General features: G+C 42.3%; 6 protein-coding genes and 1 pseudogene across 11 annotated transcripts in view; 4 read left to right on the forward strand and 3 right to left on the reverse strand.

Annotated features, from left to right (window-relative positions):
• Positions 1-3,696: 3,696 nt before the first annotated feature.
• On the reverse strand, positions 3,697-13,370 carry LOC115143577 (opsin-5-like; annotated as a pseudogene).
• Positions 13,371-31,319: 17,949 nt separating this feature from the next.
• LOC115142636 (catalase) lies at positions 31,320-41,693 on the forward strand. Of its 2 annotated transcripts, XM_029682237.2 has the most exons (11): positions 31,320-31,570; positions 32,880-33,051; positions 33,612-33,722; positions 34,829-34,959; positions 35,159-35,263; positions 35,576-35,701; positions 35,907-36,098; positions 36,596-37,018; positions 38,417-38,524; positions 40,010-40,087; positions 40,550-41,693. In XM_029682237.2, the coding sequence occupies exons 1-11, from the start codon at positions 31,505-31,507 to the stop codon at positions 40,607-40,609; spliced, it is 1,572 nt and encodes a 523-aa protein (XP_029538097.1). In that variant the 5' UTR covers positions 31,320-31,504; the 3' UTR covers positions 40,610-41,693. The 2 variants fall into 2 exon arrangements, with proteins under 2 accessions (XP_029538097.1, XP_029538098.1); XM_029682238.2 differs by lacking the exon at positions 32,880-33,051.
• Positions 41,694-43,228: 1,535 nt separating this feature from the next.
• LOC115143578 (dispanin subfamily A member 2b-like) lies at positions 43,229-44,560 on the forward strand. The gene is made up of 2 exons (XM_029684078.2): positions 43,229-43,756; positions 44,157-44,560. The coding sequence occupies exons 1-2, from the start codon at positions 43,529-43,531 to the stop codon at positions 44,313-44,315; spliced, it is 387 nt and encodes a 128-aa protein (XP_029539938.1). The 5' UTR covers positions 43,229-43,528; the 3' UTR covers positions 44,316-44,560.
• Positions 44,561-62,727: 18,167 nt separating this feature from the next.
• Positions 62,728-102,067, reverse strand: LOC115142638 (spastin-like). Of its 3 annotated transcripts, none has more exons than XM_029682239.2 (17): positions 101,551-102,067; positions 97,210-97,293; positions 95,231-95,314; positions 91,244-91,327; positions 89,278-89,486; positions 88,791-88,930; positions 88,414-88,507; positions 85,143-85,217; positions 84,439-84,510; positions 84,157-84,232; positions 83,248-83,339; positions 81,347-81,426; positions 79,657-79,699; positions 79,464-79,543; positions 75,995-76,065; positions 75,853-75,893; positions 62,728-67,071 (listed from the first exon to the last, which is right to left on the reverse strand). In XM_029682239.2, the coding sequence occupies exons 1-17, from the start codon at positions 101,906-101,908 to the stop codon at positions 66,946-66,948; spliced, it is 1,809 nt and encodes a 602-aa protein (XP_029538099.1). In that variant the 5' UTR covers positions 101,909-102,067; the 3' UTR covers positions 62,728-66,945. The 3 variants fall into 3 exon arrangements, with proteins under 3 accessions (XP_029538099.1, XP_029538100.1, XP_029538101.1); XM_029682240.2 differs by having other exon boundaries at positions 89,278-89,468; positions 101,551-102,066; XM_029682241.2 differs by lacking the exon at positions 91,244-91,327 and having other exon boundaries at positions 89,278-89,468; positions 101,551-102,066.
• Positions 102,068-102,122: 55 nt separating this feature from the next.
• LOC115142640 (protein dpy-30 homolog) lies at positions 102,123-103,763 on the forward strand. Of its 2 annotated transcripts, none has more exons than XM_029682245.2 (5): positions 102,123-102,186; positions 102,700-102,740; positions 102,849-102,896; positions 103,231-103,373; positions 103,568-103,763. In XM_029682245.2, the coding sequence occupies exons 1-5, from the start codon at positions 102,177-102,179 to the stop codon at positions 103,638-103,640; spliced, it is 315 nt and encodes a 104-aa protein (XP_029538105.1). In that variant the 5' UTR covers positions 102,123-102,176; the 3' UTR covers positions 103,641-103,763. The 2 variants fall into 2 exon arrangements, with proteins under 2 accessions (XP_029538105.1, XP_029538106.1); XM_029682246.2 differs by lacking the exon at positions 102,123-102,186 and adding an exon at positions 102,237-102,512.
• A 413-nt stretch (positions 103,764-104,176) lies between these two features.
• Positions 104,177-119,427, reverse strand: psen2 (presenilin 2). 2 transcript variants are annotated; one of them, XM_029682242.2, is made up of 11 exons: positions 119,295-119,427; positions 118,771-118,937; positions 118,126-118,346; positions 117,153-117,294; positions 116,868-116,935; positions 113,921-114,141; positions 113,210-113,308; positions 112,509-112,577; positions 108,519-108,650; positions 108,095-108,210; positions 104,177-106,059 (listed from the first exon to the last, which is right to left on the reverse strand). In XM_029682242.2, exons 2-11 carry the CDS (start codon positions 118,897-118,899, stop codon positions 105,904-105,906), a joined length of 1,353 nt encoding a protein of 450 aa, XP_029538102.1. In that variant the 5' UTR covers positions 118,900-118,937; positions 119,295-119,427; the 3' UTR covers positions 104,177-105,903. The 2 variants fall into 2 exon arrangements, with proteins under 2 accessions (XP_029538102.1, XP_029538103.1); XM_029682243.2 differs by having other exon boundaries at positions 118,771-118,947.
• A 22,548-nt stretch (positions 119,428-141,975) lies between these two features.
• Positions 141,976-144,179, forward strand: part of LOC115143579 (3-oxo-5-alpha-steroid 4-dehydrogenase 2-like) — a 6,523-nt gene continuing 4,319 nt past the window's right edge. Inside the window, exon 1 of the mRNA XM_029684079.2 lies at positions 141,976-142,399. Within this exon, the coding sequence (XP_029539939.1) occupies positions 142,122-142,399 (278 nt within the window). The 5' untranslated portion in view covers positions 141,976-142,121. The remainder of the gene's footprint in view (positions 142,400-144,179) is intronic.

Consider the following 144,179-nt stretch of genomic DNA (forward strand, 5'->3'; position numbering starts at 1 on the left):
CATTCTATTGAATTATGGCATAAAGTCTATGCAGGTTTATGTACATTGTGTGTGTACACAATTGGAAAGTTTTGAAGAATTGCAGTAATGACCACTCTTATTTACCAATCTGAGGAATCACAGAAAGCAGGAACAGTCTAGTGGGTCAACAGGGTGGGCAGTTTTGACAGGGTTCAAAGTGTGGCCACACCCATAAGCATTGATATGAATATGGGCACCCCGTGAGCGTTAGAAAATAATATATATTGGTGGCCTTCCAGCCCACCGTTTTTTAAGCACTCAACTTTATTTATACCCTGGTTTGGGGGAGTTTGTTCAAATGTATGAGCACAGCCGGACTATACACTTTAGCATCCATCCTATGGAAGTATATTCATGTCCAATGGAGGATAAGGACACAGATTGTTGATAACACTGACTGTTATTCTAGGTGGCAGATACGTACCTCACGGCAGTGACAAACAGTGTCTTGGAAGCAGGGAGCTATTTTGCTAAAGATGTATGTTTATGTACGGTTCTACTGCTGTGGAATGCCATGGAGACTGTGAATGAGATCCAGTATGTTCATGCAGAGGCAAGGTGAACGGTCCATGTGACATCAGGCACAGCCACACAGCCATGTACTGTATCTGCTGCCCTGGTTCCTGTCAAAAAGCTAGTAGGTCTTTGCAAGTGTCCTAAAGACCAATACGATCCTAGATTTACCCTACACTATATAGCTCTACTACACAAGCTTCTGATTTATCGAACTTCGTTGTTGAAGTATAAAAACACGTGTTACCAAACTCGTTCACAAGGGTTGGTTAACTCTTGAGGTTTCTTGGGTCTCCACTGAATTAGGTAAATCCACTTTTAGTTTTAATGCAATTTGCAGAACTCATTACAATTAGATGTTGTGCCTCTCGGGCAGTTTAGGGTGTTCATTGAGGACCTAGCAGCAGTCTTTTGTAAATGTTGTGTTTTGTATTGATTGCTGTTTTGTTTTACATTGTATTGGCCGTTGTATTGTTGTGATCAAGGCACCGTTGGGAATAAGACCCTGGCCTCAATGGGTTTTCCCTGAATAAATAAAGAAGAAGAATAAAATAAAATAAAATAGGTATCGAACATCATTCCTTTGTCAGCGCAAAGACGTAAGAGTTCATGTTTCTCTGTCAAGTCACGTAGACCTATATCTTTTCCATAAGCAGATCACGCTGGAAATCAACATGACGAGTTCACCAGATTCAAAAGCACACTGGAATGTTTACTTTATCCAATGAGTTAACACATATGGGGGTGTTCCGTTAAAAAGGAAAAGCAGGGAAAGCACTGACAGTAGGCTATGCTTTCACAGGGCTGCTCAAGTCCACACTTGTCCTGCTAGACGTTGATCATGACTCTCAGTTTAATTTCATTACTCGTAAGAGTCACTGGACGGAGGTGTCTCCTGTCCGGGGGGAGTTTTGTTAACACGCATCGCTTGCGGTAAGGTTTTGGAAACAGAAGGACCTTATCTTTCATACCTGCGAGAAATAATAAAAAACCTTTTTTAAAAAAGGATACATTGACACCCACCTTTATAGGGTTAGAGTTAGTGTTCCCACACGGCCATACTGTACATGTTACAGCGCGTGATTACGGAACACAGGCGGAATTAGCTATCTAGCATGCGCCAAACACCTGTGTGTAACGCCAGGTTAAAACAGTGTACAGTTACTGTTTATTTTGCATTTATATGTGGTATGAAAGTAAATGGTTTTATGTTTCTAGAACCGTATCGCAATTTAAAATCGATTCACGTTTAGATGGAGTATTTGGCTGCCAGAACCTACCTCCGAAGATATCAAACACCGATCAAAAATATAAACGCAACATTTAAAGTGTTGAATTAAAATATCCTAGAAATGTTCCATATGCACAAAAATGTTGAGCACAAATTTGTTTACATCCCTGTTACTGAGCATTTATCCTTTAACCAAGATAATCCACCTGACAGGTGTGGCGTCTAAATAAGATGATTAAGCATGATAATTACACAGGTGCACCTTGTGCTGGGGACAATAAAAGGCCGCTCTAAAATGTGCAGTTTTGTCACACATCACAATGCCACAGACGTCTCAAGTTTTGAGGGAGCGTGCAATTGGCATGCTGACAGCAGGAATATCCACCAGAGCTATTGCCAAAGAATTAAATGCCTCAAACACTGTTTTATAGAAATTGGCAGCCTCACAACTGCAAACCACGTGTATAGCATTGTGTGGGCGAGTGGTTTGCTGATGTCAACATTGTGAACAGAGTGCTCCATGGTAGCAATGGGGTTATAGTATGGGCAGGCATAAGCTAACACAATCACATTTTATTTATGAAAATTTGAAGACACAGAGATACCGGGATGAGATCCTGAGGTCCATTGTCGTGCCATGCATCTGCTGCCATCACCACATGCTGCATTATGATAATGCACGGCCCATGTTGCGAGGATCTGTACACAATTCCTGGAAGCTGAAAATGTCCCAGTTCCAGACATGTCACACATTGAGCATGTGTGGGATGCTCTGGATTGACGTGTACGACAGCGTGTTCCAGTTCCCGCCAATATCCAGCAACGTTGCACAGCCATTGAAGAGGGGTGGGACAACATTCAACAGGCCACAATCAACAGCCTGATAAACTCTATGCGAAGGACATGTGTCGCGTGAGGCAAATGGTGGTCACACCAGATACTGACTGGTTTTCTGATCCACACCCCTACCTTTTTTTAACGTATCTGTGACCAACAGATGCGAATGTGTATTCACAGTAATGCCAAATCCATAGATTAAGGCCTCATTTATTTATTTCAATTGACTGATTTCCTTATGTGATCTGTAACTCAGTAAAATCATAGGAATTTGTTGTATGTAGCTTTCATATTCTAGTTCAGTGTACTAGGTCCTGAAGGAGTAACGGTAGGCTCCTTGAAGGAAAATACAGAAATCATCCCATATGATGCATCATGAAATAAGCTGAGGGAAGCATGAAGATAAAGAAAACATAAATTAAATCTGCCAGCCAGTTGTCCTGTGGGGCGTCGAAGACCCTTTCAATGTATTTTTTTTCTTTCTCCCTCTTTCCAATGTTCAACTTGATTTCGACTACTTATTAAAGCAGCCTACAACTTCACCATCGGCACAATCAAACTTGCAGTCAGTCACCTTTGATAGTAGAGTGCGCATGTGGAATGGATCGTTTCGTGCCAAGCCCACAGGTGGCCAACATGTGAGCATATTGCAGGGGCTTGAGAAGTATCTGCTTTTTGTTTTGTTTTAATACAGCTCTCTTGCGTATTGTAGCTTATACTTGTAGCCTGTCAAGGTTGAACGCACTTTAATTCACTTCAACTGTTCCTTATGGTACATGTCCTACCTGAGGTAAAGTTGGTTTTGTGTGAAGTTCCTTGGAATTATGGGGAACAGATGGATGATTTTTTTCACTGGACGAAAACAAGTCAGCCCGTAAAGACACGCCTGCCTCACTCAAGTAAAGTTATCATTAGAACTGGTATGTCGCCTATGCGTGAGCTGAGCATCTCAGTGCATTTTCATAAGAGATACACTTACATTTCTGTAATGTCTTCTGTAATGTCTGCTAAATGGGGTTGAGTTGGACAGGAATTTATTTTAAAAGAGTGACAATATGAGTTTTGATATTGCAAACATCTTTCAACGTGTTCCCTTTGAATTGAAACAGTTTTATTCGCAAGTATAAACACAATTCATTAAGAAAATAACAAACTGTATCAACAGGTATACATACTTACACAAATCAAATACAAAATAGTTATCCTTAACATTAACATCCCCTAAAATTCAAGTAGCCACCTTTAAAGTAAAATCCCATGTGTTTTTTAATAAAAAGGTAACACAGAAGAAAAAAAATGGATTGTTCTTAGAGTCTGTCACATTCCCACTCTGGTCCATCAGACAGATGGGGCACCTCGATAAGGGGCACCTCGATAAAGTACATCTCCTTGTTGGCGGGAGGAGTACAGTGGGGGCTCCCCATTCCCGAATCTGGGCTTGGGGCAGCCTTAGTCGCCGTGAGCAGATACGGATTTCCAGGGGCATACTTCATCTCCTTCATCTCCTTCTGGTGATGAGGATGTGCTTTGAGTCCATTGCCTCTTCCGGAGCCCTGGTGAGCCTCGCCTTTCGGCTTAAAACGCTTGAGCTTGACCGTGTCCTTGCCATCGCCGGTGCAAGGCAGCAAGATGGCGACGTCCTTGCGGAACTTGGAGCTGAGGCCGAAGTAGATGAGCGGGTTGTAGAAGCTGGCCGACTTGGCAAAGAGGCGGGTGAAGATGCTGGTGAGGCTGGGTACATGGAAGCCACAGGCCGACCACATGGAGACCACGGCGTACGGCGACCACGCCAGGATGAATGCTGTGCAGATGACAATGGATACCTGGGAGAATGACCTAAGTTAGGTTGCCCGTTAAATCATAACCCTTCCTTTAAAGCTTGGTCTATATGTAGTATTATCTGTACATGTGTTATTTTCTGGATTCTGACTCACTCTAATATATCTACTCTGGATTGTTTATTGGACACTGTCATTTCTTGATTTCTTTTTTAGATGTTTGTATTGTATTTGCAAGACATTCTAGTGCCCTATTGGAGCTAGTAACATAAGCATTTCGTTGCACCTGCTGTAATTCCTGCAAATCTGTGTTTGTGACCAATAAACGTTGCTGTGATTTGAATCCTACTCACGATGGTGACGTCCCGTTCAATCTTCCTCTGCCTGTCCGTCAGGTCTCCCTCGGCGGCCATGGCGTTGCCTCTCTTCACTGTGTTGATGATGGACACGTAAGTGAAGAGCATGACCAGCACGGGGACGAAGAAGCAGAAGATGAGGATGGAGATGATGTAGGACTTGTAGACGGTGGAGTAGTTGGCTTTGGCCCAGTCGATTTCACACGTTCCATATCCGCGATCTAAAAGAAGGGAGATTGAGACACAAACACATTGTTCATGTGAAGATTGTTTAACATTTACGAAGAATTTCCTGTATTTTTGGCCCTTAGAAAAGTCAGGGTAAGTGTGAAAAAAAGGTCCACATATGTCAATATGGTCAGTTCTCGTTTAAAGGTTGTCTTCTGCTAACGTTTTAGATAACTATTCTTGTTTTGTCGTCATTGTGCACATACAAATCTTGAAAATGTTGCCGAACCAGAATGTTACAAGAACCTAACACAAGTAAGTGCCCCTGTATCAAATAGTATGTTTATCTCACCTGTGTAACTCCCCCAGCCCAGAAGGGGCGCTGCCGACCAGAACACAGCCCTGACCAGATGAATATTAGGCACATGCCCATGGTTGAGTTGGTTATGCAGTGAGCTAGGTAAAAGAAAAGAGTTGATAGCTAAAAGAAAGGTTCCCACAAGAACATTATGTCTGACCAGAACATCTAGCCTATAGGGGGCATTTTTCTGGCATTATTGAGATGAAGATTAAAGGTTAAGGTTGTGTCACAGTGCATTACCTTTACTCGGATGGCATCCCTTGATGTATCTTGTGACACTGATGACAGTCAAAGTATTGATGCTGCTCAGGCCAAAGACCAAGGTGAAGAAGCCGTCCACCTGGGAAAGACGAACAATACTGTTAGGGAAGCTTAGAGGGGAAACGTACAGGGATGAAAATCTCAAAACAAATACAGTAGAAAAAACAGACATCCACTTTTCTTGCAGAAGTTGAAGGACCCCAATCACTCAGAAGATCAAGTTGAAAACAATTATTCTGCTATTGAATAGTCGTCTGGATTCTCATGTACTTGACAAATCTGTCATTAACCAATTACTGATTTTGTGTGAGTAGAGCTCCTCTCTACTTTTGCCAACTCCTTTTCTTGGTTGTTCAGTTTTTAGTTCACCCTGATGGACATTTATATAGCCCGAACACAGAAGAGCTGATCTAGCTACATTGAATGGAGTTAAAGATCGGTTCATCACAGCTATGGTCAGCAGTGGTGAGTATGTCTGATCAAGATCGACAGCTTCTACCGAATTAACTTCTCTTCCAAGTAGAGACAGGACCAAATGTACTTTGACTGATCGGATTACTTAATCTAATCTAATATATTTACATCCAAGCCCCTTCACTTTTGCCTCACGGTCAGATACACTTTGGAGGACAATGCGAAGTCTATTGGAGGAAAAACCTTGGACCATCATTTTAAAAACATCTGGTGGGATGCTTCGCTTCGCGTTCCTAGGAAACTATGCAGTTTTTTGCTTTTTTACGTGTTATTTCTTACATTAGTACCCCAGGTCATCTTAGGTTTCATTACATACAGTCGAGAAGAACTACTGAATATAAGATCAGCGTCAACTCACCATCAGTACGACCAAGAATATGTTTTCCGCGACGCGGATCCTGTGTTCTGCCTTACAAACAGGACAATGGAATGGATCGCATGCAGCGACCCAAGGAAACGACTCCGAAAAAGAGGGAAACGAGGCGGTGTTCTGGTCAGACTCCGAAAAAGGGCACATCGCGCACCACTCCCCAGCATTCTTCTTGCCAATGTCCAGTCTCTTGACAACAAGGTTGACGAAATCCGAGCAAGGGTAGCATTCCAGAGGGACATCAGAGACTGCAACGTTCTCTGCTTCACGGAAACATGGCTTACTGGGAAGACGCTATCCGATGCGGTGCAGCCAACGGGTTTCTCCACGCATCGCGCCGACAGAAACAAACATCTTTCTGGTAAGAAGAGTGGCGGGGGCGTATGCCTCATGACTAACGAGACATGGTGTGATGAAGGAAACATACAGGAACTCAAATCCTTCTGTTCACCTGATTTAGAATTCCTCACAATCAAATGTAGACTGCATTATCTTCCAAGAGAATTCTCTTCAATTATAATCACAGCCGTATATATCCCCCCCCCAAGCAGACACATCGATGGCTCTGAACGAACTTTATTTAACTCTTTGCAAACTGGAAACCATTTATCCGGAGGCTGCATTCATTGTAGCTGGGGATTTTAACAAAGCTAATCTGAAAACAAGACTCCCTAAATTTTATCAGCATATCGATTGCGCAACCAGGGGTGGTAAAACCTTGGATCATTGTTACTCTAACTTCCGCGACGCATATAAGGCCCTGCCCCGCCCCCCCTTTCGGAAAAGCTGACCACGACTCCATTTTGCTGATCCCTGCCTACAGGCAGAAACTAAAACAAGAGGCTCCCACGCTGAGGTCTGTCCAACGCTGGTCAGACCATGCTGACTCCACACTCCAAGACTGCTTCCATCACGTGGACTGGGACATGTTTCGTATTGCGTCAGATGGAAATATTGACGAATACGCTGATTCGGTGTGCGAGTTCATTAGAACGTGCGTCGAAGATGTCGTTCCCATAGCAACGATAAAAACATTCCCAAACCAGAAACCGTGGATTGATGGCAGCATTCGCGTGAAACTGAAAGCGCGAACCACTGCTTTTAATCAGGGCAAGGTGTCTGGTAACATGTCCGAATATAAACAATGCAGCTATTCCTCCGCAAGGCTATTAAACAAGCTAAGCATCAGTACAGAGACAAAGTGGAATCTCAATTCAATGGCTCAGACACAAGAGGCATGTGGCAGGGTCTACAGTCAATCACGGACTACAAGAAGAAAACCAGCCCAGTCACGGACCAGGATGTCTTGCTCCCAGGCAGACTAAATAACTTTTTGCCCGCTTTGAGGACAATACAGTGCCACTGACACGGCCTGCAACGAAAACATGCGGTCTCTCCTTCACTGCAGCCGAGGTGAGTAAGACATTTAAACGTGTTAACCTCGCAAGGCTGCAGGCCCAGACGGCATCCCCAGCCGCGCCCTCAGAGCATGCGCAGACCAGCTGGCCGGTGTGTTTACGGACATATTCAATCAATCCCTATACCAGTCTGCTGTTCCCACATGCTTCAAGAGGGCCACCATTGTTCCTGTTCCCAAGAAAGCTAAGGTAACTGAGCTAAACGACTACCGCCCGTAGCACTCACTTCCGTCATCATGAAGTGCTTTGAGAGACTAGTCAAGGACCATATCACCTCCACCCTACCTGACACCCTAGACCCACTCCAATTTGCTTACCGCCCAAATAGGTCCACAGACGATGCAATCTCAACCACACTGCACACTGCCCTAACCCACCTGGACAAAAGGAATACCTATGTGAGAATGCTGTTCATCGACTACAGCTCGGCATTCAACACCATAGTACCCTCCAAGCTCGTCATCAAGCTCGAGACCCTGGGTCTCGACCCCGCCCTGTGCAACTGGGTACTGGACTTCCTGACGGGCCTCCCCAGGTGGTGAGGGTAGGCAACAACATCTCCTCCCCGCTGATCCTCAACACGGGGCCCCACAAGGGTGCGTTCTGAGCCCTCTCCTGTACTCCCTGTTCACCCACGACTGCGTGGCCACGCACGCCTCCAACTCAATCATCAAGTTTGCGGACGACACAACAGTGGTAGGCTTGATTACCAACAACGACGAGACGGCCTACAGGGAGGAGGTGAGGGCCCTCGGAGTGTGGTGTCAGGAAAATAACCTCACACTCAACGTCAACAAAACTAAGGAGATGATTGTGGACTTCAGGAAACAGCAGAGGGAACACCCCCCTATCCACATCGATGGAACAGTAGTGGAGAGGGTAGCAAGTTTTAAGTTCCTCGGCATACACATCACAGACAAACTGAATTGGTCCACTCACACTGACAGCATCGTGAAGAAGGCGCAGCAGCGCCTCTTCAACCTCAGGAGGCTGAAGAAATTCGGCTTGTCACCAAAAGCACTCACAAACTTCTACAGATGCACAATCGAGAGCATCCTGGCGGGCTGTATCACCGCCTGGTACGGCAACTGCTCCGCCCTCAACCGTAAGGCTCTCCAGAGGGTAGTGAGGTCTGCACAACGCATCACCGGGGGCAAACTACCTACCCTCCAGGACACCTACACCACCCGATGTTACAGGAAGGCCATAAAGATCATCAAGGACATCAACCACCCGAACCACTGCCTGTTCACCCCGCTATCATCCAGAAGGCGAGGTCAGTACAGGTGCATCAAAGCTGGGACCGAGAGACTGAAAAACAGCTTCTATCTCAAGGCCATCAGACTGTTAAACAGCCACCACTAACATTGAGTGGCTGCTGCCAACACACTGTCATTGACACTGACCCAACTCCAGCCACTTTAATAATGGGAATTGATGGGAAATGATGTAAATATATCACTAGCCACTTTAAACAATGCTACCTTATATAATGTTACTTACCCTACATTATTCATCTCATATGCATACGTATATACTGTACTCTAGATCATCGACTGCATCCTTATGTCACTAGCCACTTTAACTATGCCACTTTGTTTACTTTGTCTACATACTCATCTCATATGTATATACTGTACTCGATACCATCTACTGTATGCTGCTCTGTACCATCACTCATTCATATATCCTTCTGTACATATTCCTTATCCCCTTACACTGTGTATAAGACAGTAGTTTTGGAATTGTTAGTTAGATTACTTGTTGGTTATCACTGCATTGTCGGAACTAGAAGCACAAGCATTTCGCTACACTCGCATTAACATCTGCTAACCATGTGTATGTGACAAATAAAATTTGATTTGATTTGATTCGAGCAACATAGCATTTTCTGCAAATGGGGTTTCTCCATAATTGGAAACAGACCTTAGGTTCAAATGCTATTTCAAATATCTCAATTCCTTTTACATATATTCAAAGTAAGTATACAGATTCCATCTTTGGACAAAAAAAGAAATAAACATTTCCTGCTGTTTAATGTTTCAACCAATTCATCTGATTGTCTTAGAATGAAACATGTTTTGGAAATAACAATCAGAGGTTTTTTATTAAGTTATTGACCGTTGTGTATGTTCCTACTAGTGGTCCATCTTTGATGCAAGAGGGATGCACCTTGATGCATCTTTTAAATGCAAGAGAAAGGACATAATGTATTATTCCAGCCCAGGCACAATTTAGATTTGGCCACTAGAAGGCATCAGTGTATGTGCAACGTTTTAGACTGATCCAATGAACCATTGTATTTCTGTTCAAAATGTTGTATCAAGACTGCCCAAATGTGCATAATTGGTTTATTAAAAACTTTTCAACTTCATAACTGTGCACTCTCCTCAAACAATAGCATGGTATTCCTTCACTGTAATAGCTATTGTAAATTGGACAGTGCAGTTAGATTAACAAGAATTTAAGCTTTCTGCCAATATCAGATATGTCTGTGTCCTGGGAAATTTTCTTCTTACTTACAACCTCCTGCTAATTGCATTAGCGCATATTAGCTCAAACGTCCCACAGGTGGGACCCAGTCCAGACGTTCCACATATTTTAACAAATATGTTTCTCTTACATAAAAAAAATAGGGTAAATCAAGTCATACAATTTAACATGAGAGATTAATCTTTCATATTATCTCCGCCTTTCCTACAACAATTACGACAAGTATATGTTAGAAATATCTAAACGTAGATTTTGGTGGCCTTAATAGGTACACTATAGTCCGCAATCTCATCTTTGACAACTCTCCCCTCACTCTGACCCATACATTCTATAATCCAGCTTTCAGTGTCTCCTGACCTCAGGACCACTTTTCTTTCTCAGAAGAAACTCTCTCCTCTCTCTTCCTCATCTGCCCTCTCTGCCCTGTTACTTATTGTATTTTTTAAATAATTTCTGTCTCTCCTTTTAGTTTGTTTTCTTACTGTAGTTTTCATGTGGTTGTTTTCCTATTGTATTTAGCTTTGGCCAATAGTAAATGAAAATATTATTGTTCAGTGTTAGTTGGACATTATTCAACGACGACTTGTCCCAAACAAACAGCAACACCTGCTTGGGGAAATAACTGTAATTAACATTAAAACACACACACTGTTGTTGTGTTAACACATTTGATACAAATAGAACACGGATAACATTGTAATTTCCCAGACATTGCATTCATTCATTGGACTTTTTTTCAAGGTGGCATTTTCTCACATTGTGCACCAATGTAAATGGATTGATAGGCTTGAACTAAAAATGTATATTTTCAAGAGGCCCCGACAAAACAAGGTGATCGATAGTGCCCGTCAAGCCCGTCAATCAAGCCCTTGTGCAAATCACGCTTCCTCTTTATCAAATGCTATAAGCATGTGGCAGACCTTAACCATCCAACTATGTTTGGCTGTAGATGTGGCTAAAGCATTCTTATTCCCCCCTAAGATAGTGTTAACATTCTATTACTTCAGGTAAAGCCTACAGGACCGTTTCTCCTATGCTGTAGTTAACAATACAATACCTTTGTGACACCTGTCCGGTGCACCCATTGTTAATGTTCTATTCGTAACCAAGTAATAATAAAAAGGACCATCTCCCCAAAGAACCATTTTAGTGCAGTGAATATAATGATCTGTTGCAACACATTTCTATGCTTTATCCATTGTGTTATGTTTACTTAGTCTTCCATTCTGAGTGGACCATTGATATTCTTAACTAGGCAATTAGCAGGAAATGACAAAGAACTGGCAATAGAAACAAAGCCATAGAGCAGTGTTTTTGCACATCTGCAATCGCAAAGGTAAGTTGTCTTGTTTGTGTATTTGATATTTGTGTAAAGGATGGCGAAGTTAGCATCTCTCCGTGACATCACCTTCCAGGAGACCTGAACTACTAAAGTCGTGTCCAATCACGCCATGTTTTATGGGATCGCGGTAATGTCTGTGTCTTGTGAGTATTGCTGTGAGTGAGTGTATAGTATCAGATCCTGCAGTAGGATGACACATGCAACACAGTACCATTCACGTACAAATCTAATTTGAAGCCTCTCAATTCTCAAAACAACTTTTCCCCCTCCAACCAGATATCTTCATTGCCTACCTGGCATGTCCAGATGGAGTTAACCAGGTATCCGCTGTCCCGGAACACATTGAAGATCTCCAGGATCCCCCGGGAGTAGCCGAAGACGGAAATACTGGCGTCTGAGATGGCCAGGTTAAAGGTCAGATAGTCCGTGGGCTGCAGCGACACACGCTGCTTGTACAGGACGAAGATCACGATACTGTTGCCGAACCACGACATCCAACCTGACGAGGACAAAACCCATTGACATACAAACTGATTGGCTTTATAGCTCTTTTCCAGACGCTAAAAGCGCTACATGGATGGAAACTCACCCCATCTATCACCAGCGTGTCCCACACTACCAATTGAGCAAAGGCCTTGTAAGTTTTGTGAAACGTCATGGAATTGTAGTCACACCATACAAAATGCGGCTCATAAAGCAGCATGAAGCATTGAGGTGACAAAGTGCCTCATCTGTGATTTGAACCTACTGACCTTCTCTTCAGACACTACATATTCAAATACCAAAAGGAGCATAAACCTTCCTTCATTAAATTTCCTTTCGAGTTAATAGTAGGTGCACTGAGTAGCCTACCTATACTGTAAATAAAATTACAGTCGCCCTATTGGTTTCAAAAGTCAGGATCAATTTAAATCAATTTGCACCCAATAACAGGTAATTACAAGTCTTTCTGCCCTCTCTTAAAGAAGGTCAGACTGGCTGGCTGCCATCCCTTCTTGATTGACGATTTCCACAGCTTAGACAGGATCTGAATGGCTGCAGGATCCACCCCTCTTTACCAGGAGAAGATTTGTCCTGGTCTACTTATAGCACCAAATCCACTAACCGTTGCCCATACACTATAATGACAGTAACAGTAGTATAACAACTGCAATAACAAAGGTTTCTGGTATTGGTGATTTGTATTCTGCAGTGCAATCGAACTCTTCCTCCAATTGTTGTATATTGTGATGCCAAAATTTGGTAGAGTAAAAATGAACAAGATAAATGTAGGCTACACTCTGAATATTGTATTTTGACAATTGGTAAAATGTACTGTCATTCATCTTACCTTAACGTTTAGGTAATAAAATATAAATGATGAAGTGGTAAACAAGCCATTAGTGACATATTTCCAGATTTTTTTGCCAGGAAAGCAAAACTAAAGCAAGTCTTTGCAGCATAAAAGCAAAGCTGCATTTTAAAAACGAAATTACATTCCAACTACATGAGCAAGTTCTCCCACCTAGAACCAGCAGGTATATTCCTATAATGGTCTCCCCTTGATCCGAGAAAGGTGGGTCTTTATTCGACATGGTAAAATTGTTATTCCTCCACGGAATGTTAGCCACTTGAAAAGCATTATTGACTGACATTTTGTTGTCCAAACGTTCCAGCTGCCGAGTCATACACGGAGCTGCGCAGCTCTCTGCCTTGCAAAGACACAAAGGTGCGTGCGTCCTCCGGGAAAACACTTGACCGACTCCTCTTTCTCTAAATCCAGTCTAATATTATTAGTCGGCGCACAGTGTGTTGCCTGAGAGGGATGACGTGTACTTCGCTAATCCCAATTATGCTCTGAGGTTGATACCCTGCGGTGGGAAATCACTTGTTGTTTCTGATTTGAGCTATGTTGTTTTGTCCTCGAGGAAATTGATTTGCAACTAAGGAAGCGTCAGTGTGTTATTGTATTTGGGTGAAGTTGTAGGCTAAGCACAAGTTGTCGTGGGTTTTATTTACAACATGACCAACTCAATTTAATATAACCCAGTGTATAATGAAAAGTTTTAGTACAGTTGCCACCTACACGTTTTACAGGGACGAGCTGCTGTCAAATTGAGAGCAAATCAGCGACTGCAGACAAGGATTTCCATGTAGCCTAAAACCGCTGTCTAGGGTGCTGAAAATGAGAGCTCTTGCAATGAATTATGCTTTTACTTGTCTTTATAGTCGAAATAAATTATATCAGGTCAATTAAACCTACATTTATTCATGTTAACCTACTTTTTGACACCTGTATATATTATTAAATGTAATTATAGCATTGGGCGAAAATGATTAGAACTCCTTAACAAAAATAATTTTAGGCATACATGACTGTTGTGTACTAAAATAGTATGTCTAATTGAGCTTTTTGCCTTTATAAAATGTATTTAAAAGTGAATGCTTAAATATAAAACAAAATGGATTAATAATCTTTTTCAGATTAAGTTTTCTATCTATAGGAGATGAAAATAGGCTATTATACTGCCTTATAATGCACAGATAGTGCTACACAAATTTCGTTGCTAGATGTTGTGTTAACTGTGTTAGTTTAGTGCTCTTAAAGGTTACATTTTCAACTTTGTGTGCTAACTTTCCAGTTTCCCATACTGCATGTATGCATTTTGTTGCATGTGTGAATTTGTATGCTGAATTTCCATCTAAATGGACAATAAATTAGACTGAACAAAAATATAAAACGCAACATACAACAATTTCAAGGACTTGAGTTACAGTTCATATACGTCAGTCAACTGAAATACATTCATTCACCTCTATGGATTTCACATGACTGGGCAGGGGTGCAGCCTTGAGTGGGCCTAGGAGGGCATAGACCCATCCACTTGGCAGCCAGGCCCACCCACTGGGAAGCCAGGCCTAGCCAATCAGAATTACTTTCCCCCCACAAAATGGATTTATTACAGGAAGAAGTAGTCCTCAGCACCCCCATCGGATGATTCCGCAGGTGAAGAAGCTGGATGTGGAGGTCCTGGGGTGGTGTGGTTACACATGATCTGCGGTTCTGAGGCCGGTTGGACATATTGACAAATTCTCTAAAACAACGTTGGAACCAGCTTATGGTAGAGACATTAACGTTAAATTCTCTGGCAACAGCTCTGGTGGACATTCCTGCAGTCAGCATGCCAGTTGCACGCTCCAACAAAACTTGAGACATCTATGGCATTATGTTGTGTGACAAAACTGCACATTTTAAAGTGGCCTTTTATTGTCCCAAGCACAAGGTGCACTTATGTAATGAGCATGCTGTTAAATCAGCTTCATGATAATGCCACACCTGTCAGTCAGGTGGATGGATTATCTTGGCAAAGGAGAAATGCTCACTAACAGGGATGTAAACAAATTTTTGCACAAAACTTGAGAGAAATACGTTCTTTGTATGTATGGAAAATGTCGGTGAATTTTTATTTCTGCTCATGAAACATGGGAACAACACTTTACATGTTGCATTTATATTTTTGCTTAGTATATATTGTACCCTCAAAAGATAAATGTAACATGGTAGACATAAAGCAGGGCTATTCAACTGGCGGGCCCGCTGGCCACATCCGGACCGTTTATTAATTTAGACTGGGCCTTTGATCAATATTGAACATTAATAAAATATATGTAAAAAATATCTGCCAAAATCTGAAGTTCTGTTCCAAAATTACAAGCACTATTGTCGTTGTCTATGGTGTGGTTTCTAGTGGTTTCAAGCACCTATGTGGCATGTTGATCATTTTTTCTTCATATGAATTTGGCTCTAGTGTTTAAACAGTTTAAGCTACGAAATAGTATGACCCCATTCCTGAGAGCTATGACTCTCAGGAACATGCCTTCTAGTTTCCTCTCTGATGCTCACAAGGACTCGTTAAAAGGGAGTGTGAGGGAAATTACTGAGGGAAATTTTACATGACCTGATTTGAGATACTTAGCTTTCAGATGATTTTAAAATGACGTACTTTTTTAAAACCGATATACTTTTAATTAAGACGCTTTTAATAGTTATTCAAATAAAATAAAAATGGTGAGCGAGCGTTGTGCCTTTTCCTTTTCAGTGATGATCAAATGTTTTGGTTGCACCTCGACTCTCATTGGTTGAACACTCTCCACTTCTTTCCTAATTACTTTAGCAACATTTCATTTGAAGAAAAGTGCTTTATTGGTGTGTGTGCATTGCTTTTTTTATACAGTTCTTCTGAAGAATAATCACATATGGAAAATGTCTGGACCCCCTGCAATTAACCTTTTTTTTTTTACTTAAAAAAAAAACTTTCTACATACTTTTTGTTTAGTTTGACCTTTCTTTGGTAACCTCAGTTAAATAACAAAACCATCATGATTAGCCTATGTTGTGTTGATTGTGAATTGTGTCAATATAAGATGCCAACTGTATTTAAGTCCCGGTTTGTGGATTGATACATGCAGTAGCTGGTAGACATTTGTATAGTGGGAGACGCTCCAAATTCTTTGCCTTGAACTGTAAAGGGAGACGTCAAACTGTGTACATAGGTCATCCCTTCACTGTCATGGCTGCTCTCCTTGGGTCAGGCCCATTAGGAGCTTACTGAGCTAATCAAACATGTTGCTGTAGTGTAATGTTTAACGTTAAACTTTGGCACAGTGAACAGATCCCAGATCTGTGCCTTGGGGCTACATACATTTTACCTGGAGTAGAGAGTTGTGCAATCGCAGAACAAGTGTACACTAGTAAACTTTTACGTGTGATGTGGAAATGGACCTCATGAGCTGAACACACATTAGCTGTGTCTTGATACCCATTGTTACACGCACGCACGCACGCACGCACGCACGCACGCACGCACGCACGCACGCACGCACGCACGCACGCACGCACGCACGCACGCACGCACGCACGCACGCACGCACGCACACACACACACACACACACACACACACACACACACACACACACACACACACACACACACACACACACACACACACACACACACACACACACACACACACACACACACACACACACACACACACACACACACACACACACACACACACACACACACACACACACACACACACACACACACACACACACACACACACACACACACACACACACACACACACACACACACACACACACACACACACACACACACACACACACACACACACACACACACACACACACACACACACACACACACACACACACACACACACACACACACACACACACACACACACACACACACACACACACACACACACACACACACACACACACACACACACACACACACACACACACACACACACACACACACACACACACACACACACACACACACACACACACACACACACACACACACACACACACACACACACACACACACACACACACACACACACACACACACACACACACACACACACACACACACACACACACACACACACACACACACACACACACACACACACACACACACACACACACACACACACACACACACACACACACACACACACACACACACACACACACACACACACACACACACACACACACACACACACACACACACACACACACACACACACACACACACACACACACACACACACACACACACACACACACACACACACACACACACACACACACACACACACACACACACACACACACACACACACACACACACACACACACACACACACACACACACACACACACACACACACACACACACACACACACACACACACACACACACACACACACACACACACACACACACACACACACACACACACACACACACACACACACACACACACACACACACACACACACACACACACACACACACACACACACACACACACACACACACACACACACACACACACACACACACACACACACCAGCCAGCCAGCCAGCCAGCCAGCCAGCCAGCCAGCCAGCCAGCCAGCCAGCCAGCTCGATAGCCACTGTCTCTGCAAGTAACATCTGTAGCTTTCAGACTCATAGCAGCTGGGTTCATTCATAAAATGAATTATATTAAGTAATTCTATCAAACGTCAGCCATAACCAGGAAGCCCAGTCCTCCCTTTCACCTAAGCCAGTCTAAGTGCACTCCTAGACTAACTAATTGCACGTAACGCCTAGCTGAGCGCACCAAGCTTACGCATGGGAGTCAAATTATGGTGTCGGCTTCAAAGCCTTTATTATGCTAATGATCCAGACAGAGGGCCCTTAATTTAGTGAGTCATGGATAATAATGAGTAATGTTCTGATGGAAGTTTTCAATGAGGGCTCTTACATGCGTCAGCACACAACCCATGCCTTGCCCGCTGATTCTCTTTCTCTCTCTTTCTGTCTCTCGATATCTCTCTCTCTTGGATTCATGGGTCTTTTTCTTTCGCTCTTCCTTTCTCTCTCGGAGCCACATGTTTTTGATTTAATAATGTATCTTATGTTGAAATGTCATGCCAAAAGGACATTCACAAAATAATGCACTGTCGGCCATAAATACCTAAAGAGTTTTCAGTTTTCTTGTACAGAGCATTTCCTACTGTACAATGCCTCAGTTTAGGCTGCCAATTTAGGAAGCTTCCTCCAAAGCTTAATTTTACCATGGCAACTCAAAGGACATTGCTTGTGAACCAATTATATTGCAGACATTTTTACAAAAGTAACACCATTAGTTGTCAGAGTAGGTGTTATATCCAGCTGAAAGCATGTTGAATGTGCTCATCTGTCTCTCTTCTCACTCTCTTTCTCCCTCTCTCCTTTCTATTTCTACAGTATCACCTTTACTGTATCAATACAGGATATCTGTTCTTCTCTCCTCTAATGTGGTCGTATACGAATTGCCCTCTCTCTCCATCTGATGGGGGTGCAAATGGAAGCCTTTTGGCCTTAGCGATGGGTGTTAATGACTCCCCTCCTGTGGCGTGTATGGGGAGGAAGCGTAGGGTTGAGGGTGTCGGATGCGGATAGGGATCCATGTCAATTTCAACAGGCAAATAGCATTAAGTGATCAGAGCTTAAAGTGGACCTGACAGCATTTTAGCAACATGAAATCGAATTCAAATCTTTTCATACACACCCATAGGAACAATATGACACTTGTTAAAAACATTTTATGACAAGTGGGCACTTAAAGTTGAAGTCAGAAATGTACATACACCTTAGCCAAATACATTTAAACTCAGTTTTTCACACTTCCTGACATTTAATCCTAGGAAAAATTCCCTGTTTTAGGTCAGTTAGGATCACCACTATATTTTAAGAATGTGAAATGTCAGAATAATAGTAAAGAGAATTATTTATTTCAGCTTTTATTTCTTTCATCACATTCCCAGTGTGTCAGAAGTTTACATACACTCAATTAGTATTTGGTTGCATTGCCTTTAAACAATTTAAACTTGGGTCAAACGTTTCGGGTAGCCTTCCACAAGCTTCCCACAATAAGTTGGGTGAATTTTGGCCCATTCCTCCTGACAGAGCTGGTGTAACTGAGTCAGGCTTGTGGGCCTCCTTGCTCGCACACCCTTCTTCAGTTCTGCCCACAAAGTGTTCTATAGGATTGAGGTCAGGGCTTTGTGATGGCCACTCCAATACCTTGACTTTGTTGTCCTTAAGCAATTTTGCCACAACTTTGGAAGTATGCTTGGGGTCATTGCCCATTTGGAAGTCGGTCACTCACCCACTCCTCCAATAACATGACATCCTCCCAGAAGCTAGCTAGCTCAGCCTTTGCTACTGCTCAAATGTTGCTGTAAAGGCCTACATGTTTCACCTTTGCATGGTGTTTTGTTGCAGGTTTAGTTTTTTTGGTAATTCATTGTCAAGCTTTAAAAACTGAAGCTAGACTGCAACATTTTAGTAGACTAGCCAGGATTGTGGCATGTGTCTACACACTTTCCCTCCGCTGCACGCTGTAAACGGGACAAACGAAAGCAGCCCAATTGAAGTCGAATTCACCTATGCAAGAACATCAGGCTGTAATTTTATAGATGACTCAACTGTTAACTCGCTTGTGTCCTATTCGGCCGTGACACGTACATGGGCCCATTAGCCACATTATGATTCACATTGCTGGTTTGATTGTATTGACATTCCCAGCCTGAGTTATAGTCGTCCTTTTTTGTTCCAAAGAGTGAGTCATTGAAACTGAAACAATGTATCACGAATGGCAGCAAACAATGTACCAGGCCAGCTGGAATTTACAACCTGGTAGCAATATTATTTGGATTACCAAGAAATCTATTGGTGAATTACATTAATCATGCATTGAACGGCATCCATCTATTCAGCCAACAATGCCTTAGTGTAAGTCATGGATTTTATTAATCAAATAGAACCTATTTTAAAAACCTCTTATAAAGTTGGTTTTGTAGCATAAACTAGGAATTATATTTTATTTTTTTACTATTATGATTGTCTGTTTGTTTCAGAACTGTAAAGTAGTTAAAAACGCTGTCAGTTCCACTTCAACCACTGCATCAGATGAGCAGATTGCCTCTACAGGGAACCCCAGATACACTGCTCACTCTGAGAGACATGTCAGCCTGAGGGGGGAGTTTAATAATCAAGTGTTGTTTCAAGGTTATTTAATGTTAGTATAAATTTGTAACGTGATCGCGATATACAGAGATCAAAGCAGTTAGCACAAACACACACAGCTTAAAACGATACATACTCTGGGCTCCACTTGACCGTGGTCAACAAGGGCCTATTTGTTTAGCCGACCATCTCTATGCTAATGTCAGGAAGTGTTCGTGAATGGATGACTTGTAGCTCTGTGATTTTAAACATTCCATGTTGTTTCCCTCTCAAATCAATCTTCAATGAAGTTTAGAGCGAGGAGAAACTCATGATTTTCTCCCCTCACTGCCTTTTTTGCGTTGGAGAGGATTACTCTCAATGGGGGGGGGTTCTGTCATTACAATGGTCAAACCATTGTCTGTCATGGAATAAGAACAGCAGTTTTGGGAACATACTCCAACCAATGTGCAGCCAGATTGTTTAGTTTTTATTCTCGCTTTACACCAAGTCACTTGGCTCTGTCAGAACCATGGTCTCTCCTATCATTGCTATGCAGATTAAATAATCTTCTAATTGCATCCCAGTCTGTGACCAGGTGGAACTGTCTCTGCATTCTGCAGATTCAGGTGGTTGACGGATCACCACTCAAGCTGAATGCAAGACAGCTGCTCTTCCTTCGGGGAAGGACTGCCCGTTCCATGATCTCGCCATGGTACAACTCCATTGTGTCCTATCAGAGCGCTGTAGAACCTTGGCGTGATCCTGCACAAACCACCGATTTAAAATCGAATCATTCAACTACAATGTGAATATCACCTTAGCAATATTGTATTTTCACAGGAAGCAAATAAATCCAAATCTAAAGTCAATCATATGGTGGCTGGGCTCCCTGCCTGTGCCATTAAACCCCTACAACTCATCCAGAACGCCCATCTGGTTTTCAACCTTCCCAAGGCCTACAGCAGGCAATATTGTTACTCCACTGGCTTCCAGTTAAAGCCAGAAAAGGTCAACCATGCTTGTGTTCCTGGGCAGGGAAACCTTCAGTACCTCAGGCCTGATGCCCTACACCCAAACAAGGGCACTGCGTTCATCCACCCTGGCCTAAATGACTCCCTACCACGAAGTACAGCTCACATATGCCCAGCCAAAAGTGCTGCTCTGGCCCCCAATGGTGGAACAAACTCCTCACATCAGGACAGCTTTGTTCCACCTTCCGGAAACCCTGAAACCCCACTTTCAGGAATTTGATAAAGTAATCCTTCTCACCCCCCTTAAAAGATTTAGATGATAATGCAATGGCTGTTCTATTGCACTCCACACTGTCCTCTCTCTAAATGACTTAAATGTACAAAATGAACATCTATATGGGAATGCTATTCATTGACTACAGCTCAGCGTTCAACACCATAATGCCCTCAAAGATCATCAATAAGCTAATGACTCTGGGACTAAACACCTCCCTCTGCAACTGGATCCTGGACTTCCTGACGGGATGCCACCAGGTGGTAAGGATAGGTAACAACACATCCGCCACGCTGATCCTCAACACGGGGGCCCCTCAGGGGTGCGTGCTCAGTCCCCTCCTGTACTCCATGTTCACTCATGACTGCACGGCCAGGCACGACTCCAACACCATAATTATAATGATTAACAGTGGTAGGCCTGATCACGACAACGATGAGACAGCCTATAGGGAGGAAGTCAGACACCTGGCCTTGTGGTGCCAGGACAACAACCTCTCCCTCAACGTGATCAAGACAAAGGAGATGATTGTGGACGACAGGAAAAACAGGGCCGAGCACACCCCCATTCTCATCTAAGGGGCTGCAGTGGAGCAAGTTGAGAGCTTCAATTCCTTGGTGTCCACATCACAAACAAACTAACATGGTCCATGCTAGAGGTCGACCGATTATGATTTTTCAACGCCGATACCGATTATTGGAGGACCAAAAAAGCTGATTTGGGAAGGCACACACCTCTCTATATAAGGTCCCACAGTTGACAATGCATGTCAGAGCAAAAACAAAGCCATGAGGTTGAAGGAATTGTCCGTAGAGCTCCAAGACAGGATTGTGTCGAGGCACAGATCTGGTGAAGCGTACCAAAAAATGTCTGCAGTATTTTTAATTTATTTTTTACCTTTATTTAACTAGGCAAGTCAGTTAAGAACAAATTCTTATTTTGACAGCCTAGGAACACTGCCTGTTCAGGGGTAGAATGATAGATTTGTGCCTTGTCAGCTTGGGGATTTGAACTTGCAACCTTCCGGTTACTAGCCCAACACTCTAACCACTAGGCTACCCTGCCGTATTGATGGTCCCCAAGAACACAGTGGCCTCCATCATCATTCTTGAATGGAAGAAGTTTGGAACCACTAAGAGTCTTCCTAGAGCTGACCGCCTGGCCAAACTGAGGAATTGGGGGAGAAAGGCCTTGGTCAGGGAGGTGACCAATAGCCCGATGGTCACTCTGACAAAGCTCCAGAGTTCCAATGTGGAGATGGGAGAACGTTCCAGATGGATAATCATCTCTGCAGAACTCCACCAATCAAGCCTTTATGGAGAGTGGCCAGACGGAAGCCACTCCTTAGTAAGAGGCACATGACAGCCTGCTTGGAGTTTGCCAAAAGGCACCTGAAGGACTCTCAGACAATGAGAAACAAGATTCTCTGGTGTAATGAAAATAAGATTGGCCTGAATGCCAAGCGTCACATCTGGAGGAAACCTTGCACCATTCCTTCGGTGAAGCATTGTGGTGGCAGCATCATGCTGTGGGGATGTTTTTCAGGGGCAGGGACTAGGAGACTCGAGAGAAGGATGAATGGAGCAGAGAGCTCCTTGATGAAAACCTGCTCTAGAGCGCCCAGGATATAACGACACAAGGCGAGACCCAGATGCAGACATAGGAGGCAGATGATTTTAGCTCTGTTTATTATAGTCCAAGGGGTAGGCAAAAGGAAAGTCAGGGACAGGCAAGAGTTCATAACCATGTCAGAGTCCAAAATGGTACAGGGCGGCAGGCAGGGTCGAGGTACAGGGCAGGCAGAATGGTCAGGCAGGCAGGCAGGCTCAGAGTCACGACAGGCAAGGGTCAGAACTAGGAGGACGAGAAAAAAACAGAGACTGGGTAAAACGGGAGCTAGGAGAAAAACGCTGGTTGACTTGGCAAACAAGACGAACTGGCACAGACGGACAGAAAACACTGGTATAAATACACAGGGAATAATGGGGAAGATGGGCGACACCTGGAGGGAGAGACAAGCACAAGGACAGGTGAAACAGATCAGGGTGTGACACAGGACCTCAGACTAGGGCAAAGGTTCACCTTCCAACAGTACAACAAGCCTAAGAACACAGCCAAGACAACGCAGGAGTTGCTTCGGGACAAGTCTCTGAATGTCCTTGAGTGGCCCAGCCAGAGCCAGGACTTGAACCCGATCGAACATCTCTGGAGAGACCTGAAAATAGCTGTGCAGCGACGCTCCCTATCCAATCTGACAGAGCTTGAGAGGACCTGCAGAGAAGAATGGGAGAAACACCCAAATACAGGTGTGCCAAGCTTGTAGCGTCGTACCCAAGAAGACTTAAGTCTGTAATCACTGTCAAAGGGGCTTAAACAAAGTACGGAGTAAAGGTCTGAATACTTTTTTGTAATAAATGTGCAATCATTTCTAATAACCTGTTTTTGATACATTTTAGAATAAGGCTGTAATGTAATAAAATGTGGGAAAAGTCAAGCGGTCTGAATACTTTCCAAATGCACTGTATAGACAATATGGACAGTATATGGATAGAATATGTAGTATAGCTGAAGAATAGTATATGTACAGCAATAGTTAAACAAGATAGGCCTTGACTAGAATACAGTATACATATGAAGTGGGTAAAACAGTATGTAAACATTATTAAAGTGACCAGTGTTCCATGACTATGTACCTATTGCAGCAGCCTTTAAAACGTCTTGTGACTCTCAAACCCGGATCCGAGAGCGTAATCATCGGCTGACACTAATTAGCATAACGCAACGGACATAAATCTTCCTAGAAAATCTTCCTATTCATGAAAATCACAAGTGAAATATATTGGAACACAGCTTAGCCTTTTGTTAATCACCCTGTCATTTCAGATTTTCAAAATATGCTTTACAGCCAACGCTAGACAAGCATTTGTGTAAGTTTATCATAGCCTAGCATAGCATTATGCTTTGCTAGCAGCAGGCAACCTTGTCACGGAAATCAGAAAAGCAATCAAATTAAATCGTTTACCTTTGATGAACTTCGGAAGTTTTCACTCACGAGACTCCCAGGTAGATAGCCAAAGTTCATTTTTTCCCCAAATATTATTTTTGTAGGTGAAATAGCTCCGTTTGTTCTTCACGTTTGGCTGAGAAATCGCCCGGAATTTGCGGTCACCACAACGCCAAATTAGCTCCATAATATCGACAGAAACATGGCAAACGTTGTTTAGAATCAATCCTCAAGGTGTTTTTCTAATATCTATTCGATAATATATCCGTCGGGACAATTCGTTTTTCAGTAGGGCCGATTGGAGTAATGGCTACTTCTGTATTTTACTCGAGAATCTCTCTCGGAGCCACCATGTGAACACTTACGCAATGTGGCCGCCTACGGCTATTCTTCAACAGAAATCCGTAAAACTACGTCACAATGCTGTAGACACCTTGGGGAATACGTAGAAAGCGTAAGCTCGTTGATGGCACATTCACAGCTGAATAGGGAGTCATTGGAACGCAGCGCTTTCAAAACCTGGGGCACTTCCGGATTGGATTTTTCTCAGGCTTTCGCCTGCAACATCAGTTCTGTTATACTCACAGACAATATCTTTACAGTTTTGGAAACGTTAGAGTGTTTTCTATCCAAAGCTGTCAATTATATGCATATTCTAGCATCTTTTCCTGACAAAATATCCCGTTTAAAACGGGAATGTTTTTTTTCCAAAAATGAAAATACTGCCTACAGCCTAGTGACTAAAATTCAGGGCAGGTTACTAGGCGGAGGCCGGCTAGTGGTGACTATTTAACAGTCTGATGGCCTTGAGATAGAAGCTGTTTTTCAGTCTCTCTGTCCCAGCTCTGATGCCCCTGTAATGACTGCACCAGGTGGTGATACAGCCCGACAGGATGCTCTCAATGGTGCATCTGTAAAAGTTTGTGGGTCTTAGGGGCCAAGACAAATTTCTTCAGCCTCCTGAGGTTGAAGAGGCACTTACTGTTGCACCTTCTTCACCACACTGTGTGTGGGTGGACCATTTCAGATGGTCAGTGGTGTGTATGCTGAGGAACTTGAAGCTTTTCACCTTCTCCACTGCAGCCTGTCAATGGGGGAGGGGGGTGCTCCCTCTGCTGTCTCCTGAAGTCCACGATCAGCTCTTTCGTTTTGTTGACGTTGTGGTTATTTTCCCTGCACCACTCCACCAGGGCACACATTGTTGGAAATCAGGCCTACCACTTATGTGTCATCTGCAAACTTGATGATTGAGTTGGAGACGTGCGTGGGGGCCACATAGTAATGGGTGATCAGGGAGTACAGGATGGGGTAACGTGCTGATGACATACTGCATGTTCAATTTTGATCTGGGTAAGCCACTTCCCTTGGCCTTACACTTGAAAGTTGAAACCCATTGTATCACATTTCAAGATCTCACACCTGACTCTCCTCTCTCCTTGTGGTTCCTAAGGTCTCTCTCTCTCCCTGCAGGCTATGTCCAGGGGATGAGTGACCTCTCGGCTCCTATCCTGTTCATCACCCAGACCGAGGTGGAGTACTTCTGGTGTCTGACAGGCTTTATGGAGATGGTGGTAAGCACCTTACTCTCTTGTCATATAATCATGTATTACCACATACTGTGAGATTGGCAAAACCATAACATTCTAATGTTCTCTCTCTCTCTGTCCCTCAGCACCAGAACTTTGAGGAGTCTCAGGAGGCCATGAAGCAGCAGCTTCTCCAGCTCAGCCTGCTGCTGAAGGCTGTGGACCCTGAGCTCCTTAACTACCTGGGTAAACAATGACTATCACTCAGTCTAGGTTTGGGCGATGTCAACCTTTATCCTATCGTGATAAAACATTGTGCTACACGATGCTATTGCCCCTCTTGATTTGCCTCGTAAAATAGTAGAAAAATAAATGATATTGTTTGCTCAGTCTCTGTGATTGAGAATTGTTTAGGCTATATACTTGCATTCTTGTTCTTTTTGAAAACCACAACTTTAGGACAACATTTTCTTAAAATAGATTATTTGGGAAATAAACTCCTGTTCATAACTTTAACTTGTCTTACAGCTTTTACGATTGGCCAGTAGGAGGATAGTGTAAGGAATGACACTGGAGAATAGAAGCAGGTATGCAGAGTTGACATTTAATTAGGAACGGACATGTAACAGGACAGGAACAGCGTCAGAACTGGGAAGATAGACGACAAACAATGCAGCAGCAGAGAGCTGGGGAACTGACAAATATAGGGGAGGTAATAAACAAGAGATTGGGTGAGTCCAGGTCGCTGATGCTCGTTGACGAGGGAAGGCAGATGTGCGTAAATGATGGTGGCAGGAGTGCGTAATGCAGGGCAACAAGAGCCGGAGCAGGCGTGACAGTACCCCCCCTCTAGGAACGCCACCCAGCGTCCCACCTGGGTGAGCAGGGCCGAGACATGGGTGCTGGGAAAGCCGGCTAGGGTAAACTCCCCACGAACCGGCAGGGGTGTGGGAGCCTGGCGAGCCAGCTGATGCATAGGAGCCTGACGATCTGACTGAGGCATGAACGCCTGTCGATCCCCTGCGGCATGGAAGCCTGTAGATCTGGCGGAGCATGACGTGGGATGGGAACCTGCCGAGCCAACTGGGGCAAGGAAACCTCTCGAGCCAGCTAGGATGGGGAAGCCCGACGAGCTGGCTTAGGCACCCCCGGTTCCATCGGCGGTGAAATCCAAGCTCGACATCACCAACAAAACAAGAAAACTCCTGGGCCGTCTGGGCGAACAAGACCTAACGATCCGGCTGAGGCCCGAAAAAGGATGGGCGCCTTCCGAACCAACCGGGGCAAGGAAACCTCTTGAGCCAGCTAGGGTGTGGAAGCCCAATGAGCTGGCTAGGCACCTCCGGTTCCATCGGCGGCGACCCAGGACGACGTCACCACCAACCGGAACGCAAGTACTCCCCGATGCTTCGTGTGTTGGCTGCTGCATTCTGTAAGGAATGACACTGGAGAATAGAAGCAGATACGGGGAGTTGACATTTAATTAGGAAAGGACGTGCAACAGGACAGGAACAGCGTCAGAACTGGGAAACACAAAGACAGCAGCGGGGAACAGAGCTGGGGAACTGACAAATGTAGTGGAGGTAATAAACAGGAGATTGAGTGAGTCCAATTTCGCTGATGCGCGTGACGAGGGAAGGCAGGTGTGCGTAATGCAGGGCAGCCTGGCACCCGGGGAAGAGCCGGAGCAGGGTTGACAGAGGTTATTGGCCATTTGATTTTCAACCTCGCATTTAATAAGCTTAAACTTGTCATTCGATTTCTTTAAAGGCTATTGATGTTCTCCCTCATTATTAGTCCTCTGTCTACGTTTTTAGGCTATTCAAAAACGTGAAACTCTGTTACATTCGTTGTTTGATCATCCGAAAGCCATGCACAAAATGAAGACGCGTAGCTGTCTTTTTACAGATAAACTGCACCCCTGACGTGTCTCTACTGTGTGAGAGTTGTTAAAAGTATAACTAAGGGGCCAAATTATTTCATATATAGCGTGTGACAACAAACAGAGCACCAAATGCTTATTGGAGCTATCTGAACTCATTCTAGATGTGGACAACAGATATGCATCTCTTCTGACTCCTGAACTCTGCAAAGAGAGACTGCTACACCAATTGGAATTTGACAATATTTCCACCAAACAAACGACGCAGCTTCTGTTTAAGTTGAGGCAAAAATTCTATGAACACGGCGAGAAAGCTGGCAAGTTGTTACCTCATCAGCTTCGACAATCCGCTGCTAGCAGCGGCATACCTGAAATCTGTGTTGCAGCTGATGTAACTTCTACCAATCCCAAAGAAATCAACCATCAATTTAAGCAATTTGATTCTGCTCTTTACTCGTCAGAGGCTCTTCCATGACACATCTCGTATGCATGCATTTCTAGACTATCTGGACATACCCTGACTCAATTCAGATGAACAAACCAACATGGATGCCTCAATAGGTGATGATGAAACTACTCTGGTAATCCAGTCCATGCAGAGTGGTAAAGCCCCTGGGCCTGATGGCTTCCATATTGAATTTTATAATGAATTTTCCTCTAAATTATCTCCTATCCTCAGCTCAATGTACAATGAAATCCTTTCTAGTCAGAAACTGCCACAGACACTTACCCAGGTGACTATTTTGGTTTTGCTTAAAAAAGACTAGAATCCCCTAGACTGTGGCTCATACCACCCTATAAGCCTTTGTGCTGCGATTTTATAAAATGATATGGCAACAAAGTATTGAGCGTATCCACACAACATTTTTCATAAGGCATGGGCTTATTCAGTTTAAGGTTTTGCACCATCTCTATTACTCAAATGACAGATTGGCAAAAATATACCCAAATATTGACTCCAAGTGTTTGAGATGCCACCAGAGTACAGCGACTGTGGGACATGTTTTGGTCATGCCAATCTTTGTGGCCTCTGGGACCCCATTTTTGAGACATTCTCACATATGTGTAATACAATTGTTAGCCCCAACCCGGTCACTGGCGTTTTTGGGGTACTTCTCCTAGACCAGAATGCTACCTTGCTGCTAGCTCACTGCCAGGTCGCCACCTTGTCCTCTTTCATTGGTAGTCTGCAAAGCCGCCCTCCTTTATGCAGTGAGTTAAGGAGGTGATGTCATCTGGAGGTGATGAAGGTGATGTCATCATGTCATGTCAAAAGTTTGACTTAAACTGGTCAATATGTGGAGAGTCTGTCTATTACTTAGTGTAACTTGCGTAGTTTGGTAAGCAGTCATGTCTGTTCTAGTGGCCATTTGTGTTAATAATAATTTTTGTAGAACTTTTTTCCCCCATTGGTTTTGTTTCTATTATTGTTTGTTTCAGTTTTTCTTTCCTATTTACCTTTTATAGATACTTTGGAGGGAGGTAATGGATGGATGGGAGACTGAGGGGTTGGGGTTGTACTGTTTTTGTTTTTAATATCTGAAAATCTATAAATAATGGAAAAAAAGAAAAATGAATGATTTTGCACTTCTGTCCATTTGTGTAATAGGTGTATTTATCAGGAAGCTCATCTCGGAGGCAAGGTGTAAGGGAGTATAGGTTCCCCTTCATCGTCCTTGCATGTGCAACAGGTTATTCAAAGATTTGGGTTGGCTACCGATCAGGAAGGAGTGTCAATTCAAGGCGGGAGGAAGGTTTGGGGAAAGAAGAGGGGGCAGGAAATATGCTAAGTGGGTGTCAGGAGAATTCTATAATCCTGTTAATTTACCAATTAAATGATGTTACCCTCAGTCTGTTATATCAGGATTTGTAAGATACGGATAGAAACAATTACAGACAGAGGCCCAGTCTACCAAAGTGAAATGTTTATTCACGGGAACGTTCTGACGTGTACAGTAAAGGACCTTCAATTTATAGCGACACACATACTTCCACACCAACCATCAAATCCGCCCGCCAATAGAGCCTAGGGGAGTACATGAGAATAGTGTCTTCCTACCCTCCCCTAAGATAGGGAGAGACCTGGGACTGGGGAGCACTCAGTGTCCCAGCCAAGGTCGCCCCGGATCTGGCTCAGACAGATAGTCTGTTCTCAAAACACTAGACACATTGTTCCCTAAACGTTGATTCCGACTAAAACCACACACAGTATTATAATATAATCATCGAATGAGTCTAACACTTACACACATGTATTATAATAATCTAATGAATCAAATTAATTTTATACAATCACATGGTTTCAGACATATGGTTTCAGGACTGTAACATTCTAATCATTTACTAAAATACATTTCCTTATCAGTGGGATGCTTGTAATACCCAATCTATGACGTCACTCTATTGAAGTTCAGATTTAAAAGAGTTAAGGTAAGTGTTGGGTTGGGGTTAAGTTTAGGGTCAGAGTTATGCTCATAGCAAGGATCCCACTTAGCATCTATTCTTTCATTTTCAAAAAGGCTTTTGTGGATTCTTTGTTGGAGGTAACATCTCAGCAACCTACATGCTTAGAAAAAAGGTGTTAACTAGAACCTAATAGGGTTCTTCTGGTGTCCCCACGGGATAACCTTTTCAAAAGCACTTTTTGGTTCCAGGTAGAACCCTTTTGGCTTCCATGTAAAACCCTTTCCACAGAGGGTTCTACCTGGAACCAAAAAGGGTTCCGCTACGGGGACAGCCGAAGAACCCCTTTGGAACCTTTTTTTCTACGTGCATGGAACAGTGGATTCTTACAACAACATAGAAGTATACTGTATGCTTCCCACTTTTCACAGAATTAAGCTGATACATTCAACTCTGCCTCCTGACTATTTTATGTTCTTTGGATGTGAATATTGAGTTAAAATAAAAAGGTCCATGATTCTTCCCTTGAAGCCACCTATATCCATCCAGTCAACCCTTTCTGCCTTTCACAACCTATGCTCCCAATTGAAATGGCTAAATAGCCTTGTGTCCACTCAATTGAACAAATCTCACCAAGCAGTAAAACAGTCATTTTTGTATTTTCTATAAATTTACTGACTACAGACTATTAATAAAAGGGAATAAAGCTATATCTCTGTCTGTGTGCGTATGTTTCCGTGACAACACAACATGAGTGCACACAGCAGATATATAGTAACTGCTCTTGTGATACCTTTAGTATGGGGTCAGCATAATCTGATAAATATGAAATGAATCCCTGTCAAACTGGCCAACTAGCAATGTACATATTCCACATGTTTAAATGCGTTTAGTATGTTGCCTCACGTGAGTGTTGAGTTGGATCGCAAACTTGTAGTTCGACTAGACAACGTGAACCAATAATTGACTACCCGAAGAAATATGCCGCCCACCTTTGGGTCTTGGGTCGGGCTACATGTTTAACACCGCCTAGTTCTGCAACACCACCTTTTAATGGTGTGATGGGTGGTGGCAGCAAGGGGCACATTCTTTTTTTGCCCTTTGGTCCAAAAGTAGCTGGTGATCCAGCATCCAATAGGAGTCGGGTAACAAGCAGGAGGACCCTAATCGTACAAAGTACAGGGGCTAAATAACGTTAGCACTCAGAAATATTCCCCCCACGCAGTTGTGGTTAACATTTCTGCCTTCAAGATGGACGAGGATAGAGGGAAAGCAACCGACCAACTGAAACTATGGAAAGAGGGCCGAAGCGCTCAGGTTTGTCTATTTCTATGCTTAGTTTGTGTTGTGCAATTCTGTTTAGAAATGGTGAGCGATCATCCAGGGTCGCATTTTTCCCCATGGACTACTTAACTATAATTCAAACGTTAGATAGATAGTTAGCAACACCTTTACAGAACCATGGTACTGTTCAATTCCACGACCAAAGAATACACATTTGTATTTGAATTGTGTCCGTTTTTGATCATGCAGGAATTGTTAGCTGGCTGCTGCCTACAACTAACGTTAGCCTATTACTACTTATTAGCTAGCTATCTTGCACTTGCAGCTGGTCTTCATTCGCTGCTACACCCACGATCACAAAGTCAATAACCCCGCACATTACTACTATATTTATTCTTAACTAGTGGAAACCCGTGCAGTTCGGGCTTTCTTGATATTTGTTGAATAGAATTCCAAGTTTAGCTAGGTTTTACTCCCATACTCTTGTGACAAATACAAGCATTTCGCTACACTCATAATAACATCTGCTAAACATGTGTATGTGACCAATAAAATGTGATTTTTAATTTGATGTAATGTATTGAAATAAAACAACTGCAGAGAAGCGATTTGTTTTTTATTTAACGTCATCTAGCTATAGTACCTCATTTAAATGCCAAGAAGTTGATTGCTTGTGTGTATTTTGCTGGTTTAACGTCAAAATATTGCAAGTTGAGAATATAATAATTAGTGATTCTTTGCAATAACTGGAAAATATGGACCTTGATTTGTTGGGATAGCAAATGTATCTTGGTCATTGTCTTGCTATAGTTTAGCCTGGACTTTAGCCATGTCAACTCATGGTTACCTAATCATTGGTGCAGGAAGGGTAGGCTTAACGGGTAAACATTAAGCAAGATTTGAAGTAAACAAGGCCAAATGAGAGATGAGAACTGTTTAAGTGGCTTTTAGACTATTTTGTAATGCACATATTGAATTGGAGCAATTGCGCAATGAAGCTGATGTTTGATCATTCAAAGTACGAAACACTAGACCTGTATAATGTAAGAATTGTACCTATATCACACATACCTAATGGGACCATTGAGTCTTGCGCCCAGGCTATTAAGTGTCAGGTGCACAAAGTATTCCTGTACATTCCTAGTCTTAATGTGTGTGTAGTTATGTCACCTGAGAGCAAGTAAATTAATAAACTGTGTAAGTGCAGCTGATGTGGAGTCAGGGAAAGGACCTACTCTGTTACCAAAGGAAAAGTGAGAGACTAGGCCTAGTGACTGTGTAAATAAAACATGTTTAGTGCAGTGTCTTATGTATGATGGCTATGTCATTTCTTCCCCTTCAGAGGCCAGACAACCTGACCACTGGTGCTGGTCACCCGATAGGGGACAAGTTGAATATAATAACAGCGGGTCCCCGGGGGCCCCTCCTAGTGCAGGACACCCCGTTCATAGACGAGATGGCCCACTTTGACCGCGAGCGCATCCCAGAGAGGGTGGTGCATGCCAAGGGAGGTGGTGGGTGTCAAGCACTACCAATACATTTAACCGAAACTGATTGGCATTTATGCTATATACAGTGAGCTCCAAAAGTATTGCATCCAACAACTTTGTATAATCACAAGCTTGATGTAATCATTGTGTGCTAGGAATAAGGGACCAACTACTAAACTTTTGACTACTTTAATACACATATAAGTGAATTTGTCCCAATACTTTTGGTCCCCTGAAATGGAGGGACTATGTACGCCACTAGATTTGTTCTTAAAAGTGGACCCTCACAAAGTAATGGTATAGGGGAAACGCTTCCCTAGACAGGCCTATCACATTTGAAATAAACATTTGAAAGTGTTGACCTACTTTTCGGTCTAGACCAAAATACTGTGAACTGCTCTTTAGTCAGGGCAGAATATTATTAGGACCATGCTTGATCATGTGACAGTCTGTTGTTGTTGGCCCACTCTACAGAAGGGTAAAGTGCACCATGTGTATGGCTTTATAAGTAAGTGTTTACTCACTAACCTAACTAGCTAGATTTATACACAGTAACTGTCCATGTCCTGCCTCTTCTACCACAGGAGCTTTTGGGTACTTTGAGGTGACACATGACATCTCTCGCTACTGCAAGGCCAAGGTGTTTGAGCATGTGGGCAAGACCACACCTATCGCCATTCGCTTTTCCACCGTGGGTAAGACTAACCTACATTACATTTTTGTCTTTTTTTCCCCCTGGTATTTACTCAACTTACATGATAAAATAGTATTTTGAGGCTGCTCACTCCGGCTTTTCTATAAAACGGCTACAAACACATTTACAGAGTTCCCTTTGTTTCCTTAAGGACATGCAAAAAGAAACCCTATCAGATTTGCTAGCTACCAATTAGACTACTGTTACTGTATATGGAATGACTAAACATGCTTGTCTGCAAAAGCAATGTTTGCCGATATCAGAAGAATTCTGGACAGTCGGGTAGCCTAGAGGATAAGAGCATTGGGCCAATAGCCAAAAGGTTGCTTGTTCAAATCCCGAGCCGATTAGGTGAAAAGGCTGTTGACATGATCTTGAGCAAGGTACTTAACCCTAATTGCTCCTGTAAGTATAAAATGTAATATATACACTAGATGACTGACAGAGGGGTGCTTTCTGAAGCCAACGCGCCTCCATCTTGGTACTTCCCCACCATTGTAAAAGAAACAACAACAAAAAAACATGTGTTTTGGAAGCTATAGAAAAGCTTAATTGGCCACAAAATCCACATTTTGCAATCTCCATCTGTCTCCGGACATGAAACCCATTGAAAACCTGTAGTTTGAATTGAAGAGGGAAGTTTATAAGTGCAGACGAAGGATATCAAGGATCTGGAAGGATTCTGTTTGTATGTGTTCTCCAACTCATCAAATATTTAGAAGAACTTTCAGTGCAGTTATCCTCACAAGATAAGGTATTGAAAACAGGAGTCAATAATTCTGACCCCTGCCTCCTTTGAGAAAAAACAGTTTATCAAGTAATCTTTCTCTGAGCAAATTGTATTAGTATAAAGGAATTATTTCCCCCAATTTTTAGGAGCATACAATATAGCTCAGTATTTGAATGTATTAATGTATACAGTCATATTATATTGTGTTTATCAAGGGTGTCAATCATTTCAGACCCCACTGTACATCAATACATCATTGAATAAATACCGGAAAATAGACAATGTCATATTTTTTTTATTCTACGAATAATTTGTGTTCATACTGGTTGTCCATGTGTGAGTTTCATATCAACCTATTTTGTCTCAAACTCATGTAGCTGGGGAATCAGGCTCAGCTGACACAGTGCGAGACCCACGTGGCTTTGCAGTCAAGTTCTACACTGACGAGGGCAACTGGGACCTTACTGGCAACAACACCCCCATCTTCTTTATCAGGGACGCCATGCTGGTGAGTTCAGACACGTGAGTCAAGATTGCGCCTGGGTGTGCCTTGCCAAGATTCAGTATTTGACACATGACATGGAGTACAAGGAGTGGAACGTTAGCTAAACAGATTGGCAACCAGGCTAATCCATTAGTTCATCTCCCCGTGTAATATTAAATGCCATTACCATATCTCTCTGATTTTTCCCTTTTGTTTTGTGCAGTTCCCATCCTTCGTCCACTCTCAGAAGCGCAACCCCCAGACTCACCTGAAGGACCCAGACATGGTGTGGGATTTCTGGAGCCTGCGGCCTGAGTGTATGCATCAGGTACGGTACCTGCTCCTCTCTACCTGACACCAAACCTTTACACGTGCACACACAATAGTTAGTTAGAATCTGAAAATACATTGTAGTTTCAGATTTCACTCCATTAACAACTTTAAAGCTATGCCACTATATCTAGAAATGGCGGTTGCTGTATTAGTTTAAATAGTTTTAAATCCGTTTTCTGATCATGATATAATAATCTGCTTCTACTTACATGTTTAAAAAATTGTTTATATCTTATTTACATATCACATTGGCTAAATTGACTGAATATGTGCCTTTGTTCATAATTTTGTCTTAATCTCTATGAAGGTGTCCTTCCTGTTCAGTGACCGTGGTCTGCCCGACGGCTTCCGCCACATGAATGGCTACGGATCCCACACCTTCAAGCTGGTCAACGCCGAGCGTCAGCCCGTCTACTGCAAGTTCCACTACAAGGTCAGAGCACAACTAAAAATGATGTTGTGAATGGATAGTACAGGACTAGTGAAATGTACTACACTTTAATGGATATAGGAGTCGACAATACTTATTTAACTGAAGGATGCAAGAGAGTAATGGTGGTAAAAGAAGGAAACGTAGTTAGAAAAATTGGGACGGGTCCATAGTAACCCATAGCATCCTTCCTCCGCTCTCCTCTCAGACCAACCAGGGTATCAAGAACTTGAAGCCTGAGGATGCCGAGCGCCTGGCCTCCACCGACCCGGACTACGCCATCCGAGACCTTTACACCTCCATCGCCAACGGCAAATTCCCCTCCTGGTCATTCTACATCCAGGTCATGACCTTTGACCAGGCTGAGAAGTTCCAGTGGAACCCCTTTGACCTGACCAAGGTACCATAGAGATACAGTTTTCAATCATCTATTCAATTATGTGAGGACTCTAACCCTTATAGTAGGTGCATAACTTTTTATCAATACTTTGCATAGTTTTTTAAAAGAATGTGACAGAAATGCATTAAATGTCTTAGTATTGTACTTTGTTAGCCATTTAAACAAGATGTTCCCAAAAATATTGTCCATTTGCAGTACTCTGACTTTTCCACCAGAGGGGGGACATACTCCACATAACCACTGAAAGATCTGAAAGTGGTCTGAGATCTGCTATGGAGTGGTACCATTTGTCAATGGTACAATAATGGGCAACTGACTCAATAGCTGCAGTCTAGTCAGGATAATTATTATGTGAAAATAGTACAGTATAGGGGTCATGCACGCTTACATTTTCTATTAAAAAAAAATCTTTGTCCTCCAAGACTGGCTAGAAATCTCTTGCACATCCATGTACCTTTTTTGGCCTGAGAAGTAGCAGCACTTCTCATTTTCCTTAGGTGTGGTCTCACAAGGAGTACCCCCTCATTCCCGTGGGGAGGTTGGTGCTCAACAGAAACCCTGCCAACTACTTTGCTGAGATCGAGCAGCTGGCCTTTGACCCCAGCAATATGCCCCCTGGCATCGAGCCCAGCCCTGACAAGATGCTGCAGGGGCGTCTGTTCTCCTACCCAGACACACACCGCCACCGGCTGGGAACCAACTACCTGCAGCTGCCCGTCAACTGCCCCTTCAGGACCCGCGTGGCCAACTATCAGCGAGACGGGCCTATGTGCATGTTCGACAACCAGGCGGGCGCTCCCAACTACTTCCCCAACAGCTTCAGTGCTCCAGAGGCCCAGCGACAGCACGTGGAAACCAGGTTTAAGGTGTCCCCAGATGTGGGCCGCTACAACAGCGCTGACGATGATAATGTCACACAGGTAATGTATCTATGTAGAGCGCAGTGGATTAGTTCACTGAGATGGGCGTGAATCAGACAGGTGTCTTGTGTTCCATTTTTATTTTTTTTTGAAAGATGTGGGTGTATATATATATTTTTTTATTTGCTACTGCTTGACAAAACAAAATCTTGGTCGGCCAAACAATCGACTAGTCAACTAATTGGGGTCAGCCCTAGTTACATTAAAGTAAACCACAGTTTTAGAAATAGACTGAACAAAATAACAAATGCAACAGGTAAAGTGTTGGTCCCCTGTTTGATGAGTTGAAATAAAAGGTCCCAGAAATGTTCCATTTGTTCAAAAAGCTTTTCTTTCATCCCTGTTAGTGATCATTTCTCCTTTGCCAAGATAATCCATCCCCCTGACAGGTGTGGCATATCAAGAAGCTAATTTTAAACAGCGTGATCATTACACAGATGCACCTTGTGCTGTGGACAATAAAAGGCCACTCTAAAATGTGCAGTTTTATCACACAACACAATCCCACAGCCGTCTCAAGTCTTGAGTGTGCAATTGTCATGCTGACTGCAGGATTGTCCAACAGAGCTCATGTCCAAGAATTTAATGTTCATTTATCTACCATAAGCCACCTCCAACGCCGTTTTTAGAGAATTTAGCAGTACGTCCAACCGGCCTCACAACTTTAGGCCACGTGAATGGTGTTTTTTTGGCTAGCAGTTTGCTGATGTCAACGTTTTGAACAGCGTCCCCCATGGTGGGGTTATGACATGGGCAGGCATAAGCTACGGACAACTAACACAATTGCATTTTATTAATGGCAATTTGAATGCACAGAGATACCTTGACGAGATCCTGAGGCCCGTTGTCGTGCCATTCATCTGCCACCATCACCTCCTGTTTCAGCATGATAATGCATCGCTCCATGTCGCAATGATCTGTACACAATTCCTGGAAGCTGAAAATGTCCCAGTTCTTCCATGGCCTGCATACTCACCAGATATGTCACCTATTGAGCATGTTTGCTCTGGATTGACGTGTACGATGGCGTGTTCCAGTTCCCGCCAATATCCAGCAACTTTGCACAGTCATTGAAGAGGAGTGGGACAACATTCCACAGGCCACAATCAACAGCCTGATTAACTATGCGAAGGAGATATGTCTCGCAGCATGAGGCAAATGGTGGTCACGTAAAAAAAAAAGATTGGGTATCTGTGACTAACAGATGCATATCTGTGTTCCCAGTCATGTGAAATCCATAGATTATGGCCTAATGAATGTATTTCAATTGAATGATTTCTTTATACAGTATGAACTGTAATGATTACATATAATGAAATGCTTATTTATTGATACATTAATAAATCTGTTGGTTTGTGTGTGACCAGTGATCTGACCTTGTGTGTGGGTGTATTGCAGGTGCGTACCTTCTTCATCGAGGTGCTGAATGAGGAGGAGCGCCAGAGGCTCTGTCAGAACATGGCTGGTGCCCTGAAGGGAGCCCAAGTCTTCATCCAGAAACGCTGGGTGAGTTCTCCTCATCTTGATTGTCTAAGTCACCATTTTTCATCATCATTGTGATCAGCAATCATGTTATTTCTATCTTCATGTTTTTTTAATCAACATCATCATTACTATTCAAATCAAAATCTCCTCTCTACCACACTGTCATCAGAGAGTATTCACACCCCTTGACTTTTTCCACATTTTGGTACGAAGTGGGATTAAAATGAATTTAATTGTAACGATCTACACAAAATAGTCTGTGGAAGAAAAATTCAAATATTTGTTAAATGCGTATATAATATGAAAAATAAACCCCCTGAGTCAATACATGTTAGAATCACCTTTGGCAGCGATTACAGCAACATTTGCCAATTTTTCTTTTCCAAATTCTTCAAGCTCTGTCAAATCGGTTGTTTGGCGTGGCTAGGCAACCATTTTCAGGTCTTGCCATATATTTTCAAGCAGATTTAAGTCAAAACTGTGACTCTGCCACCCAAGAACATTCACTGTCTTATTGGTACTGTAAGCAACTCCAGTGTTGATTTGGCCTTGTGTTTAAGGTTATTATCCTGCTGCAAGGTGAATTCATCTCCCAGTGTCTGGTGGAAAGCGGACTGAACCAGGTTTTCCTCTAGGATTTTTATTCTTTACAGGCTTCTGTTTCACTCTGTCAATAAGATCAGTATTGTGGAGTAACTACAATGTTGTTGATCCATCCTCAGTTCTTCTATCACCGCTATTAAACTCTGTAATTATTTTAAAGTCACCATTGGCCTCATGGTGAAATCCGGGAGCGGTTTCCTTCCTCTCCGTCAGAGTTAGGAAGGATGCCTGTATCTTTGTAATAACTAGGTGTATTCACCAGCCAAGTGTAATTAGTGACTTCACCATGCTCAAAGGGATATTCAATGTCAGTTTTTAAAAAATGTTATCTCTCAATAGGTACCTGTTTTTGTGGTTGAATCTGTGTTTGAAATTCACTGCTCGACTGATGGGTCTTTCAGATAGTGTTGTGTATTGTACAGAGATGAGGTAGTCATTAAACTCATCTTATACAATATTATTGCACAGTGAGTCCATGCAACTTATTATGTGACTTGTTAAACACATTTTTACTCCGAGCTTATTTAGGCTGGCCATAACAAACAGGTTGAATACTTTGTTGACTCTAAACATTTCATCTTTTCCTTTTGAATTGATTTTATAAATATTTAGGAAAACATGATTAAATGTTGACATTATGGGGTATTGTGTGTAGGCCAGAAGAGGGGGAAAAAAAGAAAGAAATCTCTATTTAAATTCAGGCTGTATAACACAACAAGATGTGGGAAAAAGTCAAGTGGTGTGAAAACTATCTGAAGGCACTGTATATTTCCCAGGCATCATCTGCCTCACTACCATGAAGGTCATCTTTGCAATGCAATGTTGTATAATGCATCTATTTTACTGCCATCGCTATCAACACTTCTGACTGTCTCTGCCTGCTGTTGCGCCCTGTTTCTCCAGGTTCAGAACCTGATGGCTGTGCATGCAGACTATGGGAACTGGGTTCAGACCCTACTCAACAACACTGAGCCCACGAAGGTAAGTCCATTCATTCTTGTCAACGGACACTAAAGCTTATGTCAATTAAAAGGGTATTTGCCTATTTCATTCAAAGTATAGTTTAAATAGGAAAAGCACTTGCATATCTGAGACGCAGATGCTTGGGAATAATTGGATGGGGGTGGGGGGGATCCAAGTATAGTCAAATCATTTACATGAGCAGTTTTGGGTATATTGCAGATCCTTCATGAAAATCAAAAGTTGCACACATGAACTAAAGTGTTTTATTTATTTTTTTACATGTAGAACTTTTTGGTTTTGTACTTGTTATTCCTATACATTTACTATGTATTTGTTTCTCTCAGGACCCCTCGTAAACGAGATTGAGTTTTACTTGTTTATATCCACAAATCTATTCTGAAATTAATAAAAGTTTAGCATTGAGCTCTCTTCTTTTTCTCTTTCTCTCCCTTTGTCTCTTTCCCTCCTCCTCTCTCCCAGGACACTGTGAGAGTGTACACCCGTGGAGGTGCCTCTACCATCGCTGCCTCCAAGATGTGATGCCTTAACTTCCACCTGGGGGCAGTTGCACTTACCATCCGCTATAGAATATCTTACTACCGACCATCCGTAAATGCTATAGCTAATTAAATGGCAAGCTATCATGATTGTTTTTGTAATTCCTCAGGCTACCTACTGCACAGATGACTAGAGACAGCATTGCTGTCAGTTCTTACATGTAGTTTTCTGTCCATTTTGCCTAAGTTCACACAGAAATGAATATAGTCAGACTGCAGCCCTATGGGAGAAGATCTGTCCCCACATCAGTCAAATACATAGACGCTATCTGAAAAGCTGTGCATTTATTCAGTTCATAGTATAATTTTTATTCCATTGGCAGTATATTGTTTAATCTCTTTCCCAATTACTTATTGTTTGTGTATCCATGCCTCATGTATGCCCTGATAGTTAGCTTAAACGGGTATGCGTTAGCTAGCCTATATGCAAAATATGACATTTATTCTAGTTAAACAAACCACCAATGTCTTCAAATAAGGTTCATAATTATTGTACAGTATTTAGCAGTTTAAACTTCTGAGTTTTCTTCAAAAAAACAAACAATTGCTTAGGCCTTCACCATATTTCTTGGTTATATTAGAAATTGTTTCAAGCCAACGATCGGTGTGATTCAGTCAGGAATTAAGTCCTCGTCCTCGCAGCCAAAACAACAAAGCAGTGCCTTTTTGGGTTAGTCACAAATACCTAACACCATGGCAGGAACAGGGCTTTGCCTAGACTTTTAATCACTATATAAAAATTGTCATGTACTAAATGTTTTCTGTATATTAGTGTTGATTTGTGTAGATACTCTGTACCAAAATTAATCACTGAAGAGTTGTGGTTTGGTTGAGTTAGGGCTGGGGAATTAAGCAGCACCACTGTTTCCTGTAAAGGAAACAGTCCTTATCTCTTCTCACAAGCCTCCAGACTCGATTGCTATGTTGCATCTCATCACTGTTAGTGTTTCTGTGTAAGGTAGCATTCCCGCTCATATCCCCCGTGAAGTGATTTGTTATATTAACAAGAAATTGTGAACATCTTTGAACCACAAAATGAGATGCTAATAAATCAAAAGGTAATGCTATATGTGTGGTTTTGATGTGTCAGGTCTTCTTTACACCAATCTTAACTCCAGGGTATGCCGACTGTTATTGCCCAGGACTAAGCCTGATTCTACATATCATGCCCTTGATTAGTTGATAAGAGTGTTACTGGGCTGGAATAAAAGCCGTGTCACCCAGTTGGTCTCCAGGATCAGTTGTGAAGAACAGGCAGAGCGTACTTTAAGCTTTCCTAACTAGCGATCCAGTGTTCAAACACAATATCAACCAAGCCACTTCAGCATGTTTTTGTGGCACAGTCAATGCCACGAAGGGCTACGGGCCGATGTTGAGAGTTCGCCATCCATTACGGGCAAAACTTGAGTCCTTGCTTTTCTTATTAATTGGCTGCAGACAATGATCAGCTAGGGGGAAATACGATTTTTAACATTTTATGCTATATTTATAATTGTATAAAATATATGCAATGAATTTACCACCATCAGGTTTCTGTGCCAATGAACCACATCACAAATAAGCAAAGCACAACCACATACTGATTACTACATACTGGGGCGGCAGGTAGCGTTGGGCCAGCAATCGAAAGGTTGCTGGATTGAATCCCTAAACTGACTAAATTAACATCTGTCATTCTGCCCCTGAAAAAGGCATTGTAACCCACTGTTCCTTTGTAGACTGTCATTGTAAATAAGAATTTGCTCTTAACTGACTTGCCTAGTTAGTTAATTAAATAAAGATTTTTTTTTATCAAATAGAGTATGTCAATCTCGACCAACAGGAAATGCATCACTCCCTATCCAGTTTCAAAGGCTTGTTTTGACAATCTGGGAATGTCATTCAACGTTTTGGTGTTTTGTAACAGATGTCTCTTTCCATTCATTAAATGGCCAGGGCACAGTTTGGATGCTGGAATTATATTCGAGTGGACAAACGTGTGTGCTGGTAGCATACAGGAGAGCTTTGAAGTAGCCTAATCAGATGAAAACATTGTGACTAATTGTGTTTATGACACATCAAATGTTAAACAAATATATATGCTATATTGAAACAGAAAGAATGTGCAGAAAGAATAGCCGCTCGGATCAGAGACCAGGCAGAGCGTGCTTTAAGCTTTGTTTAATGACTGGGCCTGCTGGGAGCATAGACCTATGTTGCAACGTTATTATAAAACGATTTGGGAGAATGATGATCCGCAACAGCGCATTTCAGTATCAGAAGTAAAAGAAATACAGCCAAACTCACCTGACACTGCCTTTTTAGACCTTATAAACTGTCGAGTACCAAAAACGAATCAAAATGTATAAAAACTATTCATTGCATGGTGGTGTTGTGGGCTAGTCTAGGTAGGACCATGTTATCGTCCCTAGACAAGTTCAATAGGGGAGCTTATTGAGCTAGATGTCTCATGTCTTGCGCAATGACATACGTGGCTTCTCCGCTGCCTACCAGATATGCATCTGGTCTTGCGGATTGATATATAAAATTGGTGCAGCTTTGAATGATTTTTTTTGTGTGGTATGATTGCTAGTTAGCCTATTGCAGAACTGGACAAACGATCCACCTACCACTATTGCCACTAGGAATGGTAGGTAGAGAGCAGGATATACAGTTTAACTGGTTTACACTCCCAAAAGCTAAAACAAAAAGTTAGACAACCCCTCCCCTATTGAGCAAGAGAGTCTCTAGGAAACAGTGCTTATGCCTGGAACCTTCGCCGCTCCTGCTATATAGGTTACGTTTTGCCTTCACCTTTCCTCACAAATTAAACTTTTCTTCGGTTCGCTCTTTTTCGTTTGCCCGAGAAGCTTTGTGTGTTTTTTTAAACACTAAGCTAAATAAGTATCTATATTCGCTTGTCATGGATCAACCACCATCGTATCAGCCAGAGTTTGTCCCAATGAACGGAAATAAGTACATGCGTCTTGAAGACCCTCACGGAGCGCCCAAGTTCCAACATACCGTCATCTTGGGACAGCCCCAGCCCGTTGTGCCTCAGCCCAGAGATCACATTATCTGGTCACTTTGCAGCCTCGTGTACGGCAACCCATTATGTCTCGGAATGTTAGCGGTGTATTTCTCCATAAAGGTGAGTTGGAATTAAGTGACTTAATATAACATTGTCTGTTGTAGGGCGTGTATTGTCTGGATTTTGAAGTTGGGCATGTTATTATATGGGCGACCAACTTTGAACTATGGAAAGAGGAGCACAGTATAACAATGTTCTAAATTCATGTTTTGTTTTCTTGTTATCACAGTTATAAAAAAATTGTAGCCTATACCTCATCTACAGGCTCTATAAACCTGACCTCTGAAAGTTTATTAAGGAGTATTAAACCACAGAGGATAATACATTACTGAGATCCTCCCATTAGTGTGACATGTCATGTCGTGTGCATGTTGTTAACTAATATGCATAGCTACAAAAACACAATCAGCAACATGTGAATGATTCCATGATATAAATGATTCTACATTTTGTTTTCCAGTCCAGGGACAGGAAGATGGTTGGAGACTTGGAGGGAGCAAGAAAACATGGGAAGACTGCACACTGTTTTAATGTTGTGACCCTGACCCTGGTCATCCTCGGGCTGCTCTTCCTCTTCATCATCTATGGTTTCTTCATCTACAGAATCTCACACTTGTAGTGTAGTTCCAGTCTTTGCTTTTGTCAAAAGTGTCTTTCCAGATGTTTACACACCTCTCTAGGATTGTGTCCTGATACATTTCTCTTACACACACACACACACACACACCACAGGATTTCCTTCAGCACTGTGTACCAGATGTTATTTGCACTTCTTTAGTTTAGTGTTTTAGAGATGCAAGATGATTCTGTTGAAGTTACATTCAAATGTAATTTTCATCAATAAATATACGTTTTGTAAATGCATTCCATTTGAGTCTTTATAGCTAATAATGGTTCATGTTTCTGTTTCACTCATCCCATATAGACTCACTTAATGAGACATGGCTTCTCTTTCTACTTTGTTGTCGTTCTCCAACAATGTTTAAGTCACAATCCGTTCTATTTCTAAATGGTAAAATGACTTGTCCTTGTGTGATATAAACATGTAGGAATTAGAGTATGTTGAACAACTTTATCAACCCCAAGAATGAACTGTATTAGGTATTTTTGACTTATTATTCTGATACAAATTGTAAACAGATGTTGATGTAAAAATGGAATTTACAGCAATGTAAAAAAATCCAGGCCTAGTTTCCAAAGACAAGCTATTTCACCCGGAATTTCTGGCTGGCTGGGTCACAGTAGTCTTGAATAGCTTCTGAGTTGGATGACCGTTCAAAGCACATTTTTCAGTCGGAGCTCGTTTTTGTTACATTTTCCAGTTGTCTTGAAGGCACTGAAGTCGTAGATTTAAGGTTCAGTTCCGAGTTCCCAGTTGGTTTAAACGCGGCATTCATACCTTTTTATTTGATTTAATTCCAAGTCCAAATGATAAATATCAGGCCCAAATATTAATTCTACAAATTATCAGCAATCAATAACTTAAATGTGTCTACCGTGTCCAGATTCCCTATATTCAAACGACAATATGCATACTACAAATGGTGGTATAGGCTAAATATGATAACGCAACAGCTGATGGCAGTAGCTAACTACTGTAGCTAACTAGCCAGCTAACCTCTGTAGCTAGTCAGCAAGCAATGCTAAAGGGATTGTATACGGGTTGGCATCATTTTTTTAGCTAGCTGACTAGCATTTATGAGGCTTATTTCGGCCAACGTTATATTGAAAAGGTGCCTCTTGGTCCCAAAACACAAGTTTTCTGGAGACTTGAGGGAGGGGTGCTGATGACGCTGCCCACTGTATGCACTTTTGCTAGCCTGATTTCGTCCAGACTGACGAGAAATATGTACACAATGAATTCCTGACCACCTCCTGGAGTGGTCAGACAGATCTAAACACAATCAGACCACAAATCCACTTTTGTGCATCCAGATCCGTCTTTTCAATGCAATCTTCGTATTCTGATAGCGGAAGTCACATGTAAGTATCAAGTGTAGACATGAACAGAGACACAGATGACAGGCCTCGTGGTCCCGTTACTATGGTAACCAATCACCCTTAAAGGGGCAGCTGAACATTTTGTCTCTGAAATTTCACTCATGCCACAAAAATGAAATGAAATTGAGCAACATTTATTGTTTTAGAAACATTACAAAGCATGGTCATCTGTTTTATTATATGTATTGTAGTGAAACAGCAGGGAGCAGGTCTCGAACCCTCGACCTTCTAGCCCGAGGTCCGGCGCGCTATCGACTGTGCCGCAAAAGCATGCTCGATTTCCGCGCTTATAAACCCAGGGTCGTTACACTACTCCCTCCTTTCAAAGAGCTGTCGTGGATGCAAGGTCCGATCACTTCTGACACCAATGTAATGAAACAGCAGGGAGCAGGTCTCATACCCTTGACCTTCGAGCCCGAGGTCCGGTGTGCTATCGACTGCCGCAAAAGCATGCTCGTGCGGCAGAGTCGATTTCCGCGCTTATAAACCCTGGGTCGTTACAGTATGTATGTCACAAAAAAATATTTGGCTGGTAAAAACTGTGAGTTGCTGGCAGATTTTTTTCAACTACCTACCACAGTGATTGATGGGTATAAAACACTATTCAACAAATACTTAAATGTATCATTCCTTCTGTCCTTCTCCCTGCCTGATCTGACAAAGTTTAGATTGGTAGCTGGAGACGTTATCTATTTATACACACTGATTACTTAGTTCAAGATGTGAAGGAAGCAGAAGCACTTGCAACAAGGCTGCATTTTAAAGGGATTTCCTCTTGGCAGTATAGTTTGTAATGAAAGCAGATGAATAGCGTGAGATGATCCAGATCAGGGCTAAAAGGAGGAGGAGACTATGGGTGAATGTTTTTTTTCCTAACCTTATTAGGTCTGCTGCATAATGTTTTTGACCAGAAATAGATTTGTATATGAAAACGCCACATTAGACAACTATGTGCCGTTAGCAGTTTGCTAAAAGGCATGAAGCTCAAAAGGCAAATTATTCTTCTGAGTCTCAAGCAGGGCATGAAATGAACACCCACCACCTGCGAGTAGATCTAGGTATTGGCGGGGGAAAAAATGTATATTTCAGCAGCCACGTTGGCGGGTGGTCATCTTGTAAAGCTCTACTGTGCAAGCATTACATTGGTGAATATAAATTCAAAAGTCAAGTATGAGCACGTGTGAGTTAGGGGAAGAAAATGCTGCAGTAGCTGTTTTTCAAAGTATTTCTGCTGTTTCCACTTCAATCGGTGTAGATGAAGGGGAGGAGACAGGTTAAAGAAGGATTTTTAAGAGACCATTGAGACATGGATTGTACAGTACCGGTCAAAAGCTTTAGAAAACCTACTCATTCAAGGGTTTTCCTTTATTTTACTACTTTCTACATTGTAAAATAATAGTGAAGACATCAAAACAATGAAATAACACATATGGAATCCTGTGGTAACCAAAAAAGTGTTGAACAAATAAAAATATTTCTTCAAATAGCCACCGTTTGCCTTGAAGAAAGCTTTGCACACCCTTGTCATTCTCTCAACCAGCTTTACCTGGAATGCTTTTCCAACAGTCTTGAAGGAGTTCCCACAGATTCTGATCATTTGTTGGATGCTTTTTCGACTCATCCCAAACCATCTTAATTTGGTTGAGGTCAGGTGATTGTGGAGGCCAGGTCATCTGATGCAGCACTCCATCACTCTCCTTCTTGGTCAAATATCCCTTACACAGCCTGGAGGTGTGTTGGGTCATTGTCCTGCCGAAAAACAAGTAATAGTCCCACTAAGCCCAAACCAGATGAGATGGCAGATGTATTAATGCAGAATGCTGTTGTAGCCATGCTGGTTAAGTGTTCCTTGAATTCTAAATAAATCACAGACCGTGTCACCAGCAAAGCACCCCCACACCATAACACTTCCTTCTCCATGCTTTATGTGGGAAATACACATGCGGAGATCATCCATGCACCCACACCGTGTCTCACAAAGACAAATCTCAAATTTGGACTCCAGACCAAAGGACACATTTCCAGCAGTCTAATGTCCATTGCTTGTGTTTCTTGGCCCAAGAAAGTCTCTTCTTCTTACTGGCGTCCTTTAGTAGTGCTTTCTTTGCAGCAATTCGACCATGAAGGCCTGATTCAAACGCACCCCTCTAAACAGTTGATGTTGAGATGGGTCTGTTACTTGAACTCTGTGAAGCATTTATTTGGGCTGCAATTTATGAGGCTGGTAATTCTAATGAACTTATCCTCTGCAGCAGAAGTAACTCTGAGTCTTCCATTCCTGTGGCGGACCTCATGAGAGACAGTTTCATCATAGCACTTGATGGTTTTTGCAACTGCACTTGAAGAAGCGTTCAGAGTTCTTGAAATGGTCTGTATTGACTGAACTTCATGTCTTAAAGTAATGACGGACTGTCATTTCTCTTTGCTTATTTGAGCAGTTCTTGCCACAATTTAGACTAGGTATTTTACCAAATAGGGCTATCTTCTGTGTACCCCCTTATCTTGTCACAACACAACTGATTGGCTCAAACGCATTAACAAGGAAAGAACTTCCACACATTAACTTTTAAGAAGGCACACCTGTTAATTGAAATGCATTCCAGGTGATTACCTCATGAAGCTGGTTGAGCGAATGTCAAGATTGTGCAAAGCTGTCATCAAGGCAAAGGGTGGCTATTTGAAGAATCTCAAATAAGAAATATATTTTGATTTGCTTAACACTTTTTTTTAGTTTTTACATGATTCCATATGTGTTATTTCATAGTTTTAATATCTTCACTATTCTACATTGTAGAAAATAGCAAAAAGAAAAGAAAAACTCTTGTGTTCTAAAACGTTTGACCGGTAGTGTATATGTGAGCCATTCTAAGGGTGAATGGACAAGACAAAAGATGTGTCTTTGAATGGGGCATGGTAGTTGGTGCCAGGCGCACCGGTTTAAGTGTGTCAAGAACTGCAACGCTGCTGGGTTTTTCACGCTCAACAGTTGTCTATGTGTATCAAGAATAGTCCACCACCTAAAGGACATCCAGCTAACTTGACACAATTGTGGAAAGCATTAGAGTCAACATGGGCCAGCATCCTTGTGAAACGCTTTTGACACCTTGTGGAGTCCATACCCTGACAAATTCAGGCTGTTCTGAGTGCAAAACGGGGTGCAACTCAATATTAGGAAGGCATTCCTAATGTTTTGTTTACTCAGTGTATATTCACATACTTTTTGTATTGACATCACATGAGTTCCAAACTCCAATGTACTTTATGCACCAAAAGGGATTAGGCCCTAAATACTCCAGTGCCTTTTTATTAAACCCGTAATGGACACCCCAAAACATGTTTTAATACTTTAAATGACAGAATTAATCAATTTTTGTAAAAATCCACTCAGCGGTCCCCCAAAGCTGTTTCAGAAGCTTCTCGTCATTCCACAGCTGGCTACAACATTATCCTGAGTCATGTTCATTCGGCACAAAACCTAAGATAACAAACCTAGACTTGTCCAATAAGAAATGCTCATTTTCATTTTGCGTTGCAGAACGTTTTAAAATATTTGATTCATCCTGGTTGGACATGGCCGCTATGTTTGGCTTTGTTGCCTCAGACACTGAAATGTTGATAATCCTCTCAGCCCTACCCGATATGCCTCATTCTTGGATGTGGCAAGACAAATTAACTTAGGCACCATCCAGCTAACTTGACACAACTGTGGGAAGCATTAGAGTCAAGATGGGCCATTATCTCTGTGGAATGCTTTCGACACCTTGTAGAGTCCATCCTCTGATGAATTGAGGCTAAAGTATAGGGGGGTGCAACTCAATATTAGGAAGGTGTTCCTAATGTTGTGTACACTCCGTGTACAGCTGTGTATAATCAGAGTAGCTGTGAAAATGAACACCATGCTTCCTAATAATGCTGCCAAGGGATACCATGTATAAACTGAACAGTATTCGGGCCAAAATCGATCCTCGAGGGAAAGCACATGAGATCTCAATTTCTCTTGAGGCATGGTCACCCAGGGCAATAAAATGTTATATGTCAGTCAGATATGTCTTAAACCAGCTCAGTACTGAGCCTGAGAGGCCATCCCAATTCTGTAGTCTGTCCAAGAGGACAGTGGCGTTTATGATGAGGGAGGCCATTTTTTTTTTCATGAGCATGGCCTTATTTCTATTACAGTATGATGGATGACTGTCATTCATATTCCTTTCACCCAGTTCAATATAACATCGATAGGTTTAGGCTACTACATGATACTCAAATTTTCCTCATACCCATCATGAGTTTGCTACAACCTAGCCTATTAATGAAAGTTAACAATGTAGGTGCAAAGAGGTCGAGAGAGAAATTTGAGATGACAGACAGTGACACATGGACAGACAGTGACACATTCAATACCGCCTTGCACACTCTTGCCTGTATCTAGCTTATCTAGGGTGTCATCATTAGTCCAACAGTTACAAACGAGAGATTCTATTGGACAAATTCAGGCACTTGTTTCCCCGTTTGTTTGCTTCCGTTGAAGAAACTTTTATCAACAGAATCGGTGGAATGAATACACCCCTGATCATAGCATCCACTTTGTATTCATTGTAGCCTCTATGCACTCTCCTTCTCTCACCTTTTCCCTCTGCATAGGTCACTCCATAGACCATCATCAAGATTAATACCTAGATCTTATTCCTATCTAAGTCGGGGTTTATCTAGCTCAGGCCGTGTTAGTCCTGACATAAGAGCATCGTAAACACGGGAAATGGTCTTGAACAGTGGTTGGTCTGCGTGGCAGAGTTGTTCAACAGGTGACATCTGAGGTAGGTTCCATTGCCCCTTGAGAGTCACCCTAATAACATTTCATAGTTATTGGTAACTAAAGAAGTCCCTGTTAGACAAGTGGTATTTCTGTTTCATCTGTTCAAAAGACATAATAATTCCCTCCTCATAACAATGTTCCAAAAGAGGGATCCCCTTACCAGACCATGGTCTAAAGTTACTATTCTGGAAAAACATATGAATCAATCTATCGTTCCATAGAGCGGTTTTAGGGGAAAGAAATCCCCCTCGTCCGAACAGCTCATGCAGTTTGCACCATGCCAGGACAGAATGTATAATTAAAGGATTGTCTGGGATGGTTTTTTATAGATTTCCTGTACCATTTGTAAAACATTTCTGCCCCAGCGTCATCATTTACCTCAAACTTGTCAATGTTCAACCATGAGGGAGAAGGACCATTGTCAAACCTCTGAGCCAAAAACCTAGACAGCGCAGCCCAGTAGTACATTCTGAAATTAGGGAGGTTTAAGCCCCCTTGACCGTAATCAAGGGTCAGTTTATCCAGGCCAACCCTAGGGGTTTTGCCGTGCCAGATAAACCTCCTGGTCAGCTTGTCAAGAGAGGAAAAGAATGCTGCGGGCACAGGGATAGGGAGAGATTGAAACAAATATAGAAATCTGGGCAGGATATTCATTTTAATTACATTACTTCTACCCTGTAGAGTGAGAGGCAAGTCCTTCCATTTACACAGGTCACAGGTTTTTCCCTTTCTTGTGAATTACTGTAATCAATGCTTGAGAGAAAGACTCTGTAAAGCAGTGGTCCTCCCTTGGCTTTTATAAGTACCTCCATAAGGTAGGGTACTAACAGCTCCTTAAATTATTTGTAGAACTCTGGAGGGAAACCATCCTCCTCGAGAGATTTATTAGAAGGTAAGGATTTAATGGCCTCCAACAATTCAGGGACTGAGAACTGTTCACACTCTGTCTTCCTCTGACAGGCATGGGAGGTTGAGAGAGGAGAGAAAAGAGTCGATCTCTGATAGATCATCGCTTGATTGGGAAGTGTAGAGGTCTTCGTAATATTTCTTAAAAGTATCATTCATTTCAGTAGGATCGAGAGATATCTCATTGGTAAGAGTTTCTATAGCATTAATTGTCCTCTTACTTTCCTCTGCTTTCAGTTGCCATGGCAATATTACCTGAGGGATCAGAGGATGTATGCATAAATGTATGCGTGGGGTACAGATATGAGGTATTCATTCAAAAATCATGTTAAACACTATTATTGCATACAGAGTGAGTCCATGCAACTTATTATGTGACTTGTTTCTCCTGAATTGATTTAGGCTTGTCATAAGAAATGGGTTGAATACTTAGTGACTCAAGACATTTCAGCTTTTCATTTTTTAAAATTAATTTGTAAAAAATTAAAAATAAACAATTCCACTTTGCCATTATGGGGTATTGTGTGTAGGCCAGTGGGGGAAAAAACTAATTTAATCCATTTTAAACTCAGGCTGTAACAACAAAATGTGGGAAAAGTAAAGGGGTGTGAATACTTTCTGAAGGCACTGTATATGTAAATTAAAATCACATGAATTCCTAATTTTGCTACATTTTGTATGAATGACGAACAGAAATTCGGAGAAATCAGCTAAGCAAAGTGGGACATGGTTTTTGTGGTCTATAGAGGGTTTCAACAAGCACAGATGGTTGACATTTTAACAATACAGCATGATGTTTAAATGAACTGAGGTGACCGACAGAGATGTCCCTGCCATTTAGAGCATTCAAAAAATAGTGACTGTGCCTCCATCTTTTATTCATTGTCTCAAAGAATGACAAAAACTATAGTTTGGGGGAGAAGCTTCAATAAGACAAGTTTCAGTTAGAAACATACAGTTTTAGATTGTGCTCTGAAATAAGATTTATTTGAGTGATCTAACATTAAATAGTCCCATCCTCATTTTGACAGGGCTGCCCTGTTTTTAAGGAACCTGCCTTGAAACAGTTAACGCAACAGGCACAAGATTTCTCACATTTGATCCAGTCTGTTTTTGTTGTCTTTGTTATCAAGAGAACACCTGTGTGAAACTAGCCACAATAAGGATTAACCACGACAGTGGAATTTGCAGCTCACCTTCAAAATAAAAGTCCCCATTGAAACTGATCCAAATAGTGAAATAATAGTCGGCAACACAAAATATTTAATGGGGGGATAATGAAACACACACATAAAAATATATATAAATAACTGTATTAAACTCCCACACGCACTCCCACATATACAAATCACTTATTTCAAGTCATTTCGGTAAATCATTCCTTTAAAAAAAAGGAGGAAATCATTTCTGCAGACACTTACATTTCCAAACTGCTATTGAAAAAACATTAATTTGCAGTCAACACATAACTTAAATAATAATATCGTTCAGCGACGTGTAACGCATTGCTGTGAATGAAGCATTTCTGAACATGAGGTCCTGTATGTGTGACATGTATGAGGTCCTTATTTTTTCCCCCAAAATGTTAAGACTTTGAGAGTATGGAAACCCAAATCACTATGACTCTGTAAACACTCAGGTTGTACAACACATTTGACACAAGGTTTGTTATAAAAATACAAAATAACTATTTATTATGAGTTTGTCTGCACACCATTTATTTACACAATCATGTCAAATTTGTTGTAAGCTACAACAGTTGTATAACCTGAGCTTATATATATAAATATATGTTGTTGTTGCTTAATTGTTTGATTGTTTTTGTTAAAAGTACCAGTTCTGCTACAACAAACAGTGGCAGAAGTAATTTTGGAGTTGTCCTCCAGGCCCAGGATACAGGAGGTGAGGCTTAGGACAAGGAAAGACTGAGTTGGCTACACTCCTGACAGCCTCACCCTACAAGAGGTTCCTGGAGAACAAGGAAAATTAACTAAGAGAGAAGTAAGAAAGCAAAGGGAGAAAGAAAGTTATGATACTGAAGAAAGCTGTGGCCCCACTGAAAAAGGTTGTCCAGGTTCCAAATCCACAACATACACCCTAAAAGAAGGGGATGCAGAATGCTTGTTCTGTAACAAGCTCTTCTCTGTTAGCGGTGGGGACTGACTGGATATGGTGTGAGCAGTGTCAGAGGTTGGGCTCACGAGCTATGCACAAATTTAATGTGGGTGGGATTCATTTGCGACATCTGTGTCAATAAAAAAATCAGGGGAAATGCCTTTGTGTGAAGTTATTGTCATTGTAATGAAATGTTTAGTGTGTGTGTTTAATCAATATTTAAATCGGTTATATTCCAATTGTTTTTGTTTTAAAAAATGTGTAAATATTCCAAACTATTGACAATGATTTGCTCTTCAATTTCAAAACAGCTGGGATTAAATTGCTTGCCTTATTCACCTTCGCATGATTGTTTACCTTTATTTAACAAGGCAAGACCATTAATAAGAACAATCTCTTATTTTCAATGACGGTTTGTTCAGGGGAAGAACGACAGATTTATTTGACCTAGTCAGCTCGGGGATTCAATCTTGCAACCTTTCAGTTACTAGTCCAGCGCTAACCACTAGGCTACATGCCACCCCATATTGTCACCACAGATAGAGCGCAGGACAGACAGTTTGAATGGTATATACTCCCAAAAGCAAAAAGTAAGACAACCCCCCTTCCCTATTGTTCAAGAGAGGGTCCGGATATCCAAACGTACAAATTTCCTGGAAACAGTGCTTATGACTGCATCCTTCGCCACTCCTGCTATATAGGCTACTTTTTGCCTCCCATTTTACCCTATGATTGCTAGTTACCCTATTGCAGAACTGGACAAAAGATCCACCTACCACTATTGTCACAATTAATGGTAGATAGAGGGCAGGATAGACAGTTTGACTGGTATACACTCCCAAAAGCAAAACGTTAGACAAGCCGATCCCCTATAGTGCAAAAAAGGGTCCAGAAATCTACATTTACCGGAAACAGTGCTTATGTCTGCATCTCCTAGTGGTTAGAGCGTTGGACTTGTAACTGAAAGGTTGCAAATCCCTGAGCTGACAAGGTACATATCTGTCATTCTGCCCCTGAACAGGCAGTTAATCCACTGTTCCTAGGCCATCATTGAAAATTAGAATTTGTTCTTAACTGACTTGCCTAGTTAAATAAAAGGTAAAAAAAAAAAAAAAAATCTTATTTAGACGCCACACCTGTCAGGTGGATTATCTTGGTTAAAGGATAAATGCTCAGGAACAGGGATGTAAACAAATTTCTGCTCAACATTTTTGTGCATATGGAACATTTCTAGGATATTTTAATTCAGCTCATGGAACATGGGACCAACACTTTAGGCCGTCATTGAAAATAAGAATTTGTTCTTAACTGACTTGCCTAGTTAAATAAAGGTCAAATAAAAAAAACGTCACAAAATAGATGGCATCATGAGGCAGGAAAATCTGTGGAAAACTGGAAAAACATACATATCCCAACATGGCTTGTCTTTGTACTTTGCGGTTGCTCTCCTACAATGTTTAAACCACAATCTGTACTATTATGGTTGCTAAGATTACTTGTCCTTGTGTGATATAAATATGTAGGAATTACAGTATGTTGAACAACTTTATCAACTTTATCAACCCCAAGAATGAACTATATGATGTATTTTTGACTTGTTACTCTGATATAAATTGTAAAAGTGGAATTTCCAGCAGTGTAAAATACCCAGGCCTGGTTTCTGGAGACAAGCTACATCACCAGGAATCCCTGGCTGGCTGTGTCACAGTATTCTTGAATCGCTTACTATCATTATTTTCCCTCTGGAGAAATACGTTGTGTAAGTTTGATGGGTAAAAAAAACAAACACTATTCAATTCATGGCCCTGTTACAATACTTACATTTATCATTCCTTCTATCCTTCCCCTTCTCCCTGCCTAATCTGACAGAGTTGGATTGGTGAAAGCAATAGCTGGATACTTTATCCATTTACACACAGAGATGGTTTACCAGTAGAGTGAGATGATCCTGATCAGATGATTGGGACAAAGCAAAAAATAAATCAAGGGGGAGTTGGGGGTCATTTTCAGGCTCCTTGCAAAGCTCGAAAGCCTGCAGAGTTCTGGGCCCTTTCTGGTCTAAATATCACATTTGAAGGTAAGACCCAGGTGCAGACAGTGTCGAAGTAACAAAAGTGTATTAATTCGAACACGGGAAGGCAAAGGTACAGGACGGCAGACAGGCAGGCAGGCTCAAGGTCAGGTCAGGCAGAGGTCGGTAATCCAGAGTAGAGGGCACAGGTACAGGACAGTAATCCAGAGTAGAGGGCACAGGTACAGGACGGTAATCCAGAGTAGAGGGCACAGGTACAGGACGGTAATCCAGAGTAGAGGGCACAGGTACTGGACGGTAATCCAGAGTAGAGGGCACAGGTACAGGACGGTAATCCAGAGTAGAGGGCACAGGTACAGGACGGTAATCCAGAGTAGAGGGCACAGGTACAGGACGGTAATCCAGAGTAGAGGGCACAGGTACAGGACGGTAATCCAGAGTGGAGGGCACAGGTACAGGACGGTAATCCAGAGTAGAGGGCACAGGTACAGGACGGCAGGCAGGGTCAGGGCAGGAAGAAAGGACAAAACCAGGAAAATAGACAAGGCAGGAGCAAGGGGGGTAAATGCTGGTAGGTTTGAGGAACAAACCAAACTCATACAGATAGACAGAAAACACAGGTATAAGTACCCAATAGATAATGGGGAAGATGGGTGACACCTGGAGGGGGGTGGAGACAAGCACCGGGTGTGACACTAAATGACGTAGGAGACTATGGCAACATGTTCTTATGCCAAAAGTGTGCACTTTGGGTGGCTAAGTTTAACACTTTTTTGGTTACTACATGATTCTGTATCTGTTATTTCATAGTTTATGTCTTCACTATTATTCTACAATGTCGAAAATAGTACAAATAAAGAAAAACACTTGAATGAGTAGGTGTGTCCAAACCTTTGACTGGTACTGAAGATAAGTTTTCTTAGGGGGTAGATCAGCTTTAATATTGCAGATAGATTATGGCTTCTATCAATGTAATTATCTGCACCATTTCCAATCCCAAGTATATATTTCTTTGTAAATATATATTATTTTCCTAACCCTTCCAACCCTCCCCTAATTGGATTAAATGAATTGACAACAATACTTAGGCTTCTAACCTCAAACCCTCCCATCTATCGCTGAAGATTTATAGCTGCCATATATTTTCCACTGTGCTGTGATGTTTCACAAAAGTTCTGAACCTTTATATTCTCATAGGTTATACAGATTGTAAATTAAAGATAACATATTTCGCTAAGAGTATCATTATATTATTGATCGATTGATTGACTTTTCAAATCACCCAGCAGTGCTATTTGCAGAGTTAGCTCCAAGTAAATGTAGCAATTTTTCATCCATTCCTGAACCTGCGACCAAAACCAAGCTACATATGGGCAGTACCACAAGTGATCTAATGATTCTGTCTCTCTGCAGCAAAATGTGCAGAGCTGGGATCCCTCATATATATAACATTCTACTGGTTGTATAATAATTTAAATGGAAAACTTCTACATTTTGAATCTGGCCTCATTTTGTGTATCAGTTCATAAACCATGTGTCATGGAATCGGTACATTGAATATCTCCTCCCAACTATTTTGCAACCTGTATGGCGCAGCTGTAAATTCTTTGGTCCTTAAATGAAACTGGCATACTGTTTTGTTTATAACAATTTTATTTAGCCAATTATGTCTTTCAATGCTGGGCTGACAAATAAGTTCCTAACTTTCCCATTTCCACTTTCCTCCTCCATGTTTGCAGTAATGCTGCAATGAGTTGGTTGTCATTTTGGATAGAGCAGACATTTCCTTATATTTTTGTTAACGGCATGTGTCATTTTTTAAAATCAATTAGTATATTTGAGTTGAACCATAATATTTTTTGTGTATTTTCTGGTGGATTGAAATTGCAACCAGCTTTCTAAGGCTTGTTTTAAAAATAGAGATATTTTGGAGTTGATTTCATTATCAAATAACCAAATAACCAAATGAAGGGGAAATGCCATTCTTCAACATGGGGTGAGCCTGAAGCCTTTAGTGAGAGGTCCAATGCTTTAATATGTAATAATTTCTGCCCTCCAAATTTCATTTCTGCCCTCAGGAAGTCCAGGATCCAGTTGCAGAGGGAGGTGTTTAATCCCAGGGTCCTTAGCTTAATGATGAGCTTTGAGGGCACTATGGTGTTGAACTCTGAGCTGTAGTCAATGAATAGCATTCTCACATAGGTGTTCCTTTTGTCCAGGTGTGAAAGGGCAGTGTGGAGTACAATAGACATTGCATCATCTGTGGATCTGTTGGTGCAGTATGCAAATTGGAGTGGGTCTAGGATTTCTGGGATAATGGTGTTGATGTGAGCCATGACCAGCCTTTCAACGTATTTCATGGCTACAGACGTGAGTGCTACGGGTCGGTAGTTATTTAGGCAGGTTACCTTAGTGTTCTTGGGCACAGGGACTATGGTGGTCTGCAACACTGCTAGGTTTTTCACGCTCCACAGTTTCCTATGTGTATCAAGAATAGTCCACCATGGACATCCAGCCAACTTGACACAACTGTGGGAAGCATTAGAGTCAACATGGGCCAGCATCCCTGTTGAATACTTTCGACACCTTGTAGAGTCCATACCCTGACGAATTCAGGCTGTTCTGAGGGCAAAAGGTGGGTGCAACTCAATATAAAGGTGTTCCTAATGTTTTGTTCACTCAGTGTAAATTTACAGACATACTTTTTGTATTGACATCACATGACTTCCAAAGTCCAATGTACTTTATGCACCAAAAGGGATTAGGCCCTAAATACTCCAGTGCCTTTTTATTAAACCCGTAATGGACACCCCAAAACATGTTTTAATACTTTAAATGACAGAATTAGTCAATTATGGTAAAAATCCACTCAGCGGTCCCCCAAAGCTGTTTCAGAAGCTTCTCGTCATTCCACAGCTGGCTGCAACATTATCCTGAATCATGTTCATTCGGCACAAAAACTAAGATAACAAACCTAGACTTGTCCAATAAGAAATGCTAATTTTCATTGCTTTGCAGAACGTTTTAAAACGTTTCTCTAATGAACACGACACTAATCTTGGTGTTTGATTCATCCTGGTTGGAAATTGTTGCTATGTTTGGCTTTGCTGCCTAAGACACTGAAATGTTGACAATCCTCTCAGCCCTACCCTATATGGGTGCAACTCAATATTAGGAAGGTGTTCCTAATGGTTTGTACACTCCATGTACAGCTGTGTATAATCAGCATAGCTGTGAAAATGAACACCATGCTTCCTAATAATGCTGCCAAGGGGTAACATGTTAAACTATAAAGTATAAAGCCCAAAACACCACATGAGATCTCTACTTTTTCCTGAGGCATGGTCACCCAGGGCAATAAAATATTCTCTTGTCAGTCAGATATGTCTTAAACCAGCTCAGTACTGAGCCTGAGAGGCCATCCCAATTCTGTAGTCTGTCCAAGAGGACAGTGGCGATCAGTGCCGTTTATGATGAGGGAGGCCATTTTCTTTTCATGAGCATGGCCTTATTTCTATTACAGCATGTTGGATGACTGTCATTCATATTCCTTTCACCCAGTTGAATATAACATCGATAGGTTTAGGCTACTACATGATACGCAAATTTTCCCTATACCCATCATGAGGTTGCTTCAACCTAGCCTATTAATGAAAGTTTACAATATAGGTGAACACAGGTCGAGAGAGAAATTTGAGATGACAGACAGTGGCACATGGACAGAGCGTGACACATGCAATACTGCCTTGCACACTCTTTCCTGCATCTAGTTTTTCTAGGGTGTAATTACTAGTCCAACGGTTGCAAACGATAGTATCAATTGGACAAATTCAAGTATTTGTATACCCGTTTTGTTTGCTTCCGTTGAATAAACGTTTTTCAACAGAATCGGCAGAATGAATACACCTCTGATCATAGCAGCCACGTTGTATTCATTGTAGCCTCTATGCACTCTCCTTCTCTCACCTTTCCCCTTCATTTGTGGACTTCAATGAACAACACATCAGCTGTATGTGACCAGGCGAAAAAACCTTTCCAAGCCAAACCATGTCATAACCACGACACACAGCCTACATCGTTGTCCCCATATTAGCTAAAGAATGGCCCAGTCAACTTAGATAATAGAACTAACGTGTTAGTAAACCAGCTACAATCATGCAGTAACATTACAGTGTACAGTCAGTAAGCAGTTACATGAGCAGGCCCCGTTGGCAATAAATGAATGGAACCAAATGCTTACCTTGACTTGGATGAGTTCCAGTGTTGTGTTGGATAGTCATAGCTACCTCGTTAACATAGCATCCCTCTGTTTGAGCCGGGTGTTTGAGTAACTAAGCTAGCCAGCTGCATTTGCTAGCTATATAAGTGAAAGTAAGTGTGAATAAAATGACACTCACTTCTCCATTTATTTTTTTAACTGTTCAACTATTGTCTTTCTCTCTCTTTGAGTCAACTACTCACCACATTTTATGCACTGCAGTGCTAGCTAGCTGTAGATTATGCTTTCAGTACTAGATTCATTCTCTCATCCTTTGATTGGGTGGACAACATGTCAGTTCATGCTGCAAGAGCTCTGATAGGTTGGAGGAAGTCCTCTGGAAGTTGTCATAATTACTATGTAAGCCTTATGGAAGAGGGCGAGAACCAAGAGCCTCCTAGGTTTGTATTGAAGTCAATGTACCAAGAGGAGGACGAAATCTAGCTGTCCTCCGGCTACACCATGGTACTACCCTACAGAGTGCTGTTGAGGCTATTGCAAAACTGTTTTAATCCATTATTTGGTGACATGAATATATTTAGTATTTTTGTTAAAAACGTATATTTTTTTCCAGTGTTTTACCATTTAAATAAAATGAAATTCACTGAGGATGGTCCTCCCCTTCCTCCTCTGACGAGCCTCCACTGCAAGAGAATAGCATGATCTACAGTATCCAGGAGTACAAGGACAGAGAGCTTTTTAGCACCTGTGTTAATCCTAAAGTTGTCCACTACATCGACAAGTGCCGTCTCTGCACTGGCGGGTGCAAAAACACGACTGAATTCTTCTGGAATTATTTCTGAGGAAGTCATTGAGCTGTTTAAAAATGCTGCTTAGAAAAGGGAGCATAGAAATTGGTCTATAATTGCTGATGGATCTAGTGTGCTGCTCTTAAGAAGTGGCAGTTTCACTCAGGCAGTTTTGAGTGCCTGTCACGGTGTCCACCTAAACTAATACCCAACCTCATTGACGATATCTCATCTCTGAAGTACCCTGCAAACTCTTCACATTTAGAAGCGGAACGCAGATCATAAGGGGTAGAGGGGACAGGATTAATATGGCTCTCAATAGTTGAGAAAAGTACCCTCTATTACTCTGATTGTCCGATATCAATATGCAGAAATGAGCTCCTCTAGTATTTCAAATGTCCTTATTGTAATTAGCTATGTGTTCTATTAAAATATCAAAGTGGACCTGTAATTTCGACTTCCTACATACCCATTCAGCCTTTCTAAAGTTTCGAGTTGATTTATTTCCTAATTTCTCCAAGGAGCTTTCTGTTTAGGGATGACCTTTATTAATTTGACTGGTGCAGCAGCATCAATGGTATAAAAGTAATTTACTAGATTATCACAAGAGGAGGGCAGAATAGGCAGTGGCATATAATTTATATAACCTCTTAAATTCTTAGCCACTTCAGAGGTCAGACAACGCTTTTAACAATACTCTAACATATTGCATTGTGGGAGTCAATGCAGTGAAAAATACACAGTAATGGTCAGACAAAGCTACATATACAATAGAGGATATTTCAATGTTGAGTCTGTGTGTACTCACTAGGTCCAAAGTATGGCCACGGTTGTGGGGCCATTGCATTCAATAGACTTGATTATTTTATAGTGCCTTTAGAAAGTATTCATACCCCTTGACTTATTCCACATTTTGTTGTGCTACATACAGCCTGAATTCAATATATTTTTTATCTCACCCATCTACACACAATACCCCATAATGACAAAGTGAAAACATGTTTTTAGACATTTTCGCAAATTTACTGAAAATAAAATACCAAAATATCTCATTTACATAAGTATTCACAACCCTGAGTCAATACATATTAGAATCACCTTTGGCAGAAATTTCAGGAGTCTTTTGGGGTAAGTCTCTATACGCTTTACACACCTGGATTGTACAATGTTTTCCCATTATTATTTTAAAAATTCTCTGATCTCTGTCAAATTGGTTGTTGATCATTGGTAGACAACCATTTTCAACTCTTGCCATATATTTTCAAGCAGATTTGAGGCAAAACTAACTTGGTCACTCAGGAACATTCATGGTCTTCCTGTTAAGCAACTCAAGTATAGACTTGGCCTTGTGTTTTTAGGTTGTCCTGCTGAAAGATGAATCCATCTCCCTGTGTCTGTTAGAAAGCACTCTGAACTCAGTTCTCCTGTGCTTAGCTCCATACCGTTTATTTTTATCCCGAAAAACATCCCAGCCCTTAACGATTACAATAATACCCATAACATGATGCAACCACCACCATGCTTGAAAATATGGAGAGTGGTAATCAGTAATGTGTTGTTTTGGATTTGCCCCAAACATAGCGCTTTGTATTCAGGACCAAAAGTAAATTGTTTTGCCAATTTTTTTTGCAGTATTACTTTAGAGCCTCTTTGCAAACAGGATGCATGTTTTGGAATATTTGTATTCTGTACAGGGTTCCTTCTTTTCACTCTGTCAATTAGGTTAGTACTGTGGAGTAACTACAATGTTGTTGATCCATCCTCAGTTCTATCACAGCCATTAAACTCTGTAACTGTTTTAAACCTCATGGTGAAATCCCTGAGCGGTTTCCTTCCCCTCCAGCAACTGAGTTAGGAAGGACTTTGTATCTTTGTAGTGACTGGGTGTATTTAAAAATAAAATAAAAATGTATTCACTGCTCGACTGAGGGACCTTACATATGTATGTGTGAGGTACAGATATTAGGTAGTCGTTCAAAAATCATGTTAAACACTATTATTGCACACAGAGTGAGCCAATGCAACTTATGTGACTTGTGAAGCAAATTGTTACTCCTGAATTGATTTAGGCTTGCCATAACAAATGGGTTGAATACTTATTGATTCAAGACATTTCAGCTTTCCATTTTTTATTAATTTGTATAAAAAATAAAATAAATCCACTTTGACATTATGGGGTATTTATTGTATGTAGGCCAGTGACAAAAAAAAATCTAATTTAATACATTTTAAATTCAGGCTGTAACAACAAAATGTGGAAAAGGTCAAGGGGTGTGAATACTTTCTGAAGGCACGGTATACGTAAATTGAAATCAGCTGAGATCACAGTTTTGTTATAATTTGTATGAATGACGAACAGAAATTCGGAGAAATCAGCTGAACAAGTGGGACATGGTTTTTGTGGTCTATAGAGGGTTTCAACAAGCACAGATGGTTGACATTTTAACAATACAGCATGATGTTTAAATGAACTGAGGTGACCGACAGAGATGTCCCTGCCATTTAGAGCATTCAAAAAATAGTGACTGTGCCTCCATCTTTTATTCATTGTCTCAAAGAATGACAAAAACTATAGTTTGGGGGAGAAGCTTCAATAAGACAAGTTTCAGTTAGAAACATACAGTTTTAGATTGTGCTCTGAAATAAGATTTATTTGAGTGATCTAACATTAAATAGTCCCATCCTCATTTTGACAGGGCTGCCCTGTTTTTAAGGAACCTGCCTTGAAACGCAACAGGCACAAGATTTCTCACATTTGATCCAGTCTGTTTTTGTTGTCTTTGTTATCAAGAGAACACCTGTGTGAAACTAGCCACAATAAGGATTAACCATGATAGTGGAATTTGCAGCTCACCTTCAAAATAAAAGTGAGGGGGGTGTTAAGTGGTAAATATGCTGAAAAGGCAGGGCAAACAACGAAACACAAACAAACAAAACAAATATAGAAATAAATGTACTAAACTCCCACACGCACTCCCACACATACAAATCCATTCTTTCACGTCACTTCAATAAATAATTCCTTTAAAAAAAGAGGCAATAAGTTCTACAGACACTCCAGCTTTACATTTCCAAACTGCTATTGAAGAAACATTCATTTATAGTTGACACAACTTAAATAATATCGTTCAGCGACGTGTAACGCATTGCTGTGAATGAAGCATTTCTGAATATGAGGTCCTTATTAATTTAATTTTCTAAGACTTGAGAGCATGGAAACCCAAATCCCTCTAAGTCACAATGGCCCTGTAAACACTCATGTTGTACAACACATTTGACACAAGGTTTGTTATTTTTTTAAAGAGTTTGTCTGCACACTCAGCTTTCACACAATCATGTCAAATTTGTTGTAAGCTACATCAGTTGTACAACCAGAGCATGTACAGGGCAAATGTCTGCAAAATGTTGCCTTGAATAAATAAGCATTCACAATTCCGATGTCTCAAATAGTCTAATGTACACACCATCTAACTTTTGCTGCCCCCTCTTGGTTTGGAGTGGGACAACAGCATTACGTTCAAAGAGTAGGGCAGGGGTATTCAACTCTTATCCTACAAGATCCAGAGCCTGCTGGTTTTCTGTTCTACTTGATAATTAATTGCACACACCTGGTTTCGCAGGTCTAAAATCAGTCCCTGATTAGAGGGGAACAATGAAAAAAAAAGCAGTGGAACTGGTTTCGAGGTCCAGAGGTGAGTCTGAGGGGAATAGGCGATTCACTTGAAACCATGAAGTCCAAATGTAGCAATGAAATATTTGTGTAAACAAGCAACAAATAATGTAGTGGTGCGCTGTCTCTAACTATCAAGCGGAACAAGCATTGTAAAAAAAGTTAACCAAGCAACTGGTTGCAACATATCTTACACAAGATACTATAAAGCTAGAATCATTCATAGCAAATCCTTCTACACACAGAAACACATACTTTGTAAATTGGGAGGGAGTATCCTGTCATATTTTACACAAATGCATTACAAAAGCCCTGATTTATGTTTGACATCGTAAAAGTAGCCCACTGGTCACAGACATCAATTCAATGTCTATTCCACTCTGGTTCAACGTAATTTCATTGAACTGACGTGGAAACAATGTTGATTCAACAGTGTGGCCCCGTGGGATGCTACTCAAAACAGTTTAAGCTGGTTTACCCAAAGGAAACACAAGACTCCTTTTAAATCAGTTGCAGATAAAGTTAAACTGCATTGGGGTTTAATTCAGATTTTTTTTTCTATATCGGAAGTGTGAATCAATTTTAAATCAACACCCCAATGAGCGGTTTTCACAGACATTGTTCTATATTGATGCCAAACCACACCTGTGACAGTGTTAACATTCTGAGAGAAGCCACATTGTGGTGTCCCAATTTGTCATTGATTGAATTGGAGTCTTGATTGCAAGTATGTTGGCACAGTATTCCAATGCGTCTCAGTAAAAAGGCAGTGTTCATTTTAAAAACCCTCCCTTAAGAAAAACATTTGCAGTATAACTGCATCCAAAATAACTTTTTTTTTATTGCAGTCATTTTGCAGAATAACTGCATTCAGCAATTACTCTGTCAAAAATACCAGGCGATGGCAGTTACTACACTTTTGCTGCAGTTTCAAAACTTCAATATTTTTTTGTAAGGGCTGCTGTCACTAAGGTGAATGGCCAGAGAAAAGGAAGCACCATTTTGTTTTGAAAAACAAAAGGCACAGATCCATGCTACCATGCACACGACTAAGGCCTCTCTTGTTGGAGGGACGTTACACACAAACATTATGTACAGTGCATTCAAAAGTATTCAGAGCTCTTGACTTTTCCCACATTTTGTTAAAATTACATCCTTATGCTAAAATTTATCAAATACAAATTTTTCATCAATCTACACACAATACCCCATAATGACAAAATTAAAATAAAAAAATTGTGAAAATTTATTCCAAATAAAAAAAAGATACCTTATTTACATAAGTATTCAGACCCTTTGCTATTAGACTCGAAATTGAGCTCAGGTGCATCCTGTTTCCATTGATCGTCCTTGATGTTTCTACAACTAGATTGGAGTCCACCTGTGTTAAATTCTATTGATTGGAAATTATGATTTGGCAAGGCTCACACCTGTCTACTGTATATAAGGTCCCACAGTTGACATTGTATGTCAGAGCAAAAACCAAGCCATGAGGTCAAATGAATTGTTCATAGAGCTCCGAGACAGAATTGTGTCGAGACACAGATCTGGGGAAGGGTACCAAAAAGCATTGAAGCAAGAACAGCAAGAACACAGTGGCCTCCATCATTCTTTAATGGAAGAAGTTTGGAACCACCAAGACTCTTCATAGAGCTGGTTGCCTGGCCAAACTGAGAAAACGGGGGAGAAGGGCCTTGGTCAGGGAGGTGACCAAGAAACCGATGGTCACTCTGACAGAGCTCCTCTGTGGAGATGGGAGAACCTTCCAGGAGGAAAAACATCTCTACAGCACTGAAGCCACTTCTCAGTAAAAGGCACATGACTGCCTGCTTGGAGTTTGCCAAAATATTTTCTGGTCTGATGAAACCTAGATTGAACCGTTTAGCATGATTGCTAAGCATCATGTCTGGAGAAAACCTGGCATCAGACTGGAGTGAAGGTTCACCTTCCAACAGGACAAAGACCCTAAGAACACAGCCAAGACAACGCAGGAGTGGCTTCGGGACAAGTCTCTGAATGTCCTAGAGTGGCCCAGTCAGAGCCTGGACTTGAACCTGATCGAACATCTCTGGAGACCTGAAAATAGCTGTGCAGTGACGCTCCCCATCCAACATGACAGAGCCTGAGAGGATCTGCAGAGAAGAATTGGAGAAACTAACCCAAATACAGGTGTGCCAAACTTGTAGCGTCATACCAAAGAAGACACGAGGCTGTAATCGCTGCCAAAGGTGCTTCAACAAAGGGTCTGAATACTTATGTAAATGTTATATTTTTACTTTATTTTTATAAATTAGCAAACATTTCTAAAAACAAGTTTTACTTTGTCATCATGGGGTATTGTGTTTAGATTGACGAGGGAATAATAAAATAAAAAAGCTGTAACGCAACAAAAGGTGGAAAAAGTCAAGGGGTCTGAATACTTTCCGAATGCATTGTATATGTGCCTTATCTCAAGGTACCGTTTTTATGAATCATTTCAAATTGAAGGACATTTATATGTATTTATTTATAAAATCACTGTGACTATAATAGTTTGGAAGACAACAGCCGTATCATAACAAACAATAAATAGTTTATTCGAACAGTCCTATGACCTTAGAGTTAAAAACAATAATGAAAAAAAAAAATCTCTGTTTAAAACACTTTTCAATCCACTGCCTCAATGAAGGTTCAGGGTTAGGACAGAGGCTACATGTGTGTCCCCTCTTGTCTCATGCACCCGTGGTGTCCCCATAGTCCTTGTTCCAGCGCACATACAGGTCCAGCGTCTGTGGTCCGACACTCTTTTTGATCTTCTTCAGTGACTCCACGAAATCAGAGAACCTGATATTCCTCACCTGCACAAAGGCACAGAACAATACAGTGATGAAGAGGGCAACAACAGCAGGGTGGTTCATTCATTCACAGCAAACAGAGGAAAACAGACAAACTGTGAGGGAACACCTGTCCAATGAGAAGCGTTTACAATGATGGCCTGGCAAGAGGCAAAGGGCCTCCTGTGGGGGAGGGGGCGGGGATAAAAAATAAAAAAGTCAGATGGACAACACAAATGGAAGATACTAGGTTGGGACGATTTATAAAAACTGGCAGGGTTTATTAAATGTATATATTTTAACTTTGTGAATGCTAAAGATACTTGAGCTTGCCTGTTGCAATGGAACCAAGAGGTCCTGCATTTGCTACAAATGTCTAAAAAAACGTTTTTTTGCTTTGTCATTGTGAGGCATTGTGTGTAGATTGAGGGGGAAAAAACGATAGAATCCATTTTAGAATAAGGCTTTAACGTAACAAAATGTGAATGAATTGTATATAAGAATGCAGTTCATGGAGTACAGCTCAGCTTCAACACCATAGTGCCCTACAAGTATATCAATTTTATTTATATTCTTTATTTAACTAGGCAAGTCATTTAACCTCTCTGGGTAGCGGGCTGAAATTCCACTACATAAATAGTCATATTAAACATTCATGAAAATACAAGTGTCTCACATGTATCGAAAGCCTAGAATCTTGCTAATCCAACTGCGTTGTCAGATTTAAAAAAGGATTTACTGCGAAAGAATACGATGCGATTATCTGAGCATAGAGCCCCATAAAAAACAACTATTTCAACCAGCACAGGCGTAACATAATCACAAACTGCATTAAAATAAATTGTTTACCTTTGATGATCTTCATCTGTTTGCAATTCCAATGCTCATTGTTACACAATGACTGATCTTTTGTTTGATAAAATCCGTTTTTATAGCCTAACACGATGTCTGAGTGTTCCCCTGGCTATCTGTTTTTATAGCGTAACACGATGTCTGAGTGTTCCCCTGGCTATCCGTTTTTATAGCCCAACACGATGTCTGAGTGTTCCCCTGGCTATCCGTTTTTATAGCCCAACACGATGTCTGAGTGTTCCCCTGGCTATCCGTTTTTATAGCCCAACACGATGTCTGAGTGTTCCCCTGGCTATCCGTTTTTATAGCCCAACACGATGTCTGAGTGTTCCCCTGGCTATCCGTTTTTATAGCCCAACACGATGTCTGAGTGTTCCCCTGGCTACCCGTTTTTATAGCCCAACACAATGTCTGAGTGTTCCCCTGGCTATCTGTTTTTATAGCCTAACACGATGTCTGAGTGTTCCCCTGGCTATCTGTTTTTATAGCCTAACACGATGTCTGAGTGTTCCCCTGGCTATCTGTTTTTATAGCCTAACACGATGTCTGAGTGTTCCCCTGGCTATCCGTTTTTATAGCCTAACACGATGTCTGAGTGTTCCCCTGGCTATCCGTTTTTATAGCCTAACACGATGTCTGAGTGTTCCCCTGGCTATCTGTTTTTATAGCCCAACACGATGTCTGAGTGTTCCCCTGGCTACCCGTTTTTATAGCCCAACACAATGTCTGAGTGTTCCCCTGGCTATCAGTTTTTATAGCGTAACACAATGTCTGAGTGTTCCCCTGGCTATCAGGTTTTATACTTCCGGGTTGGAGCGAGCGGTCACATTCGCACTTCGGCCCGCAGGTAGTATAACTTTTCATTACATCATTACATTTCATTACATTTCACTATAGCACAACGGTTTGATTTGTCTAATCTTAGCAATTTCTTCTTAGCTAGCTACATAGCCGTCTTTGTATCAAAGATAATTGCGTAATTATCGTATTTCGTCGTCCTAACGTAGTCTACACTGCTATCTGCCCAGCAGCTAGCCAGCTAGCTAACGTCCACCGTTTACCGAATAGCAGCACTGTAAAAACTATTACACTCAACTGAACGACTTGATTAGTGTAGTGTTAGCTAGCTACATAGTTGTCTTTGCTGTCTTCGTATCCAAGATAATTGTGTAGTTTAGAGTGTGTAGTCTTAGAGTGATTATCTTAATTTACCGAGGTTAGCTAGCCAGCTATTTGTCGTCCTTAACGTAGGAGACACTGCTAGCTAGCCAACAGCTAGCCAACGTCTACCGAATAGAACTTCCTCACTCAACAACCCGGTCGCATTCCGCTTCGCTCCACAGGTAGTATCACATTTTCATTTCATTTCATTACAGTACAACGGTTTGATTTGTTTGATCGTAGCTAGCTACAGCTAGCTACATAGCCGTCTTGGTATCAAAGATAATTGTGTAGTCTAGAGCGATTTTCTAGGTTAGCTAGCCAGCTATTGTCGTTCTTTTAACGCAACGTAACGTAATCAACACTGCTAGCTAGCCAGCTAGCCCCGAATAGCAGCACTGTAGAAACTATCACACTCAACGGAACGACTTGATTAGTGTAGTGTCAACAACGCAGCCACTGCCAGCTAGCCTACAAAGTCAACAACGCAGCCACTGCCAGCTAGCCTACTTCAGCAGTACTGTATCATTTTAATCATTTTAGTCAATAAGATTCTTGCTACGTAAGCTTAACTTTCTGAACATTCGAGACGTGTAGTCCACTTGTCATTCCAATCTCCTTTGCATTAGCGTAGCCTCTTCTGTAGCCTGTCAACTATGTGTCTGTCTATCCCTGTTCTCTCCTCTCTGCACAGACCATACAAATGCTCCACACCGCGTGGCCGCGCCACCTAATCTGGTGGTCCCAGCGCGCACGACCCACGTGGAGTTCCAGGTCTCCGGTAGCCTCTGGAACTGCCGATCTGCGGCCAACAAGGCAGAGTTCATCTCAGCCTATGCCTCCCTCCAGTCCCTCGACTTCTTGGCACTGACGGAAACATGGATCACCACAGATAACACTGCTACTCCTACAGCTCTCTCTTCGTCCGCCCACGTGTTCTCGCACACCCCGAGAGCTTCTGGTCAGCGGGGTGGTGGCACCGGGATCCTCATCTCTCCCAAGTGGTCTTTCTCTCTTTCTCCCCTTACCCATCTGTCTATCGCCTCCTTTGAATTCCATGCTGTCACAGTTACCAGCCCTTTCAAGCTTAACATCCTTATCATTTATCGCCCTCCAGGTTCCCTCGGAGAGTTCATCAATGAGCTTGATGCCTTGATAAGCTCCTTTCCTGAGGACGGCTCACCTCTCACAGTTCTGGGCGACTTTAACCTCCCCACGTCTACCTTTGACTCATTCCGCTCTGCCTCCTTCTTTCCACTCCTCTCCTCTTTTGACCTCACCCTCTCACCTTCCCCCTACTCACAAGGCAGGCAATACGCTCGACCTCATCTTTACTAGATGCTGTTCTTCCACTAACCTCATTGCAACTCCCCTCCAAGTCTCCGACCACTACCTTGTATCCTTTTCCCTCTCGCTCTCATCCAACACTTCCCACACTGCCCCTACTCGGATGGTATCGCGCCATCCCAACCTTCGCTCTCTCTCCCCCGCTACTCTCTCCTCTTCCATCCTATCATCTCTTCCCTCTGCTCAAACCTTCTCCAACCTATCTCCTGATTCTGCCTCCTCAACCCTCCTCTCCTCCCTTTCTGCATCCTTTGACTCTCTATGTCCCCTATCCTCCAGGCCGGCTCGGTCCTCCCTCCCGCTCCGTGGCTCGACGACTCATTGCGAGCTCACAGAACAAGGCTCCGGGCAGCCGAGCGGAAATGGAGGAAAACTCGCCTCCCTGCGGACCTGGCATCCTTTCACTCCCTCCTCTCTACATTTTCCTCTTCTGTCTCTGCTGCTAAAGCCACTTTCTTCCACTCTAAATTCCAAGCATCTGCCTCTAACCCTAGGAAGCTCTTTGCCACCTTCTCCTCCCTCCTGAATCCTCCTCCCCCTCCTCCCTCTCTGCAGATGACTTCGTCAACCATTTTGAAAAGAAGGTCGACGACATCCGATCCTCGTTTGCTAAGTCAAACGACACCGCTGGTTCTGCTCACACTGCCCTACCCTGTGCTCTGACCTCTTTCTCCCCTCTCTCTCCAGATGAAATCTCGCGTCTTGTGACGGCCGCCGCCCAACAACCTGCCCGCTTGACCCTATCCCCTCCTCTCTTCTCCAGACCATTTCCGGAGACCTTCTCCCTTACCTCACCTCGCTCATCAACTCATCCCTGACCGCTGGCTACGTCCCTTCCGTCTTCAAGAGAGCGAGAGTTGCACCCCTTCTGAAAAAACCTACACTCGATCCCTCCGATGTCAACAACTACAGACCAGTATCCCTTCTTTCTTTTCTCTCCAAAACTCTTGAACGTGCCGTCCTTGGCCAGCTCTCCCGCTATCTCTCTCAGAATGACCTTCTTGATCCAAATCAGTAAGGTTTCAAGACTAGTCATTCAACTGAGACTGCTCTTCTCTGTATCACGGAGGCGCTCCGCACTGCTAAAGCTAACTCTCTCTCCTCTGCTCTCATCCTTCTAGACCTATCGGCTGCCTTCGATACTGTGAACCATCAGATCCTCCTCTCCACCCTCTCCGAGTTGGGCATCTCCGGCGCGGCCCACGCTTGGATTGCGTCCTACCTGACAGGTCGCTCCTACCAGGTGGCGTGAATCTGTCTCCTCACCACGCGCTCTCACCACTGGCGTCCCCCAGGGCTCTGTTCTAGGCCCTCTCCTATTCTCGCTATACACCAAGTCACTTGGCTCTGTCATAACCTCACATGGTCTCTCCTATCATTGCTATGCAGACGACACACAATTAATCTTCTCCTTTCCCCCTTCTGATGACCAGGTGGCGAATCGCATCTCTGCATGTCTGGCAGACATATCAGTGTGGATGACGGATCACCACCTCAAGCTGAACCTCGGCAAGACGGAGCTGCTCTTCCTCCCGGGGAAGGACTGCCCGTTCCATGATCTCGCCATCACGGTTGACAACTCCATTGTGTCCTCCTCCCAGAGCGCTAAGAACCTTGGCGTGATCCTGGACAACACCCTGTCGTTATCAACTAACATCAAGGCGGTGGCCCGTTCCTGTAGGTTCATGCTCTACAACATCCGCAGAGTACGACCCTGCCTCACACAGGAAGCGGCGCAGGTCCTAATCCAGGCACTTGTCATCTCCCGTCTGGATTACTGCAACTCGCTGTTGGCTGGGCTCCTGCCTGTGCCATTAAACCCCTACAACTCATCCAGAACGCAGCCCGTCTGGTGTTCAACCTTCCCAAGTTCTCTCACGTCACCCGCTCCTCCGCTCCCTCCACTGGCTTCCAGTTGAAGCTCGCATCCGCTACAAGACCATGGTGCTTGCCTACGGAGCTGTGAGGGGAACGGCACCTCAGTACCTCCAGGCTCTGATCAGGCCCTACACCCAAACAAGGGCACTGCGTTCATCCACCTCTGGCCTGCTCGCCTCCCTACCACTGAGGAAGTACAGTTCCCGCTCAGCCCAGTCAAAACTGTTCGCTGCTCTGGCCCCCAATGGTGGAACAAACTCCCTCACGACGCCAGGACAGCGGAGTCAATCACCACCTTCCGGAGACACCTGAAACCCCACCTCTAAGGAATACCTAGGATAGGATAAAGTAATCCTTCTCACCCCCCTTAAAAGATTTAGATGCACTATTGTAAAGTGGCTGTTCCACTGGATGTCATAAGGTGAACGCACCAATTTGTAAGTCGCTCTGGATAAGAGCGTCTGCTAAATGACTTAAATGTAAATGTAAATGATAGCCTAACACGATGTCTGAGTGTTCCCCTGGCTATCAGGTTTTATAGCGTAACACGATGTCTGAGTGTTCCCCTGGCTATCTGTTTTTATAGCTTAACACAATGTCTGAGTGTTCCCCTGGCTATCTCTTTTTATAGCCTAACACAATGTCTGAGTGTTCCCCTGGCTATCAGGTTTTATAGCCTAACACGATGTCTGAGTGTTCCCCTGGCTATCAGGTTTTATAGCCTAACACGATGTCTGAGTGTTCCCCTGGCTATCTGTTTTTATAGCCTAACACGATGTCTGAGTGTTCCCCTGGCTATCCGTTTTTATAGCCCAACACGATGTCTGAGTGTTCCCCTGGCTATCCGTTTTTATAGCCCAACACGATGTCTGAGTGTTCCCCTGGCTATCTGTTTTTATAGCCTAACACGATGTCTGAGTGTTCCCCTGGCTACCCGTTTTTATAGCCCAACACGATGTCTGAGTGTTCCCCTGGCTATCTGTTTTTATAGCCCAACACGATGTCTGAGTGTTCCCCTGGCTATCCGTTTTTATAGCCCAACACGATGTCTGAGTGTTCCCCTGGCTATCCGTTTTTTTTGCTGCAGTCTGGTTTGCTTAATATAAGGAATTTTAAATTATTTACACTTCTCCTTTTGATACTTAAGTATATTTTAGAAATTACATTTATGTTTGATATGTAAGTGCTGTTGATTTAAATCCCAAAAGTTTAAAAGTTTAATTCAGGTAGTATTTTACTGGGTGACTTTCACCTTTCACATTTTTTCTATTATGTTATCTTTACTTTTACTCAAGTATGACAACTGGGTACTTTTTTCACCATTGAGTGCGCACTGAGTGCTAATGCGCAGGTGTTATCGGCTCTGTAAAACAGATGACAGCAACCACGAAACGGCATATGCGAACCGTTAGCAGTTACGTTTAAAACAACGGTCGGCCATCTTAGATGCTGTCTCCAGTTCAAATTGTATCCTGATGTTGACAGCAGATGAGAGTTATATTCAAAATATAGCTAACATACATTTGGAGAAAACAAGTTATAATTAACTGGCTAGCTAGCTAGCTAACTAACTACTGTTAGCAGTGTTTACAATGGTGGCAAGCACAGCTAGCAAACAATGGAACAAAAGTATAATTTCAGATTCGAAAACTAGTCCAACAGGCTTCTGCATTTCAGGAATCACAATCGTAAGTACCCCTGGTGCACTGATAAATTATTTAGCCATTTATTTGTTGATGAAAACTCTGTTTTTGCCACTGCAGTCATCGGCTTCCTAGCATTTCAAATGTGAGCTGGTCGGACTGGATTCTGGTTAGTGACTGTTGCTATCCAATGGAGCACAAATTTCTGGGGCGGGCTTAGCGAAGGGGCAATTCCCACCCTAGTCCCTGCATCTAACGACTTGAGGGATCAAATGCTCAGTCTGCTCTGGTCGTGTCTGGTTTGCCAGGGGCCTCAACCCCAGCAATTATTAACTCAAACCCTGGCCTCTGCGACAAATTAAGAAATTATTGTATTGTAACAACCCTGGGTTTATAAGCGCGGATATCGACTCTGCCACTCGAGCATGCTTTTGCGGCACAGTCGATGGCGAGTTGGACTTCGGGTTAGAAGGTAGAGGGTTCAAAACCTGCTCCCTGCTGTTTCATTACATTGGTGTCAGAAGTGTGATCGGACCTTGCATCCACGACAGTGCATGTGCTTGGCCGGTGAGCGCGTTCCTATAACATGTTGAGTCGCAAGCTAGCGCGAGGCTGCGCTCTTTGAAAGGAGGGAGTAGTGTAATGACCCTGGGTTTATAAGCTTGGATATCGACTCTGCCGCTTGAGCATGCTTTTGTGGCACAGTCGATAGCGCGCTGGACTTCGGGCTAGAAGGTCGAGGGTTCGAGACCTGCTCCCTGCTGTTTCATTACAGTATCAAAAGGTTAAGGTGATGTCTCTAGATGCTGTATTAAGGTTGTTTAGTGTTTTTACGTCACTTTTAATAAAACTTGTATGGCATTTTTTATGAGAATGTGACTATAATAAATAAGCACAAAAATAGCACAGTATGGAATTACAGGTGAGAGAATATCAGATATTTGGAGTAGCATATTACGGAATAGGTTTTCCCAAATATCACCCAGCCCCAAATATGCTCTAATAAATAACACACCAAGATTCATAGGTAGAACTTGCTGCCAAGGGCACCATGTTGGCACAGGATGACCACTCTGTAGACTGGCTGCCGAAGGGTACAGTCAACAACTAGCCACTGAATCTCAAACTGAACACGATCACTCAACATGTGCGTTCACATGTCAATCTCAATTGCTAGTTGTTGAGTCTACGAGGGCTCCACTAAACCCGCTGGCAGCTTCTTTACCAACTGGGCATACGGTGCCGACTCGGCGCCCTTGGCATCAACTTCTATCCATGAATCTTAACCCGTTACCTAGCAACAACATGGCCACTACTACTTTTCCCTCAAAATAGTCAGAATGAATCTAAGATGATCATTTCATTTTAATTTTGTGCTTGAAGGTGTAGTATTTTTGAAGTTTTAAAAAGAGCATAAACTAGTCAGTGCAGTATAGAGTCTGCTGCGGTCAGCTGCCCCGACACTGTTTAGAGAAACATGCGGTTCTACAAACGGATTTATGACTACACGTCGACAACATTATCAGCAAGCTGTAATTAAAAGGACAAGCTACACACTGTTAATCAGTGCACAAAATCACTAGCTTGTTAGGTTCCATCCCCGTGTTTGTCAGTGAAGCTAGCTGTTAGAACTAGCTAGCAGGCACTATGAGCAGGCAGGCTAAGTCAACTGGCAACTTGCTTTGGTGCTTTTTTGTGCTGGAGTAGAGAGATGCCGTTTTGTTTTTACAAGTGTGCGTCTGTCTGCCCGTGTTTCATAGCGTATCATGCTACAAAACAGGTCGCAGAAGGAGACAATGCTCGCAAATGGGTTTTGAATTTTGGAATATTGATGGCAGTTTGGATACAAGTGGTTGATTGGTCGAAGTGTTTGGTTTTTTATTCAGCCTTAGTGTGATGTATACAGTGAATAGTGTAAACGTACCTCGTTTGCGGCCATGTTCCTGACTTGTTCTGGACGCAACTCTGAGAAATGAAAGAGATTGCATTAGGAGACAATTAGACACGTTTTTAAAGAGACCAATTGCTGTATCAATTCAAAGGTTTGAATGAATTGGGCTGCTTACCTCGGATGGGACCGAGGGACGCATCTTTGGCCAGCGAGGTCAGGTCACTGCCAGAGTAGCCTTCTGTCATTCTGCAAGGATTACACATACAAAGTATTTCCATTATACCACAATATCTTTATCTACATCTCTTAGATCTCTATACAAACAGTTCCAAAATTATTGTCACCATTGATAAAGATGAGCAAAAACAACTAAAATAAATAATACACATACTGAGCTATATTGTAGGCTCCAGTTGTTATTTATTTATATTATTTTATACTAATACAATTGCTTAGATAAATAGATTTTGTTTAACAAGTAATATATACATATATTATTTAAGACAGGTATCAACATGATTGGCAACTCTAACTATTAATTCTAATCTGCATTTACATTCTACTTTTTTAAATTAATCAAATTTTAAGGAACTATATTCTGGGTTCCTGTTTCACTGGGGTATAACAAGGAGGTAACACGCATGTAAAATCCCTCTGTCATCCATCACCATGGGAAAATTCACAAACAAAAAAGCGACAAATGGTAGTTGAACATCATAAAATCAGGCAATGGGTACAAAAGAATAGCAAAAAAAGGGTATCAATTAAGACGTTTCAAACCACTGGAACAGCAGTAAACTTGCCTGGTATTGGACAAAAGTGTATCTTGTCCCCACACACAGTAAGGAAGATAGTTCGGGAGGCAAAGAATATTCAAGGGCCAAAGTTGGAAAATTACAGAACTTAAGTCACATCTTAGGGTCACCAAGTCTCCAAATCTACAATTAGACGCCACCTCCATGCCAATGGGCTCTTTGGAAGGGTTGCCAGAAAGAATAGCCTTTATTGAGAGCAACCAAATAATATAAACTCCTGGAGTTTGCTAAAGGGCATTGGCACTGGGATTGGAAACAGTTGCTATGGTGTCGACAATATGCATTGCGATTGTCACTATTCAGACAGAGTTCAGTGTGTCAAATCGGAGGGCATGCTGTCCGGTCCTCTGGAAGTCTCTATGGGGGTGCCACAGGGTTCAATCCTCGGGCCGACTCTTTTTTTCTGTATATATCAATGATGTTGCTCTTGCTGCGGGCGATTCCCTGATCCACCTCTACGCAGACGACACCATTATATATACTTCCGGCCCGTCCTTGGACACTGTGCTATCTAACCTCCAAACGAGCTTCAATGCCATACAACACTCCTTCCGTGGCCTCCAACTGCTCTTAAACGCTAGTAAAACCAAATGCATGCTTTTCAACCGTTCGCTGCCTGCACCCGCACGCCTGACCAGCATCACCACCCTGGATGGTTCCAACCTTGAATATGTGGACATCTATAAGTACCTAGGTGTTTGGCTAGACTGTAAACTCTCCTTCCAGACTCATATCAAACATCTCCAATCGAAAATCAAATCAAGAGTCGGCTTTCTATTCCGCAACAAAGCCTCCTTCACTCACGCCGCCAAACTTACCCTAGTAAAACTGACTATCCTACCGATCCTCGACTTCGGCGATGTCATCTACAAAATTGCTTCCAACACTCTTCTCAGCAAACTGGATGCAGTTTATCACAGTGCCATCCGTTTTGTCACTAAAGCACCTTATACCACCCACCACTGCGACTTGTACGCTCTAGTCGGCTGGCCCTCGCTACATATTCGTCGCCAGACCCACTGGCTCCAGGTCATCTACAAGTCCATGCTAGGTAAAGCTCCGCCTTATCTCAGTTTACTGGTCACAATGGCAACACCCATCCGTAGCACGCGCTCCAGCAGGTGTATCTCACTGATCATCCCTAAAGCCAACACCTCATTTGGCCGCCTTTCGTTCCAGTTCTCTGCTGCCTGTGACTGGAACGAATTGCAAAAATCGCTGAAGTTGGAGACTTTTATCTCCCGCACCAACTTCAAACATCTGCTATCTGAGCAGCTAACCGATCGCTGCAGCTGTACATAGTCCATCGGTAAATAGCCCACCCAATTTACCTACCTCATCCCCATACTGTTTTTATTTATTTACTTTTCTGCTCTTTTGCACACCAATATCTCTACCTGTACATGACCATCTGATCATTTATCACTCCAGTGTTAATCTGCAAAATTGTAATTATTCACCTACCTCCTCATGCCTTTTGCACACATTGTATATAGACTCCCCCTTTTTTTTCTTCTTCCTTTTGTGTTATTGACTTGTTAATTGTTTACTCCATGTGTAACTCTGTCTGCTCACACTGCTATGCTTTATCTTGGCCAGGTCGCAGTTGCAAATGAGAACTTGTTCTCAACTAGCCTACCTGGTTAAATAAAGGTGAAATTAAAAAAATTCTACATGTATTGCGATTCAATACTGTGACTTTATTGCGATTCCATGGTCCAAACATATTGCTCACAACATGTCTGCTGCAGAGTGACATGAGAAAGGCATGAGAAAACAAATTTCGATCAGTCATAGAAATAAGTGATGAAAACAAATTGGCTCCCTATTTAAAAAGAAGATGGAGAACAAGCTGTGAAGGAAAAATACTGGACTTTTTGTGCAGTTACAGCCAACTAGCACAAACATGTTGCGATATTGTCAAAAAGAATATCCTGATAAGTAACTATCGACCCCCCCATCAATAATACCTACGGTAAAATATGGTGGGGGATCTGGATGTTATGGGCCTGTTTTACTTCCACTGGTCCTGGGTTCCTTGTTAAGGTCAACGGCATCATGAACTGTAGCAACTACCAGGACATTTAAAAAAATCTGGTTGCCTATGCCAGGGGGCTGAAACTTCACCGTAAGTGGATATTCCACCAAGACAATAACCCCAAGCACACATCAGAATCCACAATGAAATGGTTAATTGACCAGAAAAATATATTTTCCAATGGCCATCTCAGTCTCCGAACCCCATTGAAAGAAAACCTGTGGTTTGAATTGAAGGGGGCAGTCCATAAGCGCAGACCAAAGGATATCAAGGACCTGGAAAGATTCTGTATGTGTTCTCCAATCTCATAAAACATTTGAGAAAAAGGCTCAGTACCATTATCCTTGCAAGGGGAGGGTGCCAGAGTACTGAAAACAGGGGTGCCAATAACTGACGCCTATCCGTTTTTAGATTACTTGTTAAACAAAATCTCTATATACAAGAATATAGTTTTGCTCATCTTTATCAAGGTTTCCAATCATTTTAGACGTGACTGTATATATATCTCAATGCCTATCACTATCTCTGTATCTGTATGTGATTCTGAAAGCATAAAGAGCTAGCAAACATTTCAAATATACCATTAGTCTCTATTCTTCTTTATACATCTATTGGTATCTCTTTATTTATCCATCATTTTGAAAGGATTACAGAGAACAAAACATTCTATATTATAAAGATAGATCTATCTATAGCTCTATCAACTACCTATTGTACAACGTTCATTCAAACCATGGTAAAGGATATCTAAAAGTACATAACATATTAGGTCTGTTTCCAAGTCAGTTTACCTGGCAAGCTGGGACAGTTCTTTCTGTGTGAGAGGATTCCCGTGCTTCCCTAAAAGGTTCTTGACCAGTTTTAGCCGGGTCTATACACAACACACAATTGTATACTTTTTTTGCAGGGAAATTGCATGAGGAATATGATTTGTTTACTGTATGGCTACAATTGTAAATGGAATTAATACGTTTCTTAACATACGTCTTCTGTTGGTAAAGCCACGTACACCCGTTTTGCAAATCGCCTGTGAATAGAAACAGTTTGAGAATGTGTTACCATTGGGTAAGCCTTGAAGACTTGAAGGACAATTCCACCACTTTATAACCAGTTATTATGCTGCTAGGATACACTGAGTGTACAAAACATTAGGAACATCTGCTCTTTCCATGACATAGACTGCCCAGGTGAAAGCTTTGATCCCTTATTGATGTCACTTGTTAAATCCACTTAAATCAGTGCAGATGAAGGGGAGGAGACAGATTAAAGGAGGATGTTTAAGCCTCGAGACAATTGAGAATGTGTGCCATTCAGAGGATGAATGGGGGAGACAAAATATGTAAGTGCCTGTGTAAGTGACTGTGTCGACACCTTGTAGAGTCCATGCCCCGATGAATACAGGCTGTTCTGAGGGCAAAAGGGTGTGTAACTTAGACAAAAGGATGTTTTGTACACTCAGTGTATATGAACTACTGTACAATTTGATACACAATGATGTTTTATAGTTTTTGTTAGTCATACGGCACGATACCTAGTTGGTCATTTTTTAAGCTTCTGCATTGCTCTCGTCTACAGTATACTCAAATCACATTTTATTTTTATTTGTCAAATGTACCGAAATCAACAGGTGTAAACCTAACCGTGAAATGCTTACTTACAAGCCCTAAATCAACAATGCAGATTTTTTTCAAAAATAAGAAAATATGAAAAGGTATGAAGAAAGGAAAACAATTCCCAAGGTGCATTTCACCTCCCATGATGCAATGCTCTTCCCAGTCTGCTGTTAGCTTAGCTGGCTAGCAATCCTAGATGAAGCTTATGTCATAAGCCTTTTGGCTTGCATGAATATCATCCTGAATATAGGTTAATGTCATTGTCACCAATAAACTGCATTACACTCAAAAATTATTCAAATGTAGATGCTAACGAATGCTAACCATAAGTTACCGTATCTGATGGTTAGCTAGCATACTAGCTAACCCAACTTCAACATCGGAAATAGTGATTCCAACAATAACAGTCAAGTTTAATCTTTAAGCAACCGTCTTAAACAAATGTCCAACCAACATGTAGGCCTGTTAGAACAACATTTGACAGTAAGTTGAGATCCAGACTGAGTTCCTAAAAATATATACTATATAAAAATACAAAAAATGTATTGGCCGCCAGTTGCCCATGTCTGTATTAGACGAAGATAACCAGAGAAACATATAGCAGGGACTTCCAATGAGACCAGGAAACTACAGACATGTTATATAGATAGCTGAAAATAACTGTTCATCATTTATTTTATTAGTCATCTGAGGGATCCTGCTAGAAAACATCACAGAGAAGCAATTTCCAGTTTTGCTCATCACTAAACAGTCAATAGCCATGAAATCATAAAAGTACACTAAAACTGTGTGTATGACATCACTAAATACTTCATAATAACAAACCAAATGTTAAATGTGGCGAAGTTGCCCTTTAACAGTGCTACCTTGTGGCAGAGAGACCTCACTCAAAAGTCAACCTGGGTTGTGTTCATTAGGCATACAAAAACGTATGAAACAGGTAGGGAGGTACTACCTAAACAATTTGCATGTCTTCCATTGCAATAGCCTGTGTCCTACTGAATACAACCCTGGCTTATTAAAACAAACTGGACATCCCCAGCCACACTGGCCTACAGTACCTAAGAACAGCCTCGTCCAGCTCCTGAGGCCTGTTGGTGGCTCCCATCACCAACACCCGTTCATCCCCACCAGATTGCACCTAAACACACACCCAAATAAATATTATTGGCAGCTACACAGTTGCCTATGGAAAGTATTCAGACCTCTTGACTTTATCCACATTTTGTTACGTTACAGCCTTATTCTAAAAATGGATGAAATAGTTTTATCCCCAATACCCCATAATGACAACAACAAAAAATGAAATAAAATGAAATATCAATATCAAGTATTCAGACCATTTACTCAGTACTTTGTTGAAGCACCTTTTGGAAGCGATTTCAGCATCAAGTCTTCGTGGGTATGATGCTACAAGCTTAGCACACCTGTACTTGGGGAGTTTCTCCCATTCTTCTCTGCAGATCCTCTCAAGCTCTGTCAGGATGGATGGGGAGCGTCTCTGCACAGCTATTTTCTGGTCTATCCAGAGATGTTCGATTGGGTTCATGGCTCTGGCTGGGGCACTCAAGGACTTTCAGAGACTTGTCCTAAAGTCACTCCTGCGTTGTCTAGGCTGTGTGCCTAGGGTCATTGTCCTGTTAGAAGGTGAACCTTCGCCCCAGGTCCTGAGTGCTCTGGAGCAGGATTTCATCAAGGATCTCTCTGTACTTTGCTCCGTTCATCTTTCCCTCGATCCTGACTAGTCTCCCGGTCCCTGCCGCTGAAAAACATTCCCACAGCCTGATGCTGCCACCCCCATGCTTCACCGTAGGGATGGTGCCATGTTTCCTCCAGACATTCAGGCCAAAGAGTTCAATATTGGTTTCATCAGACTAAAGCATCTTGTTCCTCATGGTCTCAGAGTCTTTAGGTGCCTTTTGGCAAACGCCAAGCGGGCTGTCATGTGCATTTTACAGAGGAGTGGCTTCTGTCTGGCCACACTACCATAAAGGCCTGATTGGTGGAGTGCTGCAGAGATGGCTGTCCTTCTGATAGAGTCTCCCATCTCCCCAGAGGAACTCTAGACCTCTCTAGTGACCTCTCTGACCAAGGCCCTTCTCCCCCAATTTCTCAGTTTGGCCGGGGCGGCCAGCTCTAGGAAGAGTTGGCCGCCCGGTGGTTCCAAACTTCTTCCATTTAAGAATGATGGAGGCCACTGTGTTCGTGGGGACCTTCAATGCTGCAGAAATGTTTTGGTACCCTTCCCCAGAGCTGTGCCTCAACACAATCCTGTCTCGGAGCATTAACAAACAATTCCTTTGACCTCATGGCCTGCTTTTTTCTCTGACATGCACTAACAACTGTGGGACCTTATATAGACAGTTGTGTGCCTTTCCAAATCATGTCCAATCAATTGAATTTACCACAGGTGGACTCTAACTGACTAGGTTTCCCCCTTTCCCTTTATCAAGTTATAGAAACATCTCAAGGATGATCAATGAAAACAGGATGCACCTAAGCTCAATTTCGAGTCTCATAGCAAAGAGTTCAAATACCACTGTAAATAAGGTATTGTGTGTAGATTGCTGAGGAATTTGTTTTATTTATTCTAAAATGGTTTAAGGCTGAAACGTAACAAAATGTGGAAAAAGTCAAGGGGTCTGAATACTTTCCGAAGACACGGCATCTCTTGGACAGATTTAATGTGGAAGAGGCCAAATATTTATGCAGGATATGGACAAGACAAAAAAAATCTAAGTTCATTGGGCGCATACACAGTTTAGCAGATGTTATAGCGAGTGCAGCGAAATGCTTAAACAGACATGACCGGATGCAGGATGTGGCCATAACAGACAGAAATCCTCCAGGGACAAACATTGCACACACGCTCATAAACAAAACTAAAAACAAGTGACAAAAATGAACACTGGAACATGGACGCGTGCATGCGCAGAAACACACACCCGGGAGACCTCCTTACCCCATCAAATTCAATCAAGAACTCTGTCTTCAGTCGTCTGCTGGCATCATGCTCTCCCTCTCTCCTTTCACAGAGTAGACTGTCGATCTCATCTGTGTGGGGGTAAGTAACAGTAGTCACAATCTGAATGGAAGGGTCCCATTATCCTCGTATTTATTTATTTTCATATATATATTTTTTTAAACCTTTATTTAACTAGGCAAGTCAGTTAAGAACAAATTCTTATTTTCAATGGCGGCCTAGGAACAGTGGGTTAACTGCCTGTTCAGGGGCAGAACGACAGATTTGTACCTTGTCAGCTCGGGGGTTTGAACTTGTAACCTTCCAACGCTCTAACCATTACATTTACATATAAGTCATTTAGCAGACGCTCTTATCCAGAGCGACTTACAAATTGGTGCATTCACCTTATGACATCCAGTGGAACAGCCACTTTACAATAGTGCATCTAAATCTATTAAGGGGGGGTGAGAGGGATTATTTTATCCTATCCTAGGTATTCCTTAAAGAGGGTGGGGTTTCAGGTGTCTCCGGAAGGTGGTGATTGACTCCGCTGTCCTGGCGTCGTGAGGGAGTTTGTTCCACCATTGGGGGGCCAGAGCAGCGAACAGTTTTGACTGGGCTGAGCGGGAACTGTACTTCCTCAGTGGTAGGGAGGCGAGCAGGCCAGAGGTGGATGAACGCAGTGCCCACCTCTGGCCTGCTCACCACCTAACCACTAGGCTACCCTGCCGCCCCAGTATTCTATGCATAGTCGCACTCTCCGTTTCCATCAGTTATTAAATAGCAAAGTCTTGCCAATATCTGTGCTTATGATTAGATTCCAGGTAATGAAACATCATTATCATTACGTGCTTTCTTGACCAGTTTATTTCAGTTATGTATTCTTCTAACTAAGTCAAACGTTACCTATGAAGATGATCGAGGGTTGCAGTTCTCTGGCGACGGCAAACAGAGCTCGCACCAGCTTCTCTCCCTCCCCCACCTACAGGGAAAGACCAAAAGAATAGCGAGTGAACTCTGAATAGTGAGTTTACTCTTTTTCTACAAGGGTCTACTTGAAATGACTGATACGTTGTTTTTTTTCCTACTAATGCACTGACTAAGTTGCATTGGATAAGAGCATCTGCGAAGTAACTAACGTGCAAAGACATGTAAAATGTAACAAATTTACGCTAATAATGTACTCACATATTTCGAGGTCAAGCTGGCTGCACTTATGTTGAAGAATGTGGCGTTGGACTCCATGGCCACTGCTTTAGCCTATCAGTTAAAAAAAACGAGCTAAAATGTAAAATGCAGAACATTATACTTATTTTTAAATATTTGGAAATAAATGCTCTATAATCCTTAAATTCATTTGTTTTCTTCTGTTCACTTTGTTTTAAATTTGCTAACAGCGTATCCATATTCCTGCTCTAGAGAATCACCTTTTGTTTTAATGCAGGTCAGACACATTTTGGGAGATGCTAAAACTACATTCATGATGGATAAGGCAATTTTGCATGAAAGAAAAACACAATATGAATTCCCTGGGATTTTGCCTATCAGTCATAGTACTCAGTAGTCACTGTCAAAGTACCACCATGTAAAATAAATAAATATGTACTTACACATTTAGGCCTATTCTACTCTTGGACAAAGCATCTTGCAGTTAGAAGATTTCAAAACCAGCTAATCCAGTGAAAGGACTCGATCCACTGTCTATATTATAAGTATTATATTAGTCTTGTATTATAAAGATTTTGCAAATGTATCGTTTTGTGCGTTTTCTATGACAATGGTTAAGGTATTTCATGGTCACTCGTGGTCTGTGAGCCCAACCAAGACGCACTCTACTAATCATTTCTCATTGGGTCTCTTTCCAATACCACATGGCACTGCACCACACTCACCAGCATCGTCTTTCCGTTGCCAGGAGGACCGAAGAGCAGAAGGCCTCGTGCTGGAGCCCTCAAGCCTGTAAACAACTTGAAAAAGCAACATCTACTCAGCACTTGTTTCATAGTCCTGAAGTTCAAAATTACATAGCCTATCGGAATCAATAAATTACTGATTTAACATTTACTGTATTTGGTATTTTATTAGGATCCCCATTAGCTGTTGCAAAAGCAGAAGCTACTCTTCCTGGGGTCCACACCAAACATGAAACATAATACAGAACATCAATAGACAAAACAGCTCAAGGACAAAACTACATACATTTTGAAACCAGATTTGCTGTTTATTTGACCAATAAATGATGGAAGGAAGTTCCATGCAATAAAGGGCTCTATATAATACTGTACACTTTCTTGAATTTGTTCTGGATTTGGAGACTGTGAAAAGAACCCTGGTGGCATAAATGTGTGTGTCAGAGCTGTGTGTATGTTGACTATGCAAACAATTAGGGATTTTCAACACATTAAATGTTTCTTATAAAAAGTAGAAGTGATGCAGTCAGTCTCTCCTCAACTCTTAGCGAAGAGAGACTGGCATGCATAGTATTTATATCAGCCCTCTGATTACAATGAAGAGCAGAAGGTGCCGCACACATGGACACACATGCTGTGTTTAATGCCAAGACGCATGAAAGCTGTGATTGAAAATCAGGGTTATTCCACCAAATATTGGTGGACTCTTCCTTAGTTAAAACATTAGTATTGTGTTGTTTAAAAATGAATATTAACTTATTTTCTTTGCATTATTCAAGATCTTTTTGTTATTTTGACCAGTTGTAATTTTCTGCAAATAAATGCTTTGGGAGACATGTTGTCAGTAGTTTATAGAAAAAAAAAAAAATGTAATTTACCCAAACACATTAATAGTAAATTTTGCAGTGGTCTCTTAATTTTTTCCAGAGCTGTAATATAGCTCTGAATCTACGATATGGCAGAGGTTGAAAAGCCATAACACATACGTTCTTTTCAACAGGTTATGACCAATAATATCAAAGGCTGCACTGAAATCGAACAGTACAGCTCCCACAATCTTCTTATTCTCAATTTATTTCAACCAATCGTCATTTGTGTCAGTGCAGTACATGTTGAGTGCCCTTCTCTATAAGCATGCTGAAAGTCTGTTGTTAATTTGTTTACAGAGAAATACATACAGTGTAAAGTGGGTAAAACAGTACGTAAACATGACTAAAATGATCAGTGTTCAATGACTATGTACATACAGTAGGACAGCAGTCACTAAGGAGCAGAGCAGAGTACTAGGTGGTAGCCGGCTAGAACAGTGGCTAAGGTTCAGGGCAGGGTACTGGGAAGAAGCCAGCTAGTGGTGACTGTTTAACAGTCTGATGGCCTGGAGATAGAAGCTGTTTTTCAGTCTCTCTGCCCCAGCTTTGATACACCTGTATGGTCTCCGGCTTTCTAGATGGTAGCGGGGTGAACAGGCTGTGGCTCGGGTGCCTGAGGTCCTTGATCTTTTTGGCCTTTCTGTGACACCAGGTGCTGTAGATGTCCTGGAGGCCAGGCAGCAGGGCCCCGGTGATGCATTGGGTTCATCGCACCACCCTCTGGAGAGCCCAGTGGATGGTGCAATTGCCGTACCAGGCAGTGATACAGCCCGACAAGATGCCCTCAATGGTCCATCTCTAGAAGTTTGTGAGGACCCTAGGGGCCAAGACGAATTAGCGCTGTTGCGCATTCTTCACCACGCCGTCTGTGTGAAGGGACCATTTCAGGTTGTCAGTGATGCTGCATACTGAGTCTTTCCACTGCGACCCCATTAATATTTCATGGCACCACTCTGCCAGGGCTCTCACCTCATCGTTGTTGGTAATCAGGCATACCACTGTTGCCGTAAAATGACACGCCCCCTCCCCCTTATTCATTATGATTGAAAAGGCGAAACCGATCCTAGATCAGCACTCATACTCAGACACTTCGTGTTGACGAGGACAAGGCTGGAGATCGCTCTGTCATGCTGATTGAGATCGAATAACAGACTGGAAGCTTCAAAAGGAGGGTGGTGCTTGGAATCATTGTTCTTCCTCTGTCAACCATGGTTACCTGCAAGGAAACATGTGTCATCATCATTGCGTCACAGGCAAGGATATTGCTGCCAGTAAGGTTGCACCTAAATCAATCATTTATCGGATCATCAAGAACTTCAAGAAGAGCGGTGCAATTGTTGTGAAGAAGGCTTCAGGGTGCCCAAGAAAGTCCAGCAAGCGACCGTCTCCTAAAATTGATTCAGCTGTAGGATCGTGGCACCACCAGTACAGAGCTTGCTCAGGAATGACAGCAGGCAGGTGTGAGTGCATCTGCACGCACAGTGAGGCGAAGACTTTTGGAGGATGGCCTGGTGTCAAGAAGGGCAGCAAAGAAGCCACTTCTCTCCAGGAAAAACATCAGGGACAAACTGATATTCTGCTAAATGTACAGGGATTGGACTGCTGAGGACTGGGGTAAAGTCACTTTCTCTGATGAATCCCCTTTCCGATTGTTTGGGGCATCTGGAAAAAAGCTTGTCCGGAGAAGACAATGTGAGCACTATCATCAGTCCTGTGTCATGCCAACAGTAAAGCATCCTGAGACCATTCATGTGTGGGGTTGCTTCTCAGCCAAAAGAACCTAAGAACACAGCCATGAATAAAGATGGTACCAATACATCATCTGAGAGCAACTTCTCCCAACCATCCAGGAACAGTTTGGTGACAAACAATGCCTTTTCCAGCATGATGGAGCACCTTGCCATAAGGCATAGGTGATAACTAAGTGGCTTGGGGAACAAAACATTGATATTCTGGGTCCATGGCCAGGAAACTCCCCAGACCTTAATCCCATTGAGAAATTGTGTTCAATTCGGGTGGACAAACAAAAACCCACAAATTCTGACAAACTCAAAGCAATGATTATGCAAGAATGGGCTGCCATCAGTGGCCCAGAGGTTAATTGACAGCATGCCAGGGCGGATTGCAGAGGTCTTGAAAAAGAAGGGTCAACAATGCTAATATTGACTCTTTGCATGAACTTCATGTAATTGTCAATAAAAGCCTTTGACACTTATGAAATGCTTGTAATTATACTTCAGTATTCCATAGTAACATCTGACAAAAATATCTAAACACCCTGAAGCAGCAAACCTTGTGGAAATTAATATGTGTCATTCTCAAAACTTTTGGCCACGACTGTACACTCCATGGTCCAGTGAGTTGCTGTTCCTCTCTAATCTCACCTCTGGTCTTAGTGCAGGCAGGATGACAATTTCCTGTAGGGCCTGCTTAGCCAGCTCCTGGCCAGCAACGTCCTCAAACCTCACAGATGAGCCACTGGAACACACACACACACGAGACTGGTCTGAATGCTGATTCCCATACAGAAATATAGACATACTCAACTCTGCTTGGGTTGTGTTAATTCAACAGCAAAGACAGACTGAAACAGGCAGGCTGGATCAAACATTATAAAAAGTGTTACATCTTTGCGCCCTACTGAACATCACCCACATCAAGCAGTCAACGTCTATTGCGTTCCAAACTGAGGCACCTTGCAAAGCACATGCTTTATGTCCAGTGAATAATACACAAGACACTCCAAATCATTGTCTCTCACCTGTCTATGATCTCGCTGAGGATGAGGTTGGCAAGTTTGCTGTCCACATTCTTCAAGTTCTTCATATCCCTCTTCTTCAGTGGGGACATGGATGTGGGAGTGGTGGTGGGTTTACAGCTTTGCCGGTTGCCCGTTTTACTCTATAACAAAAAGAACCATAACTTCAGATTTGGTTACGATTTTCAACAAGCTAATCTCTTGTGATGATGATTCTCCTCTTTTCTTAGGTTTGTCAATTTTGTCTTCCCTTCAATAAAAATGGATATAGACTGGAGATGTTCTTTTAGTATCATGTTTTTCTTTATAGTCCATGGCTATAGTGCTAGTCTCGATTCAGTTATTCATTTGAGAGCATAATGAATAAGATTACATGGAGAGGGAGGAACTGATCCTAGATCAGCATTCCTACTCTGAGACACTATCAATATGGGCCCTGGACTCTTGGCTAGATGTGGAGTTAGTTGAGGAAAGACGATCTGGGTCTCACCTTGTTTCTGTTGGACTGGGGGACCAGTCTGTGCTGTGTGTGACTGCTGGAGGGCCCAATGAAGCTGGGGGAGCGCTGGAGACCCCCGTGACCTGCCGGCAAGGTTTTTTTTGGCGTATGCTTTGGTCGTGGGAGGGAGTGACTGGAGTGAGTAGTCAGGGAGTCCCTCTTTTTGGGTACGGCTCCACTTACTGCCAAGAGCAAGGAGACTGTTAGAACCATCAAGATATATTAGCGATTTATATATCAGTATGGTAGGTTAAGACATTTAATTAAGCTATGCGTGAGCTAATGTCCCATCAATGGAGGCCTGATTTAGTCTAAGACTGCGTGAAAGATGAAATAAGAAAAAACAGGAAAAGTCAGGAAAAGTAGGATATTGGTTTGGAGGTAGATCAATTTCAATTATGCAAACTCAGCATAAAAAGAAATGTCCTCTCACGGTCAACTGCGTTTATTTTCAGCAATCTTAACATGTGTAAATATTTGTATTAACATAAGATTCAACAACTGAGACATAAACTGAACAAGTTCCACAGACATGTGACTAACAGAAATTGAATAATGTGTCCCTGAACAAAGGGGGGATCAAAATCAAAAGTAACAGTCAGTATCTGGTGTGACCAGCAGCTGCATTAAGAACTGCAGTGCATCTCCTCCTCATGGACTGCACCAGATTTGCCAGTTCTTGCGGTGAGATGTTACCCAACTCTTCCACCAAGGCACCTGCAAGTTCCCAGACATTTCTGGGGGGGGAATGGCCCTAGCCCTCACCCTCCGACCCAACAGGTCCCAGACGTTCTCAATGGGATTAAGATCCGGGCTCTTCGTTTGCCATGGCAGAACACTGACATTCCTGTCTTGCAGGAAATCACACACAGAACGAGCAGTATGTCTGGTGGCATTGTCATGCTGGAGGGTCATGACAGGATGAGCCTGCAGGACGGGTACCACATGAGGGAGGAGGATGTCTTCCCTGTAACGCACAGCGTTGAGATTGCCTGCAATGACAACAAGCTCAGTCCGATGATGCTGTGACACACCGCCCCAGATCATGAAGGACCCTCCAACTCCAAATCGATCCCGCTCCAGAGTACAGGCCTGGGTGTGATGCTCATTCCTTCGACGATAAACACAAATCCGACCATCACCCCTGGTGAGACTCGTCAGTGAAGAGCACTTTTTGCCATTCCTGTCTGGTCCAGCGGGTTTGTGCCCATAGGCAACGTTATTGCCGGTGATGTCTGGTGAGGACCTGCCTCTCTCAGCCTATTGCGGACAGTCTGAGCACTGATGGATGGATTGTGTGTTCCTGGTGTAACTCGGGCAGTTGTTTTTGCCATCTTGTACCTGTCCCGCAGGTGTGATGTTCAGATGTACCGATCCTGTGCAGGTGTTGATACACATGGTCTGCCACTGCGAGGACGATCAGCTGTCCGTCCTGTCTCCCTGTAGCGCTGTCTTAGGCATCTCACAGTATGGACATTGCAATTTATTGCCCGGGCCACATCTGCAGTCCTCATGCCTCCTTTGCAGCATGCCTAAGGCACGTTCACGCAGAAGAGCTGGGACCCTGGGCATCTTTCTTTTGGTGCTTTTCCAAAGTCTGTAGAAAGGCCTCTTTAGTGTCCTAAGTTTTCATAACTGTGTCCTTAATTGCCTACCGTCTAAACTGTTAGTGTCTTAATGACCATTCCACAGGTGCGTGTTCATTAGTTGTTTATGGTTCATTGAAAAAGCATGGGAAAGTGTTTAAACCCTTTACAATGAAGATATTTAGATTTTTATGAATTATCTTTGAAAGACAGGGTCTTGAAAAAGGGACATCTCTTTTTTTGCTGAGTTCATGAAGAGAATAAAGGCATAAAAACTGGAATTCCTGAATAATCAGGAACAATGACACCCTTGAAAACACTCATAAAAAACCAGTCATGACACCTGAAAGCAGATTCCCGGTAGCACCCACCTGAGCGTAGATAACCGTTATGGTATGACTGGTTTGAGCTCTCTGCATAGATGTCTCTCTGAGCTGGCCCTGAACGCAGCTTTTCTACACAACAGGAATGACAATAACAAAAACCAAATGAAATTGGGAATAGGAGAATCGGAGAAGGGAGGGAAAAGGAGAAGAAAATGAAATTATATTTTAAATAAACAAATAAAATACGCCAATATTCTTTGAATGAGGGACGAACAGCAATGTTTTGGGATGGTGCCTAAGTTAAGTTGTCATGCCACATCCAAGAATGAGGCATATGGGGTAGGGCTGAGAGGATTGTCAACATTTCAGTGTCGAGGCAGCAAAGCCAAACATAGCAGCCATTTCCAACCAGGACGAATCAAACAACAAGAGTATGGTCGTGTTCATTAGGAAAATGTTTTAAAATGTTCTGCAACGCAAAAGGAAAATGAGCATTTCTTATTGGACAAGTCTAGGTTTGTTATCTTAGGTTTTGTGCTGAATGAACATGATTCAGGATAATGTTGTAGCCAGCTGTGGAATGACGAGAAGCTTCTGAAACAGCTGAGTGGATTTTTACCATAGTTTACAAATTCTATAATTTAAAGAATTAAAAAACATGTTTTGGGGTGTCCATTACGGGTTTAATAAAAAGGCACTGGAGTATTTAGGGCCTAATCCCTTTTGGTGCATAAAGTACATTGGAGTTTGGAAGTCATGTGATGTCAATACAAAAAGTATGTCTGTATGTGAATTTACACTGAGTACAAAACATTAGCAACACCTTCCTAATATTGAGTTGCATCCGCCTTATGCCCTCAGAACAGCCTGAATTCGTCAGGGCATGGACTACAAGGTGTAAAAAGCATACCGCAGGGATTCTGGCCCATGTTGACTCCAATGCTTCCCACAGTTGTGTCAAGTTGGCTGGATGTCCCCTTGTTGGTGGACCATTCTTTTCGCCCCCAATTTTGTGGCATCCAATTGGATGTCCAACCAATGTGTTACAGTCTTGTCTCATTGCCACAACTCCCGTACGGACTCGGGAGAGGCGAAGGTCGAGAGCCGTGCATCCTCCGAAACACAACCTAACCAAGCCGCACTAATTCTTGACACAATGCCCACTGAACCCGGAAGCCAGCCGCACCAATGTGTCAGAGGAAACACTGTACACCTGGCAACCGTGTCAGCGTGCACTGCATCTGGCCCGCCACAGGAGTCGCTAGTGCGCGATGGGACAAGCACATCCCTGCCGGCCAAACCCTCCCCTAACCCGGACGACGCTGGGCCAATTGTTTCGCCGCCCCATGGGTCTCCTGGTTGTGGCCGGCTGCGACAGAGCCCGGACTCAAACCCAGAATCTCTAGTGGCACAGCCTTAGACCACTGCGCCACTCGGGAGGCCCTGGTGGACCATTCTCAATACACACGGGAAACCGTTGAGCGTGGAAAACACTGCAGCGTGGCAGTTCTTGACACACTTACACCAGTGCGCCTGGCACCTACTACCATACCGACACTTAAATATTTTGTCTTGCCCTTTCACCCTCTGAACGGCACACATACACAATCCATGTTTCTCTGAAAAGAATCCTTCTTTAACTGGTCTTCTCCCTTCATCTACACTGACTGAAGTAGATTTAACAGATGATATCAATAGGGGATCATAGCTTTCACTGGATTCCCCTGGTCAGTCTATGTCATGGAAATGTTTTGTACACTCAGTGTATACAGGCTTTACATGTTTTTTCTCCACGAGATACAAAGCTATGGAGCGATTTCAGTGCCAACAGCAATTGTATTTGAATTCCATAATGGACTAGTAACCGGAAGGTTGCAAGTTCAAATCCCCGAGCTGACAAGGTACAAATCTCTCGTTCTGCCCCTGAACAGGCAGTTAACCCACTGTTCCTAGGCTGTCATTGAAAATAAGAATTTGTTCTTAACTGACTTGCCTAGTTAAATAAAGGTAAAATAAATAAATAAAATGTTAGGCTCCTGAGTGGCGCAGTGGTCTAAGGCACTGCATCTCACTGCAAGAGGCGTCCCTGGTTCGAATCCAGGCTGCATCACCTCAGGGAGTCCCATAGAGCGGCGCACAATTGGCCCAGCGTTGTCCAGGGTTTGGACGGAGTAAGCAGTCATTGTAAATAAGAATTTGTTATTAACTGACTTGCCTAGTTAATTAAAAGGTCAAATAAATGTTTATTTTCTTCCTATGAATTTTGCTCTAGCGTTTGGGCTGTAAAATATTTTATTGTGGATGTCATTTTGGAATCAATTGTATTGTAAATAATAATAGAATATGTTTCTAAACATATCCATATTAATGTGGATGCTACCGTGAATAATGATGAGTGAGAAAGTTAGAGGCATAAATTCGTACCGCCCCCAATAATGCTAACCTCACATGTTATTGTAATGGTGAGAGGTTATCATACCTTAGGGGTATGATATTTGTGCCTCTAACTTTCTCACTCATCAATATTCATGATTCATTCAGGATTATCTGTAATCATGGTAGCATCCACATTAATGTAGAAGTGTGATGTGACAACGGTGGTGGGCCTGATCACCAACAACGAGACAGCTTTTAGGGAGGAGGTCAGAGACCTGGCAGTGTGGTGCTAGGACAACAACCTCAATGTGGGCAAAACAAAGATGTTTATCGTGGACTACAGGAAACAGAGGGTCAAACACGCCACCATTCACATCGACGAGGCTGTAGCGGAGCGGGTCGTGAGCTGCAAATTTCTCAGTGTACACATCGCTAAGGACCTATCATGGTCCAAACACACCAACACAGTTGTGAAAAGGGTACGACACCGCCTCTTCCCCATCAGGAGGCTGAAAAGATTTGTCATGGATCCTCAAATAGAGGGCATCTTGATTGGCTGCATCGGCATCCGATGGCAAGGCGCAGAGAGGGTAGTACGTACAGCCCAGTACTTCACTGGGGTCAAACTCCCTGCAACCCAGGACCTCTATACCAGGCGGTGTCAAAGGAAGGCCCTACAAATTGTCAAAGACTCCAGCCACCCAAGTCATAGACTGTTCTCTCTGCTACCGCACAACAAGTGGTACCAGAATGCTGTGAACAAAAGGCTCCTGAACAGCTTCTACACCCCCAAGCCATAAGACTGCTAAATAGTTAAGCAAATAGCTACCCGGAATATCTTCATTGATCCTTTTTGCACTAACTATTTTTCACTCTATGCACACACACTGGACTCTAACCACACACTCACACATATAGTACTTACACTGACATGCCAACACACACACACATAACACGTACACACTCGCGCCCCACACACACACGCTACAGTCTTATCTATCCTGTTGCCTAGTCACTTTACCCCTACCTATATGTACATGCAGTATCTACCTCGTACCCCTGCACATCCACTTGGTACTGGTACCCCGTGTATATAGCCAAACTATCATTGCGTATTTACTCCCCATTATTCCCCTATTTAAAAAAAATTGTATTCTGTATTGTTGGGAAGGGCCTGTAAGTAAGCATTTCAATGTTAGTCTACACCTGTTTACAAAGCAAGTGACAATTATAATTTGATTTGATTTCAATATTGAATTTGAATATTCAATTAAATTGAAATTGAATTTTAAAACTGAATGCACTATTCATTCATTTCAGTTTCAAATCCTGAAAATACAAGTTCAAATTATGAATTCAATTATTTAATTTGTGCATTACAAATTCATAAATAATACATTCAAATTCAATATCGTTATACAAATTCAAAATTATGTAATTCAAATACAATCTCTGTTGGCACTGAAATCAGTCCATATAAAGCTAACAGACATACTGTATCTAAACTAGCATGAAAAGCAACAAGTGTCACACAATCAAACAATGTCCTGCCACGCATTCAACATGAATGCAGCCGTTCAGAAGCTGCCATGCGGTATCAAGGTGCACAAGGAAGGCAAGACATTAAAAAAATGTGTCCAAATGTTTGATTCTCACCTAAAAGCTCCAGGCGATCCTTTGCCATGATCAGATTAGTGATCATCTTGGCCTGTAGACGTTTATCACGTTCATATTTCTCGCCTGGAAGAGAAGAGAGAATCAAATCAAATATATTAGTAAAATAGCCGTTTTACACTCCTGTATATGATTTTTTTTGCTATAGCAGAGTTCTCAAACTCTGCTTAGAGCTACTGGGTATGCAGATTTTTGTTCCAGGCCAGCAGCTACACACTAGGTGATTACAATAATCAGCTGAGCATGGTCTTCAATCAGGACCACGGTTAGCTGAACCATGTGTTAACGATAGGCTAAATTAAAACCCTGCATATCACTAGCTCTCCGGGACCAGAGATGGTAAGGAAATGTGCACTATACAGTCGTGGCCAAAAGTTTTGAGAATGACACAAATATTAATTTCCTGCTTCAGTGTCTTTAGATATTTTTGTCAGATGTTACTATTGAATACTGAAGTATAATTACAAGCATTTCATAAGTGTCAAAGGCTTTTATTGACAATTACATGAAGTTGATGCAAAGAGTCAATATTTGCAGATGCACTTCTTTTTCAAGACCTCTGCAATCCGCCCTGGCATGCTGTCAATTAACTTCTGAGCCACATCCTGACTGATGGCAGCCCATTATTGCATAATCAATGCTTGGAGTTTGTCAGAATTTGTGGGGTTTTGTTTGTCCACCCGCCTCTTGAGGATTGACCACAAGTTCTCAATGGGATTAAGGTCTGGGGAGTTTCCTGGACAGGGACCCAAAATATCAATGTTTTGTTCCCCGAGCCACTTAGTTATCACTTTTGCCTTATGGCAAGGTGCTCCATCATGCTGGAAAAGGCATTGTTCGTCACCAAACTGTTCCTGGATGGTTGGGAGAAGTTGCTCTCGGAGGATGTGGTGGTAACATTATTTATTCATGGCTGTGTTCTTAGGCAAAATTGTGAGTGAGCCCACTCTCTTGGCTGAGAAGCAACCCCACACATGAATGGTCTCAGGATGCTTTACTGTTGGCATGACACAGGACTGATGGTAGCGCTCACCTTGTCTTCTCCGGACAAGCTTTTTTCCAGATGCCCCAAACAATCGAAAAGGGTATTCATCAGAGAAAATGGCTTTACCCCAGTCCTCAGCAGTCCAATCTCTGTACCTTTTGCAGAATATCAGTCTGTCCCTGATGTTTTTCCTGGTGAGAAGTGGCTTCTTTGCTACCCTCCTTGACACCAGGCCATCCTCCAAAAGTCTTCGCCTCACTGTGCATGCAGATGCACTCACACCTGCCTGCTGCCATTTCTGAGCAAGCTCTGTGCTGGTGGTACCCCGATCCCGCAACCGAATCAACGTTAGGAGACGGTTCTGGCGCTTGCTGGACTTTCTTGGGCGCCCTGAAGCCTTCTTCCGACAATTTAACTGCTCTCCTTGAAGTTCTTGATGATCCGATAAATGGTTGATTTAGGTGCAATCTTATTGGCAGCAATATCCTTGCCTGTGAAGCCCTTTTTGTGCAAAGCAATGATGACGGCACATGTTTCCTTGCAGGTAACCATGGTTGACAGAGGAAGAACAATGATTCCAAGCACCACCCTCATTTTGAAGCTTCCAGCCTGCTATTCAAACTCAATCAGCATGACAGAGTGATCTCCAGCCTTGTCCTCGTCAACTCTCACACCTGTGTTAACGAGAGAATCACTGACATGGCGTCAACTGGTCCTTTTGTGGCAGGGCTGAAATGCAGTGGACATTTTTTGGGGGGGATTAAGTTCATTTGCATGGCAAAGAGGGACTTTACAATTAATTGCAATTCATCTGATCACTCTTCATAACATTCTGGAGTATATGCAAATTGCCATCATACAAACTGAGGCAGCAGACTTTGTGAAAATTTATATTTGTGTCATTCTCAAAACTGTTGGCCACGACTATAGGCCCTTGGAAATACTAAATACAGCAAAGTATGCACAGTCAACTCACCGTTTTCAGCTACCTCGATCGCGATGCCCCTCTCGAGCTCTGCGATTCCGCGTTTGTACCACTGGACTGCCTGTTCCTTGTGCACTAGTAACACACAAACCACAAGGTCGGGACAGTCAGACAGGCACAGAAAAAAAGCATTTTGAGGTTAGAGTACATACAAAATCATTGCTCACAGTCAAATAAGAGCTGATGTAAAAGGATGAGATATTTAGTAATTTTGCAGTAGGCTAAGCATCCTTTAGTCTACAATACATATTTTACATGCATTAGGCCTACATGTTTTAGCCTACATATTTTACATGCTTTAGGCCTACATGTTTTAGCCTACATATTTTACATGCATTAGGCCTACATGTTTTAGCCTACATATTTTACATGCTTTAGGCCTACATGTTTTAGCCTACATATTTTACATGCTTTAGGCCTACATGTTTTAGCCTACATATTTTACATGCATTAGGCCTACATATTTTACATGCTTTAGGCCTACATGTTTTAGCCTACATATTTTACATGCATTAGGCCTACATGTTTTAGCCTACATATTTTACATGCATTAGGCCTACATATTTTACATGCTTTAGGCCTACATGTTTTAGCCTACATATTTTACATGCATTAGGCCTACATGCATTAGACCTACATATTTTACATTCTTTAGGCCTACATATTTTACATGCTTTAGGCCTACATGTTTTAGCCTACATATTTTACACGCTTTGTGTTGCCTAAAGGTATAGCATCTCAAGAGGCATTGGAAGAATAGCAAAAACAAAAATTTGGCATGACAGACAGTCAATCATGACCCCAAACAAAAAGTACAGAGACTCATGGATCAAACCATAATGACGTGAACTATAATGCATCATTTCACATGACTGACTCAGACTCTTAAACCCCTGTGGCGTGGAGCAGTGTCAAGTCATAAGACTGATTTTCATAGTGGTGGGAATATACAGCATATCCGCTCCTTATGAGTGATTCTGAGTATTATTGAGACCGGGGCTCCCTAGTCCCAAAGGCAGGCAGACAGGCCCTAAAATTCTATTGGGTTCAGCCGAGTTGTGGTCATTTGGCACTAAACTGAAAACAGGGAGGAATTGTCGAATAAGAATCACTGATTTCAGTTCAGTTTTTCCGTTGCATGCCCTGATGAACAAGACCCTGCTGTGGCATATGCGTTACTTCTATTAGGATCTTATCAATATGAAAAATATCACTGTATCCTCTCTAGCCATTTAAAAGACATCGATAGCTGCCACTCCGGCCCTCCTCCATTTCAACATATAAATAAATAAGATGGACTTCACTTTCTATTCAAACCACCACTCATCTCTACAGGTTTATGTTATTTAGGGGCATGACATAGGCCAGAGCCTTTAATTGCAAATAAATAGACGGATGTGATATTGGCTTGGCCTTCATTGAAAAGGTCATGACTTATGATAAGATATGAAAAAAATTCCAGATCTATTTCCATATATAAGCGAATGTCCAGCCATGATATTTTTTTTTTAAAGTAGGGCATTTAGACCTAGACAGGAGGGACTGGGAATGCCCCATCTTTCAGTGAGACAACCCAACAAACCCAGATTTCGATAACACAGTTGTTTGTTTCAAAAGATGTAGGCCAACAGTGCGGCATACTGGGGGACTCATGTTCAAAGTGATGGCATTCTCCACACTCCCAGAGGGAGAGCTAAGCGTACAAAAGCCTCACAAAAGAGTCCAAGGCCCTCGTTGAATCAGGCCCTTTGTTCCGTGAGGCCAAAACCATTTTCTCTCCCCATGCCATCACAATGGTGCTCCACAGAGAAACTGGATGTCTGATATGGGAGGAGCCTGGTTGAAAAAGAGCACAAGAGGCTTCCTACACTACAATATATGCCTACTCGAAAAAACACTGAGTGGTAGAAATATACAATATACAGTCAACCCTTGAATGTATGAAATGGTTTGGGACTGGTGTGACTGTGTGCACTAGGCTAAACCTGAGCAGGTACAGTACAGTGGTAGAGTACAGTAAGCCCCTTGGCACATCACTCCAGCCAGTTCAGTAGGTAAATTGAACATTGGCAGAGAAGACGTGGATAAAGCTGGAAGATTAGTCTGGTGTCAAGCATCTCTGCTTTACTCCAACTACTATGCTAAAACAGATGATCAGATGTCTGCCTTCAGCAAAGTAAGCGTTTGGCTTACCTATCTACTCAAGACACTGCTGTGCAAAATAGCTTGGGGACGAGGTTAGCTTATGACAGACCTAGGAGTCTGGGAGAAACATAATCAATACATTTTGGGTGTGTGCATTGAAATCACGGGTCTAACTAACCAAATTCACCAACTTGATGAATGTATAGCCTAGGCCTTTCAAAACATAGCAAGAGGCCCCACTGACTGTAGCCTGTTTTCCTATGTGCTCCGGCGCCTGTGTATTGAGTGGAAGCGTTTCTTAAACGCAAGCAAGCGGAATGAAACGGGGAGGGACCTACCTGAATTTGTCCAATAGAAACTTTTGCTTTAGTTGCAAAACCTTCCTTTTTCCAACTGTTTGGACTAAGGATTACACCCCAGTTACAGTACATTGGAACATTGTAAATAGTCAAGGAGGAACTCAATTCATTCAGTTCGCCCATGCATGATGATATGGCCAACTCGGGAGAGGCGAGAGAATCAGATGGCATTTTCCACCCTGCTGACGATAACAATTAATGTCAGCTCACATCATCCCAGCACATGTCTATTGATCCCCTGGGATCACACAGATTAGAGCAAGGCACATGCAGATATGCAGTAGACCTCATGCTGTACTGTATATCCTACTGTGTGTGTGTGTGTGTGACAGTATATTGGGAATATAAATCATCCTGGTTTCCAAAAGATGGTGGCACAAAAGAGGACCAAGCCTATTTATTTGCTGGTTTTAGCATATCCACATTCATTGGCACCTTAATTTATGCAGGCTAGACCATCTTTGTTATTTTCCTTTTTTAACAAACGGTAAAACATTCATTGGCACCTTAAATTATGCAGACTAGTTAGACTAGATCATCACGATCAAAAAATAAAGCAGCGAATAGTGGGCTGTGTCTACTGGTGGGTATCCCTCGCACTTGTCGTGGAAATATTGGTTCAACAATATCGCTCAGATACCGGAACTTGTGAATTCAAATAGACTTTATTACAAAGTAACAAGCCGAGTTGGTCCATGGAGCAACTGCCGGACTCAGTCTCAGTCCACTCCTTTTATACAGTTTCATGCTTATACAAGTTTCATAGTCCCCCCACTTTATGCTAATAACCATATCACCTCGGCTTTACTCCACCATTGTTTCAAAATCTGTTATTTCCTCTACGCGGGGTTCCCCCTTCCTTGGATCAATTTTATTGGTGGCGGAGCCTATACATTATTTACCAAAAAATAATAAGTACAGATTATTATAAGCAATTATAAGATTGCTACATGCCATTATCGGACTATAATATTACTAATGGCCATTATAGGATTAAGTACAGATAACTATAGACCATTATAGAATTATACCAACAAATACACTTAATCCCAGGATTACACATAGCGCGTTTGCTTATTCCCTTTAGTGCTATTCAGCCTTTTAACAAGAAACACATTCTCTTAACAGAGAACACCCATATAGTCAGCCGCTAACATATTGCCCCCTTTCGCCCCTGGGCCTACCACATGGCTGACTGTAATTCAGCCAGTCTGAGACCTAGGTTGAGTAGGCAGGCATATTCTCCAAGCCATATTGAACAGTCTGCATAACTCTGTCAACCGCCTCAACAGTAAGATATTGTAGTAATAGTGTGGTGGTATAATGGACAGATATGTATCTGTAGTCCAATAAGCTAATATCGCTATGTGATTGCAGACAATGTAATTGACAGAACAACTGTTCTCTATCTGTCTGCATGATGACATAAAAACTATGTGGCGGTTTCTACGGAAAGGCCCATAAATACACAAGATATCATAGGATCAACACTTCTGCACCACACTTTTTATCATGCAGAAAATCACAACTTGAATCAGTAAGTCAACTGACCTCTATTTCTTTACTTCCTCGTTAGCATTTAGAATACAGCAATATTTTTACATGCTCCATTGCGTTGCTGTTGGGGTACAGAGCCTGAGTTTGAATCAATAGGCCTAGTTACATTTAACCGGTTTTGTTTCAATCTGTATTGACAGTAGTATCTTTGTTTGCATTATCCACACATGGGTTTATAACAGTTGTTAACTTTACAACTGCTGTTAAACCCAGCTACACAACAGTCAGTGGTGCTGCTGCAAATAGCAGTCACACTACACTGAAAACATACCTTTGTCATCCTCGTCAATTCTCAGAGCCACTGAGATGTACTCGAATGCTTGTTTGTGGTGGTTTCGGATCTGCTCGCCGATGTCCTGCTCGCACACCTTGTTCGCATGCTCATCTGCTGCCCGTTGTTTGGGTCTCGCAGCCATAGCACGAGACATCCGCTCGCACAGCCAGGCGAAGAGTTCGCCAAAATGCAACACGAGGACACGGAGCACTGCAAACAACGCCAGCAGTGGGTATGAGAAGTAATACAAATTTCGTTTATGTAGTGACACCTGGTCGCAGGTGGACCCTCCGTCGGGCGGGGACCCTGCAGGGCCTCGCTTCTTTCTGCTGCCTCTTCCTCCCGGAGAACTCATTCACCCGATGGCTCGCTATCGTATCCATAACATAACGGTCTTGCCTTTTGCTTGGGTTGCCTCTCAACCTTTGCAGCGTCTACAGTTGCCACATATTCTCCGACATGGTGGTCCAAATGTTGATAAAATTGAACGGGGCGGTTACCAAATGAACAAAAGGGTAGGAGAGGAGGGGCACGCTCAGTCTTGTCCTATCATAGACAGTACGTAACTGCAAACAAGATTTTACGTAGAAACCACGCACATTGCGTAAATACTAACAACAAACATGGCGGACGGTAAGTGAAATGTTGTTCGTTAATCGGCACTTTTGTACGTTCTATGACAGTTGTAGCGATACATTTAGCTTGAAATATTTTCGTATACCCCAACCATTTGTTTAATCCAGTCTGTTCTGTCGGTAACAGTCCTTGGTTCACGGTGGATGGTCGTTGCTAACATAACGTTAACTAGCCAACGAGCTAAAGTAACGTTAGTTTACCCGCGACTTGAATTCATATATTCATTCGACATTACTGTAGCTAGCCTGCCTGTAGGGTACCTTCTTTGGCTTGTAGGAATGGATGGTACTCCTATGTCGTTATCTACCTGAACTTAATCTGGAGTAAGTGTGTTTATTTTACGTTCTAGTTAAACGATGACAGGACCACCGTCCTTGCGGTTGTTGACATTTTGATATTGTTGCTGATCTGTCTCTGAATGATTATGAAGACTTTTACGTTAACTGACTGACTATCCTCTTCCTATTGCCTAGAATGTAGGTAGCTGACGTTAATGTATGTTTCTCTCAGATCACACGGACGCAGACCAATCTATGGAGGTGCACACTCCAGTAAGTCTTAATACAGATGTAGTTGGGGATTTTAAGCGGTTCTCTTCATTGAAATGGCGTGTTTGATAGACACATTTGAAATAAATACATATTTCTGCTCCTTTTTAGACAGCTGAAAACCCCCATTCTGAATATGGACTAACGGACAACATCCAGGTATGACAATCTATACGATTATTGTGCCTTTCAGAAAAGCATGTCCATGAAACGGGTCCATTTCAAACACTCAAACATCACACTGCATTATGTTAGTTATGGTAACCATGATTGTCTACTGAATAAGCAATGTATGCACAGCTCTCTAACATAGCATGCACTAATGTGTGAAGCCTATACATTTTGGTACAAATTGGTTAGGCTACATTGCATGAGATTGCAATTCCCAGTACACTTTTTTTAAGACGCTTACATGCATGGATAGTGGCGTGAGTAGCGGTAACTGTTGATATTTCTGTATCTCTGCTTCCTCTTTCACCACCTCATTATGTAGAGAATAGTGGAAAACGAGAAAGCCAACACAGAGAAGGTCTCCAAACAGAAGGTGGATCTGCAGTCGCTCCCCACGAGGGCATATTTGGATCAGACAGTGGTGCCCATTCTTCTTCAAGGCTTATCTGTGCTGGCCAAGGAAAGGTATGTTGAAAATGTCTGTGCAGTGGCCCTGATTTTTTTCACATTTCTGCTTGACATGCTTGGAAATTTATTTGGAAAAAATGTGTAGAACAGGCAGTACTATGAAAAGGGAAGCACATTTGGGTTTCAAGTAACTTTCAAGCGACCAGACTTTGTTGAAGATGTGCTTTTGTCCATTTTGTCTTCTCTTTCAGACCTGCAAATCCTATTGAATTCTTAGCAGCCTTCCTTCTCAAGAACAAATCACAGTTTGAAGATCGAAATTAAGCTCCAGACGGATGGAAATGTGCACTTTGAGCCCATCTGTTTAAAATCAAGGAAATGGTTGTTTCTGTCATTGGTTATGTTTGCAGTTTTTTAAACCAGAATAAAGATGGTGCTGCAGGGAAATATGGTACTCTTTTAGGACACATGTCAGAGGTAAACTAATATATACAAAAGACACCAACTACGTTGCACCTCAAGTTCCCTTGCATCATGGTCCCCTTCGGGGCAAAATATTCCAGATTCAGTATATTTACCAAAATGCTTACAAGAGGAAACATTTGCGTTTGAATTAAAAATGTCATGTTTTCATATTGCCAAATGACACACGTATCATTCTAGTGCCATGTTTTATTCTACCACTAGTTGAGCTACAGAGCTGGTGATGAACCCCTTTGATAAAAGGGTCAATCTGATGCCCCAAACTCCATTCCAATTATCATAAGAAATACAACAAACAGGGAAGTTGGTGCTAAATAACCCTGAACTGTAATTTTAGAATCACCCTTTCATCCATTGTTAGATTTCTGCTCTCGGAATTAATTTAGCAGATGTACCACTTTATTGCACACCACAATGAAAAAAAGTACAACAAAAAAAGAAAATCCATCGAGAACATCATTTAAGTGTATTAAGATAAAATGTTACACCATTATTACATTCTATAAAATATATATTTTCAATATAAAGACTACACACTCATTGCATGTAAATGCACTCCAAACAGCAGACCAGTATTTTACTTTTTTCACACTACCACCAAGTTTGTCTTCAGTGAGCAGTTAGAACCTAGACTGCAGTACAAACTGATAAACAGAAAACATCAGTTTGGATTTCAGGCTAATTAGGACCAGCATGCTTCATGTTTGTTTGAGCTCTCCGGGATAATGTTTCCCCTAAGTACAGATCTAGCATCATCCTCTCTCCCCAATCCTAAACTTGATCATTAGTGGGGAAATGCAAAACTGATCTGAGATCAGCATCTATGGGCAACATCACCCTACACCATTTGGCACCCTTCTTCACAATACATGGCAACTCAGCAGCAATTAGCAAACTGGAGTACGCTTTGACTTCTATTTGGATTTTATTTTTTTTACTATTAGAAAATAAAAAATGTCAAGTTAAATAATTTCCTACGAAGTCATACAAGATTGAATCAATTGTTGAAAAACAGAGTGCCTCAAACACAATTTTCATTTTAATCTAAGCTTGTTCTATTTATTTAATTCACTTATTTACAGAAGGGCAATAGGGGGTTGGAATCTTGATACCTCATTTCATTTATCAAGTAAAAACTACACTCGAAGTGAAGCCCTAAAATATATATTTGACTTTTTGGGTTTCCGCTTTCTCAAGACATTAAAGCTCCCATGCAGTCTTAATGTAATTTTTAAATCACTGTGTCTAATAAATTACTGTTTATTTAATGAAAATAACACCAAATACCCTCAGTGACCTCAATGCCTGTCTGCCTGCTTAATATAGCAAGCCACAGGATTCACTGTCTGTAGGAACGAACCATTTTTGTGAACGGGGTGGGGTCATTGGTCAGATCAGATTGTGATGTCATGCTGAAATTCCAGGTGTACATTTTAATATTTGTTTAATAGATATTTTTTAACTCTTACACACTAAGAAAGGCAGCATTATCATTTTCACAATTTGAGTGTTATTTTGAACTCAAAATGGAAAATCAAGTTTCAGACGGCACTGCCCCTTTAAAAACCAGTAGCCTTGTGCAGATGTTTGAGGGGTAATTGAAATGAATGGATCACTGCAGTTACCACTTCACTTGTGCTCTATTGAAGTTGGAGTGTCAAGTTATCCTCAAAATAACCAAAAGTTGGTTGAGTGGAACATAAATGCTTAATTCAAATTGATCTATAGTGCGTAATAACAAATGTGATTTCTCCTGATAATTCACAATGTCCTGTTTCTGACCTGCATTTTAAATCGACATTGACCTATCTAATGAAAAGAAACAACTTGACGCCATCCTATATCTGTAAAATAAGAACTGAGACAGACCGATACACCCGTGTGGTATCAATGTATTACTGTACATCTACCACATGAAACAATCCTGGACGTATTTTACCCTCATTTGTGGTGACCTGTTAGCAAAATATACACAATCTGATTAAAAAGCATTATAGTCCCCCCCCCAATCAAATCCTTGCTTACAGACTACCATTGGTGGAAAACACGAGAACAGGCGTGGGGAAAAAATTGTTGTGCGTTCCATTGACCCCCAGATGGGAAGTCAGATGTAGAACTGGTGGGCAGCGAGGTTGTCCATAAAGGGGCGGACCAGGTTGTCTGTAGAGAAGTAGAAGACCAGGCCGAAGGTGATGGAGATAGGGAGAGCTGGGAGGGCCTTCTTGAATATGGCCAGCAGCAGAAGAGTGAGGCAGAGTCCCTGTGAGACACAGGGACTCATTAAAGAACATTTCAAATCCATAAATGGGCCACTTCATGCAATTTTTTGGGCTATCTCAGCTTAGCCACCACACTAAATAGGCTAGCAATCAACACCCATTCCAAAGTTTCTGCTGGAACTACCTTTCTAGTTTACTATGAGTCTGCTTATCATGAACATTCGTTCAGACATGCAACTGAACAGTTAAAACATACATAAATACAATTGGAAAAAATTTATAAAGTTATTCACTATAATTGTAGGCTAACTCTTTAAGCCACCCTGCACAATCAATGAACCAACAGCATCACCTAGGCCTATACGTTCACTCCCAGACTCATGGGATAGAACGCTTGGAGTGTAGAATAAGGTAACCAGTCCATCCAGTATGCATAATAATACAGTACACCCTAGAGGTCGACTGATTAATTAGGGCCGATTTCAAGTTTTCATAACAATCGGTAATCTGCATTTTTGGACACCGATTGTGGCCGATTTAGTTAAGAACACATTCTTATTTTCAATGACGGCCTAGGAATGGTGGGTTAACTGCCTTGTTCAGAGGCAGAACGACAAGTTAAAAATCTATCAGCTCGGGGATTCGATCTAGCAACCCTCCGGTTACTAGTCCAACGCTCTAACCACCTGCCTTACATTGCACTCCACGAGGAGCCTGCATGGCAGGCTGACTACTTGTTACGCGACTGCAGCAAGAAGCCAAAGTAAGTTGCTAGCTAGCATTAAACTTATCTTATAAAAAACAATCTTAACAATTACTAGTTAACTACACATGGTTGATGATATTACTAGTTTATCTAGCTTGTCCTGCGTTGCATATAATCAATATGGTGCCTGTTAATTTCTCATCGAATCACAGCCAACTTCGCCAAACTGGTGATGATTTAACAAGCACATTCGCAAAAAAAAGCACTGTCGTTGCACCAATGTGTACCTAACCATAAACATCAATGCCTTTCGTTAAAATCAAAACACAAGTATATATTTTTAAACCTGCATATTTAGTTAATATTGCCTGCTAACATGAATTTCTTTTAACTAGGGAAATTGTGTCACTTCTCTTGCGTTCCATGCAAGCAGTCAGGGTATATGCAGCAGTTTGGGCCGCCTGGCTCGTTGCGAACTGTGTGAAGACCATTTATTCCTAACAAAGACCGTAATTAATTTCCCAGAATTGTACAAAATTATGACATAACATTGAAGGTTGTACAATGTAACAGCAATATTTAGACTTAGGGATGCCACCCGTTAGATAAAACGGAAAGGTTCCGTATTTCACTGAAAGAATAAACCTTTTGTTTTCGAAATGATAGTTTCCGGAATTTACCATATTAATGACCTAAGGCTCGTAATTCTGTGTGTTATTATGTTATAATTAAGTCTATGATTTGATAGAGCAGTCTGACTGAGCGGTGGTAGGCAGCAACAGGCTCGTAAGCATTCATTCAAATAGCACCTTCGTGCGTTTGCCAGCAGCTCTTCGCTGTGCTTCAAGCATTGAGCTGTTTATGACTTCAAGCCTATCAACTCCCGAGATTAGGCTGGCGTAACCGATGTGAAATGGCTAGCTAGTTAGCGGGGTGCGCACGAATAGCATTTCAATCGGTGACGTCACTCGCTCTGAGACTTTGAAGTAGTTGTTCCCCTTTTGTGGAGTGATGGGTAACAATGCTTCGAGGGTGGCTGTTGTCGATGTGTTCTTGGTTCGAGCCCAGGTAGGGGCGAGGAGAGGGACGGAAGCTATACGGTTACACTGGCAATACTAAAGTGCCTATAAGAACATCCAATAGTCAAAGGTATATGAAATACAAATGGTATAGAAAGAAATAGTCCTATAATAACCACAACCTAAAACTTCTTACCTGGGAATATTGAAGACTCATGTTAAAAGGAACCACCAGCTTTCATATGTTCTCATGTTCTGAGCAAGGAACTTAATTGTTTGCATTATGTGCCATGTAAAAAAAGCTCTTTTACTTTCTTCTCCAACACTTGTTTTTCTGACTGCAACACTCACTATGAGAATGGCCACGAAGCAGGCCAGCGTGGTGTTCCAGTCTCCTCCGGTGGCGGCAGCCTTCCCCACCAGCACACTGTAGAAGATGAAGTCCCCCAGTCCCAGCTTGACTCCTCCTGCAGATTATACCACAAGACAGCATGTCCATAAGAAACCACATTTATTACAAAATTCTAAAAATAATTGAGGATTTTTTTTTTTGTTGCCATGGGAGATGTTCGTCCAATCCCCAATCAACACCTAGAACCATAGCCCCTATACATTTGTGGAGATCTGAAAGGATTGGCTAGAAATGGCAAATGGCTGCATTTTGATAGGTTTGGTGTAATGTTCACCATCATTGCTTACACCTATCCAATCCTTTCAGATCCTGTGCCTAAGGGGTAGGGGCTAGTGGTTGATTTAGGATTCAGAAAGTACTCACGGTCTTCCTCGTCTAGGTCGTCCTCGGTTGAGTAGGACCTGTTCATCCCTGAAGACACTTGAGTCTCTGGCTCCACCCAGTCCCTCGCCAGGGCGCTGCCCTCACTCCGATGTGCCTCTTCATCTGAGGAACCTTAAATGGCAAAAGTTGATTTATTTTAAGTCAATCATTCAAATCTGTTCTGCATTCAAATCTACAAGTGCACTCATCCCAAAAACATTAATGTGAAACACACACACACACACTTGAAGTCGGAAGTTTACATACACTTAGGTTGGAGTCATTAAAACTTGTTTTTCACCCATTCCCCAAATTTCTTGTTAATTCAACTATAGTTTTGGCAAGTCGGTTAGGACATCTACTTTGTGCATGACACAAGGAATTTTTCCAACAATTGTTCAATTGTTCAGACAGATTATTTCACTGTATCTAGTGGGTCAGAAGTTTACATACACTAAGTTAACTGTGCCTTTAAACAGCTTGGAAAATTCCAGAAAATTATGTCATGGCTTTAGAAGCTTCTGATAGGCTAATTGACATAATTTGAGTCAATTGGAGGTGTACATTTGGATGTATTTCAAGGCCTACCTTCAAACTCAGCGCCTCTTTGCTTGACATCATGGGAAAATCAAAAGAAATCAGGAATTGTGAAAAACTGAGTTTAAATGTATTTAGCTAAGGTGTATGTAAACTTCCGACTTCAACTGTACATACATACATACATACCGTAATTTCTGGACTATTAAGCGCACCTGAATATAAACCGCACCCACTGAATTATAAAAAAATATGTATTTTGTACATAAATAAGCCGCACGTCTATAAGCCGCAGGTGCCTATCGGTACATTGAAACAAATTAACTTTACACAGCCTTTAAACGAAACACGGCTTGTAACAAAAATAAATAGGCTTTAACGAAACACGGCTTGTAACAAAAATTAAACAGTAGCCTACCAAGAATGTCATTGGTCACTATCTTCCTCCTCCTGTGCACTGAAACCACTGAAGTCATCTCCTTCGGTGTCGGAGTTGAATAGCCTCAGAATTGCTTCATCCGATGTTGGATCGTTTTCATTGTCGCTCTCGTCACTTTCATCCGGCTGAGCTCATGCTGCCCCTTCAACACGCAGCAGTCCAGCCTTTCGAAACCCGTTGATGATAGTGGATTTTTTGACAATGCTCCACGCTGTCAGGACCCACTGGCAGACTTGACCATAAGTTGCTCTTCGCATGCGGCCCGTTTTAGTGAAGGATTTCTCCCCACTTGTCATCCAAGCCTCCCACTGAACACGGAGCGCCACCTTAAATGCACGATTTACACTGATGTCGAGTGGCTGCAAATACTGTGGGCAATCTGCTTTTCTTCCCTCTGAAAGCTTTTGTCTTTTTGCACTGAGTCAGTTCCTCACGCTGCTGTTTCCAACGTCTTATCATCGACTCATTAAGGCCAAGCTCCCGTGCAGCAGCTCTATTTCCTTTTCCAACAGCCAGATCAATCGCCTTCAACTTGAAAGCTGCATCATATGCATTTCTCTGTGTCTTTGCCATGATGAGGGTGACAAATTACTACCGTAATCAGAATGATGGGAAGTTTGAGCGCGCTCGATTTACGTCACATTATGTGACGGTGCTCAGTTTTTTTGAAAGCGGTAAAAATTATTAATCTCTAGGAGACAGAACACATCTCCTTCCTCAGTGGTGTGATGGCTGCGTGGTCCCATGGTGTTTGTATGTACTACTGCTTGTACAGATGAACATGGTACCTTCAGGTGTTTGGAAATTGCTCCCAAGGATGAACCAGACTTGTGGAAGTCTACAATTATTTTCTGAGGTCTTGGCTGATTTCTGTTGATTTTCCCATGATGTCAAGCAAAGAGGCACTGAGTTTGAAGGTAGGCCTTGAAATACATCCACAGGTACACCTCCAATTGACTCAAATTATATCAATTAGCCTTTCAGAAGCTTCTAAAGCCATGAAATCATTTTCTGGAATTTTCCAAGCTTTTTAAAAGGCACAGTCAACTTCGTGTATGTGAACTTCTGACCCCCTGGAATTGTGATACAGTGAATTATTAATTGAAATAATCTGCCTGTAAACAATTGTTGGAAAATTTGAACAAAGTAGATGTCCTAAGTCCTAACAGACTTGCCAAAACTATAGTTTGTTAACAAGAAATTTGGGGAGTAGTTGAGATACGAGTTTTAATGACTCCAACCTAAGTGTTTGTAAACTTCCGACTTCAACTGTACACACACATAGGCTTGCGAAAGTATTCACCCCCTTGGCATTTTTCCTATTTTGTTGCCTTACAACCTGGAATTAAAATGTTTTTTTTTTTTTGGGGGGTTGTGTCATTTGATTTAAACAACATGCATACCACTTTAAAGATGCAAAATATATTTTATTGTGAAACCAAACAAGAAATAAGACAACAACAAAAAACAGAACTTGAGCGTGCATAACTATTCACCCCCACAAAGTCAATACTTTGTAGAGCCACCTTTTATAGCAATTATAGCTGCAACTCTCTTGGGGTATGTCTCTATAAGCTTGGCACAACTTGCCATTGGAATCTTTGCCCATTCTTCAAGGCAAAATTGCCCCAGCTCCTTCAAGTTGGATGGATTCCGCTGGTGTACAGCAATCTTCAAGTCATACCACAGATTCTCAATTGGATTGAGGTCTGGGCTTTGACTTGGCCATTCCAAGACATTTAAATGTTTCCCCTTAAACCACTCAAGTGTTGCTTTAACAGTATTCTTAGGGTCATTGTCCTGCTGGTAGGTGAACCTCCTTCCCAGTCTCAAATCTCTGGAAGACAAACAGGTTTCCCTCAAGAATTTCCCTGTATTTAGCGCCATCCATCATGCCTTTAATTCTGACCAGTTCCCAGTCCCTGCCGATGAAAAACATCCCCACAGCATGATGCTGCCACCACCATGCTTCACTGTGGAGATGGTGTTCTCGCGGTGATGAGAGGTGTTGGGTTTGCGCCAGACATAGCGTTTTCCTTGATGGCAAAAAAAGCTCAATTTTAGTCTCATCTGACCAGAGTACCTTCTTCCATATGTTTGGGGAGTCTCCCACATGCCTTTTGGTGAACACCAAACGTTTTTGCTTATTTTTTTCTGGCCACTCTTCCGTAAAGCCCAGCTCTGTGGAGTGTACAGCTTAAAGTGGTCCTATGGACCGATACTCCAATCTCCACTGTGGACCTTTGCAGATCCTTCAGGGTTATCTTTGGTCTCGTTGTTGCCTCTCTGATTATTGCCCTCCTTGCCTGGTCCATTAGTTTTGGTGGGCAGCCCTCTCGTCAGGTTTTGTTGTAGTGCCATATTCTTTCCATTATTTAATCATGGATTTAAATGGTGCTCTGTGGGATGTTCAAAGTTTTGGATATTTTTTTTTTTATAACCCAACCATGATCTGTAGTTCTCCACAACTTCGTCCCTGACCTGTTTGGAGAGCTCCCTGTTCTTCATGGTGCTGCTTGCTTAGTGGTGTTGAAGACTCTGGGGCCTTTCAGAACAGGTGTATATATACACTGAGATCATGTGACACTTAAATAAAGTCCACCTGTGTGCAATCTAAGTGTCACCAATTACCTTCAGAAGTCACATAATTAGTTAAATAAAGTCACCTGTGTGCAATCTAACTAATTATGTGACTTCTGAAGTAATTGGTTGCACCAGATCTTATTTAAGGGGTTTCACCACTTTTCCGGTGAAGTGTTTTTGTTGTATTTTTCTTTAAATTAAACAAGGTATTTTTTTCCATTTCACTTCACCAATTTGGACTATTTTGTGTATGTCCATTACATGAAATCCAAATAAAAAATGTAATTACATGTTGTAAATTAAACAAAATAGGAAAAACACCAAGGAGGGTGAATACTTTGCAAGGCACTGTATATATATAGTTGAGACTAGGAACAAACTGAGCATTGTTAAAGCCAAAGGGTTATAAGCAGAAATTAGACAAAACGTACCTGTATCTTGATTTGTGGGCTCTGCATTTCTTGCTGGGTTGGCCATCCCAACCATCCATATCATGGCAGCTAAACATAAATTAAAGTCCTATTAGTAAACTTGAGCAATTCTGCAAGACTCATCATTTTGGTCGAAAGGCATCCTTATGGAAGGAAATTACGAACCATACCAAAGGCTCGAGAACCAACTCAAAGAAACCGAACAGACATTTGTCAAATCTGAATTGAACTAAAACAAATACACATAAAGGGCCCCCCGTGCACCAAGACAAGGAGCCACTGCTTTGCATGATGCCTATTCCTTCAGAGTTGGGTCGTGTTCATTATGTGCCCTTAAGCAAATGGCCCTAAACCCTAAATAACTCCAAATGATAATGGCAGACTGTGGCCGTGACCACACTCTCGAGGGTGTCTCAGGGGGAATAGAGTGATTTAAAAAATACAACAACAAAAAAATAATAGGACAAATATAAGCGACCAACATTAAAAAATGTAATAGAATTGTAAAAATGAAGAAAACGCTCTTATGGTAGCAAAACATTTTTGCAACAAAAAATGAAATGAATTTATTGGACAAATCAGGTAGGTCTCTTTGTTCCGTTTGAAGAGAATACACACCCTGAACTTGTTTAACAAGATACACTTTCTGTTGCAAAACAGTTTGCTACGGTGTGCCCCAGTGTACAAAACCTTGTACTTACATGAATATATGAGAGCAGGGAAGATGGGCTCATTACGCTCCTGTGCGGTCTCTACAAGCATCCTGAGAGGTCCTTTAGGGCACAAGACCGCAACCAAATCTGCAAACAAAGGACAGTAGCATGACACAGGAATTTCTGAATAAGCAAAAAAAAAAAAAAAAAAGCACTGAACTACTAGAAGAACGATTGCAACATTTATACATGATGAAATTGCACGCCTTTTGATAGATGGTGCTCAGCTAATAGTCGAGGTCTGTACAGCAGCATGATAACAGGTCTACCATCACAGTTAAAAAGAAGCGTCAATTTAACACCTATACCATTAAATCAAAGGGCCCATCCAGAAACAACCTGTAGTCTCTACCCCTCTTGGCTATTCGCAAATATCTGAAAGGATTAGATAGGTATACGGAATAGGATAGTACATTCACCTTACAATGGGATAGGCTAGTTGGAATTTATACCCATCCAAGGACCTTGCACCACCAATACTTTCAAATCTTCTACATTTCTAGACAAACGATGGAACCTCCACCTTGTCTAGGGATATGCTAAGTGGAAATGATTATCTATTCAAGGCCCTTATATCTATCCAATCGTTTCAAATCACCTCAGTGTCTAGACTAGAGACTAAATTGCTAGGGGTTGTTTCCGGACGATGCCAGACAGTATAAACCAACAGCAATACGTACTCTGAGCCCTCCTACTCACCGTAGACGGAGATGGCTCCCAGGATGACCCAGGCGGACCACTCGGGCAGGTACTTGATGAACACCAGGGCCATGAGGGCCGAGATGGCGATGAGGTAGGCCTGCTGCAGCTGCAGAGGCCCCTTCCAGTGTATACAGATCATTCCTACCACCCCAAAGTTCCAGATGATCATGGCTACTGTTGGGTAATCCATGGCCAAGTTGTAGGTTTTAAATACCTCCCTGGATAGGAGGAGAGAGACCTGTCAAATCAAACTTAATTTAAAGTGCATTCAAACCTCACATCCCTTGTCTGTAAAGCGGTTTATCTTAATGATCAGTAGTGGCTTCCTTTCCTCACCTCATATCCTTCATCCATAGTGATCCGAGTAGGACAGATGAATACCCTTCCTTTCATCTGTCCTATCTTTTAGGATGAGGAATTCACATTAAACTGTTGAGATGATGAGATCCAGAGTGTGAACTGAGTAATTAGAATGCTGCTTTGGATGTAAAGTACCAGTCAAAAGTTTAGAACACACCTACTCAAAAAATATATCCTTTGTGTTTTAGATTCTTAGTAGCCACCCTTTGCACACTTTTGGCATTCTCTCAACCAACTTCATGAGGAATGCTTTTCCAACAGTCTTGAAGGAGTTCCCACATATGTAGAGCACTTGTTGGCTGCTTTTCCATCAATCTGCGGTCCAACTCATCCCAAACCATCTCGATTGGGTTGAGGTTGGTTGGTTGTAGAGGCCATCTGATGCAGCACTCCATCACTCTCCTTCTTGGTAAAATAGCCCTTACACAGCCTGGAGGTGTGTTGGGTCATTGTCCTGTTGAAAAACTAATGATAGTCCCACTAAGCCCAAACCAGATGGGATGGCATATCTCTGCAGAATGCTGTGGTAGCCATGCTGGTTAAGTGTGGCTTGAATTCTAAATAAATAACAGACAGTGTCACCAGCAAAGCACCCCCACATGCTTCACGGTGGGAACCACACATGCAGAGATCATCCGTTCACCTACTCTGCTTCTCACAAAGACACAGCAGTTGGAACCAAAAATCTCAAATCTGGACTTATCAGACCAAAGGACAGATTTCCACCGGTCTAATGTCCATTGCTCATGTTTCTTGGCTCAAGCAAGTCTTCTTCTTATTATTAGTGTCCTTTAGTAGTGGTTTCTTTGAAGCAATTTGACCATGAAGGCCTGATTCAAGAAATCTCCTCTGAACAGTTGATGTTGAGATATGTGTTACTTGAACTCTGAAGCATTTATTTGGGCTGCAATTTGATGCTGGTAACTCTAATGAACTTATCCTCTTCAGCAGAGGTAACTCTGGGTCTTCCCTACCTGTGGTGGCCCTCATGAGAGCCAGTTTTATCATAGCGCAAGCTGGTTTTTGCGACTGCACTTGAAGAAACGTTCAAAGTTCTTGAAATTTTCCAGCTTGACTGACCTTCATGTCTTAAAGTAATGATGGACTGTCTCTTTGCTTATTTGAGCTGTTCTTGCCATACTATAGACTTGGTATTTGACCAAATAGGGCTATCTTCTGTATGCCACCCTTATCTTGTCACAACACATCGAAATGGCTCAAATGCATCAAGAAGGGGAAAAAAATCCACAAATTCACTTAACAAAGTACACCTAATTTAAATGCATTACAGGTTGAGAGAATGCCAAGAGTGTGCAAAGCTGTCATCAAGGCAAAGGGTGGCTACTCTGAAATATAACATATTTTGATTTGTTTAACACTTTTTTGGTTACTACATGACTGTATGTGTGTTATATCATAGTTTTGATGTTTTCACTATTATTCAAAATGTAGAAATAGTACAAATAAAGAAAAACCCTGGAATGAGTAGGTGTTTCCAAACTTTTGACTGGTACTATAAGTGAAGACAGTGGCGTTCTGTTTAAGTTAAATCTCTGGCCCAGGGACTAAGGTGATCTTTCAGATCGGTCGGACAGTTCTTTAAATAACAAAAGCTGAGGGGGGAGAAGTTAGAGCCAACAAAGTTACTTAATACACTAGTGTGGTAGAAATTGCTTTCAGGCAATATTTTTGGGAAAATTGTCAATAATCACAGAGAAAAGTAGCATCAAAATACTGATGGATTCTGGGTACTATCTCATAAAGTTGGGATAGGGTTCATTATCAGGTATCCTATTGAAATTGAGTGCTTAGATTTAGAGGGTCAACACCAGAAGTGAATGGTTATCTGTAGGAGGAAGGTATATGCGTGTACAATTAAGCTTGGAATGTGCTGAGTGCAGGGAAAACGATCACGTGGCAGCATTGACAAGGGGAGAGAGCCCTGGATTAGTGATGAAGGGGGTCGGGGTCAGATCAGGTCAGAAAAGTTTATTACCAGTATCACTTTGTATCTTTATTGCTAGACAGGAAACTAAGTTTAGCGAAAAGGATGAGACTCCACCCAAAGTGGGGTTCATATACCACAATTATTCTAAACATGTCTTTGTCCGATGCAGCTGTATTGACCCTCTGGGAAGAATATACTTGGTGTGAGCTTTCATAGTGTCCGTCAAGTTTTTAACTCTGAAAATATGTATTGTTAGGTTCTAATTAACAAGTTCTGCTTCCAACATAGCAGCAGTATCAGTTCCCCTTGCTGTGTGTATCAATAACGCCCGGATAACGCAAGCATTGTGTGGCCACACACACACACAATTTAACTAGCCCAGAATAACCAGTGCAGAGAAGCACTTCCAGTCTACTGTCCCAAATGCATATGGTGCGTTGGGGTGTAAAACAAGTGACAGCCTATTCCCTATATAGTGCACTACCTTTGACCAGAGCCATGAACTAAGCCCATATAAAGAGCCTATATATTATGAGACAGCCTTCCTGTCCCGCTCTCTCCTTGAAACAACCACAACAGCCAGGCAACATGATACCATGCGGCTGACTACAAACAATTCCAGGGATGTACACTCACCCCAGGTACATGAAGCTGAACCAGAAGAGCATCATCAGCGATGACAGGATGAGCCATCCGTGAATGAACTAGGACGACACAGAGCATTAGAATATAGCACTCCAAGCTTGGGGCCTGTTCAGGAGGATGTAACATTACAGAACGTTTAGATAGAAATGTAGGTTGTAAAAACAACAGATATGATTACCTGTCAGACAGAATGAATAGAGCGGACAATTCCCTGGTATTCTATCTGCAATGTTCATAATGTTTCACATTACCGAATACACTCTTGGTCTGTCTCACCTTGTAGCAGCGGTACTTGTAGAGCACAACCAAGAAGATGGTCATGACCACGATGACGCTGATCATGATGATGGTGTTGAGCACTGAGTTGAGCAGCCGCTCGCCCACTGTGTCTGTGTCCTCTGTGAACGGCGTATAGATCCTAACAGGGCCAGAGTCAAATCAACAATCATGAAAATCGGCCTGACGCAAATGTTATCTTCCATGGTGTAGTTTCCCCCTAGGTACAGATCTACGATTAGCTTCCCCTCCCCCAATCCTAACCTTAACTTTTAGTGGGAGAAATGCAGAACTGACCAGAACTGATCAGCATCTAGGAGCAAATTCACTCTAAACCTAATATTATCTACACCTAATATTTATCTCATGAGTGGCCAACCCTCCTTCTCAGATCACTGGCTAGCTACCCTCCTGCAGGATTTTGCTGCAGCCATACTCGAACACACCATATTCTACAAAATCAGGTTCTGTATTTCAGGCTGTTATAGTAGGGCTGGAGCAAAAGCCTGCACACCCAGTAGCTCCCCATGACCAGAGGGAGGGTTGGCCAACCCTAATTTAGCCTTAGTTCCAGCGAGATAGATATAGATTTAGCTTCTACTACAGTGTGGAAAAACCTGTCATGTTACATATTCAAGTAGACTTTAGTGTCTACTAAGCATGTCAGTCTCAAATCACAGGAAGGGTTCCCTTAAGGTTCTGTCAAAGATATGCGAGAACCACCTCTTCTCATAATGTCCTGCATAGAAGCAGCTCATCTCATATTATCACGCAAAGAAGCATCTCTTCTCATATTACACTGGGTCGTGTTCATTAGCGCACACAACAGAAAACGTTTTGAAATGGAACACAAAAATGTGCAATTCTTATTGGACAGGTCCAGGTAGCAGCCCCTCCCCGCTTCCGTCCGTTTTATACCTCAGAACATAACCTAAGCTAGGCTACTAAACGGAAGGGGGAAAAAAACACTTACAGCTGCTGTCCGTTCTTCTCAGTGTAGAAGCTGACCGACTTGATGGTGGCTACGACGACCACCATGCAAAGGGTGACGGGGACGAACAGCATGATGACATGCTTGGCGCCGTACTTAAGGGGGAGCTCCTCCTCTTCCTCCAGGTCTACAGGCTCCCGCTCCACGGCACTCCTGTCCAGGCTAGGGGGTTCAGCTGCAGGCTCTGGGGCCACTGTGCGGCGCTGCAAGGTAATTGAGCACTTTCTAGCATTGCTTATTACATAGAAATAGTACATGGTGTGAATAATAGTGTTATTATTGCATTATGAAGGTTTCAACAGAAAATAGCAAGTAGCGGCTGTGATACCCACAGTATATATATTCATCACAATCACCACTATCTAAGATTTGCGGACATTTGATTCAAAGGCTCATTCTCAAGTCATCCTAAATTCCTTGCATCCTCTCCCCTTGCCGACTTCTCAAAATGCGTTGGGGAGGATACAGGGAGGGACCTTGGACCATCTCCTCCAATACATTTGCAAATGAGGTGAGGAGATTGTGATTCCTTGTATCCTAAGACCAATTAAGATGGATCAATTCAATGGCTCTAAGGTGTCCCTGCTCTGGGAAGGGCACTTGCCCAACAGTGCAGAGGACACCTACCCTGGGCTCCATGTCTGCAGGCTGGGGTTGGTCAGGGTCTTGTTGGTAAGATGGCACAGAAGGTATCTCGGATGCAACCAGAGCTGTCCTCTCATTGTAGGAGTCCTCTTCACTGTCTGAGGTACTCATGGATGGAATGTTAGCGACGGCAGAGTAGTGGGACACAGCTGCAAAATTCTACAAATTAGTCCAGACAAAATTCATTTGCGATGTTATTTGACAAAAAAAAATGAATAGAAACTGCAACTTTACTGACGCCCAATCATTATAGTTCTGCAGGGACTGACTGGATTATCGAGTACATTGATATCGAAAAACGTAGCCTAAAACTACATAACGTTACATCATTTCAGGATACTCTAACGTTACTGTAGCTAGCTAAAAAGGAGGTTTACCGCAATGGCAAGACAGTCTGGTAGTTAGATCACTGAAAGTTAGCTTGCTGGCTAGCTAGCAAGAGCATTAGTATAATAAAACATCTGTACGTTCTATATTAAAGTGAGTTATTAAACGTGTCAAAGTACCTTCTTAATCCACAATTTGACATAAACAAGACCAAGGACACCGCGTCCGTTCTTGGAAGAAAGGGAGCACTTCTGCAATTGCTCTTATCTCTGACGACAAGCAGAACGGCAACAAGGAAGTCATCAGCTGATGCCTGGTGGACCACGTGATCCGTGCTTCTGCAACGTCACTAGACAACTTGTGACTTCAAATACGTTTGCTTTGTAAAAATACAAAAAAATATAAGACGTTAAAAGTAAAAATATATATAAAAAATATGTTTATGAAACTTGCAAATACAAGCCACTCATCTTACAGTGTCTATAGAAATTCTACACCCCCTTTCAAATGTTTTGTTGCCTTAAAGCCTGCATTAAAATGTAGCCGTTGAACAAGTTGAGAAAATTCAATGACTTGGTGTTTTTACCTTAGATTGTAAACTGTCACTAGTTAAGCCGCAGCTGGCCCAGAACAGAGAGGCACGTCTTGCTTTTTACTGTAACCGGAGGGCTAATATAAATACTATGCACATCAGTCTCTCTCGGCTAAGAGTTGAGGAGAGACTGACTGCAACTCTTATTTTTATAAGAAACATTAATGTGCTGAAAATTCCAATTGGTTTACATAGTCAACACAGCACTGACACACACGCTTACCCCACCAGACATGCCAGCAGGGGTCTTTTCACAGTCCCCAAATCCAGACATTTTTCAAGAAAGCATACGGTATTATATGGAACTTCCTTCCATCTCATATTTCCCAAATATGGTTAAAATACAGACTTCGCAACATCACACAGCCTCTCCCCTATTTGGCCTAGATATTTTGTTTGTATGTATTGATATGTGGGCTACGTATGCCATTTTTAAATTTATGTAGTTCTGACCTTGAGCTGATATTGTCTATAAATGTTCTGTATTGTGTCTTTCGTTGTCACTTTCCAGCCCACTTTCCAGCTCACACTCTCAAACACATAGATCCCCTGAACGCAGCTAACGCTCCAGATTCCAATCACCTGAATTCTGATCACTTGGTTCACACAATATTTAGGTCAGTTCCTTGCACCCCATTATTGTGAGGTATTGTTTGTTTTGTGACTCACTTCTAGTTGGAGCGGTGGGTTTCCTGTAATTTAATCCTCCCGTGTATGATAGTTTTTGCCTGCCTCACTAACGACGCCTATTGTCCTGCCTGTACTTTAGCCTATCGGATTTCCTGTTATCCACTTATTGCCTGATCTCCCGGACAACGTTAATAGCTTTTTCCCTGCCTGTACTGTTGCCTTGTTGGACCCCCTGTGTATGACCTTCTGCCTGCCCCTGGACCCAGCTACCTGCCTCCTCCTGTGGTCCTTTACAAATAAACACCTGGGCTTGAAACCAACTCTCTGTCTCCCATTGTGTTCATTACAAAAGGTATCTTTACTTTTACTCAAGTATGACAATTGTGTACTTTTCCCACCACTGCTAATGAAATACTCAATTCTTATTTTCCCTATGCCCATCATGAGGTTGCTACAACCTAGCCTACGAATGAAATGTTTTAGTAATCAAGGTGACCGTGACACAATCAATATCGCATTGCACACTCTTGGCTTCATCTAGCTGAACTCGGGTGTAATCATCAAATCAAATGGTATTTGTCGCATGTTCTGAATACAACCGGTGTAGACCTTACTGTGAAATGCTTACTCACAAGCCCTTAACCAACAATGCAGTTCAAGAAAGACAAAGTAACACAAAAATGAGGCTATACAAGTATACAGGGGGTACAGGTTAGTTGAGTTATTTTGTACGTGTAGACAGGGGTAGAGTGACTATGCATTGATAATGAACAGCGAGTAGCAGCAGTGTAAAAACAAAAGGAGGGGCGTGTCAATTTAAAAAATCCAGGTGGCCATTTGATTAATTGTGAATGTTGACCTGTTTAAAGGTCTTGCTCACATGGCTACCGAGAGCGTGATCCCACAGTCATCCGGAACGGTTGGTGCTCTCATCCGTGCTTCAGTGTTGCTTGCCTTGAAAGCGAGCATAAAAAGGCATTTAGCTCGTCTAATAGGCTCGCCTCACTAGTCCAAACAGTTGCAAATGAAAGTTTCTATTGGACAAATTCAGGTAAGTTTATCCCCGTTTCGTTCGCTTCCATTTAAGAAACATTTATCAACAGAATCGGTGGAATGAATACACCCGATCACCCGCAAACACAGTTCACTTTCATAGCAGCCCCATACTAACAGCATGATCACTTTGCTTGTTGTATAATTCCTTCTCACATTTACGAGCTATCCTCCTCTCACCTTCTCCCTTCGCTTGTGGACTTAAGTGCACAACACACAAGTTGTCTGTGACAAAGCGAAAAAAACGTTCCAAACCTTCATACCATAACCACTAACTGCTACACACAGCCTACATAGTTTTCACCATATCAGCTAATGTCATAGTCAACATAGCTACTAGAACTAACACGTTATAAACCAGCTATCTGCAATCATGCAGTACAGTGTACAGCAAGCATTTTAGAAGTTACACTGGTGGTCCCCGGTGACAATAAATGAATAAATCCAAAAGCTTACCTTGACTTGGAAGAGTTCCAGTATAGGATAGCTCGCTGGCTATGGCTAACATCGCATCCCTCTCCAAGTCGGGTGTTTGAATCTAAACGTCCTCTCACTGCCAACTGCATTTATTTTCACCAAACTTAACATGTAAAAATGTGTATGAACATAACAAGATTCAACAACTGAGATATAAACTGAACAAGTTCCACAGACATGTGTCTAACATAAATGAAATAATGTGTCCCTGAACAAAGGGGGGATCGAAATCAAAAGTAACAGTCTGTATCTGGTGTTGCCAATAGCTGCATTAAATACTGCAGTGCATCTCCTCCTCATGGACTGCACCAGATTTGCTAGTTCTTGCTGTGAGATGTTACCCCACTCTTCCACCAAGTCACCTGCAAGTTCCCGGACATTTCTGGGGGGAATGGCCCTAGCCCTCACCCTCCGATCCAACAGGTCTCAGACGTGCTCAATGGGATTCAGATCTGGGCTCTTCGCTTGCCATGGAAGAACACTGACGTTCCTGTCTTGCAGGAAATCATGCACAGAACGAGCAGTATGGCTGGTGGCATTGTCATAGGCAACGTTGTTGCCTGTGAAGTCTGGTGAGGACCTGTCTTACAACAGGTCTACAAGCCCTCAGTCCAGCCTCTCTCAGCCCATTGCACTGATGGAGGGATTGTGCATTCCTGGTGTAACTCGGGCAGTTATTGTTGCCATCCTGTACCTGTCCCGCAGGTGTGATGTTCGGATGTACCGATCCTGTGCAGGTGTTGTTACATGTGGTCTGCCACTGCGAGGACGATCAGCTGTCCGTCCTGTAGCGCTGTCTTAGGCGTCTCACAGTACAGACATTGCAATTCATTGCCTTGGCCCCATCTGCAGTCCTCAAGCCTCTTTGCAGCATGCCTAAGGCACGTTCACGCAGATGAGCAGGGACCCTGGGCATCTTTCTTTTGGTGGTTTTCAGAGTCGGTAGAAAGGCCTCTTTAATGTATTAAGTTTTCATAACTGTGAACTTAATTGCCTACCGTCTGTAAGCTGTTAGTGTCTTAACGACCGTTCCACAGGCGCATGTTCATGAATTGTTTATGGGTCATTGAACAAGTATGGGAAACAGTGTTTAAACCCTTTACAATGAAGATCTATGAAGTTATTTGGAATTTTACGAATTATCTTTGAAAGACAGGGTACTGAAAAAGGGACGTTTCTTTTTTTGCGGAGTTTAGCTAGCTGCATTTGTTGGCTAAATAAGTGAAAGTAAAAAATATATAGCAAGCTCTCTGTCTTGCTTCTCCTTCATTAAAAACATTGATTTAACTATTGTCTTTCTCTTTGTGTCAACTACTCACCACATGTTATACACTGCAGTGCTAGCTATCTGTAGCTTATGCTTTCAGTACTAGATTCATTCTTTGATTGGGTGGACAACAAGAGCTCTGATAGGTTGGAGGACGTCCTCCGTAAGTTGTCATAATTACTTTTTAAGTATATGGAAGCGGGTGAGAACCATGAAACTCCTAGGTTTTGTATTGAAGTCATTATACCAAATATCATCCATCCGCAGTTAAGCACAAGTTCACTCAACTTTCTATCAAATCAAATCAAAATCAAATCAAATGTATTTATATAGCCCTTCGTACATCAGCTGATATCTCAAAGTGCTGTACAGAAACCCAGCCTAAAACCCCAAACAGCAAACAATGCAGGTGTAAAAGCACGGTGGCTAGGAAAAACTCCCTAGAAAGGCCAAAACCTAGGAAGAAACCTAGAGAGGAACCAGGCTATGTGGGGTGGCCAGTCCTCTTCTGGCTGTGCCGGGTAGAGATTATAACAGAACATGACCAAGATGTTCAAATGTTCATAAATGACCAGCATGGTCGAATAATAATAAGGCAGAACAGTTGAAACTGGAGCAGCAGCACAGTCAGGTGGACTGGGGACAGCAAGGAGTCATCATGTCAGGTAGTCCTGGGGCACGGTCCTAGGGCTCAGGTCCTCCGAGAGAGAGAAAGAAAGAGAGAATTAGAGAGAGCATATGTGGGGTGGCCAGTCCTCTTCTGGCTGTGCCGGGTGGAGATTATAACAGAACGTGGCCAAGATGTTCAAATGTTCATAAATGACCAGCATGGTTGAATAATAGTAAGGCAGAACAGTTGAAACTGGAGCAGCAGCATGGCCAGGTGGACTGGGGACAGCAAGGAGTCATCATGTCAGGTAGTCCTGGGGCATGGTCCTAGGGCTCAGGTCCTCCGAGAGAGAGAAAGAAAGAGAGAAGGAGAGAATTAGAGAACGCACACTTAGATTCACACAGGACACCGAATAGGACAGGAGAAGTACTCCAGATATAACAAACTGACCCTAGCCCCCCGACACATAAACTACTGCAGCATAAATACTGGAGGCTGAGACAGGAGGGGTCAGGAGACACTGTGGCCCCATCCGAGGACACCCCCGGACAGGGCCAAACAGGAAGGATATAACCCCACCCACTTTGCCAAAGCACAGCCCCCACACCACTAGAGGGATATCTTCAACCACCAACTTACCATCCTGAGACAACGTTTCCCGTTACTGTGGGAATTGTGATTGAATCAACGTAATATTAGCTACTTTCAATGCAACATACCGAAACACAACAAACTATTCAAGACTTTGTATGCAAAACTAACTTTGAAAGAGATTTTCTTGTAGGCAGAATGCATCGGAGTAGGATTCTATTGACACACATGACTCAGCCCATACTCTACAGACTGGTGCGGCATAACCAATCAGAGCTGCATTGGGCCTATATACAAATAGACCATTGCCATATATGGATCTGTGCCATTCACTTTGAACTGGACTGTGTTTACAGCATGAGTGGTCGTGAGTAGATTAGCTTGTTTTCAGATCAAAGTGAGAGCTGTATGTAGCCACGTGCACATTTGTTCATATCCATAATTTGTCTGATTCTCTGTAATAATGGCATGGGAATAATAATGCAATTTATTTAGTAAAGTGCTTTCTTGCATCAAACAACAACATTCTCAGTCACCTCTTTGTCTGAAGAAAAAGTTGATACACAGGTTAATGTCAAGACCTGCATGTTTTTGTTTTTTTGTTTCATAGAATATAGGCCTACATTGAACATCACACATTGGCTTCTACTGTAGGCTGAAGGATAGAACAGCTGTTTCCATCTTAAAATATTATGGGATGCATTTTCAATTTTTTTTAAATGAGATGCTGCTCTGGTAAGTCTACATTATGATCAAATAGCCACAGTAGCCTACTTAACCACTGTCTGAAACTGTAACTTAAAGTGGGTACAGCCTAAGTGTTCACAGTAAACGCACACTGAAAGTTGCACAGAATTTGTTGTGCTCAGCAGACCTGAAATTTGCTCAGTGCTGAAAAATGTAGGGAACATTGCAATGTACCCAGAGGAGGATGGAAACTAGCTGTCCTCCAGCTACACCATGGTGCTACTCCAGAGAATGCTGTTGAAGCTTCTGTAGACCTTCATTGCAAAACAGTGTGTTTTCATCTATTATTTATTTAGTGATGTGAATATATTTAGTATTATCTAAAAATAATAACTTAATGTTTCACTATTTTTATGAAATTCACTGAGGATGGTACTCTCCCAACTCCTTTGAGGAGCCTCCACTGATCTACACATCCTACCCCACAACTTCCAACTGAAGGGGGGAAATCAAAACAAATTCAAACTGAAATAGCTTGGTTGGATAAGTGTCCACCCCTTTGTAATAGCAATCCTAAATTAGCTCAGGTGTAACCAGTCACCTTCAAAATCACACACCAAGTTAATTGGCCTCCACCTGTGTTAAATTGCAGTGATTTCACATGATTTCAGGATCAATTCAGCAGTTCCTGTGTAGTGAATTGCAAAGCAAACACTCAACCATGAGAACCAAGGTGTCACGTCTACTCCCACTCCTCCCCTCCGATGTTCAACATCGCCGGTTTACTAACCACCGGTCCTGGCAACTGTCAGTGAACAGGGATACCTACTTCGTCAACACCATGACCAGCTGGCGCAACTGGGGATGGCTATGGAAGAGGTTCTTCGCAGTGTTCAACGTCTTTAACATACCCGAAAGGCGTTGACTTCAACTAGCGGAGGACACTCTACCACCAGTCAACCCAGCAAGCATCACACCAGCACATTCAGCAACCCGCCCAGGTCAGTGAATCCTGTTTGCCCCTCCAGGATAAATATGGCGGCACCCCATCTAAATGCTGTGGCTTCCTACTACAGTGCTCCCTCTACTTTTCGCACTGGATGGGAGCCCCAACCACATAGATCCAAGGATGCCAAGGTTATTTCTCTGCTAACTGGGAGGGTGTTGTAATGGGGCACAGCCGTCTGGGAGAGAGGAGAGGAGGAGATGGATTCCTATGAAGGGTTCATGGCTCTGTTCAGAGATATCTTCGATCATCCACTGGAGGGCAGAGAGGGGGTTGAGCACCTACTCCAACTATGGCAGGAGGACCAGACTGCTGCTGAGTACGCCCTCACCTTCCGGACAGTAGCAGCATCCAACGGATGGAATGAACCGGCACTTCGTACACTATTCAGAAGAGGACTGCGCGAGGAGGCTGTTTCATCAGGAACTTTAGCACCATCGCTACTCCTCTCCCCTCAAGGGTAGTCCCCATAGGTTGGTGTGGAGTACAGCAGCTGACGAGGCCTTCCACCTACTGAAGGGATGTTTCACCTCCGCCCCATTGCTCAAACATCCAGATCCCACGATACCCTTTGTGGTGGAGGTGGATGCTTCAGAGGTGGGCGTGGGGGCAGTTCTGTCTCAACGACAAGGTAATCCACAAAAATTGTATCCTTGTGCGTATTACTCTAAGAAACTGTCCCCTGCAGAGAGGAATTACGACATCGGTGATTGAGAGCTCCTGGCTGTGAAGTTTGCATTAGAGGAGTGGAGACTGGCTGGAGGGCGCCAAGGACCCATTCGTTATCCTCATTGACCATCGGAACCTGGAGTTCATACGAACAGCGAGGAAGCTGAATCCACACCAAGCAAGGTGGGCCCTTTTATTTACGAGATTTGACTTCACACTGACCTATCGCCCAGGTTCAAAGAACACCAAAACCGATGCCCTGTCCCGTCTCCATGATTCGGGAGAGGGTCCTGTAATGAATGCCCCCTTCCTCTCGAGTCGTAGCCCCTTCCTCTCGAGTTGTAGCCCCTGTGGTCTGGGATGTAGATGTGGTTATTTGCCAGGCTTTGGAGAGGGAGCCTGCACCAATGGATCGGCTGCTGACCTGGGCACACACAGCTGTCGTCGTTGGACATCCAGTTATTTCTCATACTACTCAATCTATCTCCGAGAAGTATTGGTGGCCTACCTTGGCGCAGGACGTTATTCGATACATCAACTCTTGTAACATATGTGCTCAAACCGAATCCCACCGGCACGCTCCAGCATGGAAACTCCTTCCCGTGTGTTGTGGAAATTTCCTATATTACCAAATCATGAGAGAGCAAACCACACACAAGTCAGAGTTATATTATAAAGTCCATATTTAATTATATGAGCTTCACCATAAGCCCTGTGATTCTCAGATCAATTCAGTGTCTATAAATTAATTATCTGAGAGTGCTTACAAAACAGTTCTTAGTATCATTCATAGCCAAGACACACCCATCTCAACTCCCATGACGAATAACAGATCTTAGGAACATTACACAAATAACATTTTACTTGAAAGAGGAGTATCCCATAGCTAGATAGCATTAGCTATAAATTATTGTTCAGTTTGGTCTCCTAAACAAAGTTCTTATCTCGTTCTTGGTACCACTTAGGACCAAAACATTACCTCATCCAATGGCATATATCAATTGTCAATTCTAGATACTCCCATCTCAAATACACCCCCTCCTGGACAAGCTCACTAAAACAGTGAGCCTCTTAGGTCATATACTAGATCAAGATAAGGGTAACCTCAGAGGGGACATACAATAGTTACAGACACATTCCCATATGAAGACAAGTCTGACCTCTCCCCTCTGTGGGCCCCTAGTGACTAAGCCCTAGCAGAGAAGGGATAACTGCAAACTGCCAACAGTATTATCCAAAAGAAGACATCCTAATGACATATCTCACGTAAGCATTATTATGTACATAAAACATCTTATTTATGAATGTTACCTAACTAATTCTGATTCTTCCCCAACACGTGCCTCAGAATCTCTGGTCTCATCTATCCACTGACTTTGTCACTGATCTCCCATCCTCTGACGGTTTCACCACCATTGTAATGGTTTTCTTCCTGGGAAGGAAAGGAGGACCAAAATGCAGCGTGGTTATTGTTAAGCATCTTTAATAAAGACGAAAACACTATACAAATAAAAAATAAGAAAACGTGGCAAAACCGAAACAGTCCTCACTGGTGCAGAGAACACAGAGACAGGAAACAACCACCCACAAAATACCCAAAGAATATGGCTGCCTAAATATGGTTCCCAATCAGAGACAACGATAAACACCTGCCTCTGATTGAGAACCACTCTAGGCAACCATATACTTAACTATACAACTACACTGAACACAACCCCATAAATCTAATAAACCCCTAGACAAGACGAAACACAATAAATCACCCACGTCACACCCTGGCCTAACCAACATAATAAAGAAAACACATAACTAAGGCCAGGGCGTGACAACCATTTTAGTGGTTGTGGATATAATTTCCAAATCCTGTTGTTTCATCCCTCTCTCTGATCTCCCTACTTCTCTCCAGGTCACTGAGGCACTATTCCAGCAGGTCTTCCGGTATTATGGCCTTCCGGGGGACATCGTCTCCGACGATGGCCTCCAATTCACATCACAGGTATGGAGAGCCTTTATGGAGAAGCTCCGGGTTATGGTCAGCCTCACTTCCGGGTATAGGCCTCAGTCTAACGTGCAGGTGGAGAGGATGAACCAGGAGCTGGGGAGGTTCCTGAGGAGTCACCGCCAGGACCAGCAGGGAGAGTGGGCCCGAATTCTTCCATGGGTGGAGTACGCCCATCATTTGTATTGTCACTCTTCCACTGGGCTGACTCCCTTCCAGTGTGTTTTTGGTTTTCAGACAGCCTTGGCTCCATGGACCCCGGAACAGTCCGAAGCTCCTGCGGTGGTGAGTGGTTCAGGCGCGCAGAAGAAGTGTGGAGCAACGCTAAAGTGAGACTCCAGCGCACCGTCCACTGTCAGAAGTAGCAGGCAGACTGCCACAGCAGTGAGACTCCCGTGTTCCATCCTGGGGATTGTGTCTGGCTCTCTACCAGGAACCTCCAACTTCGCCTGCCCTGCAAGAAGTCAAGCCCCCGATTTGTGGGGCTGTTCAAGGTTCTCCGGAGGGTCAACAAGGTGACGTATAGGTTACAGCTTCCCAGTGACTACTGTATCTCACCTTCTTTTCATGTCTCCCTTCTCAGGCTGGTGGTTCCTGGTCCCCTGACTGATGCTGTCCCATGACACCCCTCCATCCCCTATGTCGTAAGATCCCCACTAGACACCCGACGTTGTGGGGGTCGGCTCCAGTATGGCCCAGAGGCGCGGTGTTGGGTTCCGGTGGAGGACATTCTGGATCCCAACATCATCCGTGATATCCATCTTCGCTACCCGGACAGGCCCGCTCTCTGTCCTTGGGGCCGTCCCTCTGGCAGACGTTTCCTGCGGCTGGAGCCGTGCGTCGGGGGTGGGGGTTTACTGTCACGCCTATTCCCACTCTTCCCCTCTGGCGTTCGACCTTGCCGGACCTGGCAACTATTGTTACGCGCACCTGCGCATCATGAGGCACACCTGGACTCCATTACCTCACTCATTACCTCCCCTTTATCTGGCACTCCCTTTAGGTTAATTCCCCAGATCAGGCCGTCCCTCAATACTGTAAGAGCGAGCAAGTAGGAGACTGATCAGAGTCTACCAAGAGTCCAATGACAACTTTGAAAGAGCTACAGGCTTTTATCGCCAAGACTGGTCAAAGTGCGCATGTGACAACAATATCCCAAGCACTCCACAATAGTGGAGGCTGGTGGGGGGAGATATAGGAGGACAGGCTCATTGTAATGCCTGGAAAGGAATAAATGTAACGGTATCAAACATGTGGTACCATCAAACATATGGAAACCATGTTTGACTCAGTTTCCATTTATTCCATTCCAGACATTACAATGAGAATGTCCTCCTATAGCTCCTCCGACCAGCCTCCTCTGCTCCACAAATCTGGCATGTATGATAGGGTGGCAAGAAAGAAGCCATTACTCATTATATCCCAACTAAACTTTTTGGCCTAAATGCAAAGCGTAATTTTGGCCCAAATCCAACATGGCACATCACCCAAACAATACGGTCCCTACTGTGAAGCATGGTGGTGGCAGCATCCTGTTATGGGGATGTTTCTCATCGTCAAGGACTGTGGCACTCATCAGGGGCCTCATTTATAAATGTTGTGTAAGCACAAAATATGCCCTAAAACGTGTGCGCCAGTTCACGCAAAAGTTGGCATTAATAAAAACTGAACTTGATGTAGGCCATGCAGTTTCTAGTGTAGTATAGCATTGCAGGATGCAAAAGTAGCCTTATAACATACAGTATAATTTACCAGGTGAACAGACAGTTGATATTTTGCATGGAAGTGCACAGGCTACCACTGTAAGTAGGCCTAATGTATAGAAGAAAAACAATTAGCAGACAATGTTTCAGAATTTGAGGGTATTGCAGCATATTTAGGTTCCGGAAAAAGTTAATGCAAAAAATTATTGAATTCAAACGATAGGTTTACAGGTCCACAACAATTTGCAATCATGTTTGTCTTTCAGATACAGCAAATGTCACTGCAATAGAAAATATTCTTTCAGCACCTCTGTCACCTGTGCTCCCTCTCCGGCCTCTAGGTCACCAGGCTGCTCGTTATGGTGCACACCTGTCACCATCGTTATGCGCACCTGTGCGTTATCAGACTCACCTGGACTCCATCACCTACGTTACCTTCCATATATGTCACTCCCTTTGGTTCCTTCCCCAGGCGTTATCTTTTCAGTTTCATGTTTGAGTTTCTTGTTTTGTATTATGTACCGTTTATGTATTAAAACACTCACTCCCTGAACTTGCTTCCCGACTCTCAGCGCACATCATTACAACCTTGAAAGACATTAGATCAAGTTCGCAATTGCTATTTCCTTTAGTTCCTGTGTTGGCCTAATTACAATACTTCCAAAGTATACAGCAAATAAGGGCGTTATTCTCACCATAAAAGGTAAATGGTGGTCATTATTCAGGCAGAGTCATAATGTTCATTCATGCGCGCAGTTTTACGACAGGTCTGAAACGTGTGAATGTATGATGTGCGTCGAGTTTATAAATCAATGTTTTTGTGAGTGCAGTCTTTAAAGAAAGTGATATTTAATTACTTTAAAATGGACACAACATTTATAAATAAGACCCCAGAATAGAAGGGAAAATAAATGGAGCAATGTACAGAAAAACCTTTGAGGAAAACCTGCTGCCCTCTGCAAGAAAGCTGATACTGGGATGGAAGTTCACCTATCAGCATGACAATGACCTGAAGCAAACAGCCAAAGCTACAGTGGTGTGGCTAAGGAATAAAAAGGCAAATGTCCCAGTCAGAGTCCCGACTTAAATCCAATCAACGCTCCCCAAGGAACTTGACAGAGCTTGAACAGTTTTGTGAAGAAGAATGGATGAATATCGCCAACTCCAGGTGTGAAAAGGTGGTAGAGACCTATCCCAACAGACCAAGTATTAACTCAGGGGGGTGGAGACTTATCCAATTATGATACTTCAGTTTTGTATTTTTTATATATCATTTTTTTTCCAGAATAAAAACAAATTCTCCTTAAAAGTGTGGAGTATGGTGTGTAGATAAGTGTGGGGGGATGAATGAAACTCCGAGGCACTGACACAAAATGTAAAAGTTCAAGAGACTTTCTTTAGGGACTGTATGTCTTTGAAACATTAAATCATTCAAAACAGTTAAGAAATGTGGAACAATTTAGTGGATTACTTCATTGGTTAGACAGCACCTGCCTCCTCAGTTTATGCTGCAGACCAATCAGTTTCCTCTTTAACTCCTCTCCCAACTCCACAGCATCTTCGGGCAAGTGCTGACTTACCTGTCTGCTGCATCTTCTTGATTAAATGGCATACCAGCTGAAAGGTCAGATTCACTGTCACGAGTTCCAGGGAAAGCATTCCCAACTAGGGTTGCAAAGTGTCCGAAATTCTCCATGGGAAGTTAAGACCGGGAATTTGGAGAATTTTGCTTACATTCATCAAAAATGTTAGCTTATAACAGTAAACCTTTTTTTGTGGGATACACAAATCATTTCTAGGTCTTGTGGCATATTTTGGTTAAACTATCCCCAATTTAATGGAATTGCAACCCTCTGCATGCACAGTGCATTCTTCCATCACATGCACAGCTGATTCTCAAGATCTTACACACTAATGAGATGCTATTGAGCCCACACTATTACACTGTCTGAGCCAAGGACTACATGCTTTCTGGTAAGATTTGATTACAATACTGGGTGGGGTGAATATATTTTATATGACATACATTATTTTTTGTTAACTAGCAAATAATAGCATACAGCAAAGTGGGTTTAAATCATTTCTAACTTGTTAAAATTTCTGCTGGTTAGTTTTTACTACCATGTGGGTTTTTGCTTGCTTGAGCCTGCTAACTGAGGAGTGTTAATTCACCTGTTTCTATACCTGTTTAATAAAAATAAAAAAAATACAGTATATCCAATGCAAAAAACATCTACATTTAAATGGTATTAATATTCATTTGCAAATAGTTCCATTAATTCCCACATATTCCCCAAAATGTGCAACCCTATTCCCAACCCTCATTATCTGATGTGCAATAATATGCCTACTACACCGTGCTGGCCAGTAAAAGAGGAAATGGTCATTTGAATGTCTGACTCACCCTAACATAACTGTCTGGTACGATAAAGACTTCAATAACAAAAGATGCAATGAATCCAAGAGATTATTTCATGATTTGGATGTTCAATTGTGTAAATACAATGGCAAAAACATGTACACTACCGTTCAAAAGTTTGGGGTCACTTAGAAATGTCCTTGTTTCCATGAAAACATACATGAAATGAGTAGAAAAATGAATAGGAAATATAGTCAAGAGATTGACAAGGTTATAAATAATGACTTTTAATTGAAATAATAATTGCGGCATTCTAGTTGTCAATTTGTTGAGGCAATCTGAAGAGATTTCACACCATGCTTCCTGAATTACATGCCACAAGTTGGATTGGCTTGATGGACACTTCTTACTTACCATACAGTCAAGCTACACCCACAACAGCTCAATAGGGTTGAGATCCGGTGACTGTGCTGACCACTCCATTATAGACACAATACCAGCGGACTGCTTTTTCCCTAAATAGTTCTTGCTAGGCCCCGTTGCCTAGTCAACGCCATTTTACCTGCTGTTTGTTGTGCTAGCTGATTAGCCTCGCCTACTGTTTTAGCTAGCTTTCCCAATTCAACACCTGTGATTACTGTATGCCTCGCTGTATGTCTCTCTCAAATGTCAATATGCCTTGTATACTGTTGTTCAGGTTAGTTATCATTGTTTTAGTTCACAATGGAGCCCCTAGTTCCACTCTTCATACCCCTGTTACCTCCTTTGTCCCACCTCCCACACATGCGGTGACCTCACCCATTACAACCAGCACGTCCAGAGATACAACCTCTCTCATCATCACCCAGTGCCTGGGCTTACCTCCGCTGTACCCGCACCCCACCATACCCCTGTCTGCGCATTATGCCCTGAATATATTCTACCATGCCCAGAAACCTGCTCCTCTTATTCTCTGCCCCCAACGCTCTAGGCGACCAGTTTTGATAGCCTTTAGCCGGACCCTCATACTACTCCTTCTCTGTTCCGCGGGTGATGTGGAGGTAAACCCAGGCCCTGCATGTCCCCAGGCACCCTCATTTGTTGACTTCTGTGATCGAAAAAGCCTTGGTTTCATGCATGTCAACATCAGAAGCCTCCTCCCTAAGTTTGTTTTACTCACTGCTTTAGCACACTCTGCTAACCCTGATGTCCTTGCCGTGTCTGAATCCTGGCTCAGGAAGGCCACCAGAAATTCTGAGATTTCCATACCCAACTATAACATTTTCCGTCAAGATAGAACTGCCAAAGGGGGAGGAGTTGCAGTCTACTGCAGAGATAGCCTGCAAAGTAATGTCATACTTTCCAGGTCCATACCCAAACAGTTCGAACTACTAATTTTGAAAATTACTCTCTCCAGAAATAAGACTCTCACTGTTGCCGCCTGCTACCGACCACCCTCAGCTCCCAGCTGTGCCCTGGACACCATTTGTGAATTGATCGCCCCCCATCTAGCTTCAGAGTTTGTTCTGTTAGGTGACCTAAACTGGGATATGCTTAACACCCCGGCAGTCCTACAATCTAAGCTAGATGCCCTCAATCTCACTCAAATCATCAAGGAACCCACCAGGTACAACCCTAACTCTGTAAACAAGGGCACCCTCATAGACGTCATCCTGACCAACTGGCCCTCCAAATACACCTCCGCTGTCTTCAACCAGGATCTCAGCAATCAGTGACTCATTGCCTGTATCCGCCACAGAGCCGCAGTCAAACGACCACCCCTCATCACTGTCAAACGCTCCCTAAAACACTTCTGTGAGCAGGCCTTTCTAATCGACCTGGCCCGGGTATCCTGGAAGGACATTGACCTCATCCCGTCAGTTGAGGATGCCTGGTCATTCTTTAAAAGTAACTTCCTCACCATTTTAGATAAGCATGCGCCGTTCAAAAAATGCAGAACCAAGAACAGATACAGCCCTTGGTTCACTCCAGACCTGACTACCCTCGACCAGCACAAAAACATCCTGTGGCGGACTGCAATAGCATCGAATAGTCCCCGTGATATGCAACTGTTCAGGGAAGTCAGGAACCAATACACGCAGTCAGTCAGGAAAGCTAAGGCCAGCTCCTTCAGGCTGAAGTTTGCATCCTGTAGCCCCAACTCCAAAAAGTTCTGGGACACTGTGAAGTCCATGGAGAACAAGAGCACCTCCACCCAGGTGCCCACTGCACTGAGGCTAGGTAACACGGTCTCCACCGATAAATCCATGATTATCGAAAACTTCAATAAGCATTTCTCAATGGCTGGCCATGCCTTCCGCCTGGCTACTCCAACCTCGGCCAACAGCTCCGCCCCCCCCGCAGCTCCTCGCCCAAGCCTCTCCAGGTTCTCCTTTACCCAAATCCAGATAGCAGATGTTCTGAAAGAGCTGCAAAACCTGGACCCGTACAAATCAGCTGGGCTTGACAATCTGGACCCTCTATTTCTGAAACTATCCGCCGCCATTGTCGCAACCCCTATTACCAGCCTGTTCAACCTCTCTTTCATATCGTCTGAGATCCCCAAGGATTGAAAGCTGCCGCAGTCATCCCCCTCTTCAAAGGGGAGACACCCTGGACCCAAACTGTTATAGACCTATATCCATCCTGCCCTGCCTATCTAAGGTCTTCGAAAGCCAAGTCAACAAACAGGTCACTGACCATCTCGAATCCCACCGTACCTTCTCCGCTGTGCAATCTGGTTTCCGAGCCGGTCACGGGTGCACCTCAGCCACACTCAAGGTACTAAACGATATCATAACCGCCATCGATAAAAGACAGTACTGTGCAGCCGTCTTCATCGACCTTGCCAAGGCTTTCGACTCTGTCAATCACCATATTCTTATCGGCAGACTCAGTAGCCTCGGTTTTTCGGATGACTGCCTTGCCTGGTTCACCAATTACTTTGCAGACAGAGTTCAGTGTGTCAAATCGGAGGGCATGCTGTCCTGTCCTCTGGCAGTCTCTGTGGGGGTGCCACAGGGTTCAATTCTCGGGCCGACTCTTTTCTCTGTATATATCAATGATGTTGCTCTTGCTGCGGGCGATTCCCTGATCCACCTCTACGCAGACGACACCATTCTATATACTTTCGGCCCGTCATTGGACACTGTGCTATCTAACCTCCAAACGAGCTTCAATGCCATACAGCACTCCTTCCGTGGCCTCCAACTGCTCTTAAACGCTAGTAAAACCAAATGCATGCTTTTCAACCAATCGCTGCCTGCACCCGCATGCCCGACTAGCATCACCACCCTGGATGGTTCCGACCTTGAATATGTGGACATCTATAAGTACCTAGGTGTCTGGCTAGACTGCAAACTCTCCTTCCAGACTCATATCAAACATCTCCAATCGAAAATCAAATCAAGAGTCGGCTTTCTATTCCGCAACAAAGCCTCCTTCACTCACGCCGCCAAGCTTACCCTAGTAAAACTGACTATCCTACCGATCCTCGACTTCGGCGATGTCATCTACAAAATGGCTTCCAACACTCTACTCAGCAAACTGGATGCAGTCTATCACAGTGCCATCCGTTTTGTCACTAAAGCACCTTATACCACCCACCACTGCGACTTGTATGCTCTAGTCGGCTGGCCCTCGCTACATATTCGTCGCCAGACCCACTGGCTCCAGGTCATTTACAAGTCCATGCTAGGTAAAGCTCCGCCTTATCTCAGTTCACTGGTCACGATGGCAACACCCATCCGTAGCACGCGCTCCAGCAGGTGTATCTCACTGATCATCCCTAAAGCCAACACCTCATTTGGCCGCCTTTCGTTCCAGTACTCTGCTGCCTGTGACTGGAACGAACTGCAAAAATCGCTGAAGTTGGAGACTTTATCTCCCTCACCAACTTCAAACATCAGCTATCTGAGCAGCTAACCGATCGCTGCAGCTGTACATAGTCTATTGGTAAATAGCCCACCCATTTTCACCTACCTCATTCCCATACTGTTTTTATACTGTTTTTATTTATTTACTTTTCTGCTCTTTTGCACACCAATATCTCTACCTGTACATGACCATCTGATCATTTATCACTCCAGTGTTAATCTGCAAAATTGTAATTATTTGCCTACCTCCTCATGCCTTTTGCACACATTGTATATAGACTGCCCCTTTTTTTCTACTGTGTTATTGACTTGTTAATTGTTTACTCCATGTGTAACTCTGTGTTGTCTGTTCACACTGCTATGCTTTATCTTGGCCAGGTCGCAGTTGCAAATGAGAACTTGTTCTCAACTAGCCTACCTGGTTAAATAAAGGTTAAATAAAAAAATAGTTTGGAGCTGTGCTTTGGGTCATTGTCCCACTCCTCTTCTGGTTAGAGCCATTTTGCACTGTTCTGTGAAGGGAGTAATGCACAGCGTGGAACGAGATCTTCAGTTTCTTGGCAATTTCTCCCATGGAATAGCCTTCATTTCTCAGAACAAGAATAGACTGATGAGTTTCAGAAGAACGTTATTTGTTTCTGGCCATTTTGAGCCTGTAATCGTACCCACAAATGCTGATGCTCCAGATACTCAACTAGTCTAAAGGCCAGTTTTCAGCTGTTGTGGGAGCAAACGGTACATATAGGGACAAACATAATACTGTATAGCAAAGGTGTACTTTAGACCACAAGAGGACACACTTAGAGTGCATTTGCCATTCTGGTAAAAACAGGAAACCAAGAAATAACAGACATAATGGCCAAAGCCATAAAATGCATAAATGTTTAGGGTAAAATGCATTGTCTATTGTAGAGGACAGGAAACCAAAGCAAGGCCATGAGTGCATAGGACAGCTGGACATACCGAGATCAGAGGGACACACAAAGGAGGGTGCCAGCCAAATGACCAACTGATGGACTATAGACATAGTACATATACAGTGGGGCAAAAAAGTATTTAGTCAGCCACCAATTGTGCAAGTTCTCCCACTTAAAAAGATGAGAGAGACCTGTAATTTTCATCATAGGTACACTTCAACTATGACAGACAAAATGAGAAAAAAAATCAGAAAATCACATTATAGGATTTTTAATGAATTTATTTGCAAATTATGGTGGAAAATAAGTATTTGGTCAATACTATATTATTATCTCAATACTTTGTTATATACCCTTTGTTGGCAATGACAGAGGTCAAATGTTTTCTGTAAGTCTTCATCATCAAATCATCAAATGTATTTATAAAGCCCTTTTTACATCAGCCGATGTCACAAAGTGCTGTTCAGAAACAGTCTATGTTATGGAAAGAGCAGGTGTCCTTAATGTTTTGTGCACTCAGTATATGTTGTGTATACAAGCTTATTCCCACAGAAAACTGCAGAGGGAAGCAGCACCACCCAGTCAACCATCAGACTCCATAGTGAGACGCCTCACGGAGGATATTCAATCATAATTGCAATCCAAGGTCTCAATATCTTTACAGTAGAAGCTAACAAAACATACAACCTGACAAGGTGCACACTGATCAGTAAAGAGAAGAGAGGCTACCATTCTAGAATGCTCCCTTCTTTCTGCACGGTTCTCACAGTGAGAAACAATAGGATTACAAGAGTGTTCTACGCTTTCTTCATTTGATCCAATTCAAAGTTGCCAATTATTTTATGGGATGAGAATTAAGTAGAGTGACTAATCTTAGCTGGTCTGAGAAAACTGATGAGACTTCTCTCCTTTATGTATACATTGGGCCATTTAAAAAGACACCAATCTGTAGAATCTCTTCTCACAGTCAGTGCAGTGATAAGGCTTCTCTCAAGTGTGTATCTGTTGGTGTGTTTTTACATTGCCCAATCGGGAGAAACTCTTGCCACATTAAGAGAAGAAGTAAGGCTTCTCTCCTCTGTGTGTTCTCTGATGACCCTTTTAGCTCAGCTGTTGATAAAAAAATAAATACATCTACAGTCAGATCAGTGATAAGGCTTCTCTCCTTTATGATTAACTTGGTGTCTTTTTAACTGGCCCAGTCGAGAGAAACTCTTTCCACAGCCACAAGGTTTTCACACACTGCTGCTGGTATTTTGGCCCATTCCTCCGTGCAGATCTCCTCTAGAGCAGTGATGTTTTGGGGCTGTTGCTGGGCAACACGGACTTTCAACTCCCTCCAAAGATTTTCTATGGGGTTGAGATCTGGAGACTGGCTAGGCCACTCCAGGACCTTGAAATGCTTCTTACGAAGCAACTCCTTCGTTGCCCGGGCGGTGTTTTTGGGATCATTGTCATGCTGAAAGACCCAGCCATGTTTCATCTTCAATGCCCTTGTTGATGGAAGGAGGTTTTCACTCAAAATCTCACGATACATCCATTCATTCTTTCCTTTACACGGATCAGTCGTCCTGGTCCCTTTGCCGAAAAACAGCCCCAAAGCATCATGTTTCCACCCCCATGCTTCACAGTAGGTATGGTGCTCTTTGGATGCAACTCAGCATTCTTTGTCCTCCAAACACGACGAGTTGAGTTTTTACCAAAAAGTTATATTTTGGTTTCATCTGACCATATGACATTCTCCCAATCTTCTTCTGGATCATCCAAATGCTCTCTAGCAAACTTCAGATGGGCTTGGACATGTACTGGCTTAAGCAGGGGGACACGTCTGGCACTGCAGGATTTGAGTCCCTGGCGGCGTAGTGTGTTACTGATGGTAGGCTTTGTTACTTTGGTCCCAGCTCTCTGCAGGTCATTCACTAGGTCCCTCCGTGTGGTTCTGGGATTTTTGCTCACCGTTCCTGTGATCATTTTGAGAGATATTGCGTTGAGCCCCAGATCGAGGGAGATTATCAGTGGTCTTGTATGTCTTCCATTTCCTAATAATTGCTCCCACAGTTGATTTCTTCAAACCAAGCTGCTTACCTATTGCAGATTCAGTCTTCCCAGCCTGGTGCAGTTCTACAATTTTGTTTCTGGTGTCCTTGGACAGCTCTTTGGTCTTGGCCATAGTGGAGTTTGGAGTGTGACTGTTTGAGGTTGTGGACAGGTGTCTTTTATACTGATAACAAGTTCAAACAGGTGCCATTAATACAGGTAACGAGTGGAGGAGAGAGGAGCCTCTTAAAGAAGAAGTTACAGGTCTGTGAGAGCCAGAAATCTTGCTTGTTTGTAGGTGAGCAAATGCTTATTTTCCACCATAATTTGCAAATGAATTAATTCAAAATCCTACAATGTGATTTTCTGGATTTTTTTTCTTCTCATTTTGTCTGTCATAGTTGAAGTGTACCTATGATGAAAATTACAGGCCTCTCTCATCTTTTTAAGTGGGAGAACTTGCACAATTGGTGGCTGACTAAATACTATTTTGCCCCACTGTATCATTCTTAGGACATGAAAGGGTCCTGCCACCATTGTAATCTAATCAAGAGTGGATACAGGCGTTATTGGGCATGAACAAGCAGGAAGCCTGGACTGAAAGATAATGGTGGCAGATGACCTGAGGGAAGTAACTTCATTAACGTGTGGAATTGGCTCATATGCTGTGTGTGTATAAATACAGAGCCAGTGCTCTGGGAAAGTGTGTGTTCCGCGGACCATCTAGGCTTCTGATATGTTTGTATTAAAAGCCTATATTGAACTCACAAGTTCTTGTAAGTGTTATATTTTGAAACGATTCTCCACGACACTGTGCTAACATAATTGTAAAAGGGTTTTCTAATGATCAATTAACTAACACAATGTTCCATTGGAACACAGGAGTGATGGTTGCTGATAATGGGCCTCTGTACACCTATGTAGATATTCCATAAAAGAAATCTGCCGTTTCTTGCTACAATAGTCATTTACAACATCAACAATGTCTACACTGTATCAAATTGATGTTATTTTAATGGACAAAAAATGTGCTTTTCTTTCAAAAACAAGGACATTTCTAAGTGACCCCAAACTTTTGAACGGTAGTGTAAATCTCTCTGCAAAAACAGACAGGTAGGTTTTAGTGTACACATTTTCAAGGAAAATAGAGATTTAGCTGAGTAAGTCGAGTTTCAAGGTCCTTGGTGTCCACATCACCAACAAACTATCATGGTCCAAACACACATTGACTCGGTACCGGTACACCCGGTATATAGCCTCGTTATTGTTATTTTATTGTGTTAGTTTGTATTATTTTTTACTTTAGTTTATTTAGTAAATATTTTCTTAACTCTTTCTTGCACTGCATTGTTGGTTAAGGGCTTGTAAAGTAAGCATTTCACGGTAAGATCAACACCTGTTGTGTTTGGCGCATGTGACAAATACAATTTGATTTGATCTGACATGTGTGTCATCCCAGTGCATGAGATATGAACTGGATGGAGCTGTGTTGACTACTGTCCTTTTCACACAAAGATCCTGATGAAAGGTGGGACGATTCAGTTCTCCATACGTGGGGATTTGACGTTTTTGGTTTAAAAATAATTTCAGTGGAAAGCAACCAAGGAGAGCAAATTTGGCCATTTTTGAGTTTTCAAATAGATTAGAAAATATCAAATTCCCGGGCTGTGTGGCTCAGCACAGCTTTCAGAAAACCTGCCATTTTAGTGTTTTTGAGGCAAACACTTGCATCTTGATATTATATGGAGTAATAATCTAAAATGTAATCAGCTGTTTTTAAGAATGTAACTGTTATCCGATTAAACAATTTATTTAAAGTAATTTGGTCCCATTACAGTTACTTCATTTTTGTAATCTGATTATGTAATCCCTGTTATGCGTGAGTACCAAAACCTGCTCTTCTCTCACAGTACAATGTCACTGATATTGGAAGACTACCAAGCTCCCTTTGAAACAATTGACCCCTTTCCAGACAGAGTGCCTCGTGGCAGATTTGATACATTCTTGAGGAGATTGATTCGCCAAGGGCCAACTCTGATCACACATCATTTTCACATGATTAGAAAAACATCAGTATAGTGGTATATGTGGTAGGCAAAGACTGGAGGGCAATGTTGTTAATGATTTTGTCTAGGTCTATTTGTTCTGCAATTGTACATGTAAGTTATCCTTTACTTTAAAAAAACAATTACAGAAAATATGTATATAATGTAATAATTCCTTAGGTTTAAAAAAAATAAAACAAATCTTGGTGATGTTTCACACTCAAATAATAGTAGTGCAGAGAAGTTACATACAAACTACTTACATAAAGCAGCAAGATCATGACCCTTCTCAGATTCAACAGTGACTGAAACATGAGAGACTCCCGTTGTTTTAAAGGGGAGGAGTTGGGAGTAGTAAGTGTGCCTCTCCCATTCACACACGTCTCACACCAGCATACACAGATGGAGGCTACTCGATCTTGACAGAGTGGAGACCGTGGAAGCGTTGCTGGACACGAGGACCTGAAGGAAGAGAAGGAGAAGAAAGGAGAGAAGGAGAGGGGGATAATAATGGAGTGCAAGGAGAATGTGATCCACTTCCTCAGCTGGGGGTTCATCGTCGGTGCGGTGGCGTATCTCCTTCAGCAGACCAGGACCCAGACCCCGTATGGACGCTACGTGACCTCGGATGGGACCCGAGGGAGGACCTGTCCTGCCAAGCTGGCCTGGTTCCTCCAGGAACTGCCTTCTTTCCTGGTGCCCATGCTCCTTCTGCTCTCCACTGACACACAGCCCAGCCTGGGCAAAGACCTTCTTCTCTGGACCTTCTGTCTGCACTACTTCCAAAGGTATGTGTACACATTAGATTGGTCCCCGATCTGTAAGTATACAAATGTGATGAAAGAAATAAAAGGTGAAATAAATAATTCTCTCTACTATTATTCTGACATTTCACATTTGTAAAATAAAGTGGTGATCCTAACTGACCAAAGACAGGAAATTCTTACTAGGATTAAATGTCAGGAATTGTGAAAACTGAGTTTAAATGTATTTGGCTAAGGTTGGTGGCAAGAATTTGGTATAATTTAAATTGAAAAACTAAGTGTTGAGTCAAGTGTAGTTTTTTGTAGCAGTTTATAAACCATGTGCCATGGAATAGGTACATCAAAAATCTCCTCCCATTTATTTTGCAGCCTGTATAGCGCAGCTGTCCATTTTTTTGTCCTCAGATGAAACTGGTATATTTGTCTATTTATGCCAAGTCCTTTCAGACAATTTGTATATGTAATATACAGCAGGCAAACAAGTTCCCTACCTTCTCCCTTTTCCACTTGCCTCCTGGTAAATTTGGATTGTGCAGATATTCCCATATATTTTCGATAACTGCATATGTGACATAACTCCTCCATTTCTATTCATAATAGAATTAATAAATATTATTTTAAAAAATTAAAAATTCCATCATGTTTTTTTTATTAATCATTCATTATATTTGAGTTTAACCATAGCATTTGTTGTATTATTTGTTCTATCTTTTCTGGAGGATAAAACTGAAATTATAACCAGCTTTGTATGGCTTGTTTAAGAAAGTGTAACGAGTGCGCTGAGAGTTGGGAAGCAAGTTCATGGAGTGAGAGTTTTAATAAATAAAATAAACAATTAACACAAAACACAAACAACGCACCAACATGAAAACAGAGTCAATAACACCTGAGGAAAGAACCAAGGGGAGTGACAGATATAGGGAAGATAATCAAGGAGGTGAGGAAGTCTAGGTGAGTGTCATGAGGCGCAGGTGCACGAGATGATGGTGACAGGTGTGCGGGATAATCAGCAGCCTGATGACCTAGAGGCTGGGGAGGGAGTATACGTGACAGAAAGGGCAATACTTTAAACTAAATTTCATTTTCAATTAGTCGGAAATGAAAAGTTGTAATCTGTATGAAGGCAAAAAAATCAATTTTTGAACAAAAACCTTTTCTTAATAATCTACTGGAGAACCATTTTGGGTTTAAGTATAACTTATGTATGAGTGAAGCTTTTAGTGAGAGGTTTAAAGATTTTATATTTAATCATTTTAGCCCCCCAAACTGGCGCGGAAGGAAGCCTACTGGTTAGAGTGTTGGACTAGTAACCCAAAGGTTGCAAGATCGAATCCCCGAGCTGACAAGGTAAAAATCTGTCATTCTGCCCCTGAACAAGGCAGTTAACACACTGTTCCTAGGCCATCATTGAAAATAAGACTTTGGTCTTAACTGACTTGCCTAGTTAAATAAAGGTAAAATATAAATAGGCACATTTAATTTAGTCTGGCTTAGCATTCCAAATAAAATTAAATATTTTTTGCTCATATGATTTAAAAAATGAATCATCTGGAGTAGGCAATGCCATTAGTAAGTAAATCCTACTGTTATCTGATCTCTTATATAGTCAAAACCTGTGGAGAACACTCAACGGAGACCGGGTGTGAACATATTTACATGGTAGGGAATTGAACGTGCATCAAACTCACAACTGCCCTTAAACCAGGTTAGCACACCTACATGAATGTATGTTAGTCACCATCCTCTGCCATATCAAACTTTACTCAACAGGGTCATGTCCAGTATGGAGAAAATGTTTCGAAAC

Source organism: Oncorhynchus nerka, linkage group LG15, assembly GCF_034236695.1.
Source record: "Oncorhynchus nerka isolate Pitt River linkage group LG15, Oner_Uvic_2.0, whole genome shotgun sequence".
Classification (NCBI taxonomy): Eukaryota; Metazoa; Chordata; class Actinopteri; order Salmoniformes; family Salmonidae; genus Oncorhynchus; species Oncorhynchus nerka.

What these genes read in the sequence shown, in the direction of transcription:
- LOC115142638 (XM_029682239.2), bottom strand. Translation starts at nt 101,908, where the DNA reads ATGAGTTCTCCGGGAGGAAGAGGCAGCAGAAAGAAGCGAGGCCCTGCA. An exon ending in CTGGACGAGGCTGTTCTTAG is followed by an intron (nt 79,700 to 81,346) that starts GTACTGTAGGCC and finishes TTCTATTCACAG; the next exon opens with GCGATTTGCAAAACGGGTGT. An exon ending in GTCCCTCGGTCCCATCCGAG is followed by an intron (nt 75,894 to 75,994) that starts GTAAGCAGCCCA and finishes TTCATTTCTCAG; the next exon opens with AGTTGCGTCCAGAACAAGTC.
- LOC115142640 (XM_029682245.2), top strand. An exon ending in GACTAACGGACAACATCCAG is followed by an intron (nt 102,897 to 103,230) that starts GTATGACAATCT and finishes CTCATTATGTAG; the next exon opens with AGAATAGTGGAAAACGAGAA. An exon ending in TCTGTGCTGGCCAAGGAAAG is followed by an intron (nt 103,374 to 103,567) that starts GTATGTTGAAAA and finishes CTTCTCTTTCAG; the next exon opens with ACCTGCAAATCCTATTGAAT.
- psen2 (XM_029682242.2), bottom strand. Translation starts at nt 118,899, where the DNA reads ATGAGTACCTCAGACAGTGAAGAGGACTCCTACAATGAGAGGACAGCT. An exon ending in TTCAGCTTCATGTACCTGGG is followed by an intron (nt 114,142 to 116,867) that starts GTGAGTGTACAT and finishes CCTCCTATCCAG; the next exon opens with GGAGGTATTTAAAACCTACA. An exon ending in CCCTGCTCTCATATATTCAT is followed by an intron (nt 112,578 to 113,209) that starts GTAAGTACAAGG and finishes ATTTATGTTTAG; the next exon opens with CTGCCATGATATGGATGGTT.
- LOC115143578 (XM_029684078.2), top strand. Translation starts at nt 43,529, where the DNA reads ATGGATCAACCACCATCGTATCAGCCAGAGTTTGTCCCAATGAACGGA. An exon ending in CGGTGTATTTCTCCATAAAG is followed by an intron (nt 43,757 to 44,156) that starts GTGAGTTGGAAT and finishes TTTGTTTTCCAG; the next exon opens with TCCAGGGACAGGAAGATGGT.
- LOC115142636 (XM_029682237.2), top strand. Translation starts at nt 31,505, where the DNA reads ATGGACGAGGATAGAGGGAAAGCAACCGACCAACTGAAACTATGGAAA. An exon ending in CATTCGCTTTTCCACCGTGG is followed by an intron (nt 33,723 to 34,828) that starts GTAAGACTAACC and finishes AAACTCATGTAG; the next exon opens with CTGGGGAATCAGGCTCAGCT. An exon ending in ACGATGATAATGTCACACAG is followed by an intron (nt 37,019 to 38,416) that starts GTAATGTATCTA and finishes GGTGTATTGCAG; the next exon opens with GTGCGTACCTTCTTCATCGA.